This window comes from Pleurodeles waltl, chromosome 10 (genome assembly GCF_031143425.1).
Source record: "Pleurodeles waltl isolate 20211129_DDA chromosome 10, aPleWal1.hap1.20221129, whole genome shotgun sequence".
Classification (NCBI taxonomy): Eukaryota; Metazoa; Chordata; class Amphibia; order Caudata; family Salamandridae; genus Pleurodeles; species Pleurodeles waltl.
The window spans coordinates 945,369,639-945,513,817 of NC_090449.1; the positions used below are offsets into that span (position 1 = coordinate 945,369,639).

General features: G+C 44.1%; 1 protein-coding gene across 1 annotated transcript; it reads left to right on the top strand.

Annotated features, from left to right (window-relative positions):
* The first annotated feature begins 15,891 nt into the window (after window positions 1–15,891).
* PDK4 (pyruvate dehydrogenase kinase 4) lies at window positions 15,892–61,972 on the top strand. The gene is made up of 11 exons (XM_069211743.1): window positions 15,892–16,422; window positions 30,156–30,297; window positions 35,408–35,479; window positions 44,031–44,215; window positions 45,617–45,706; window positions 47,472–47,549; window positions 47,788–47,864; window positions 49,091–49,189; window positions 50,774–50,884; window positions 52,675–52,788; window positions 58,321–61,972. The coding sequence occupies exons 1-11, from the start codon at window positions 16,305–16,307 to the stop codon at window positions 58,447–58,449; spliced, it is 1,215 nt and encodes a 404-aa protein (XP_069067844.1). The 5' UTR covers window positions 15,892–16,304; the 3' UTR covers window positions 58,450–61,972.
* The last annotated feature ends 82,207 nt before the right edge of the window (window positions 61,973–144,179 follow it).

The window sequence follows — 144,179 nt, forward strand, 5'->3', positions numbered from 1 at the left end:
GAGCTTTCACTCTGTGAATGTGCAGATAGTGTGGCTGGTGGACCAGTACATCTCCCATGTGGATGCAAAGTATCCTGGGTCTATGCATGATGCTTACATTCTGAGGAATAGCAGCATCCCATATGTGATGGCTCAACTCCAGAGGCACCGGGTGTGGCTAATAGGTGAGCCCATGGTCCCCACCCAGTGTATGTTGGTATCTGGGTGTGGGGTTGGCCCTAAGGGTGAGTGTCTGGCTAACAGATATCCCTCGATATTTGCAGGTGACTCTGGTTACCCCAATCTCTCATGGCTACTGACCCCAGTGAGGAATGCCAGGACAAGGGCAGAGGAACATTACAATGAGGCACATGGGCAAACAAGGAGGATCATTGCGTGCACCTTTGGCCTCCACAGGTGGATCCCTGTGCTCCTCACCCAAGATCTGCCAGATCATCGTAGCATGTTGCATGTTGCACAACCTAGCCTTGAGACACCAGGTGCCTTTTCTGCGGGAGGATGAGGCTGGAGATGGTCATGTGTCAGCGGTGGAGCCTGTGGACAGTGACAAAGAGGAGGCAGAGGAAGAGGATGTGGACAACAAAACAACTATCATACAACAGTACTTCCAGTGACACACAGGTAAGACACTGTAACCTCACCTTCCATTGCTGTTTTGTGAAGGGAATTTTCTTTGGCTAGCTGCTGTTCCCACTACAATGGCCACTTATTGTACCCTTTAACATGTTTCTTTGCAGATATTTGTGCCCTCCTGTGGCTCCTGGTGTATTGACTGCAGCACATTATAGGTCATACCTATGTATACAAAACTGTACAGTGTATTTGCAATGTCTACAGATTGTTAAACAACTACATCCTTAAATCATTTGACATACTCCATACTTGTTTTTTTTTTCAAGGGTGTTTATTTCAGTGCTGAGAAGTAAATGGGGATGTGCAATGGGCTTGGGTGATGGTGGAGGAAAGTCCAGGATACAGTCCAGTCTATTGGTATCACAGGTGCAATGTCCAATGGGGCATGGGAAGTGGAGCAACGGCAGTTCAAGGTGGACAGGGTGACAGAGTGGGACACAAGGGTGACATTCAGGAGATCTTATTTCCAGGCAGTGTCTTGGCAATGTTCTCTGACTTCTGCCTGGATCGCAGGGACCGTTTGCGGGTGGGTCTCCTTCTGCTGGGGGTGGGGTACTGGTGGCCTGTTGTACCTGTGGCGGGGCCTCCTGTCCACAAGCGTCAGTGTAGGTGGAAGGCTGTTCATCAGTGTGGCTAGTGTTAGGGGCCCGTTGGTGTGCCACTGCCTCCCTCATGGTGTTGGCCATGTCTGTCAGCACCCCTGCAGTGGTGACCAGGGTGGTGTTGATGTCCCTCAGGTCCTCCCTGATCCCCAGGTACTGTCCCTCCTGCAGCCGCTGGGTCTCCTGCAACTTGGCCAGTATCTGGCCCATGGTCTCCTGGGAATGGTGGTATGCTCCCAGGATGTTGGTGAGTGCCTCGTGGAGAGTTGGTTCCCTGGGCTTGTCCTCCCCCTGTTGCACAGCAGTCCTCCCAGCTTCCCTGTTGTCCTGTGCCTCTGTCCCTGAACCGTGCGCCCACTGCCACTGACCCCAGGTCCCTGATGTCCTGTGTTTGTGGGATTGCCTGGGGTCCCTGTAGTGGTGGACACACTGCTGATTGATGTGTCCTGGGGACAGTGGTATGGGCCCGCTAGGTGGGTACTATGCTGGTGATTCCTGAGTGGGGAGGCTCTGTGGTGGGATGGGACTGTGCCTGGGTAACTGACTGTCCAGAGGTCCCTGATGGGCCAGGTTGGTCATCCAGATGCAGGTGTGCAGAGCTGCTGTCATCACTGTGGGCCTCTTCTGTGGGGGGACTGGATGTTGCTGGCACCTCCTCCGCGGTGACATATGGGGGTCCTGTGGGGATGTAAATGCAGTGTTATTGTTTCTGCGTGTGACATCTTGTGCATGGGTATGTTGCCCTCAATGGTTGGTATTACCATGGCAGCTTTGCCTTGTGTGAGTTGTTATTTGGTTGGCTAAGTGATTGTCTCTAGTGTGCATGCAGTGGTGATGGTTGTCCATGCAGGCCTGTGATGGTTATCCATGCATTGGTGTTGCATGCAGGGCTTGGTATTGGTATGGGTGGTTTGTGATGGTGGGGTATATGGGAGATGATGAAGTGATGGGAGTGAGGGTGAGGGTGGGGGTATGTGATGTCATGAAGGTAGGGGGGTGAAAGTAGTAAAGATTTGACTTGCCAGAGTAGAGTCCTCCTGCCATTCCTGCCAGGCCCTCTGGATGGAGTATTGCCAAGACTTGCTCCTCCCAAGTTATTAGTTGTGGGGGTGGGGGTCCACTGGCAGTCCTCTGTACAGCTATCTGGTATCTTGCAACCACGGAACACACCTTCCCCTGTAGGTCGTTCCACCTCTTCCTGATGTCATCCCTTGTTCTGGGGTGCTGTCCCACGGCGTTGACCCTGTCCACGATTCTCCGCCATAGCTCCATCTTCCTAGCAATGGATGTCTGCTACACCTGTGATCCGAATAGCTATAGCTCTACCCGGATGATACCCTCCACCATGACCCTTAGCTCCTCCTCTGAGAACCTGGGGTGTCTTTGTGGTGCCATGGGGGTAGTGTGTGTGGTGTGTGTGTGTGTTGGGTGATGTGTTGGGGTGTGTGCTGTGAGGTGCGTGGATGGTGTATGGGCGATGGTGTTCTGTGGCTCTGGTTCTGTGGGTGCTCTTGGTGTGGCTCTCTCTCTGTTGTAAATTGTTTGTAGTGGTAAAGGGTTGTGAGTAATGTGTGTGTGTGTTTTATAGTGGTGTGTGGGTGTGGTGTGTGTATGTGTGTCAGGTGTGTGTAGTTTGAATTGTCCAATGTGGTGTTGTTTTGTTAGGTTGTGTGTATTTTGAGTGCGGCGCTATGTACTGCCATTGCTTTACCACGGTTGAATGTCCACCACCGTGATTCGTGGGTCATAATGCTGTGGGCGTAGTTCTGTTGGCGTAACAGTGTGGGTTTTGCTACTGCCAGTTTATCACTGACCTTTGGGCTGGCGGACTTGTGTGTGTGTCTGTATAGTGGCGGATTTCTATGTGTGGGTCATAATACGGGTAGCGGTATACAGCCGCGGTCGCGGTATGTTGGCGGCAGTCAGCATGGCAGTAAGCAACACTTACCGCCAATGTCATAATGAGGGCCTATATGTTTAGGTTTTCTGGTTTTTAATACACCTTTGTTATAGTTTTGTGGGTGAATATTTTTGTGGTCAATATTCATGTGTGGGGGTTTGTTTTGAGTTTTGTATGCTGTACATGTTTGGTTGTTAGATAAAGGGAGGTATGTTATGTTCCTGCCTTTTTATGTCCTTATCTTGTGTTGCTGTTCGATCCTTCTCGCTTACCTTATCAGTGTGTTACGATGCAGGGTTCTTGAAGGAAAGCTGGCTCTCAGGTCAGTTAGTGAAGCTGGTTCACTGTGCAACTGTTGGCTTGCCATATGGTCTCAATATATGTTTCTTGCTGCAACTTCTTGGTATTTCTTGGTCTTCTTGGTCTTTGATATAATATAATATAATGATCCCTACTGTATAGTATTTTGTAATTACATGTGGTGACTACAAGGTGCATGATTGTAGCATGTGTGCCCTAACCCAAAATACTTAGACATTAATAACGTGCAAGAGGTATAACGCTTTAAATCAACATAAAGCATATACCTAACATTGAGCTTCATTGTATGAATTGTACCAGCAAATGTAGGTACATCAAAGGGAGTTCACACGCTGTCAAAACACTGCCTGGATTTCGCCATGGTTACATATGTGTCAGCATGGCACAAGAGTTTTTGCAAACCTGTAACAGTCAGTAAATCCAGCATCACAGGACTGTCAGTTACTTCTAAGTGCTGGGGTTTGAGCATGGGTATAAGGCCTAGAAGCAGCCACTTCTGCTGGATACTGATGGGAAAGGAATCACAGGTGAGAGGGGAAGTTCCATTCAGAATCACCACAGACTGTGGTGTGGTTATTAGGTGATGGCACTGCTAGCACAGATATGTTGCAGGTTTATGTTCTTCAGTCTTCCTAGTCTTGATGAGGCCGTTAATGAGTACGGCTAAAACATGTCTACCCTAGAGACGGAGTCCACAAAAACCTAATATGTGTGATTAATGCAAACACAAGAAGAAAACAAGGAGATTTATTTATTTTAACTGAAGAGTACCTCCTAGTGGATACTAACTAGGTTGAATGTGTATCCACTTTATTGACTGTAGCAACAAGGAAGCAAGGAGATAGAAAATGAACCATGAGCAGTTTTGCAGTGTATAAGAAGTGTTCTAATTGTTTTAAATGGTGATGTCTTTTCATTTTATGGTTCAAATTTCTCGTTGTTTTAGTCTACATTCCAAAGACACACAAAAAAACTTTGGAATGTAAATTGTTACAAAGAACGACTTACAATATTGATTGATAAAAAATACTTTTTTATTGAGTCATAATCCTGGTGGAAATGTATTGTTTCATTGTAGAATGAGTGCTTTTTTATGAATTTGTCCCGACAGTATACCAAGGCTTTTTTTTTATTTTTCCTTGCCCAGAGTCCATCGATGGGCCAGAGTGAATTGATGGGCAACCTCCTGCCTTTACTTGTCATCCTTTCCATTTTAGGCAGCCCATCACCCTGCCTGTGTTCTTTGCTCAGTAGTTCAGCACGCAGGGGTTGTGCTGATTTGTGGCTCGCCTCCGTCCTTTCTCGGTTGGTATGAAATCAGCACAAAGCCATTTGGCACCAGCTAGTAGAGTATGGGAACACTGCTATAAAAAGTTTCCAGATCCAGTCTGGCTCCTGTGGAGTAATCTAAGGTGAGAAATCTGCAGTTAGATCGAGAATCCAACAGAAGGATTGTCACCCAAGGTAAGTAACCCGTTCATCAACTATGGAGCAACAAAAGTACTACAATAATGCCCTACTTGGACACAAATTCTCAACAAAATACTTCCATTAATTCCCTTTTATTTAATATACGATTTACACAGCTTTAGAATCACAAAACTACTAGTAGTGTGTAGATATCCAGTTTCTTTCCCCTTCAACGTCTCCGTAAGTTATCTCTAAGTTATCTCTCTATTCCTTCTGCTTAGCTTGGGACAGTTACAATTTCCATTATTTTCTCTGTCAGTACTTTTTTTGATCTCACAGTAGACAAACATAAAACAGAAGAATTCTACTTGACACCTTTTTTGATGATGTATTGGCATTTTGTAGTAATACAACAAAAATTAAATGAATTAAGAGGGAATGCAGCATTCCAGAAATATTCACAGAGAGAAAAGCAGTGAGTGGAAATATCCATTGAAAGACAGTGCTGAAAGACAGTAAAATGGGATGAGTAATGGAATATAAGTAGAAGATTGATCCATAGGATGTAAGAGGCAAAACTGAGCACCGGTGAGGAATATGCTCATCCACACCGTAAGAAAGAGGGCTGTATGTCACAATATGAAGTGTCACAAAATGACAGCCAGTAATAATATTCAGCTCAGAATATCAACTATGGTAAGTGTACATTTACTGTTCTTAACTTCCCACCATGAAGATGTATATGTTGTGTTGATGTACAAGGATTTGGAGTTATGAATAGTAAATCTCATCTGTGCACCATGGAGATATATATGTTGTCGAAGTATGCAGATGTGGGATTATGAATATATATACTTACATTGGCAGTGAAGTGTGGTGTTGTGCTGGTAATGAGAACTAGTCACACAGGTAGACACAGAGTTAGTATACTTGCAGCCTTTATTTATTACATCACCCGTGTCCCGGGCTCAACTTTTATTCCATTTCTGAAGCACATGTCAGCATAACCAAGTTGTCTCATGTATGTGGGGGAAACACCTTCCCCACCCCTCCTTGGGGTTGTACTATTGTATCATCCCTCATGGGACAACACTACATTCCTCCTTTGCCATGAGACTGAAAAAGAATATAACTTCAGAACAACAGATAATGCATAGACAGTCAACTTGGGTGAACAGCTCGTGAGCAATAGGTGAGCCAGGTCCTCTGGGTGACTACATGACTGGCCAGTCAGCCAGGAAGTCAGCATAACACCAGGACGTACTACGGTATGATCTGAGATGGTACCACCCTTGGTCACTCCTAGCTGAAGACTCAACAGCGGACATTTCTGTTCCTGGGGGCCCAGGAGCTGTTGGGCTGGATTCTTCGGACATGGGCGTAGTGCTAGGTAGCAGGGTTCCTAGGATGAGCGGAGGTCTCATTTTAGACTTTGAGATGCCACATGTGATCCGACTGTTTAGGTCTTCATCTTCTTGTGGACTGCTCCAGTTCTCGTCATTTGCCAGGTCACCTGCTGCCGGGTCTTCGGATGGCATGCCTGGCAGTCTTTTGAATAGGGAAACATTCTTGGTGATGACTTTTGTTTCTCTCTCCATGGTCATCATAGTGCCTTTGACTGCAGTGACTGCCAATGGGTTGGCTTTGAAAGGCAGCCAAAACTTCCCACCTGGGTGGTGATCTTTAGAGAGTACTGGGTAGCCTAGTCATATGGTGCTTTGCTTTGCTCACTGTCTTCATGGGGTGTACTCATTGTGGTGTGCTCTTTTTGACTTTGAACGGTTTGTGGGCTTTTGCTGGTCAGCCCAGAGAAGATGGTGTGAAATGGAGTCAGTCACACCTCTTTCAGAACATAACTGGCATGACGTGTGAGTCGATCTTCCCGGAGGAAGGTGTAGCTTGCCCTTTCGTTGCCGTGTGCCTCCACCACTGCAATGCAGATGTTTTTTGTCAGAGATCTTACCAAACACTGAACCTCTCCGTTGGGTCAGGGGCCACCAGAGTGTGATGTGGTGGTGTTTTGTGATTTGAGATAAGAGGTATCCAGACCACTCATGGCTGTTAAAGGTAGGGGTCTGTTGTCTGTACGAATGTCCTCTAACAGACCATGGGTGGCCATCATTTTTTTCCATCTTTGGAATAACTTCCAAAGCTGTGGTGGTTGGGACGATCTCCACTTCTGGATATCGAGAGAAATCATCAATCACAATGAGCATATGAGAGCCATCAGGCAGACTCCCACAGTAGGCACTGACACATTGCCAAGGGACTGTGGGGGTGTCTTTTGTTATGGCTGGTGCTGCGAATCCGGTGGGCCACTGGCGAGGCAGGCAGGGCCACTTCTAATGACTTCCTTTAGTTGCTGATGAAGGCCCAGGAACCACACTTTACTCCTGAGCCTGTCTTTAGACTTGACCATGCTTTGGTGAGCTCCATGTGCTTGTAGGACAGCTCTCTGCCTCAAGGTGTCAGAGGACCCAGCATGGGCCCAGCATGAAACAGCCTTCTTCCTTGACGGACAGTTCATGCTTGATATGGTGGAATGACTGCAAAGTCAGCTTGGCCTCTGTGGTGTGGTAAGCTGCTGGACACTGGAGGGGTCACCAATCTCCTGACAGGGTGGCTCAGATGGTGAGCTGCAGACAGTTGTCCTGTTTGGTCACTTCTACTATATCCAAGAGTGACACAAGGATGGATTTTGCTCTGTCTAGCACTAATCAAATGTATTCCTCGAGGTCTTGGGCTTCCTGGGCTTCTAATGAGGTAACAGGGTGGGCATGACACAATAGAAAGTCTGCAGGGTTACACTGCCAGGCTGGTACTCAACTGTGAAGTTAAATACCTGCAGCGGAAGGATCCACTTTTCATTTTGTGAGGGTGGTTTAGATGACGAACCTCTAAACAACAGTATCATCGGCTTGTGGTCCATGAGAATTGGTGAATGACTGACCCTACAGGTATATGTAGAAGTGTCAGCAACCCTAATGGATAGTGATGGCTTCTCTTTTGATTTAGGAGTACCTGTCTTCTGTGGGTGTGACAGTTCTACTGGCATAATTGACCGGCACCACCTCACTGCAATCTTGTCATTGGGCCAGCACTGCTCCTAGACCGGTAGAACGGGAAACTACTGCCAGTTGGGACTCCCGCTTGCGATCAAAATATATGAGGATTGTGTTTTCTGACAGGGCTTCCTTGGTCTTTTAAATACCTGTATTTTTTCTTCACCGCACACCTATGGGCTGGTGATCTTTGTCAGCTTGCAAAGAAGGCCAGTGAGGTCTTATAAGTTCTTTATGTAGCGCCCGCAGTATGCCACCATCCCAGGAAGCAGAGAACACCTGACAGAGATGATGGGGTAGTCACACCACCACATTTGCTACACAAAATGCACACACCACAACACTTATCAACAATTTAGTGCACAAAACATACAAAACAGCCTTGGATATTTCCAACAGTTTTTCTGCCGAAATATAGTACCTGAAAGCAGGGATTTGACCACCGTCAGTGCATTAGGCTCGTAAGTGAAATTTTGTTGACTCCCACATGGGCATAAGAACAGTCCGGGACTGTTCTCAGTATGTGTAACATCCATACTACACAACATTGACCCTGAGGCATTGTCCTATGCAGATGACATCTACCTGACAGATGATGACCTGGTCATACACCTAAGACGGGTGGACTGCATTGTAGTGGGTTTTGCTGAAATAGGCTACAAATTTAATTTCAAGAAAACAAAAATTGCCTTTCTTAGTGTCTTGTTTTTGTGGATATGAGTTATCAGACGAAGGAAAGAGCCTGGCACCCTACTTTCTAGAAAAGTGTGTGCAATTACAACCACCAAACACCATCAAAAAGCTACAGTCATTATTGGGCTTTTTCAATTTGGGCAGAACTTACATTCCAGATTATGCCAATGCAAAAAAAAAGCTTTTAGAATTTGATACGTCCAGACTTTTCAAGCAAATATTGGACTGCTGAACACATGCATTCCCAGAGCATTGCAGCAGGACATGCTTGAAGCAAAACACCTACTCGCACGTGACAACAAAACAAACTTGGCCATCAGAGTAATTGCTGGTACCAGCGCCTATGTAACATTCAATGAAAGTAATACTGTCCCCTTAACATACAAATCACATTTGTACTCAACAGCTGAACAACGCTTTGCTCCCACTGAAACAATACTGACTGCTGTTCAGGTGACGGTCATGAAAGAGAGACCTCTAGCCCAGGGGAAACGCATTGTTGTTGTGACCCAAATACCAGCCTTAGAGGCGGTGACAAACGGCAGCGTTCCAAGCGTAAAAGCATTACATCCATGTTGGATTCAATGGGCAACCTCTCTGACTGCCTCTGATGTTGATTATGTTTTGATCCAAAGTTCAGGCACAAAGAGTTCCTTCTGTATGAAATAGAATACCCAACACCTACAAACATTTTGGGCCTGATTTAGATCTCGGAGGAGGGATTGCTCTGTCGCACCTGTGACGGATATCCCGTCTGCTGAAATCTAAATACCATTGTTTATTATAGTATTTAGATTTCAGAGGATGGGATATCCATTACCGATGCAACGGAGTAACCCCTCAGCTGAGATCTAAATCAGGCCCCTTGTCTCTTGATCAATACCAAGTGATTATTTATACTGATGGTTCAGCACAACCAGCAGAAGGCACTAAACTTCAATAGTCTGCCGCTTGCGCAGCTGTGAGCAGATGCATGATGGATGGTAAGTTCCACCCTCAGATCACATACACGCAGACCTTAGGGGACTGCACAGCACAACTGGCAGAGCTTAAGGCTCTAATATTGGTACTGGAACACACGGATCCCGAATTTCTGACACTCATTGTGTGCGACTCATATTATTGTGTCCAGTCCTTCAATGAATACCTGCATTACTGGTGCCAGAATGGGTTCAGAGATTCAAAAGGGAACACCATCAAACACAAACGTCGGTGGGGCAGGTAGCAGATCCAAAGGAGCTGGAGATGCAATGGAGATGCTGCTGAATACCCATGTAGTACATACAGTGTACACGTTGCAGGAAACATTTTGGCTGATGAAGCAGCCCAGTCAGCAGTAGCCACAGCTTCAGTTGCTGTGATTACTCATTCTAGGGTGAGGTTGGATGATGAAACTCTGGTTGCTGTGAAAGCTTTGGCTAACAGCAAGCCCTTGCCAAAGGTGTATCCCGCTAAATATTCCTAACATCTAGGTGCCCAAAATGTTGCATTCGTAACAATACCAGGGGTGGGTGATCATGTGATCCCCAACCGATACCAAAGATTACATCTAATAAAGGCAGCGGATGAAGGGGTTGCTTCTGCCCATGCAGGTGTGGCAGCTGCAATTTCATTATTGCAGAAACACTATTGGTGGCCAGGTCTATACAAACAGACCAGACAATGGGGTTCATTACAACCCTGGCGGACGATGTTAAAGCGGCGGTAATACCGCAAACAGGCTGGTGGAAAAAAAAGGGAACTATGACACGGCGGTACAGACAAGCAGCGTGGTGGTCACCGCCAACAGACAGGCGGAAGACAAAGTACCGCCCACAGTATTACAACAGGCAAATCCGCCACCTTTTCTGGGGCGGATTCACCGTGGATAAAAACACGGCAGAAACAGCCATTTCAATGGGAAAACGCTCACCTTAACACACTTCACGAGGAAGGAGGGCACCATGGAGCCGGAACCCCAAATACTCCCTGTGATTGTGTTCCTGCTCCTCTACGAACATCAGCAATGCCGGCGCCGAAGACAACGGTGAGTACTGCACCTACAACATAGGGGAGGGGGGAGGCAAAAGTCAGGGACACACACACGCAACACCCCCACCCCCACCCGACCCTCGCACACTACAACACACACACCAATGCATTTCCAAACATCACAGTAACAACCCCCAACCCCCCCCGGAAGAATGCAAACACAAAAGGAAATAAGTACAACCATTGTAATGTATCAAAATACAGTAACCAAATATATATAGAGATATATACACATTCCAAAAATATACATCACAATTAGTAGTGCAGGTATGCACCATTCAATGTCCGTGGACCACTGGGCCCAAAATGCATGGGCGAGGCCCACATCAGATACCTGTCCAGAAACGGAGAGAACACTGCAGGGGCATCAGATAGAAATACAACAGGCACCTCAGGGGGAAGGGAAGGGAGGGCACCTCAGCCGGATGACAGCACCACGCCAGATCCACGACGGGGCTCCATGCCCATTGATGTATCCTGGGGAGTGCAAAGCCACAGTCTCACAAGTCTTTGCAGTGGGTGGGTTGCCCACTGCTTTATCCTAGGGAGTGCAAAGCCACAGTCTCACAAGTCTTTGCAGTGGGTGGTTTGCCCACTGTACCATCCTGGGGAGTGCAAAGCCACAGTCTCACAAGTCTTTGCAGTGGGTGGTTTGCCCACTGTACCATCCTGGGGAGTACAAAGCCACAGTCTCACAAGTCTTTGCAGTGGATGGTTTGCCCACTGTACCATCCTGGGGAGTGCAAAGCCACAGTCTCACAAGTCTTTGCAGTGGGTGGTTTGCCAACTGTACCATCCTGGGGAGTGCAAAGCCACAGTCTCACAAGTCTTTGCAGTGGGTGGTTTGCCCACTGTACCATCCTGGGGAGTGCAAAGCCACAGTCTCTCAAGCCTCTACAGTGGGTGGTTTGCCCACTGTACCATCCTGGGGAGTGCAAAGCCACAGACTCTCAAGTGGATAACAGTCTCCACTGGTTCTGGAGGGGGACTGGTGCCCAGAGTGCAACACTCTCCCCGTGACGATCCCAGTTCCGTCACTGCCCCTGCCGCACATGGGCTAGCGATACTTGTGTTGGCTGTGCTTGCCCTATTCAGCTGTGCTTGCCCTGTTCAGCAGTGCTTGCCATGGCGGTCTTTGCCCTGTTCAGCGGTGCTTGCCCTGTTTAGCGGTGCTTGCCATGGCGGTCTTTGCCCTGTTCAGTGGTGCTTGCCCTGTTCAGCAGTGCTTGCCCTGTTCAGCGGTGCTTGCCATGGCAGTCTTTGCCCTGTTTAGCGGTGCTTGCCCTGTTCAGCAGTGCTTGCCATGGCGGTCTTTGCCCTGTTCAGCGGTGCTTGACTTTGCTGTCTCTGACCTGTGCAGCGGTGTGTGCCATGGCGGTCCCTCATTGCTGAGCGGGGCTGTGGCTGCCGGGGCCCTCCTGGGCACTGACTCTGGCGGTGGTCTCCTGACCAGTGACGATTGTGCTGCCCTCCTGGGCACTGACTCTGGCGGGGGTCTCCTGACCAGTGACGATGGAGCTGGCAGTGGCGTCCTGGGCAGCGGGGATGATGGCCGCCTTCTCCGCCGTGCTGCTCTTCCCAGACTTTAGTGCTTTCTTCTGCCCCTTCACCACATTGGGAGGAGTCACAGCTGACTCGACACTCCCCCGGGACCCTTGTGAGTGGCTTTGCCGGCAGGAGTCTTCACCCTCTCCCGTCGGGCACTGTCCAACTTCTGGTGCTTCACAGGGGGGGACTGGCTGTGCTTTGGCTCCGTGTCACACTGGCTGCCCTGGTGCCCGTGCACTCCACGTACCTCTAACAGGCACCACTGGTACCGGAAATTTTTGGGCTGAGGTGCTACTACAGGACCAATGAATTGGAGGGGGGGTGGTGGGAAACAGGTCAACGTTGCTCAGGAAAAGTTTCTGACGAACACTGGGACGGGTAGCTAGAGGGGGTCTGGGAGTGGAGGAAGAGGAGGTGGTTGTAGGAGGTGTAACCTTTGATGATTTGGGTGCAGGTGCATGTTCAGGAGGCTGTCGTGAGGAGGATGGATGTTGGGTGTGTGTGTGCCCGCGTTTGTGTACTTTGGGAGGGGGCGTCACAGACACACTGGTAGGGGGGGTGAGTGCAGGTGAGCGGGGTGTGTTGCTGGGTGTTGTGGTGCGAGTCCTAGTGGCTGTAGTGGTAGTGCATGCAGGTGAGAGTGTAGACGACACTGGGAGGGAGGAGGGAGATGACGAGGAGGGGGACACAGTGGAGGCAGTGGATGTTGCTGTGTCTGCATGTGTGTTATGCTTGCGTGAGTGCCTGTGGGATGTGTGGTGCCTATGTTTGCCTGAGCTGCCCTTGTGTGTTGACGTGTGTGCAGGCTGGTCTGATGGTGTGCTTGGGATAGGCTGAGGTACAGGGGATTGGGTCTGGGTGCAGGAAGTTGGAGGGGGAGGCTAGACACAGGGACAATGGCTGCCATCAGTGCTGAGGTCAGAGATTGCAGGGTTTGATGATGGGCAGCCTGACCAGAATGAATGCCCTCCAGGAAAGCATTAGTGTGTTGCAACTCCCTTTCTACACCCTGGATGGTATTCACAATGGTAGACTGCCCAACAGTGAGGGACCTGAGGAGGTCAATGGCCTCCTCACTGAGGGCAGCAGGGGTGACTGGGGCAGGGGCTGAGGTGCCTGGGGCGAAGGTGATGCCCACCCTCCTGGGTGAGCGGGCACGGGACGAAGGCTGAGGGGCTGCTGGAAGGGCGGTGCTGGTAGGGGGGGGTGGCGGCTGTACCTGTAGAAGTGGGGGGCACAGATGGTGCCGCCACCACAAGGGAGCTCCCATCGGATGAGTCTGTGTCGCTGGTTGCTGATCCAAGACCGCTGTGAAGCTCCCCTGGCCCTCCGTCCCACTGGTGTATTCTGAGTCCGTGGTTTGGCCCTCCATGGCCATGTGGGATGCATCCCCCTCGTGCTCTGGTGCCACTGTACCTCCGCCTGATGATGCTGATGCACAAAAGAACAGGGAGACCACAAAAAGGGGTGGGGAAACAGAAGAAAGACAGGTTGAGTGCATGGCTTACCGCTACCGTTGGCGGACAATACAGACACAGCAGCCCCCTGCACTACGCCGCGCTCTTGGGCTCTACAGATGCAGTTCCTGGGATAAGGCCTACATGGCTATGGTGGACATCTGCACACATAGATGACACAGGGGCATGTATACCTGTACTTGGCACTCTACAGAGGTGGGGTGGGTTGGCACATGGCCTGCATTATGAGCCGACCTTTGTGGATGAAGTGGCTCTTGGTGCTACATCACTGGCACTTCACGGGATGCTGCAGCCTCAGCCTGAGCTGTGGCAGAGGCAACAGAACATGAGTGTTCCCTTGCTTTCCTTGTCAATTACCTGATTAGTTTGTGACCTGCTGAAGTGGAGTCTTTCCTGAATTTAATTTTAAATGATTAATCTGGTGATTTTTTTAAAAGATCATGATTACTCCTGACATTTGGCCTTAATTTAATGGAATTATTTTTATCAAACTTCTAAACTGACTGTTTGAATCGGACATGCTCTTGGTCTGTCCTGCTTGTTGGCATGGACATTTTATTGCTTTTTATGTACATTTAAATTAGCTTGTTTTAATAATATCTGTTGCAGATATAGTGATTTTACAGTAGGTTATATTTTTATAGACCTTGGCACTGTCGACCCGAAAATGGGGAAGGTGTTGTGAGGTTATTTTAGCATTTATGTAGGCACATTTATTTTAACTTAGGTCTGAGGCCTAGTCACTTGCCATTTTATTCCTCTTATTATTTTAGCAAGGCTTCATTTTAGTGGCGGTGTTTTATTATTTTATATCAGTTGCCCTTCCACACTTAATTGTTATTCATTTCCCTGCACGACATGTTATCCTCTGCTCACTCCAAGGCTATACATGATAGTTTACTGGTATTGCAGGTTCAGAGAGTACAATGCCTACCCTACATAAAATAATATGTGTTGTCAAGTCCGGGCAGTTCTCAGAACAACAATATGTTTTACTATAAAACATGCTGCCCCCATCAAATTAGAGGGGACATTCCAGCTAGTTTGCCATCTCATGCCTCATGTTGTCGCAGCTTCTGCTGAAGCCTCATGATTCCTCTTTGTCTACATGGAAAGACTCCTAGCAGACTAGCAGACCTCTTTGTTACTTCCAACACAAGTAAGGCGATTGGGCTTCCTTCCCAGGACTAGAAGGGCGGATTAGGGCTACTACTGCTATTTGCTCTCATGTAGAAACCTAGTAGTGTAGGTAGGGATATCAGATACACTGTGGTGACAGTAAGGTTGGACCGTTCCTGTGTTTCGCTTTGCTGGTCACTCCTGTACTAATGCCGTGTTTCATTATCCTCATAATCGCAATTCATGCCTTTTTACATAGAACACAGTTGCTTAAATAAAAGCTATTGAACCAAGATTATGCTTCTGTTTGTCTTTGCATGTACGAGGCTTGTGTAACTAAGAGAAAGGGGTACTATCTGTTCTACCACCACTTCCCTGAGGAGTCAGTGTGTCATACAATGGCTACCACACATCACCTTTACCCTTGGTACCTGTGAAGTGCAGCTAGCTAGCCAAGAGAATTAGGTCAGGCCGACAGCTGTCACAAGGTGTGGGATCAGACTCTGTCCCCCACGCTTGGTGGTGCTGCCGCCCAAACTCCAGCAGTATCTTTACTACCAGATGAGTACTACAACAACTGGTCTACAGCTATGTGTTTATTTTTAAAATGTTTGAATAAACACTGAGATAAGCAGCACAGTAGAGGGATTACAGTAAATGTGTTTTGATTCCAGGATATTTTGAAAAGAAAAACTGTGACAACGTAAAGGACTCGAGTTGAACAAACGGGCAGGCGGCCAGCCAAAGTGGAGACCCAGGAATTATGGTTTATTGTTGCAGTCATTCATAAAGACGCCCTGGGATTCGCAGCGCTAATAGAGGAGACATGCTGTTTCCTTTTTATTTTAGAGGGAATCTCAAGGGTGGTAAACAAGGTACATGTTGTTCTTCATGCCGGGTCGACACCACCTCCCGCTACAGCCGTTCCTGCTGACGTGTTTTCGATCTAATGTTCTGAATCGGAAAAACAGCCCGTGCCCCCTCTCCCGGCAGCGTGCTGTTTTCTTCAGCTTCTGATTGGTCGGATTGGCTGCCTAACAGCGGCAGGGGGCGGTCTCTTAACTAGTTTTATCTGCTACCGGGCAGAAGTTGTTAATAAGGGGGTGAACTGTATGGGCAGTAATCAGACCGAGGGGTGGCAGTGGTAGTAGGTGAGGGCAGAACAGGAGGCATCGCAGGGCGACAGGACAGTACAGCTCTATCAATATTAAGCGCATAAAGAGGAGATCTAGCCTTATGAAACGTTAATTGTGCTAGTGTTCAGGGGAGATAGTTGAAGAAAGAGAATTGAGGAATTGAAGACTGGGGGTGCTAGGTGTGAAAGTCAACAGAAAGGATAGGTAAATAGGCCGAGCGGCAGAAGGGGGGTGTTGCGCCGAACAGCTGTTCTGATTCCTGAGGCTGGGCTGTTTCTTGGTGCAAAGAAGCCTGCTGACAGGGGATCTTCCGCAAGGTGCAGGCTGCTGTCACAGAGGAGGCGAGACCAGGCGCTGAATCCGGACCCGAGATGAAATTCGCGAGGTTTCTGATGAAGAATGCCGCCCTGGCGAACATCCCCAAGCACATCGAGCGATTCTCCAAGTTCTCCCCATCTCCTCTCTCCATGAAGCAGTTCCTGGATTTTGGTAAGCCGGCTGCCACTGTGGCGTCAATGCAGATGTACCGTGTCAGGCAATTAAAAATTCATGTATCCGGATTTGCAAGCCTGTATTATTCGCGCTGTGCATCTACTTAGGCTGCGATAGTATGCTCAAGTGTTTGACTAAAACACGAGTTGCACAAACGTTTACCGAGGCAACATGCTAATTGCATTTACCCCATGCGCCCCAGGTTCATATGTTAGTTCTGTGCTGCACAGTGCTTTACAAATAGGACACGGTGTGTGTTTTAATAAATGAATAAGTTTGCCACTCTTTATCAATGCACTGCGAGTTTTTTCGATTGGTGCAAGGTGATGTAATTGACAGTTCATTTGTTACTGCAGTCATATGGTTAAAATCTGCCTGGGCACAAAGACGTCGCCCTGATTGGTTAGTACATTATTCTTCTCTCTATCGTTTTACCCTAAAACCTGTAGCAACAAATACATTTCCACAGTTGGGTTTAGCGACTGCACCACCTAGTGGCATTTCAGATGTTTCCCTTCGTATCGTGTGCTACTCGTCTCGTATGTTTAACCCCACAAGGATCGTACCACGAGTGTTTAAGCGTGTGCAGTAGTTACTAGTGCCTCGGGGCATACTTATTGCAGCACGGTTCGTTGCTGGGAACATTCGCAGCATATCTGTGTCATAGCACTGCTGTAAAGATTGTGCTCTTCGTCATTCTTTGGTTCAGAGATACCCCCCATTACAGGATCCAATCTCTTAAATCAACCGTCCCTCAGGAATTGCACCATGTGAATGCGCATCTTCTTCCGAGTGCAGCCCTCGGGGCCTAAGCTGCGAGGGTGATTCAGAGGGTCCTCTCATTGCTTGACATTGGCCCATTGTCCTGTTAGGTTTCGGTTTGGACTGCCTGCATATCAAAGGCGGCACCGGACGCCACTGAGCCATCTGTTTTCCTTGTCTTTATCGCCTAAATCTCACTGCCTTTCCGCCTGCTGTCACCTAACGAGAGGCATTGTCATGTTAATGGTCAGTAAACGACCCGACCCCCAGCAGCTGAAGCCACTGGACTCCAGGCGGGGGTGCACATGTTGAGACATGTACAGACACACATCCCGGACTTCACTGGGGGTGCACTGTATCCTTGCAACGCCTCAAGGCCTGACGCAGTAGCGCATTGCATAGGCTAGATTGATTTCTGAGCTGTGGCTTCTCGGGTTTTCATCCGATGTCCTCCTGACTGTGCCAGTGGCGATGGGTCATACAGGGTCGTTTCGGGTCTAGAAACTGTTCATGTATGCTAGCTATTATACTTTGCTAAAACACCTGTACAATTATTTACGAGTCCAAAAATGTCTTTTTTGCAAAAGTTGGGCGTGATTTTTTAGTTATTTGATTCGCTAATGGGGACACTTTTATTTGGTGCCCTTGCCTAATTTCTGCCTAATCCAACCCTGCACGTGCTGTTTGCTTTTCTTTCATATTACCTTGCGGTTCCAGTTTGGAGCTCTGTTCTGGGCCTTGAGATAGATAGAGATACAGAATAAAATGTGGATCCACACAATTATAGAAATGTTGCATTCTCAAGATGGTTGTTAGAAATTGCACCTCGGCCCTCTTCGACAGCTCACCCATTTAGTGCCTTATATCTTTGTTTTTATGCACGGGCACGACATGCCTGATTACCTGTCCAAAAACCTTATCGATTTCGATTGGTTTACCTTAACTAGAAGGCAGAGTGATTGAGAGTGACCATGTTTTCATTTATTTAGCAGTAACAGATTTTTGAACTTTATGTACAGAATTATTTGAAATTAGTTTATATATTTTCCAAATCCAAATTAGCTCATTTTTTAAAGCTTCAAAGCTTATTATGCTACTTTATATTAAATAAATGATGTATATCTCCTTTTAACCCTCCCTAAACCCATTCCATTTAGTCGTGAATATTGCCCATTTTACAACCACTCCATTGTCTCTTTCACATTTACTACTAAAACGTACACCTAAATCTGCAGAGATCTGCACAAATGAAAGATAGGTGAGACAGAGGCATGGACATCTGCATGTAGGTTAATGAATAGTATTTTGTAGTACATTAAAAGTAGTACTGTGATTCAGATAAACGTACTACAAAATGAAGTTTGCGAATAGGGCTGTGGTTTCTACAGTGCCCATGTTTACAGTTTGAGACATAGGGACATTAAGGGGCACTTTTAAACGCCCCTAGCACCACCTTAGCGCTAGGGGCTGACGCAGTGCTAAAGTGGCATTTTCTCTGCGCCATATTTACAAAGTGGAGCAATGCATGCATGGCGCCACTTTGTAAACCCTTGCGCTACATTATGCCTGCACCGGGCATAATCTATGCAAGCAGGGCTTTCCCCCTTTAGGGGGGCCAACAAATGGTGCAAGGAAATCTAAGCAATTTCCTTGCAACATTTTTTTCAGCACTTTTAACTCCTGCTCAGAGCAGGTGTTAAAAGGAGGTATTTCATTATTTGTAATGGGCTCATGTTTTGGCGCTACATCTGCAGAGCACATCAATAGCGCAAAAGAATGACTCTACTGCCCCCTACCCTGCGCCATGGTGCACCATATTTTAAATATGCCACACAAATGGTGGCAATAAGGGGCACAAGGAATTTAGCAGCTCCATCACATTGCCTGGCTTTCAGCATTGCTACAATGGAACCGCAGTGTTTGTAGCCACTAACATTTCTTAACATGTAATTACCTAAATAATCTACTCCCCTATCTGATAACGGTTTCTTCCTCACTCCTTTTACTTGTCTGCAGAAGCTGTGCTCGTTTTTGCTACATAATATTGTTTTGTGTAGGTTTTGTGAGTCCTAGGAGGCTAAACCTGTCTGTAAGATTCCTACGAATTGTTTGATTTCAGTGTTAGCATGGACATGACCTTTTCACTCCCAGAAAGGATACTGTATCACAGTCCAGAGGAGTCAGGCATACAGAAATAGACTGTACAGATAGGACATCTTTTGGGCATTGCAGCTGCTTCACATTGGACTGTCCTTTACCTTTCACTGTCTAGATCAGTGGTTCCCAGCCTGTGGTCCAGGGACCCCTGGGGGTCTGTGAAGCCTCCTCAGGGGGTCCGCGACGGCTTAGAAAATTAAATAATCTTAACATATTAGGTCCCCATTTTTAAGTAATGACTCAGTGGGAGGGTCCCTAGATTCCAGTGATGATTCAGTGGGGGTCCCCGGGTTCCAGTAACAAAAGGTTGGGAACCACTGGTCTAGATGGACCCTTTATCGTTTTAGTTTGTTAAAAAGTGCTTATTATTTCAGAGCACAGACATTAGAATTATTGGATCGCCTGAATGTGGTGTATCTTCTGAAGGCCCTGCAACTGTCTACGAGTCTGCTGAAATGTCCGTGGTGAATAAGTGCTGTAGTGAGTGTAGAATTGGACACAGCACAGGCAGTGATTGTGCACCTCTTTTATAATCACAGGTTTCTGCCAAAGTGTCCTCAGCCCTGGCTTTTTGCATGTGAAGGTTCCTCCAGGTAGTACTTTGCAGAAATTCCAGATGTAGAACAGTGCTATACGTGACATACTATGGCAAAACAAGTTGTGAAAATGTTTTTATTACCCACTGCACAGCACAAATTTGGTACTGGGTGCAGCAGCTGACCCGATAGTGTGCACAAATGTTATTTTCCTGGGCAGGTTTACCTCCACTTTTATGGCAACTCTCAGGGTGATTCCTTTACCTGTCAGTAGTTCAGTGACCCACTTCAGGTTAAGTGTTAGTTTCCCATGACTTCCTATAGAGCGAATTTAAAAGCCAAATAACTACTGAAAATGACACAGTTTGACATCCCAGTTAAGACAGTGCATAGAATGCCAAAGTATTCTTTGATATTCCAGCCTAATCTTGTTATCCACTAGGACTGCTTGCAGTGTAATAGCTTTCAGGCATATTGAGTAGATCGGTTTTGCTTGCACTGCTGTGGGCATGGAGAGCCACGCTGTTTAGGGTTTCAGCCAGTCATGCACTAGTAACGAGCATCAGCACATTTACAGGTATTTAAACTAGTGCCGACCTACCTCCAGTTAGCACGATTGTTCCCTACCAGGACATTTTTGTTATAGTAGGAGCATCTCGAGCATGAGTGCTATTGGGCTTTCCAGCTAGGATCGCATCACAGATGCTGTGGGACACAAGGGGAATTCAATAAGAATATTGTTAGGGAGAGGATCTAGAGTTGGTTCTAACCCCATTCATTTTTAGGATTTGCCTGTACAGGCGCTTGTACACTGCTTGTGAAATCTATTCTCGCTAAAAAAAAAACTTAGGGGGTCTTAGAACCAACCTCTTATTTACCTGAATTTACCATTGGCTTACTCCAACGTAGCTCTGATTTATGTGCTTCTGATTAGCCAGCACGTCACCCGCACATACTTCCTGTTGTCTTCTTCCCCGATCTTGCCATTGAGTTGCCTCTGGACCAAGTACTCCTTCCGGTCAATTCCCATTGGACACTGGCAGGTGTCCTTCCTCTGGCTATGACGCTGAAGGTACTTCTTTTTTCTTTCTATATGCCATCTTCTTTCCTCTCTGGCATCTTATGTCTTCGCTGACGTCTTCTCTCTCTTCTTTCTTTGTTGCCAATGTCTTTTTTTCATTCTGATGCTGTCTCACTTCGCTGACTCCTTCTTTCTTCACTGACGTCTTCTCTCTCTTCTTTCTTCGTTTCCGTCTTCTTTTTTCTTTCTGATGCTGTCTTCGTACTTCGTTGATGTTTTTTGTTTTCGCTGTTGTCTTTTTTCTTTGCTGCCGTCTTCTTTTTCTTCCTGAAGCTGTCATCTAACTTAGCTGGCGTCTTTGTTCTTCGCTGACATATTCTCTGTCTTCTTTCTTTGTTGCCATCTTCTTTTTCTTTCTTCGTTGGCGTCTTCTTTGTTCTTTCTGCGTGCCGTCTTCCCTGTCTTCTTTCTTCGGTGCCATCTTCTTTCTTCCTCGGCGCACAGATGCCGTCTTCTTTCTTCACTGTCTTCTTTCCCACATGCCATCTTCTTTCTTCACTGCCTTCTTTCCTGCATGCTGTCTTCTCTCCCGCATGCTGTCGTCAGTCTTCTTTCTTCGCAGTTTTCTTTCCCTTATGCCCTCTTCTGTCCTCGCTTTCTTCTTTACCACATGCCATCTTCTTTTTTCGCTGCCTACCGCATGCGTCTTCTTCACTGCATGCCGCCTTCCATCTTCTTTCTTTGTTGTTTTCTATCCCACGTGTGGTCTTCAGTCTTCGCTGACTACTTTCTTCTTCGCCATATGCCCTCATGCCAATAGGTTTCACCTTTGTTTACTCTTTCTATCTAACTGGATTACAAATATTAGAGACATTTTATAATAATGTTTGTTTTACATTTAATGAACCATTAACGGTTTATCAAACTTTATAAAAACAATATTATAACATTTTGATAATATTTTAGAATCCAGTTAGATAGAAAGAAAATGCAAATGCGAAACTTATTGGCTTTACCAATACTTGTTACAATTTGAGATCCAGGGAGATTAAGTGATTCATTTTGATGTTTCTGTTTAAATAGAGAATGTAGTATTAGAATCAAGTTCTATGGTCAGCATCGTTACTACTAGAGAATAAGCCCCTTTGGAAAGTACCTGTGAAGCACACACTTTTGGTTACCTGTTCACAGATCCCTTTAACCTAAAGGTCAGCAGTTCAGGTTTGATGTTTTTCTGTTATTTTATGTATCATTACTGATAAATGACAGTGGTGTCATTTTCTTCCAGAATTTATTACAGCTACACGGCCTGAGATCAAGTTCAAATGTGTTCCTGCAACCTCCATTGGTAACACTAGTCTTTTTGGTTGTAATTAAATATTTACGGATCGCTCTAGCCCCAGTCATATCATCCTAATCTCTGCCCCCAAGGACCGCATTCTGGTCACTGCCGACGAGTATGAAAAAAAACTGGTATTTAATGTTCATTTTTTTGTTCCTTGGTGAAGTGCTGTTGGAATGGAAAGGGCAGAAAAAGATGAAGTGAATCGACTAGTTTGTGCCCAAATTGTGATTATATTTTTGGAGGTCCACTATGCACCAGTTTAAACCAGAGTCACTGGCCATTTAGGTGTACTGCCACACACGTCACAAGTTTGCCGAATAATCAGTGTCTCTCCCGCGTAATATGGAATAACAATGCAGATATGGTTTTTGTACTTGAATTTTCACACAGAATTCCCAGTTCCATGGGGATTAACACTGCCATTTACCACTTGTAGTGAGCAGTGGATTGATGGGGGGGGGGGGGGGGGGGGGGCGCTCTGTGCACGTCTTGCAGGTGGGCGTTTGTGAGGGCATAATGGTGCAGACGAGCCTGTAGCTGGCAATAGAGAGCATTGTGTCTCCCCCCCCCGTAGTATTGGGCCCAGGAAGCGAGGACCAGCGTGCACACATTTGACTGGCCAGATTTCCCAGCAGTTAGGATCGGGATACACAGGGTAAAATAGAAGCTGGTGCAGCGCTATGCCAGCCATAGGTGTCGCTCTGCCCATCTTGTAACCAGGGCCTGTGTAGGGTGTATGCCGATTATTTTATCCCTGTACTGCCCGCCGCGCTGCTGCTCACTGCCAGTGCACAGCTTTTTAAGGCACACTGTCTCTGCAGTTTCCTGACGGAATAGCCCCAATGAGATTGGGCAAGGAGGAGGAATTCTCTAATAAAAACACAATATTGTTGCCAGATTTGTTCTTTAACATTGTATTTCATCTTTTCGTTAAATGTACTAGGCTTTACCAGTCCTGTACTTCGTGCAACAAAATGTGGCGTTTCCTTCTAAAACACACCGCATGCATTTGACATGTATGGAGTCTGTGTATATTGTTTTAATACGTAGACTATCAATCCTGAAATGTAATGTGTTTTCAGCAGAATTGCATTCCACACCAACAGTTTGCTAGTGAGGACATAGCAGCAGTAGCTCTCTAGTCAACAGCAGGTGTTGTTCCAAGAACTCTCTATGAGTTACTGTGACATGCAGTGAGATCTGTGCTTGTCATAGACCTGCCATGCTGCTTACGAATGGGCTGCGTGGGTTCTCAATGTAGAAACCAGTGACCAGATTAGCAGAGCTGTGACCATAAATGCTGTTCAGCGAAGTTTAAGGTCAATAAAGCAACAGCAGAATTTGCGTAAGAAGTAGTTCTCGGGCCGCTTGTTCAAACAATTTCGTCCTCTCCTGATCCAGTCACAGACCTCCAGCTGCAAAGCTAGAAAGTAAAAATAGAATATGATTTCTGCTTAGGCTTGGTATTTTCATCATTAAACCAAAGCGTGGATCATGGGGAGGTAAATATACCGATGCATTCCCCTGTTTGAAGTATGTAAATGCTCAGTCACCTGATGCCATTACTGTGCTGATTTACTCAGGTTAAGTGCAACCCGCCTGTAATGTATTTGCTTTCTGCAAAGGCAGGTGGCGATCTATGAAGCAACCAGAGTCAAGGTTGGTTCTTGTTGGCTGTTACCTAGAAGCCCGCTGTTGGATGTTGCTTCACATTAACAATCAGCAAAATGTACTTAGTCAAAAACACGTATTCAGCACCTCAGTTGCTTGCATCAGCTGTTTTCCAGTGATCGCAATTCCATGAGTTCAAGCACAGAAGTTAAAGTTATATTTGAAGGGCCCTCCCACCATGCTCATTAAGGTGGAGCCATTCAACATTAACTCCACTTACCAGTTTTTATGCCAAAGTTTATTTTCAACAGGCGGGGCTGGCTTGATTATTACTGCTGTCCCGGGTTCAACTGTGCACTTAATGTGATGAAACAAACTGTGCCTTCTCACACATCTTTGCCATGTAATGACATTGATGCAAGCAACTTGAGGCACTAATGTCCCTGCTCTCCCAAGCCATGGAGCCGCGCAGTAAGACCGATCTGGGGGTGGATCTCATAATATCCAAGTGACACTGGTCACCTGGCTAATGCTGGTTACTGGTCACTTCAGCATTCTGTAGACCACCAAGGCATTCATGACTTGAGTAGTTGCAAGCGAGTAGGTCATTACCTTTCAATGATCAATGTGATATATTGTGTCCTCTTTCTTATTGTTAGTTGAATAAGGTAGTGTTTTCGTGCTCTATTTCATTTGTAGCTTGCTTCTTACTTCTGCTCAAAGGACAAAGTATTCAATAGATATTATTTATTTTCTTTTTGGTCATATGAACTGGTGTCTGTTCCCTCATTTCTGCTAACTTACCTTTCTCATTCTGAGCATGCTTTTGTGGGTGACCCAATATTTAGTTGTTTTTCAACATCAAGATACCCTCTCCATCAAGAACGAAATGCTTCAGAAGTACCCTAACTTAATCGAACCTGATAAGGCAGGGTTAGTGCTAGTCGGTTACATCTGTTTTTTCGTTAGTTAATAACTTGCATGATTTTCCTATGGGTGGTTCAGATTTTTCTTTCCTTGAGGAGGTATAGGGCATTTGGCCTTGACTGGTCCTTGGACTAGAAAGACAGACTTCAATGTTTATGTTCACTTGCACAGAACACACATTGCTTCAGTCCTGTGTTCTTCCAACTCCATTGACACCCATTGTTCAGTAGGTTGTTACGTGAAGGAACCCAGTGTGCACCAAAAAATATGTGGGACTTGTCTTCTTTACCAAGGTAGGAACCACTAGGCCCTGATGTATGTAATCATGGTAAGAATATGGACCAATGAAACATAGATGAACAAATGCTTCTGCTTGTAAGGTTACAGTTTTGATTATAAACTTCATAAACTAGTGTAATATGCTGACATATGTTTAAGAGAAAATATTTATAATCAGGATACTGGGACTGGATGTGTTCTACACCTGTGACATAGAACTTGAAAACAGAAAGGATTAGTGTGTACCATATAGCTAGACTAAGGCCCTCATTACGACCCTGTCAGACGCAGGAGAAGTGACGGTAAACCGCCATGGTCATCCGCTGCTTCTCCACTCCGAACGCCAGGGCGGTGACAACCGCTGGGCTGGAGACTTCGGTCTCCAGCCCGGCGGCCGTCACCAGACCGCCGGCGGTATCAGAACCCTGCAGACCACCATGGATTTCAGGTGGTTTGGAACTGCCACAAAATCCATGGCAGTAGGCACTAGCAGTGCCAGGGAATTCCTTCCCTGGCACTGCTAGGTGTCTCCCCACCCCCCTCCTCCACCCATGAGTCCTCCCCCCACCCCCACCCCCAACATGCACATACACACACCCTCCCCACCCCAACATGCACATACACACACCCCTACACACACACATACAAACAGACATGCACACAGACCGACCCGCACACATTTCCCATACACACAACACCCCCCACACGCATACACACACTGACACACCTCCTCTACATACTCACACACACACCTCCATGCACACACACAACACCCCCCCACCCCCTCCCCTAACCGATGATCAACTTATCTTGTCCATTGATCCTCCGGGAGGGGACGGGATCCATGGGGGCTGCTCCGCCGCCAGCTCCCCGTCACCAGAACACCGCCACACTGAATCATGGGACGTGATTCAGTGGGCGGTGTTCTGATGACGTGGAGGTGGAGCAGCCTCCACTTCCCTGCCGACCGCCAGTATGGCTGCTGGTGGCTCTCTGTCTCAAAAAGGACGTAGGGCTGCCTGCAGTCATAATACGCTGCGCGGAAAACCGCCTGCACTGGCGGTCTTCAGTACGGCAGTACCTCGGCGGTCTTTACAAAGGACCGCCGAGGTCGAAATGAGGGCCTAAGTGTCTTATCTGTTCTACAAATTTCATAACTCAAGATGAGCAAAAAAACGAAAATACTAGTTGTTAAGGGCCGTAGTGACTTCCGGCTTTTGACCATCCCACTCAAATAGGAAACCTTAGTAATCGATGCTCATCTTGATTGATGTAGATTGATGATATCCAACTAATGGTGCACTCAGACAACAATCTGTTGCCTATCTAGAATTTCAGTCAGTCACTAAATGCCAAAAAATCTAAAATACCAGTATATTCTGGCTTCTTTCCTATTTTCCTTATGAGGTGAGTGCACTGTCTGTCTTATCTAAATTGGTAAAAAGCCTAGGAGTAAAAATAGATTACTAATTCTCTCTTAACAATCGCAGGCCAGTGTTATAGTAATGGCACACTGTCCCCGCATGTGCATCAATAATTAGGTGCACTGAGTACGTACAGAAACATTGCGCCTTATTACTGATATTGCACCGTCCCCAGGGCAGCGGCGAATCTCTGCTTCCCTTTCAGCTGCTCATCAGTGAAATACAGAGTGGCTGATTGGAGCTGACCGTTTGCCTTTCACAGTGCAGGCGCTCACCCGGCCTGCACTGTCAAGGGGGGTGGAGGTCCCCCTGCAAACAGATGCACTAGGTGACTGCAGGTGCATGCAGGGAAATGTTTGGTGGAGGCCATGGGAAGTAGTGTACACCACGTAAAGGGGTTCCCCCTGGGGCGCACTGACCAAGCACTACCTTTAAGTGCACCCCCTGGCGGCTTCTTTGACTCTGTGCCTGTGTCCATAATACAGAATAGGTGCAGAAAGTGTTTCCCTCATGTGCACGGGGCCATGCCCCCCTGCAAAATAGGTAATGCCTCTTTAGGATAGTACTGGTAATACTTGTGTACTGGCTCTAGCTGTATAGGTGCAGAAAATGTTTCCCTCATTTGCACGGGGCCATGCCCCCCTGCAAAATAGGTTATGCCTCTTTAGGATAGTATTGGTAATACTTGTGTACTGGCTCTATCTGTATTACAGAAAAGGTCACACAAGTATCTGCTGCCACTTCAGTAATACTAAAGTGCTCCAGCGGTGCAGAAAGCAGGTGCACAAGACCGTTGCACCCCAGAGCACTTCACGTAATATGGCCCAGTTGCCTTTTCTTCTCTCCACTGGCTGTTAATTTTTAAGTCTCCTGAGGAAAATGATGCAATTTTTGTGGTTTGAATCAAAACGCCTGATCATTTCAGCAGCGATAGTCTCCTGTCTCGGCTACGCCAACTCAGTTTCTCTAGGCCTTCTCCGGGATTTGCTTCTTAGAGTACAGGTCAGCCAGAATGCAGCTTCATGCTGACACGTAGGGTCTCCTGGTTTCGTACACGCTAGGCCCCTCCGCTCTAAAGTGCATTGGTTGGGTATCAGACAGCTAATGTTGTTTAAATCCCTCTGTTTTATTCATAGTACTGTTCATAATGTAAATACTGCAGCTTTTATTAAGCCTAGCTTCCACAAGAACTGTCCGAGATCTCTTTGTTTCTCAAGTGCTGATATTATAAGCGCTTAAAAGACATGTGAGCAAAGAATGGGTTAATGAAGGTTTGCTATCTGGACCTCTAAACTGTGGTGGCCTCTTCCTGACTCTTCCTAAAGGTATGAAAGCCTTATGAGGAGCAGTTCTAAGTATCACTTCCGGAGAGATTTAGATGTGAAAAATTGTATATAGTTTTTAGGTGCTTGGTCACTTAAGACTTCGTTTTTTATGTCAAGTCCTGGCTCAGCTCCAGATAGTTGTCTCACTCTATCTCTGCTTATATCTAACAGCGCCAAGAAACCTACAGCAAGTGCTCTATGAAAAATGTCAACACAGCATTGTTCCTTAGCCTTATGATGTGCTCTTTCATGTAGCTGAGGTCCATAATTTGAGCGAGAACCTTAATTAGCGTCATTGAGTGAATCCAAAGTCAATACATTTGTACATTTGTGAGGGAAGGGGACTGTGACCTAAAACGATAAAAAGGCATGTCCTTGAAAAAGATGGATAGACCTCAACGTTCACTTTCACAGAAATGACTGACCACCAGTTCGGTGCCCTTACTGTCAGCGCAACCATAGAGCTCAAGCTTTTTAATGTGGAAGGCACTAATACACGTTTAAAAAAACTGCACGACACTAGCCTTCTTTTGCACAGTGAGGGTTATTAGAGTCAGAGCGAGAGCTGGTATGTTTAATCATGGGTAGAATAATGAGAGCCAACCAAGCCTACACGTGTAAGGTTAGCAGGTTTGTTGATAAGTGCTCACGTTTGTGTCAAAGTAAACATTTAATTCCTGGTGATAATTCCAAAGATGTTCAAGGTAACGGTGGTGGTGGTAATAGTAGTGGCGATCGCAGTGGGGCTTTTCGTTGTCAAGATTTCAAAAAGTCACCCACGGGTACAGTGTATACCCTTTTGACAAATGTTACCATGCAGAGCACCTGCTGGGGACTCTGCATACCAGAGCAGCACCACAGCAAGTGTATCAGAGTGACTGCCATGACTCAGCAGTTAAAAGAAATGAAAGGTCACAGGAGCTGGCAGGCGCAAGTGGGCAGAGCAGAAGCCAAGCCACTGTGAGCAGCATTAAAGCGATCTCAAATTGGGTGGGGGCAGAACATAAGCAGGGCCCCCAGGAACAGTGATACCAAGAAGAGGGGGATACAGCAGGAACCCCAGTGAAGCAGTGAAAAGGAGGATAGGCATCCGCTGGGACCACCCTGAGTCATGTTACAAAAGAGGGCTGGAGGCAGGATCTCTCAAGAAATCTGCAAGGACATATTGCAGTCAGTGTCTTGCTATACAACGTCTTTTCTACAGTTTATTTGCGCGATTAAGTGGAACCATACACCTCTGCAAATGTCACACACCGTTTTACATCATCCACACCCCCTCATGGGGCTAGTAGCCTGACATAACAGGGAATAGCAACAGTTAATACCGAATGTGTATAATTTATGGAATCTCAGTTGGGAACGTCTAATATGTAAAGTGGGTATTTCTTAGGGACAAGGAATATGAATAGTACCGCTGTGTGATTATGTTCCAGACTATGATACACCACAGGAGAATTCTGCAAGGATGGTAAGCTGTGATCATGATTATTGCAACTGGCATATTTCTGCTCGGTGTAGTTTTAAAAGGAGCAGATGTGTACAGTAAAACAGTTATACAATTGTGTCCTGTTATAAACAGAAGAATTTATTTATGCATGGGTGCACTTATAGGCTAACCTTAGCAGGTGTCAAAACGAGGTAGGGACTCCAGAGGTCCACCGTAACTATTCTTTTGCAGTCCGATACTTACTGCCTTTGATTTAAAAGACTTGTTTAATGCCTTAGCTGGAATGGAGAAAACAGATGTTGCTCCATTCAACACGGACCAAATAGGATTCAAAAACATTTGATTAACAACATGGCACTTCCGCTGTATCTGTTTTTTGTGTAGTGGAGATTATCAAACCAATCCAGGACATTTGATAACATTGATTCCCAATTGTTTACATTTGAAATTCGCATGTTGCAGATCTACATTTCGAAGCAAAACGTTCTTGCTCAAATTCCTATTACACCGACAGGAAGAATTAGGCACATTATATCTGCTTACCTTTTTACATCAGTGCAGACCTTACAAAATAACGGTCTGGGAGAGGGTGTGGCATAAAGACCTGTGCTGCTGATTTCAAAGTTGTGGGAAGCAGGTTCGAGTCTCAGCGTCGATTCAACATCCAGTGATTCTGGGCAAATCAACTAATCTCCCCGTGTCCACTATTCGGCTCCTTGAGACCCTCACGGGTGATTTGCTGTACTTAAAAATCCTGGTTTGCTAAATGAGTTGTGTAGGTGTAAAGCGCTTCCAGCTCAATAAATGAGATACGTTGTATTAATGAATTCTCCTAAAGTTGGAGGCGAGATGCTCACACAAAAGGTGTGTTTTAAACATGCTGTTTTTTTCCTCAGGGTCCGCTAACGGGTGTGAGAAAACCTCCTTCATGTTTTTGAGACAAGAACTTCCAGTGAGACTCGCCAATATCATGAGAGAGATTGACATTCTCCCAGACCCGCTGCTAGGAACGCCTTCAGTTCAACTCGTGCAGAGCTGGTGAGTTGTCCAAAAACATGTGTAGTACAAATTAGGTCCGAGGTCCTTTTTAATTGTGAAGTGATACTTTTTAGGGTAGCTAGTCACGCATTTTCTCCTACATTCCAAACCAAGATTTCTCATTCTCTGCCCTGTCTGTGGAACACTATCACTCTTCAAATTAGATAGATTTGCACCATCCTTCAATTTATGAAGGAATTTAAATGCACTCGTGTTATATTCCTTATATAGGACATCTTTAGATCTACAGCCTACCAATGAAAGATTCCTTATCACGTTTTCAAACTTTACCTAGAAAATCATCTAGAACCTCCTTTCATGAATCTCCACAGTCACCCATTGAGAGCCTGGGCAACAAATCCTACACACTGACTCTAATCTGCATGGGAGCCAAAGTCATTCATGCTATTTAACGTACCGTTTACCCATACACAAGCAGAATGTAACCCTCCTGCACAAGGATGTTTGCTTCACAATGCACTAGTGAATGCTCCTCGCTTACAAGACTCTGTTGTTTACAGTTAGGGTCTTGGCCCCTCCCGTTACTTACCATTTATTGGCTTGCGTGGCACTCTTTATAGCCTCATAATTCGACACTGCAAGCCAAGTATCATTTCCATTCCTCTCTGTGGAGCAGGAACCAAGCACTGATTGATTCAACGTAATCAGTGCCCGTCCCCTGCTTTCGACGTGAGTGGGGTACTATTTTGTTCTTTTTAACTTCTAGTGCTCTGCAAACAGAAGGCGTGTGACTGACAAAAATGTGCCCAACAGGACAAAAAAATTGCACAGTTTTATTTTCTATAGCTAACTTTCTTTTATTTTCCCAGTCATGTTTTCTCACTTTGCTTTTGTGCTCGTGGCCGCTATCCCCAAAAGATGATGATTATTTAAATATTCAAAATATTGCAAAGCAAAATTGTTTCTTACATGTATTTCTGAAATTATGCTTTAACACATAATCGTGCAGTACACTCCTATCCACCCCACTCCAAACCGCCCCACTACGATCCATGCCAATCCACCTCACCATACACCAATCCACCCCACTTAATCCAGTCCTCCCCACTCCAGTCCTAACCACTCTCCCCAATCCACTCCAACCCACCCCAAACCAATCCTCTAAACCCGCTCCACACTAATCTACCTCACTCCCATCCAAAACAATCTGCCCCATTCTGATCCAAAACAATGTGCCCCACTACAATCCTCTGCACTCCAATCTGCCCCACTTCAATCCAAAATAATCTGCCCCAGCACAATCCAGAACAATCTGCACCACTCCAAAACAATCTGCCCCAACTCCAATCTGCCGCATTCCAATCCAAAACAATATGCCCCACTCAATCCAAAACAATATGCCCCACTCCAACCCAAAACAATCTTCCTCACTCCAATCTGACTCATTTTAATCTGTCCCATTCCAATCCAAAATAATATGCCCGCTACAATCTGCACACTTCCAATCCAAAACAGTCTGCTCAGTGCAATCTGCTGCACTCCAATCCAAAACAATCTGCCACACTCCAATCTGCCCCACTCAAATCTGCCCATGCCAGTCCAAATAATTCTGCCCCACTTCAATCCAAAACAGCCTACTCACTCCAAACTGCCCCACTCCAATCCAAAACAATCTGTCCTACTCCAATCTGCCCCACTCCAGCCTGGGCCACACCAATCGAAAACAATCTGCCCCACTCCAATCCAAAGGAATCTGCCCCACACCAGTCCTCCCCACTCCAATCTTCCCCACACCTATCCAAAACAATCTGCCTCACTTCAATATGCCCCACTCCAATAAAATATTCTAAATATTGCTAAAGAAATTGTTTCTTATGTGTAATTTCTGAAATGATGCTTTAACACATGCTCGTGCAGTACACTCCAAACCGCACCACTACAGTCCACACCAGTCCATCTCACCTCACCCCACACCAATCCACCCCAATCAGTCCAATCCTCCCCACTCCAGTCCAAACAAGTTACCTCAATCTAATCCACTCCAACCCACCCCAAACCAATCCTCCCAACCCACCCCACTCCAATCCAAAACAATCTATCCCTTCTCTAATCTAAAAAATGTGCCCCACTTCAATCTTCCGCATTCCAGTCTGCCCCACTTCAATCCAAAATAATCTGCCCCACCCCAAAACAAAACAGCCTGTACCACTCAAAAACAATATGCCCAGCACCAATCCAAAACAATCTCCCCCACTCCAACCCAGAATAATCTGCCTCTCTCCAAACTGGATCATTCTAGTCTGCCCCACTCCAGTGTACACAACTCCCATCCAAAACAATCTGCTCAGTAAAATCTGATGCACTCCAATCCACAGAATCTGCCCCACCCAAATCTGCCCACTCCAGTCCAAAACAGCCTACCCACACTCCTATCTGCCCCACTCCAATCCAAAACAATCTGTTTTACTCCAAACCGCCCCACTCCCATCTAGGCCACTCCAATCCAAAACAATCTGCCCCACTCCAATCCTCTCCACACCAATCCAAAACAATCTGCCCCACTCCAGTCCACTCCACTCCAGTCTGTGTCATTCCAATCCAAAATAATCTGCCCTACTCCAATCTGCCCCATTCCTATTCAAAACAATATGCCCTGCTCCAATCCAAACAAAATGCCCCACTCCAACCCAAAGCAATCTGCCCCACTCCAACCCAAAACAATCTGCCGCACTCCAATCTGCCCCACTCAAATCTGCACGCCTCAGTCCAAAACATTCTTCCCCACTCCAGTCCAAAATAGCCTACCCATTCCAATCTGCCCCACTCCAATCCAAAACAATCTGCTTTACTCCAATCCGACCCACTCCAATCTGGGCCACACCAATCCAAAACAATCTGTCCCACTCCAGTCCAAAACAATCTGCCCCACTCCAGTCTGCACCATTTCAATGCAAAATAATCTGCCCCACTCCTATCCAAAACCATCCACCTCTCTTCAGTATGCCCCACTCCAATCAAATCCACCTCACCGCACCCCAGTCCACTCCATTCTATCCCAGTTCACCCCACTCCAATCCACCCAGCTCCAATCTGACCCACCCTACTATAATCAACACCACACCAACCCAATCTACACACTCCACTCCAACCCATCCCACTCCAATCCTTCCTACACACCCCAATCTGCCCCACTCCTATCCAAAACCATCCACCTCTCTTCAGTATGCCCCACTCCAATCAAATCCACCTCACCGCACCCCAGTCCACTCCATTCTATCCCAGTTCACCCCACTCCAATCCACCCAGCTCCAATCTGATCCACCCTACTATAATCAACACCACACCAACCCAATCTACACACTCCACTCCAACCCATCCCACTCCAATCCTTCCTACACACCCCAATCTGCCCCATTCCAATCCAGTCCACCTCACTCCAATCCACCCCACTCCACTCAATCCATCCCACTCTACTCAATCCACCACACTCTTCCCCACTGCAGTCCACCCCACTCCACTCCAGTACATTCACTAGCTCAATCCATTCCAACGCACTCCATCCTATTCTACCCCACTCTACTCCACTGTATGACACTCTTTGCCACTGAACCACCAAACTTTACTCCCCTCTACAACACTCTAATCCCTCATCTCCACTCTGTGACACTCCAACAAATCCACTCTACAACACTCTACCCCTCCACCCCATTCTATTACACTCTACACCATTAACGTTTAGCCATGCTGAACAGCAGCCACACTGTTATACAACATGGCAAATGCACATTGCCAAAGCCAGTAGCTCTTGTATAGGCGAGACATATTTGCCAATGCTTGTTCATTGAAAGAGAGATGATAGTATTGCGGATTAGCTTTACATAGAATACAAGTCAGAGCAGTTAAAATGTATACTGTTTTCCTAGTTTAATAGTGTCCAAGGTTGGAGAGGAAGTTTAGCACTATCTCTAAGACATGTAGTGGGCTTTTTCAGTTATGTGACATGCTCAAAATTATTTTGCCATCTTTTGCCATTATTTGTTTTAATTTATTGATAAAGAATTGATAAAGAAGAAAATCAATAACTCCTGTGGTGGGGAGGTTTATCAATCCAATCTGTTCATAGCTGAGACTTCATGAGCTTGAACTTTCCAAAACATTTTCATCAGCATGGGAAGGAAAAGGAAAGGTCCTCTTCTAGTCAGTTGCAGGCCAACCACATGCAGAAGCCCATTGATCATTATAGTCCATCACATAGCTGGCATAGAGAACTTACATGGTGTTTGGTTTGGAACTGGGTGTACATACCCGTCACCCAACCCACAGACGCTGAGTACATGGAGTGACTGCAGGCTCCTGGGATTTGGGGGCACTGAGCGATGAGGAAAGAGACCATGTTCTCTTTTCACATCTCATTTTGCATGGTCAAACATGTGTTCAGAGAGTTCCTGGGACAAAGAGGCTGTCTTCAAAACTTTCATGGTCATTGCAGGTCTGGGGACAGGTCATTGTCAGATGCCACATCCGGATCCTAAAATCTTCTGCGCTTTGCCAAATGTCATGCTTATCAGATTCTGGAGGCTCATGAGCTGGGTATAAGAGTATGGTTGAAGGCCATGCATAGTGGATTCCAAGGGTGCAAATTGTGGGAGGAGCTGGTGGCCAGTGACCACACCCTTCACTCAGACCCTGCATGTATGAAGACCATGTGAGCTACTCTGGTTTTATGGCCTGAGCATACTCACCCACCTTAACCCGAGAGATGCTGTGCCAGGCGAAAAGCAGGCCACAGTTGATACCTGATTTGATCTTGGGAAAATTATGTAATTGGAATCCTGCAATATTCACTGAAACCCTTTTTAAAATGGAAATGATTGTTCTTTACCCAAAAGAGAAAAATATTTTGAAATTCCTAAAAAAAAAAACCTTCAGTTTAATGGAATATGTGGTTATAAAACCTAAACCAACATGCAGTATTCCTGTTCTTAGCATCAGGCATGAAATCCATATTATTTTCTTATCAGTAAAAGGAAGATCTAGTGTCAAAATATGTTAACTGGCCTAGCTGATTTGTATACTCACCCTGCGATGTAAATGTTCATGCTTTGAATCCATTTCTTCATTGTCCATTTTATCATCTACTTCTTTGTAGGTATGTTCACAGTTTAATGGAAATGATAGAATTCCAGGACAGAAACTCAGATGACCAGAGAGCTTTATCTGAGTAAGTATAATATTTTCATGTTGAATATTCGTTTTTTTGGTAAAAACTCTCACTAATACTCTTTGTTTTATGCATGCAATTACTTTTTTCACTCCCTTTTCTTCACTTCTTTTAGCTTTGTAACAGAACTACATATGATAGGCTTGTTTTCTGGTACTTGGGATAATTAAATGTTGAATGCTGTTGTACTCCAACGCCAATCCTGACTTTGAGAATGCTTCAGAATCATGTGGCTGTTGATGCTATATTTTGTTCTGCTAAACCTCATAATCTGTACTTAATCGAAGTGGATTACTGCAATGGATGAACTCACACAAAGTTAAGCAATTTAGGGCCAGATGTACGACCCTGAGTTATGCGTCTCCCAATTTGCGACTCATATGCGAGTCACAAAGCCAAATGCACAACAGTGTAACTCGCACTGTTTGCGATTCCTAATGGGTCACAAATTACCTACCTCACCAATATTCATAAGGTAGGTTGTAGTTTGCGACCCCATTGAGAATGGCTGCACTCACAGGTATTGTGGCCTCCTGGGGACAGCAATCCACCATGTCTGTGACTGCTTTTAAATAAACAGTTTTTTTTTTAATGCAGCCCATTTTCCTTAAAGGAAAACTGGATGCATTAAGAAAACAAAAAACAAAATGTTTCTGTTTAATTTTTTTGAGAGCAGGCAGTAGTTGTTGGGACCACTGCATGCTCTGAAAAAATATTTTCGCTTCCATTCACAAAGGAGTCCCCCGACCCCTTCCCATTTGTAAATGGGTTACCACCAATTTGAAATTGGTGGTAACTGTGATTGTTTTGCGACCGCAATTGCAGTCACAAAACAATCAGACATCCCCTGCGACTCTCAGTTAGGAAGGGATGCCCCTTCCGAATTGCGAGTCGCAATCCCTATTTTGTGAGTCGGTATTTGCATGCCGGCTCACAAAATAGGAATAGTACTTTGGGAAAAGCCATTTTGCATTCGCAAAAGCCGAAGTGCGCCTTTTGCAACCACATAATGGCGTCGCACATCAGGCCTTTAGTATCTAAAAATTATAAACTGGAAGCTGGGGTTTTCACCTGGGAGCTACGGCCAAAGTAACAGGCTTCTCTTAGGGAAAATGCATTGTAAATATTTTAGCAGCTCCAAACCAACAATAAGAAATACAGCAGATAATATTCCCAAACCAAATAAGTAAAATGAAGAATGATGTAAGGATTAAATCAACACAATATTGACAAAAATACCTTACCAGGGACAAATATTTAGGAATTGTTAAATAATATGTAAACAAACACTCATAGTATGTCAGTGGGCCATGTTAGTCCTGAAACTAGACACTCTCTAGGATCGAATGGCGATACATGGCATATTAATGCTGAAGCTTGACTTGCTGGAGTACAGCCCTGTGGGTTAGCGTAACAGTTTTTTTAAAGTCACCACTGTGGGTGATGTAAGGCCGCAATATATCCCAAATGGTACATTGGGCTTTTATGCCACTTGCACAGTCTTTCTGCAGATTTTGAACACTTACCTAAAAGTAAAATATGCAAATTTGCGTTTGGCAGTTACCTGTCATGTTTAAGGATAGAGTACATAAACTGGGGAGTGGTTAGCAGCTTCCCAGTGCTGAGAGGTCCAAAAGAAAATGTTACTTACCCAGTAGACATCTGTGTGTGGCAAATAGTGCTGTAGATTCACATGCTTCGCATGAGTCCTCCATTTAGTGTTGGGTCTGGAGTGTTACAAGTTTTTGTTCGAAGAATCTTTTTGAGTCACAAGATCGAGTGACTCCTACTCTCGTCATACTGAGCATGGGCATCAAGTCCTTTGTTAGATTGTTTTTCCAGAGGGGGGTGAAGAAAGGAGTGTATAGAGAGTAAAGAGAAAGAGATGGTCATGCAATGTATTTACATATGTACAATTAAAGTAACTGCAACAGCTACAGTCGTCCTGGGTAGAGGGAGGGTGCATGTGAATCTGCAGCACTACATGCCACAAACAAATGTCTACTGGGTAAGTAACATTTTCCGTTTGATGGCAAAAGTGGCTGTAGACACACAAGCACTGCATAGACCGTAAATCAGTTCCTCCACATAAGCAGTGGCTACCCTGTAGGAGTTGGAGTTGACTGAAAAAGAGTTCTGAGCACTACCTGGCCAACATTAGTTGTTGGCGTGCTAAAACATCTACACAGTAGTGTTTAGTAAATGTATGTGGTATAGGCCAAGTAGCAGCTTTGCATATATCTGCAATGGGGATGTTACCTAGAAAATCCATAGAGGCACCCTTATTTCTAGTGGAGTGTACTCTACGGGTAACAGGTAACTTCTGTTTGGCTTTAGCATAGCAAGTTTGATTTATTTTGATTATCCATCTAGCTATACCATTTTTTGATATTGGATTGCCTTTAGGAGGTACTGAAAAATCAACAAAAAGTTGCTTAGATTTCCTAAACTCTTTGGTTTTATTAATGTTATACATGAGAGCCCTTTTAACATCTAGTGTATGAGGAGCTCTTTCTGCGAAAGGGAAAAAAAATGGTAATTCAATTGTTGGTTGATATGGAATTGTGAAACAGCTTTTGGAAGGAATTTAGGGTTTGTTCGAAGAACTACTCACTTCCTGTGTATTTGGAAGAATAGTTCTTCTAAAGTTAGAGCCTAGAGTTGCATTACACATTTTAGGAAGGTGTTAGCTACCAAGAAAGCCACCTTTCATGAAAGGAACTGTAAAGAGCATATATGCATTGACTCAAAAGGTGCACCCATGAGCCTCTTAAGAACAACATTAAAGTTCCACGATGGTGCTGGAGGTACCCTTGATGGAATGATTCTTTTAAGACCTTCCATGAAAGTCTTAATAACTGGGATTCTGAATAAAGAGATGTATCGTCTATTTTTGAGACAAACAGCTATAGCTGCTAAATGAAGATGAATATGCTAAGTTTGCTTTCTGAAAATGTACCAAATAACAAACAATGTCTTGAATGGAAGCTTTGAATGGGTCAGTGTGTTTAGGTTGACAGTATTATACAAAAAGTTCCCATTTTGCAGCATAACACCGTCTGGTTGTAGGTTTACGTGCTTCTCTTAGAATGACCATACATTCCTGTGGTAGTTTTAAGTAAATGAACTCTATGACTTTAGGAGCCATATCGCAAGGTGGAGCGATTTGGGGTCTGGATGCCTTATCTGTCCCTGATTCTGAGTGTGAAGGTCCGGCCTGTTGGGGAGCTTCTCGTGTGGAACTAGTGATAGATCCAGAAGCGTTGTGAACCAAGCTTGATGTGCCCATGTGGGAGCTACAAGGTTCATGGTGAGAGAGGTTTGCCTCAATTTGCGAACTAGAGAGGGAATAAGTGGGAGAGGCATAAAAGCGTAAGCAAATATCCCTGACCGATTCATCCATAGAGCATTGCTTTTGGACTGAGGGTGTGGGTATCTGGACGCAGCGTTTTGGCATTTTGTATTTTTGAAAAGGTCTATTTGAGGTGTTCCTCACTTTAGGAAGTACTGTTGAAGGACTTGTGGGTGGAGTAAACCGTTGGTGGACTTGTTGCTGCAGCCTGCTGAATAGGTCTGCAAATTGGTTGTCTATGCCTTGAAGATACTCTGCCACTAAGTAAATGTGGTGGTGAATTTCCCATCTCTAAATTGTTTGAGCAAGATGTTACAACTGAGGAGGATGTGTCCCGCTCTGGTTTTGCAGATAATACATGGCTGTCATGTTGTCCGTATGGACTAGAACCACTTTGTGCGAGAGTTGTGGAAGAAAAGCCTTCAATTGCTTGAAGTTCCGGGTAATTGATATGCAAAGTGTTTTCAATGGGATCCCAGAGCCCCTGTATTGTGAGGTTATTGAAGTGAGCTCTCCAACCTGTTTGCGATGCATCTGTAGTCAGAGTAATTTGAAGCACAGGGTCAAGAAATGGCTGCCTTTAGGAGAAGTTGGTAGAATTCTACCATTGCAGAGCGGTGAGCCTGGCGGTCCAGCAACACTAGATCTTCGAGATTACCCTGTTACTGAGACCACTGATGAGACAGACACTGTTATAGGGGATGCATGGGCAGTCTGGCATGAGGTACAATGGCAATGCAAGACGCCATTATTTCTAATAGTTGCTTCACTGTCTTTACTGTGCAAGTATAGTCTTCCTACAACTGGGAAATTATAGTTTGAAAAGCTTGAATCCGAGATGGACTTGGATATGCTAACCCTATTTGCACATTGAGCACTGCTCCTATGTAGGGCTGTATTTGCAAAAGTTGGAGATTGGATTTGAGAACATTGATTGTGATTCCCAGGGTGTGAAAGAGATGCACTGTCAAATGAGTGTGACATTGACAGTGTTGTAACTTACGAGCTTTGATGAGCCAGTTGTCCAAGTAAGGGAAGACATGAATGTGTTGACGTCTGAGATATGCAGCAACTATTGCAAGACACTTTGTGAAGACCCTGAGAGCTGTTGTGACCCTGAAAGGCAACACCTTGAAGTGATAATTTATTTCTAGAATTACGAATCTGAGACATTTGTGATGTGCTGGGTGAATGGGAATATGAAAGTAAGCAGCCTTTAGATCTAACCTGTCATAAAGTCACCTTGCTGTAACAGTGGAATGACATTTTGGAGAGTGGTCATATGGAACTGCTCTGAGAGAATGTAGGGAGTTAGTGGTCTGAGATCTAGACTTGGCCTGAGTGAGCTGTGATTCTTTAGTATAAAGAAGCAGAGGTAGTATATTTCTGACCCTTGCTGTGAGAAGGGGACTGGTTCTATAGCCCCTTTGAGAAGAATGGATTGTACCTCTTCTTTGAGATGAGTGAGGTGTTGTGAGAATTTGTGATTGCGAGGGGGAATGTTTGGTGGAGTGGAAGTGAGCTCCAGACGATAATCATGTTGGATAATTGAACGAACTCACTGGTCTGTGGTGATCTCTGACCATTGTCGATAGAAGTTTTTTCCGCCTTACCCCTACTTGTGAAGTGTGAGGTGGTAGAAGGTGTAGGTAGTTACTGGCATGTAGTGGGGGCAAATCCTCTGGAAGTTGATGCCTTACCTCTGCCGTTGTTATTTCAGCCTCTGTATGATCCCCTAAAGGAACCTCTGTTGTAAAGTGGTAGGCTTATCTGTTTTGAGAGGTGGAAGGCTCTGTAGATGATGGTTTGAAGCCTCCCCATAATTGTGGCAGATGACAATTACCACATTGTGTGGTGGTTAGTAGTGCCTCCATTGCTTTTGCTGATTGTGATTTTTTTTCAGTTTGTCTATTGTGGTATCCACTTGTTGGCTGAATGAGTGTTCTCTATCAAATGGCATGTTGAGTACTGCCTGCTGTATTTCTGGCATGAATCCTAAACACCTGCGCCAAGAATGCCTGTGTATAATGATGCTTGTAATAATACTGCGTGCTTCTGTATCTGTGGCATCTGTTGCACAACAAATAGAGTAATTAGAAATAGTTTGACCATCTGATACTATCACTTGCACCATTTTGCAGTGCTCCTCTGGGAGGTACTGAAGGAGATTCTCCATTTCATCCCAGTAGGCCTATTCGTACAGTGCTCATAGTGCTTGGCATACACGAATGATTGGCAGCTTGTGCTGCCACTCCTTTCCCCGCTGCATCTGCTTTCTTGCTTTCTTTGTCAGAAGGGGGTGAATCTCCTGTAGGTTGGCTATTAGTACGTTTTTGTGCAGTACTGACCACTATTGACTCTGGAGAAATTTGAGCCTGTATAAAAAGAGGGTCTGAAGTTGCTGCGTTGTATTTTTATCCACTCTAGGGTGATAACTCAGGACCTTATGAGTTCTTTGAAGATATCATTAGCATTTTTAGGTATATTCTTCAATGGGGTCGGTGTGAAGCTGGACAATGTGTAATGCAGCTGCCCTTGCTATCACCTGCTGAAAAGATGTTGTGTCCTCCGGTGGTGAGGGTTGTACAGGATATAGATCTGGGTCATTTGGCAGAATAGTATCTGGGTCATATAAGACCCATTGTGTCCCCCAAATCATCCTTTGGTGGTGCTGGTTGAATCCTGTGGTGAAAACTGTGGTTGTGTTGTAGGAGATTGAGGAGGCAGTGGAAGGGTGGAAAGAAGAGCTAGAGAATGTGGTGGAGAAGACCAGGGTCTAATTTGAGCCTTGTCCTTGGAGGCCTTCTTTGTGGGAGGAGTAGTGTCCAAAGCCTCCTCAAAGGTTAGCTTCCTTTTAATTGGAGCAGGGGGGAAGCAATAATTCTTCCTCCTTCTTTCTGAATATGAAGCTGGCACTAACGAGCATCCATAACCTCTTACATGGGCTCCACTGGTGAAGCTGTATCTGAAGAATGACTGGAGTGTTTTTGAGGCACAGTCTTTTATTTAAAAATGTTTGGTACCGAACTCTTTGGTTGGTGCGAAGCTGTCGGCTTCGAAGTTGATGTTGAGGCTTTCTTGATTGGTGCCGAAGCGCTCGAGTCAATGCCTCTGCTTGATCCCGAAGCAGTGTGTGAGTCTGCCGAGCCAAAAGTCGATGCCGAAGACGTCTTGGTCTTGGCTGTCTTTGGTGCTGAGCCAGAAGGTGGGGCACCCAAAAGAGATTTTCAGATCTGACCATGGCCCTAAGGCAGGGTTGGTACAGCGACCTGCTTCTGGGGCTTTTTTAATGTCTTTGAATGGGAGTTGGGATTGTTCTACTTACAGGTTGCGTAAAGGTGACCGGTTGGCTCTCAATGTCGGATTGTACGTCTGAGTCTTTGATGAAAAAGGTCTCCTCCTGTTCCAGCTCCTCCTGCGGGTGCTCTTCCCCGAAGCTATCCGGCGTGCTGTCTGGTGTCTTGAACGACATCTCCAATGGCGAGCTGTTCACTCCTGGAGCGTTGTCTTGGACAGAAGGGAACAGGAGGCGTGCAAGTGTATTAGTTGTGGTCCGGGGAGAGAGTCAAATTACATACTAGGTGTTGGTCGGTGTGGGGAAATTTAGAGTGGCATCGAGGGCAAAACCGAAATGGGGTATGTTCCATTGGCCCTGCTTAGTCCGACGTCATATGGAGGAGTAGGCCCGAGACAGGCGAGGACAACCCAAAGGGCGGTGAGCCCGCTTCTGGAGCAGAAATTCAGATCAACCCTGCAAAAGACAGAAACCTGATCTCAGTACAGTACCGTCGCTCAAAGAAAGATGGAAGAGAACAGATCGAAGTAGACCAAGCCGAGGAAAAACTGGAGCGAGAGGACACACGTCCAAACCCCACAGCGGAGAGAAAACAATCTAACAAAGGACATGATGCCCATGCGCAGAATCATGGAGAGGAGGAGTCACTCGATCCTGTGACATGAAAAGATTCTTCGAACAAAAACAACTTGTAACACTCCAGACCCAGCACTAAATGGCGGACTTATGCAAAGCATGTGTATCTACATCCACACAGGCCATCAAACATACCTATTGACTATGCCCTTAAAAAATAATATTTGTTGAGGACATGCAAAAAGTGCAGATTTCTAATTATACTTTTTAATCTGGTGCTCTGATTTCAGGTAGGCTGTGGTTTAAAATTTAGAAACCTTGTATGGAGTTTTTGTGCATTGTTTGAAACACAGGCAAAGAATGCAACTAATTGAAGGACGTGAGAATTTTAAAACCACTGACAATCTAAAAAATCTTTTCAAAATAGTTTTGAAAATAATAATTTTCTGAGGCTTGCTCTTCCGAATACTTGTGTAAAGATTGATGGAATGCATGCTATGTTTACTTTACAGAAATTAATGATTTGTCCCATATAGCCATATGTTTATTGAACGCCTCTCCAAATCATGTCAAGGGATTTCCCAAAACTCTCAACAGCTGCCTTTCGAGTCTCCCATAGGATTATAAAATGGAAGTTTTTGGGAAGAGCTGTGATTTTTTAACCCAAAGAAATGTGTAGGTCGGTTCAACTTACATCTTTTATTGTGAAAGACAAAATTAGTTTGTTTTAGAAGCAGGGCTTTGTAATGTAAAGCCATGTGATGCTAGTGATATAATATGTGAGAGAAACAGACATTATAGAAGGCTTCTTTCACTATGTCACTATGTGCGTGGCTAAGAGAATATTGACTGCCCAGTGGCAGTGGTAAAGTAATTTAATTGAATTTCGCTCATAGGATTTCACAATCAGAAGAGCATTGTTGGTCTCCTATAATGTACCTTACAGTGCTTCAACTAGATGCTGTGTTAAGATCGACCATGGATTTAGGCAATATTTTTTAGAGTTTGCAATGCAGTGAAATATTTACATTACTTTTTAAATGTAAAATAGACGAATCGTCGTCACATTTGGATTAAACATAGATGTCTGTGTACATGTTAATAATAAGTAAAACGTTTATCAGGATAAAAGGAAAAGATACTTGTAAGATATTACCGATGTGTGTAGCATACAATGCGCAGTAAATACATTTTAAAATGCAAAAAGTGTTCAAGAGGTAGAAAAAATCCTGAAAACTAGAGCACAATGTTGTTACAACCTTGTTCACACATATCCCTTTGTCAAACTTTAGATATATATATATATGGAGATTTCTTGATTTGTTTAGTTTTACAGAGACTCTAGTCACCATCCGGAACAGGCACAACAACGTGGTACCGACAATGGCACAAGGAGTATTAGAATACAAAGAAGCATTTGGAGTTGATCCCGTCACCAATCAAAATGTGCAGTATTTCTTGGACCGGTTCTACATGAGCCGAATTTCCATCAGAATGCTAATTAACCAGCATAGTAAGCAAAAATATTTTACCTTTCTTCAAGTCAAACGTTCTTGATCTATTTTTATTACAAGTCAAATATCTGCCCATGTTTCTTTTACTTTTCTTTTCAAATGCATTTATTAATACAAAACCATGCACTGCAAAGCCTGTCCAGTGCAATTGGTTACAATGGGTCTAGTTTGCAAAGAAATGGCAAATTTACAGTTTGCTGAGAGAAGCCAGTAATATAGATTTTCCTGAAATACCTGAACTAGATCCTCTGATTTAGTTTGAAATCTTCTCCAAATTTAACAGAAGAATTATTTGCAATTAGTAGTAAATATGACACAACACATCGCAGGTGTGATAAAAGGACTGGAAAGGGGTAATGCAAAAGAAAACCTAGTTATTTGCATGCTTAATAAGGTGAGTCCAGGTATAGCCTTGTAATACTTTGGCTTGTCCTCTTGGGCTCAACAAAGTACGGCAATTTAGAATTTCAACCATAGACTGTATTGAAGACATAAGCTACATTTGTAGCTCAGCCGTACCTACTAGATTCCCCAGGTGGGCACCATTAATTCATAGGCTAGAATTTGGGAACAAAAAGAATGTGCCTTATTTAAATGGTGGGAACAAAACTATGTATTAACAAACAGTGAAACGCTGACACTTATGGAAAAAGTGAGTGCATTAAGTAATAAAACTGACAAACTGATATTTTGCCATGCTCATCCAGTTCTTGCTAACAGTGGCATTGCCGCACCAGAATCTTAACCTGTACTCCTTGTATTACAACTTATCACGCAGAAGTGCGCGCTGTACACTTGCCCAAGAAGCAACAGACACTTCACCACCAGTAGGGTCAGCAGTGCAGCTGCAGTCTGTGCTGAGCTAGGCAGATCGCCTGCAGTGCTTTTTGCAGACTGCAAGGTAACATCTCACCCATTGTTCTCCACAGCGCAAGATGTTGCCTTCTCATCCGCTGGGATAGTTCAGCTTCTAATGCACAAATACAATCAAATGCCACACGTCTATAATTAAAAGTAAGGCTGATGGTAGATTTGCATTAGAATCCAGCAGATCACTCTTCTACACGCCCACTGGAATTTTGACTGGTACCCTGTAAGGCTGGAGCAGCACTGTTCAGCAAAGATCCCTTCTCTGGCTTTCAGGGAACATGGTTGGTTGCACATACGATGCTCCCTCACATAGTGGCAGTTTGAGCTGGCCTGGTCACATCTGTAATGCAAAAATGAGTTTAGCCCCCACTGAAGCTCAAAACATAATGTGAGATACACATCGCCATAGAATTAACTTGCCACATCCTAATTAGGCCCCTGATCTCTTCAGAAATGTATTTTTATGAGTTTATGTGTCATGCAGACTTTTAAATATGAATAAGAACTGTAACAATATTTTTTAATTACAGCGCTACTTTTTGATGGCAGCACGAACCCAGCACACCCCAAACACATAGGAAGCATTGATCCTTTTTGTGATGTGGTGGAAGTTGTCAATGGTATGTGTCAATTTACAATTTATGTTGTACCTTTGAATGTTGTATATATGTGATATAACTGATGTTAACGCTGTGCCCTTTTCATAACTTTGTAAGACTAAAATAACATTTTACAAACCTACCGGCGTACAGCGCTTGTAGTTAACTATTTTAAATAAGCAGACACCTTGTCATTCGAGAATGAATATATTTTATTGTTGGAATTCACTTTGTGTTGCTCTTTTCATTTGTACTCATCATTTTTCAGCAGTCATCTCAGTGGTAATGCATCTTCCTCCTAGCCTTATATGTGTGAAACAGAGTTAACCGTTGTACATGTCCTTAGATGTATTTGATCACTTGGTATGTGAAAATTGGAAGCTCTTTACAGATAGTTCATGTGCTGGGTATTTAATATAGATTTGAAAAAACGTTAGCAATTCTGAAAAGCGATGTTGCCCAAGTGCACCTCTTTTTCCAGCAGTTGCCCATGCAGTGTGTTGGACAGACAAACTAGTAAGGCCAGCCATAAAGTGTATGTGTAGAGCATTGGGGATTACGTATAATGTTTCTGCATAGTTAATTTAGTTTTTTATAACCCTAGAGCACAGACAGAACTACTACAGTTATATTTCTTGCTGAGCAAAGAGGCTTTGTAACATTCCCTGTCCAAGTTATTACATTCCTGGAGTTTATGAGAAGACATGTGTACTGGCAGAGTGAGGACACGAGAACTGTGCAACAATGAGGGATTGCTCCGCAGTAGCAGAAGAATGGGCAACAGGTTTCGCCACTTTTTATTCACTTTTGTGGCAGTTATGCCTCGTGTGTACGTGCACAAGACAAGCCACACATTTCTGATGATGACCCTCTAGAACTTAGGCTCATGATTGCAGCTGAGCTTCTTTTCAGTGAACACTGTGGAGCACATTTTGGTATATAATAATGTCAGATAATATAGAGTCTAAAGTACTAAAAACTGGTTGGAAATAAAAATAAAGACATTTACAAATGTACTGATAGGTTGATTTGTAAAATTCCGATTTGAAGCGGGACGCAATCCGACCTACCTCATAAATAATAATGTGGTGGGTAGCGATGTATGATTCCAGCTGGTGGCCGTCATATGTATGGTACCCTGCTAGTAAAGTGCTTTTAATGTAATGAGTTATCCTTAGAGGAAACAGTACTTTGTTTAAAAATGGTTTATGTTTTTTAAAAACTTTGAGAGTTGGCAGTGGTCCCCTGACTACTTCCTACTCCACAACAAAAGTTTTTTTCCACATTCACAAAGGGGAAGTTGCCCAGATGGGAGTGTTTCACTTTTATGAATGCCTTCCCTCTCCAATTCGGGAGTCCTTAATTTGTCAAAGTATGGGAACAGATTTTGGTCACAGAATATTGATACGTGCCATACCGATTAACTATTTGGAATCGGCATCCCTTCCAAATAGTAATTTAGGATGGAGTGACTCCTAAAATGGCTTTAGTTCAGTGGTTAAAGTTCTTTGCAGTTGCAGTTGCAAACAGCAATTCGAACTGTTGGCAACTGTGAAATTGTTTATTATATCAATGCTTAATGTACTAATGGTAGTTTATCATCTTTGAAATCATTTCACTATTACTGCTACACTTATTTGTAAAATGTGTTTTCATCACTTCTGTACCATTGAGTTCCAACCCTCTGAACTCAGTTAGGGATACCATTTCATTATTTTTGTTGCACTGAGTATGGGAGCAGTTTTTATTGTTTTTGTTAAAAAAATCTATTTTTAATGATATACAGATGCTTTTGAAAATTCCAAGATGCTGTGCGACCAGTATTACCTGGCTTCCCCTGACTTGAAGATTAAACAGACAAATGGTAAGAACAACAGAAAAGCAGCCACAACAATATACATATTTAAACAAAACAACCCTTTCCCACTGTTGCTATAAATATCTCTTTTTCCATCTGTATCACACAAAATGGCATATTTGAAAACAAAATTATCATAAATGCGGCATCATCATTTACATGCTTTTGCTGTACACATAAAGTATTGTTGGTTAAGCACACTTAAATGAATCATAACTAACAACCAATTCTTCTTTGATTTTAGGAAAATCACCTGGCCTTCCTATTCACATAGTCTACGTTCCGTCTCATCTTTATCATATGCTGTTTGAGCTCTTTAAGGTACGTGAACTTGAGTCACACTTCATAAAGTTCTCCATGTGTAGTCATCTGTGAATTGTACGGTGTTTTTGGACGTGGTCTCTCTCACTTTGTCTAGACCTGTTTGCTTATGCATTTAGTTGCTGTGTTTTCTATGGCTTTCCACTTGTACTTTGGTACCATTGAACATGCAACGTCCACAGTTCAATTTCTCTGTTTCTGTGACTCAGGTTTCGGTAACCCACTCTTCAAATATTAACTCAGGATTACAGATCTTTTGTTGTTTTACAGTTAGATGTTAGGTAATAAGGTTTTTAAGACATTTTACACAAGTTTGTGCCTGGTTGTAAACGTAGTGAGTGAAGAATTCATGAAATAAAGAGCTTTGAACAGTTGCAGTTCCAAATGTATAAGTCTTGGTGTTAGTAATCATACATTCATTTTACAAATAAAACGGAATATACTGCAGCATTGGCTCTTTCATATACTCACATGATTGTATAATTCCCAACATCAGGTTGGAAAACTCTGGTAATCTTAAATGACATTAAACTGTTAAAACTATCGTAGGCTTCAGAAACAGTGCTTGTTTAGTAGTACATTCACCTCACATTTGAAGCAACCAGGACTTCGGCAAATGAGATGGAAGTGCCATCTCTCCTATTCCCCCAGAAGCCAAGAAAGCCAAGGTTTCTGCGCCATGTTGTGTGTGTGAGAGAGTCCCCAAGAAAAGCTCTACTCTGTCAATGACCTTATCCTGCCATTTTTCTGGTGTACCCTGGGACTGAACCAGCCCTATCTTCAGCTTTCAGAGTATTTTGAGTTACTCTTTAGGCTAAATTATTTTTGTCAGCAAGGGAGTTGATTTTCTCTGTCCCCACCTGTCATCATGACTGACAGAGAGAACAAATCTCTATTCAAATCTTATTCTGGCTATGGGCAGAAAAATATTTAAACTGATAGTCTACAAAAAAATATGCATTTGCTGCCTTTATTCTACTCATAAGGCTTCACGCCGTGATATATGTAAGGATGTCGTATCAAAGACTCTTTCAGCTGTTCTGAATGAGAGCGAGTTACACTTGATGAGTGTATGGATGAATGTGACTGCAGTGACAGAAGAGCACCTCAAGTCTGCTTTATGTAATCAGTCTGAATCCATGCATGAATTATTGATTGTATTGAGTACAACAATGCTTGCATTTATGTATCTATTTCAAATAGTTTACTGTGTTTCCTTTCTGCAGAATTCAATGAGAGCAACGGTAGAAAGCCACGAAGACAGCCCCTCTCTTCCTCCAATCGAAGTCAATGTTGTTTTAGGAAAGGAAGATTTAACAATCAAGGTAACCACATTCCTTAGTAATGATAAATTGAAATAAAATGAGCCTGCTAGAGCCAAATTTGAAATGCAACAGCATTTTTGTGACTATGCATTTCCAACCTATGTTATTGTGCTAAGTACTTTTAAGATTGATACAGAGGATCTGCACCGGCACACTCCTCATTTCTCATATAATTTTCCTTATAATATTTTGGAAAGCAGTAAACTCAAGTGGTTTTCACTTCAAACCCCATATTCAGGGGATGGCATAGTGTTACAGCTCGTGCAACAGTGCCTGAAGGTGGTGTGATTCCATCTATAACCTTCAAAGTTTGTATTGAAGAAGGGGAGAAGGGCAGCAAAACATCGGGTGTACGGGTAAACCAGGTGTTTTGGAAAGGTCTAGTGGGGTGGCATCCTGAACAAATCTTCCCTAAATCCCACTTACAAAGGTATGAATATTCTAAATTGGGTGTGGACAGAATCATGAATGCGCTGGTCAGTCTTGGACCTCTAACCAGGTAGCTGAGTTTCTTGGTGGCATGGTCTTGGTGTGCCTCTGTTTTAGGAAGATGGCTGACTTTTATTAGACTTTTTCTACTTAGGAATGTCAATCTGACAAGTAGGTTTTTCAGTCCCTTGCAGAACTTTAAGTAGTCTCCTTTAAGTCTTAGTTTTTAAGAGACGTTGTTCCAGAGTGAAGAGATCTATATAGCAAAGGATCTACCTCGAAAATCTTTAAATCGAGGGGAGGATGGATGGCACGCTTTTCTCTGTTTGTTGATAATGCAGAAAAATGTGGGGTATTTCGAGGCAGGGCCATGATGTGCCTTCTAAAAGATGCATTGATCCTTGAATGAAGAGTTTTTCAGAACATGTGTCATGTGATTTGGACACTGTTATGCAAAGCTCAATTGAGCTTAATGCTTCTATCTCGTTTAGAACTTGACTGGTTATTTTTGGGAGCCCTCTGAAACTACCATTTAATTGGTAAAATCTAGTTATCACAACTGCATGCACTCAGGGCAGTGTTGCGAGGAATGTGTAGCACTAGCTGTGTCCCATGATATTGAACTGTTCACCAACATGGGCAAGACTGAAGTAAAACACATACTGGCTGCCACCTCTTGTGCTGGTTTTATAACTCTGACCCATTTGCTAAATTTATCCATTTTCAGTACTCTGTTGCTCTGAACCAGGAGATATTCTTGGTATAATTGTTTTATTCCACCAAAGCTGTGCTTTAATATTTAATGACACATTGCCAAATTCTCTTCTGGAGGTTATAGCCACATTTCTCATATTTGGGTCCTGTGTGGCCACAGCAGAATTCTGCTGAGAGGCCTTTTGTAGCCACCTGCTACATGTGGTGTAGATATACTTACTTTGTGGGCCATGCATGTGTAATGTTGTCGAAATCTGTATTCAGCAATGTGACGGATGCTATGTGAATGTGCTGAACATATTCATTGTATCAAATCTTCATGTATACCACAACAAATATGTTTCTTAAAACACTACTGGTTTGTAAGTAGAAAATTAGATTGCAGCGGCAGTTGTTTAATTTGTACAGATTGCATTGAGTAATAAAGAAAACTGTTTCCAGATTTCAGATAATGGAGGTGGGGTTCCTCTGAGGAAAATTGAGCGTCTGTTTAGCTACATGTATTCTACGGCTCCAAAACCAATGATGGACAACTCGCGAAACGCTCCCTTGGTAAGAAAGTTTAAAAAGCTAATGTGATGTGTTATTTGGCATTTGAATAGTACATTTGCAAAAAGGAGGCCAACCACCTTTTTAGAATTGTAATAGCTTTTGGTGTTGTAGGGGGTCACTTCCCACAAGTCTCACGAAATAAACTCTTCTCATCTCTTGGTAGCTACGTACAGCACAAGCAGCAGTAAATTCCCCACTGAAATTCATGTTAAGTTAAAGCAGCAAAAACAACTTTAAAGTCAAAATCACAAAACTGCAAGTTCCAAAACAAATCAGAAAAATATAGATAAAATGATTAATTAAAAAGACACCAGAATTGACTAAGGGAAATCAAAGAACAAAGGAGAAAAGCACCTAGAAGAAGTGAAGCACCATTTCAAACTATCAGTTCACAGTTGTATGAGATGCACATGCAATTTCATACTGACCGCGATGGAGCGCAATTCAGATACACAAAGCCTGAAGCTTCAGTCAAAGTTTTGACCTTCCAATAGGTTACTCTGAAAAACAAGCAACGGATCTCCCTCCCTCCTTATTACAAATGCAAAATTATATCTCTTTGGCACTTGTTACCAGGCAGACAGGATACCCATACTGTTTGTGAAAGAGTAACTCTTCTGCCAGGCTCTGAATCAGGCCCTTTTAGTGCAGATGTTTTCCAGGTTTACATGTTTCAGTTACTCTTCTGCAGTGCAAAGTCATCTGTTTTATGTTTTAGAGGAAGCACACTTCCTGCACCCCGAGGCCCCACTAAGTCGTGTCACGAAAAGGGTGATTATGAGAAGTAAGATTAATTGATTCTTGTTTCTTTAAAGGAACGGGAAATTACTGTTTTGAGTGCTGCAATTGTACATTAACTGCACAGTCAACCGTACTTGAATTGGCATACATGTTGTCGTATTAGCCCTGCTTACTGTTTAGTATTTTTTAGTTCCTTTTTAGAGTAATGTGTGAAGGTTTATAAATCATACAACAACATCGGAAGGGGGCACCATATTTGGGTTCTTATTGGCATGTCAGAACATGGCAACAGTACTGCAGTAGGATTTGACATGTATTGCTGGTGATTTGGCTATAACTGCAATACACATATCACACAGAACATCTTAGAAAGGCGCACATCCATCCAGCACAGCATGGATATGCTTTGCAGGTGGTTATCTCATTGCTAAGAACAGCACCCACTATGTATACATTTTCTGCAACACAATACGGTAGACAAAATTTGTAACACCCTTTCAACAGAGTCGAGATAGACCAGGTGATGATCATGTTTGACCAATAACACACAACTCCTCCAATTAACTCACTCATACTACATGCTGGGGAATATGCATGCCAGGCAACCCACGTGACACCTAATCAGTTTGGAAAGACCTCCAGCTATACCCATCAAACATTGTAACTCACAAACATTAAGGATGAAAATACCTTTACCTGGCATTAAAAAGACCCATATGAACCACTAAAAAGGCAGCTGTACAGGCCATACCAGACACTTGTCTGTGATGGAATCCTCAAAACTAAGTTCAAAGAGTATCTGAACTCAACCTTAGTTGCAAGTCAGCTATTCATAGAGCTTTAAACGTAATATAACTGATTCCAGGGTAAACAGAGGTAACTTTCCCTTTGAGTGCGCTTGGCTTTCTTATATAAGGAGTGCTCGTTCTCACACATCAAGTGCTTTCAATATGGCATCTTTTAGAGAAGCAATTCTAAAATGAACATAAGTAAATATTAAAGAATGTGTAATGGTGCATCTTCTCTAATGTAAGTTCTTTGTTTTTTAGGCCGGCTTTGGATATGGACTGCCAATTTCCCGCCTGTACGCCAGATACTTCCAGGGTGATTTACAACTATACTCAATGGAAGGCTATGGAACAGATGCTGTCATCTACTTAAAGGTACATTTAGTTTCACACTAGTCCTAAACACATTTTATCTTCACTTGTCGTTAATGATTGAGTACATTTCAGCCTTCCACCCAGTAGAGAAAGGCTAGCTGATTCTCTGAGCAAGATATCATGCCAGTGGTGTCAAGCTATTCCTTGTGATCCAGCCTTGTGCGGGAAGGAGGGACCGCTTTTCTATGGATCATCAACTTTCAATAGGGAATGGCTTGTTCATTCACTTTGTAGCCACGGTGTTGATTATAGGAGCCAACACTTTATCAGTCTGCAGTCTGTTGTTTGATGAATGTACTTGGAACTCATGGCTGTATCATCTAGAGCATTCTTATGACGTGAAGACTGGGGTAATCACACCACACACCCTTTTCGCAACACCTATCATAACACCATACCTGCGGTATTTCAGTTAGCAGTGACAGGTTCCGTTTTGTTGTGAAATATATCGTTTTCTCAGTTCTAAATTTTTTCCGTACACAAATATAAGGCATTTCAAAGTTTGAAACTGTAATTTGCTTGTTTTGTTTTGTTTGCCCGGTAAAAGCTTTTGCTGTGGAATATGACTAAAGTTCCAGCTGTAATGATCGCCAGCCTCAATTGCAGCATGCATGTCTAATTTTCTTTTACACGATTCAAATTGAAATCCCTTCTGCTATAAATAGGAGTGAACAATTTACAAAAGTTTCATTATAATACTTAACTCAATAAAGCACCCTTTTACAAGTAATTTGTTGTGCTTGAACTCGTGCACTACTTGGATTCACCGACATTGACTTGCAGTTAATTTGAATTGCCACTTATGTTAAATTATCTGAAGTAACAACCCCCCCCCTATTACTGGGCTAGTTTTTCAGAAAGTCATGGATTTCCACGAGTAGTAGGAGCAACCTGTCTTCTCCTTAGAAAAATAGGTTCATAGTGAAATAATATGCTACTTTTCACACCCATGAAATATGTGACTGTTCTTGTGCTTTTAGCACCAAATTTGTATACATGTGCCAGCCTTCATTGGTGCAAAGTAGGCATGATAAACATTTGGGAAGATTCTTGAATAGCAACAGATATATGACTTTATGCGTGTTTACTACCTTTCTGATAATCATCTCCTGCCCCTAACTCTTCGGGAGTTCTTAAGAACAGGCTGGTTCCTGCTCTATTCCTAAGCATAGGAATGTGATAAATATGCCCCATGTCAGAATGTCTGTAACAGTAAGTCCATCTGATATTGGTGGCTACTGATGACTTTATTTGCAGTCCTAAGTTAAACATTAATTGACAAATTATTTTGTATATCCAACTCCATCTGTATGCTCTGTGCATCTCTAGTTAGTGTTAACTTGAGTTTTTGGCTTTTGTAATTTTTATAACATATGTAAGTACATTGCAAATAACTAATTTATCATGTTACAAAATGGAAAGCTGTGTCATATCAGGCAATTTTCTTTTGCTTCTTTGGTTGGGAAGTTCCTTTGAACATTGCAGTCAAGGTCGGTCGTTACTGATAACAGTTGGTTTGAATGTAGTCCTTTGAAGATAATCTGTGGCGAGGTTGATGGCTATACAGCAGTCAGATTTTCATATAAACATGGGCCAAATTTAGTACTGGAGGGGACAGTAAGGTTAGGTTTTGTACATGTACACAAGAAAAAATATTAACTACTGTTGAAACAGACCTTTGTGCATAGTAGGTTACAATATTCAATGTGGACGAATATAACCAAAACACTTTTTTAATACAAGCATGTCATGTGTAGCTCAGGGAGTTTGGTGCCCATTGTACTTACACTTACCAAGTGGTCAGAACCACATACGTTGAATTCAACAAAAAGCCAAACATTTTTTTTTACACTCTTTCGAAAAATATTCTGGTATAGAGATTAAATGGAAACCTCAATGTGAGTAGTGTTTTTTGAGTGTGGAAAATAGATTAAAATATTTAAACAATTAATTCCACAACAGGCCTCTCACTTTTAATTAATATAAATTATATTCCCCCTAAGACGCAGATCATCTATAACTAATATCTAATGTTACTCAACTAATGAGCCCTTCTGGTGGTTGGCAGTTTGCAAGCCATTATCAGTAAAATGATTAAATGGTACACAAGATGGCAAAAGAGCACCATGGAGCTGAATGTCCTGTGTCCTGCTTTTCTAATTGTAGGAAAGTACCTCTTTTTGGCATGGTTATCCCCCCACACACACACTTTTTGCCTGATACCTGATGTGGTTTTGACTGAAAGTGCACTGGGTTCCTGCTAACTAGGTCCCCAGTGCCAGATCTCTTTCCCAAAACTGTACAATTATTTCCCCAATTGGCAAACCCTTTAGCACCCCCTATAAGGCCCTAGTAAATGGTACCCCTTGTAGCTAGGGCCTCAGGTACTGAAGAGGGTCCCTAAGGGCTGCAGCACAAATTGTGCCGCCTTAAGGGGCACCTCATTGTGCACATGACAGGCTACCATTGCAGGCTGTGTGTCTTGGTGCAGACAAAATTGAGAGCACCACATGGAACACAGCCTGTGTACCATGTCCCCTAACACTGCATGCAATGTATGTAAGTCACCCCTACAGCAGGCCTTACAACCCCAAGGCAGGGTGCATTATATTACATGTTACGGTATATCTGCAAGAGCCAATATGTCCCTGCTATGTCTTTTTCGATTCTTAGACATAGTAAGTGAACAGGGAAGCCATTTTAAATACATGTGCTGGACATTGGTCAATATGAGTTCCCCAGCTACATGATGGCTGCACTGAAGATAGGGATGTTATGGCAAGCCCACACTGATCCCAGTGGTGGATTTATCAATACATGCACCTTAGATGTGCCCCTAAAAACATAACAGCCTCTGGTGTGCTCACTGACTAGTTTGAGCCAGCCTCCCACCACCAGGCATAAGAATGACCCCCTAGGCTGAGAGCCTTTGCTCTCCGGCGGTCAAACACAGTGCCTGCTCTGGAAGGGGTGTTACACACCCCCAACCAACAGGATGACCTGCAAATCTACATTTCAAGGCGGGGAGATTCAAAGAAGCCCACCACCCTTGGTATGCAGATCTGGCTTCCCTCACAAGGGAAATGCCAACCCCCATACCGCAGGGCCCATTTGGCACCAGGAGAGGTGGAAAATGTAATATTCAGAGAGGTGTGTCCACCCCTCAGGTCGGTCCCACAACTAAAGTGATCTGCCTGATGTGGACACTACATTTCAGAATCTACCATCTTGCTGTTGGCAGATTTAGGAGGTCTGGGACACGGTTATGCCCACCTCCCACAAGAAGTGGTCATATAGGGGGTGTAGTGACCCCAAGAGTAATTAGCCCATTGCCTACTACCTTACACTCCCCCAAACACCCCTAAATTCAGTATTTAGGGGAATCCCTGGCACCAGAGAAGCAGATCCTTGCAACCTAAGAAGGCAAAGGACCCTGAAGAGCCACAAAAGCAGAAGAGGAGAAAAGAAGCAGCTGGCCTGGTACTAACCCCGCTGGCCTGTCTGCATCGCTCGTTGAAATCTGCACCAAAGTCGACTCGTACTGCAGCTGTGACTCCAGAAACCCAGGAGGACTGCCTGCCTTCAATAAAGACTCAAGACATCCCGTAAACAGAGGACCTGTTCTACAGCATACTCCAAAGAAGAGACTCTGAAGCCTCCAGAACTGTCAAACCTGACACTTGCAGTCACCACTTCACCTGCCATCTTTGACCCCAGTTGAAGTGGTCCACTTGTGCCAACAAGTTTCCCCAGCCCTCCAGAGTCCGAGTCCATTGTGGTTTCACCCCTCCTGGACTCCTTGATGAATCCTGCAGCCTCTGCATGCAGCCCTACTCTACTGTGACCGCTCCAGTAAGGAAAACCTGACACCTGAAGACACCTCTGTACCCATTGCCCCTGTGCTGTGGAGAAAAGGACCAAAAGTGCCTACCTGTGACCGAGCATAGTGAGGCCTGAGCCCCGCTGTTGGTTAAGCCCAACTTGCTTCCTGGCCAGAGCCTGCAGCCTCTTTTCACAATGACTGAACTTCCTTGAAATGCATTGGCCACGTGTTGCTGTTTTGCACCTTGCACCCGGCCACACCTGTGGTGCCGGTGGTGTATTGCTGGTGCTGCCCTGGACCTTGCCCACCACTCACCTAAACTCCTGAGGTTGGTGTTGTAAGTCACTGTACTCTACCTATTTACAGAACTTGTTCTTTCTCCCATAGGTTAACATTGCAGAACTCAGAAATTGCACAGTGTCCACTTTTGAAAGTGAAAATAATTTATAATTTAAAAAGTAGTTATCTGAACAATGTTTCTCTAATGCCTAAACATATAAAACATGCTTGCTATTTTTATAAATTGGTGTGGATCTTCTTTTTGAGTAGTGTGTCTCATTTATTGACCATTGTGTATATTTGTGGATGTCTTGCACTCCTTTGTGTTAGGCGTAAGGCTGCTCAACTTCACTACCTACAAATAGAGCACTTTGGGACTGCATAGCAAGCCATAGCCACTCATTGGGGAACCCCTGGACTCTTTATATGGTGTATCTAATTATTGGTATACCACATAAAGAGCCAGCTTCCTAGACTAATTTACTTTTTTTTAATAAGGAAACTGCACATCTATCTTAACTTGACCTGACCTGAACATAAACACTAATTTTACCCAAACTGGCCATGTACAATGCCTTATTATTCCAAGGTGGGCAATGTACCCTCCTTCAGTGATGATTCCCAGCCAGTCTGAGCCTGATCTTCTAAATGAAGTTAGATGGGAGGGTGGAGCCTCACACAGTTGGGGTTGAATCACTGTTGTTGGCAGTGCTAATTCTAAAAATGTTTCTTATGCACTCTGGACCTGTCTATTTACTCTGAGCTGTTTTCTAGCAAGACTCTTGCTACCTGGTTAATATTACAGGTCACATGATGCGTGTGCGTACAATTTTTATAGATGAAAAAAGTGTTGTCTTTCCAGTGTTGTGAGATCTTGAGTGAAAGGTGTATTGCCATATTTGTAGTACTGACCTCACTTTAATTAGTAGGTCCTTCTGATTTCCCTTCCCTCATAAACAGTGTATGACACATTCATTGTTTTAGCATGCTTTACACTAGAATTGTCTTTGGCTGAACTAAAACTCTGGTGTCACGCTCTAGAGTAACAGCTTTTGGTTCATGTTCGGTTCATGATGGTACAAACTTAGTGAAGAGATATTTTTGTTAGCGGGGTGCACTTCAAATCTCACTGACATTTCTTTGTGAGCAGCAGGCCTACATTTGACTCCGTGTGGCACCAGACACTGGCCTTTTTGAGAGAGTCCTTTAAGGACTGTATAAGCTCCGTGGGATCTGTCATTACCCCTCTACATTCCTACCACTTGTATGAGGCACGATAAAGTGCAGTGCCTTCTCCTATATGTTTATGTAGGAAACATTGAGATACTCTAAGTGACTGATGTGATTCTGATATCTTACCAGTATGTTAGCATTTGTTTGTCGCCTATGGAATACTAACATGCTAATCTGTTTTTGGGTTTTGCTTGCAGGCACTGTCCACAGACTCTGTAGAAAGACTGCCTGTTTTTAACAAATCTGCCTGGAAGCATTACCAAGCGAGTCCAGAAGCTGATGATTGGTGCATCCCCAGTCGGGAGCCAAAGAATCTTGCAAGGTAGAACAAAACACTCCTGAAACATAAAATGCCAAAAAACTGGAAAGGGAACAAACCGCTTTTCACAACAGACCCTTGCCTGACTTTGTCACGCTGTCGTAATCAATCGGGCGGAGCAACACTGTCTGAGAGCTGGTCAGATAAGTGAGGAGGCAAGCATGGGAGCCATGATAGGAGGATAAGTGGAAAGGAGAAATTTGGAGCGAAATCTCACCCGATGTCTTCACTAAAGGGCATTCTTGGCAATCTCCATCACTGAACTTGTGTTATGTGCCATCAGCGAATAAGAATATTGGTGCCATTTTCACCGGTTTATGATTTTCTTCTTTGTGAAACTGAGCGCTCTTGAGCTACCACTTACTTCAAGTGTAAAGAGATATTGGATGAGTACAGCCTTCCATTGGGCTATGGGTGAGACAATCCAAGACGGTGGTCATGTGAAATATTTTTGTTTGAGCCATGAAGTATGTTACATATTAATTGCGGATTTTTAAAAGCCGCAGTTCCAATGACAGCATAGCATATTTTGGACTTTTGCCTGATATTTTAACATTTCACTCTTTCAGAAGTAAAAAAATGCATATATGTTTTATGTAAGTAAGTAACTGCGTGTAGAAGTACAGCCATAAATACATGAGGCAAATGAGCATCTAATAGAAACTGCCATACTACTTTAAAAAATAATAATATTATTTTCCTGGATTATGTAGGTTAGTAATGACTATGCTCAACAATTCCAATCAAGTTTATATTTGGGGATTTGTTAGCAAGGCATTTGCAAAACAATATTTGAACCAATTCAATCTGAAACAAGATAACAGTCGATTTTCCATATTTTCTGCAAATCAATATGTGAGCAATTGGTGCATTAAAATAATGATTTTATGGAATGTATGGAATATCTGAAGCACTTGTATAAGACACACATATCGTATGTTAAAAAACATATAGACCAAAAAAGTGGAGGGATAGGGAGGGATTATGGTCCTGTGTATATCCTCCCAGTCAATATGTTTAAGATATAAGATACACTGTTCCAAAAGAGCAAACATATGCCATGGTGATGGGAATTTCATGGCACGTGTGTTTTTGTTTCAAAGAAAGTAAATGCACCAAACAAATTACACTGTATTACTGCAGTGCAGTTGTGTTCTACAGAGCTAATGAACACGTAATGTAGGATTGGGGTGAACATAAAGATCACATCTTCTGTTTTTGGTAGCCAACAACCTGCTGTCTGCAAAAGTGCTGCGCTATTAAAACCATTACCTCACTTGAATCATGTCAGAAGCGTTTGTTGACCGAAAACAGTAGCCCACCTTTTCCCTACATTTCAAGTCTTGGATTAAGTTCAGTCTGTTATACTGTGCACATTGTCGTGCTCAGTAATCAGTATTGCGTTCGTGTGCATTCTATTTTTGTTATTGTAAAATGTTAACAATGATCCATTCACTCTTTTCTTTTCTTTGCTCTTTTTCATTCTATGTGCTTCGAGCTTTACTTTTAAATATTTAGGGCATTAAGATTATCATGGAAAACATACGTTGGGATACATTTTAAAATTGTGCATTTGTGTAAAGGAATTGTCAGCCCATCTGTCTTTTGTAGATCGTCTAATTGCAAAAGAAGGCCATTTCATTATAACATTTCACATCCTTTTCAATGGATTTACCTTGAACCCTTTTCAACCGGAGAGTTGAAGAATTCTGCTCGCAGATGTTCTACTACCTCGACACATGCTTGCAGCTACCCGAGAAGGAAGGTGGGGAACTATTTACAGAGTGTTGCGAGATAGCTCATACACTTTACGTAAAAGCCTTAAAAAGGTGATATATCTAGTAAACAGAAATTTAGTGCGATGCACTTATGACAGCCTATAAAACGTAAATCACGCTGCCTCTCTCATCATAAGATGATTAACATTAGTCATAGAAATACATTTATGCTGAGTTCAAAAACAGTTCTAGGCATGCTTGTTCGTAACTATTGGAGAGTCAGGCGGTCAACCAAATAGTGCTAGGGTCGGTAAAACGCACTGATTGCTACTAGAGTAGCAACAACCTCTCTTTACCTGGAGAGTGGCCTATAGAGCTGTTGAAGCACAGCAGTTGTCAAAAATATTTAAATTTTACAATTGTTTATCATGCCCAAATCTGAATCTCACAGCAGCAAAGAAAAGCCAACTAAACCCCTTAGAAGGCAACAACATGCTGTTTACCATTTGCAGGCAAACGTGACCGAACAGGTACATTATTGCACAATATACCTCCATCTCAGCATATAAAAGCTCCAGTCATCTACATACTTGTGAATGGTGATTAACTGACGCCTCCAGGCACTGCACGGTTCTGAAGGTGGCCAGCATGGCTTCAAATGAGAGGTTTGGGCAGAAGTTAATTTTAAGTGTAAAGAAGGTGGAGGTATACGTATTTTATTCTAGTTCATTAAAAGGAGCGAGGAGGGTACCCTTGAGAGAACAGATTGAAGGACATGATGATTTATTTGTGAGGCATACCTACGGTGAATCACAATGATAACAGTAGTAACGTTTTAACAGGGCAGTGGTGACGCTACATTAACACAGTGATAAGTGTTATGTTTTTTTAGTTAGCAGTGATGAGGCTACATCAACAGAAAGATTTCATAGATTTAATCAGGAACAAAATACAGAAATCATTACCTCACCTTGTTCATTATTTCTTCTACCACACAATCTCATTTGAGATGCTTACATTGCTCACATCAACGTGTTTTGTGTGTGTAAAAGCCTACACTTTGTACGAACTCTTCCTGGTGTGCTGGTCAGCTGAGATGTATAAGATACAGTGTGTGTAGCAAGTAGACTGAAGGGTGATGTATAGAAGAAACAATTGTAATATGTTTGCCGTGGGGCGGTGAGTACGAGAAAGTAATTTGCCCAATATTAATGGATGTTGTAAGATCGGGTCGTTAGAATACAAGACAAGACGTTTGCAACAACATTACTAATTGCACCATATTGTATTTTTATATCACTAGCATGTATGTGCCTTCCTAATCGGATTGAAATTGGAATGTCACCAAAGTTACTATTGCCCCTTGTAATACACTAAGTCAAGTTAACATCAGCATTTCATTACCCTACAGGAGTTCTAATTGTAACAATCACATTTAGTTGTATTAAAAATGGTGTGTGGGTCTTAGCAACAACAGTGAAAATGTTACAAGTGTTTGGAGAGTTGCGACCTCTGTCCCTGGTTACCACCTGAAGAATATTGTAACATACAAGCATCTTTCGGTTATGTACCAAGAGAACAGTAAGGGGTTAAGTTTCAACATAGTATGTCTATGTATTTTTGGCCTATTTTGTGGAAAAGTTATGTATTGATATCACAACACAAACCATCCTACCAGAGTTATTTTGTATCACCATAGTCGCACGTGCCTTCTCATTTCCAAAGAAGTGGATCGTCATGTGATATGTTGTATTTTCTTTGTTTTTATGGCACTGCCCTACTAAGCATCCATTAAATGAAACATGGACTACAGATGAGGCTACACATATCTTATTTACAGTATTTAGAACATACCAAATACAGTGAGTAGATTCTTAGCTTGGCAAAGCCAAGGAGCAGGTACTTGTTCCATAGCATTGCTCTGCTATGCTCATCGTAAGAGTTGAGACTACATTGGCTCATGGAGTGACAGAGTCTAAGGTAGATGCAGCAGCAGCCAAATGAATAACTCAAGTAGGAGGTACCTTCCTCGTACAAGGACACTTCCTCCTCCATTTTCTGAATGTTGATTCATCTCTTGGCGCGGGCCATGACAAAGTCAGATTGGGTAATTTTCCTGTCTTCTGTTGTCTTTAATTCTTACCTCAACATATACAGACAGCTGTTACCAATGCATACCTGATTCCTCCCACTTAACATCACGTGGTTGTAAGTTTTCTAGCTCATTGCAATGTAGAACACACAAGTTCTATCCTAAGTGTTTCTCCAAATGTCATCATCACAGAGCATGGCTGGATTCGAAGCACTTGTAACAGCCATGTATGTGTCTTTACGGGAGTGGACTCGTCACTCACAGTTACAAGTGGACGTAAAACTCATAGAAAACCTTCACTTAGTTTGATGCACTTTTTGCACTTTATAAGGTTCATCATCCAAAGAACATTTATTTCTGGGAGTGGAACAGAGAATGATCATGGTATTAGTTGAAATGTCATTAGATTAATTACTTTGCTGGTTGGTATTTTTTATCAAATTGTCATAGTGAGTGTCTTAAATTGTAAAAGTTTGTAGCCGAAATTTTATATAACAGAAATGTGTGCTGTTTCTGTACCTGGATTCCTTCTCATTGCTTTGGCTTATCATTACATGCAACCTGTTCCCCACGATGCACTAAATATTAAGATGTAGCCAGGCTTACACGACTCCAAAATTCCATGAACGTCATTTAGGGGTCTCCAGGGTTGCAGCTGCAAAACCCAGCTTGCCTCCTGCGATCCCTGACACTGCCTCTGCGACCCCTAGTCTCAGGTGGTAAAATCAGTGCCAGGAACACAGGGGCAGCTCGTCCTTATGGACGATGCTTTAGGCTGCACTTCGACATCAGTCTTTTTCTTACTCTAATAGCGAAGAATATTTTATTCTCTGTTACTGTAACACAAAATCGAGTACAGTTAGCTGGAATATGACCCTCCTTGGTAGCTGAGGTAAGTAAAAAACACTTTTAAGTGTTTGTTGTGTGCATGCTTGCAGGTGAGAGTATGCTTATGTAAAAGAGAGTGTGTGTATGAGTGAATGTGTGTTTGTGTAAGCATGTGTGTGTGAGTGAAAGTAAAGATGAAATAGTGTATGATATCACTTCCGCTACCCCTGGCATTTTGGTGAATTGACATCCATGCACATTACTTTTAAGGAATTTCATTCGGTCTCTCTAAATACCTGATTACTCAGGGAGGTTGATAAACCCATCATTACCTGAGAGTTAAATAATATATCTCTTTTTGGCTTATTAGTAAGAAATACATTATCTCTTCACACATTACCCAACCTGATCAAATATTGAGATTTTTTTTCTGGAGCATTGGGGTTAGATTTAGAAAGCTTTTTTCTGTGGATAAGTGTGACTTACCCCTCGGAACTCAGGCGTAACAGTGACCTACTCACAGATAAACAGGCGTGAATTAGGCCCTTAGGATATGATTTAGAACAGGCTGGAGAGTGAAGTTACTAAATGCACTGCATTGTTATTTATAGGTTTATTTTATGATGGTGGAAAAAATATTTTTTTAGAATCAGCCACCCGATTTCAATCATTGTAATTACCTTCACAGAGGCCAGTTTAATCTTCAGTCAGGTTCTGTTAAACTATATGAAATATTAAACACTGTAATTTTCCTTTGATCATAGGTGCCAGCTCTTGAACATTTGACAGTTGTACTTGAATTGTGCATAATTCTGTATTAATTATGCCTTTTGGAATGAGTGTTTGAATTGTATTGTACATTGTGTGACTTAATCATACCTGTAAATATGGTGGACAGTATTTATAATTACATTCTCATTAATCTGTAAGTCTACACTTTCAATTTTGGTCTTTTGAGATGAAAACTGTTTACATTTGTCACAATAAATTTGAATTAATATAATCCTGTAAGTGATTATTTTCGTCCACTAGAAAGAAAGTATGTACAATATTGGCAAAACATGGCCATGTGGAACGAGTGCATACATGCCAATCTAAAGAATGCATTGGTTTGTCATATTTTAGGAATTTCTTTCCTTTTTAAAATAACATGATTAAGAAAGATTAATGCAACTAAACACATCGAAGCATCACAAATCCCACATTGCTCCAACAAAAACCCTGTGAGGGTACAAGATGTAAAAAGAAACATCCCCCAACACAAAGGAGGGTGTGGGAACATTTTAAAGGGACAGAAATGTCCCTTCAAGATGGAAACAAATCCTGTTTTTTATTAAGGTGTCAGTGGATCGTGAGACTCGTGGGTACTGCAGATTTAGTTTTGAAACCCACAGGATCTACGGATCCAGCCATGCAGGAACAACAACATTTCAAATTATTTATGTGGATGCTGGCAGAGCAGCCTCCAATTCTAGGCAGAATGAGTTAGGGTTTCCAAAAAGGGAGATCCTGACAAAAAAGGCTAGTCTAGGTGAACCACATCCATTAAATCAACAGGCCACAGTTCAGAGAGTCCAGTTGTTGGAACCAAATTAATTGACTGTACCATTGAAAATGTGTATAAATCGAAAGTTGGTCAAAACTTATTTCACCATTGGAAATTCATTTGACACATTCTTCAAGCTACAAAATCACCAGGAATAGACAATAGACCTGATTACGAGTTTGGCGGAAAGGGCACCGCCATCAAAAGGCATCAGATTCCCTGGCCGCCAACCTGGCTGTCTGCCTACTGAATTATGATGTTGGCGGGATGCTGAACTTGAGACTGCTGGAGTCCTGCCAACCCCGCCAGCCATTTGCAGACCGCCTTGGTGGCATGGGGAGAAGCAGCTGTCTGAGGATGGTACAGACAAGGTTCCTGCCATCTGGATTGCGAAGTTCCTTTCCGTCAAGCCGACTGTGATGGGGAGACCACCTGCTTCGAGATGGCAGAATCAAAGGAAATGGTGGGCAAACTCACCCATTTCTTTCTTTTCCCTTCAGTCTCCAACGTGGACCCCTTCATTCAGGGCCCCCCTTCACAGCAGCAACTGGAACTCAAAGAAAATGACCCCATTGGGGCCTAAAACCAGGTAAGTACCTTTCACACTTTTCTCCCATTGACTGGACTGGGCACATATGGTCTGGAATCCAGCAATGGAAACCTACTTGTACAAATAGTTTTTTTCACAGATGTCATGCATATGTGTACATTTTACACTTATTTAGTCAAAATATACACCTATGCATTGACACATCTGAAAAATATATTTTGAATTGCTGACTGTGCCCCGTGCCAGTCCCCCATCATCAGCAACACTGCAGCTGGGCCAGCAATGAAATCTAAATATGGTGGGCAAAAGACCGAGTCCAGGGAGTACTTGGGGCCGCAGTGGTATGGAGGTGAGGCTGCCAAACTTGTAATCAGGCCCAATATCTAAAATGCTCCTTTACTGTGCCTGGCACTAAGCAATTGCATCCATAAGTCATCTTGCCTGTCAAGGATGACTTATGAGTTCCTGATGGACAGTAAGGCAGTACTAATTTAGGAGCCCTCAACAAGAAACGTTAACACCTCAGATTTTTATGATCACTGAATTTAAGGTATCAGCAGTATTCAAGAGCAAAGAGAGGAATAAGAGAATGGGCATCTGAAATAACAGGCTTAAGTTCAATATTCTAGTAAATATTGGATCCAAAGTTAGAGTTAAACCTACAGACCATTTTAAACTTTGTATATTCAGTTGGCTGTGTGCCAACATCATTTCCTACCCTGGGCGTCTGTTGGTGTGGAAAGAAGATATTAGTTTGTGTTGTCTCACAAATCAAAGGATTAGGAGCAAGCATACGTGGTTGTGAAGCTCTGATGTTAGAAAGGGGACTGGCTTGGGGCAGTATCAAAGTATTAATATACCCCATAAATAATCAAATGTAAATAAAAATGCTGGAAACCTGTTTTGTGTTAGAAATATTTCACTCAATTGCACCACTAGTCTCTAATAAGATAATCCGAATAACAAACTCAGACTTGGTGAGCTCTTGCCAAAGAGGCCACATTTCTGAGGTTTGAGGTTTTCCAAAGTGGATTGTCCCACAGAGGTTATCACTGTGGAATACTCTGAACAAAGATTGAACTAATATGTCTGGTCTGTTCGTTCAACACTATTCACAGAAGAGGTAACGGTGAGGAGGAGCCAGGGAAGTATATCCTCTTAGTCAGCTCTACAGTGTGGTGAGACAGAGGTTCTCTATTACAGTACTACTCCCTGTTTGTGTTGTTAGTGCCACTGTAACTGCAGGGAAGATTCCAATGATGAAGCTGCCACCTTAAGGCGGGTAAGAGGTGCAGTCTTTTAATAGTAGGTTCTTTTTCAAACACAGTGGATAACGTCCTCAAACACATATGTAGATCAATCACAGTGCTCGTTAGGGGCTGTAATTAGACCGTAGATGGCCATTTTAGTGTTGCTAGCCTTGACTACAATGGACAGGGTATGTCAAGCAGTGTATGTGGGTCAACTGTAATGCCATGTGACACAACTATAAAGATCTAAAATGTTTTTACCTTTGTTTCATCACGCTGCATTATAAGAACCAATGATTTATTGATTGTAGAATGCATAGAGCAACCCATGCTTCTTTAAGCCAAGTATGTGCATTATTTCTGCATCAAAATAGATGCCCTCTTAGTATTTTAAAACCTTTAAACTTAGGCACATGCACAATAAGATTTTTCACTGATCACATTAAATAATATATTAGAATGGGCAACAAACATTTGTGGCTTCCCCCAACTGTGCTATCCTTCCCTAACCTTTCTCTTCCTTTCCCCATAAGGATGTATAATAAAAGACAGACCTTTACTCTGATGGATACTTTGAACTGTAGATAACATACCCTTAGATTATTCCCCGAGTGCCAGTCTGAATCTTGCAGTTTCATAGCAGGGCTGCCACGCACCACAAGGTTGCATCGTGCTGCTCCACATTGACCTTGTGCTGCCCCTGAAGTGACTAAGCGGAGCCACATATAAGCTCCTCCGAATGTGAACCTATGTCAATTCCCTTCTTTCCACACCGCTATATTCTGATTCAGAGCTTGGCTCCCTTTTGTCATTTGACAAACTCCTTCTATATTCTTCAAGTGTGCCATGGAACAATGTACTCACCGAAGACTACAGGGTTCAAATCATGCTGTGATTCTCATTGGCAGATGTCACGGATGGACCAGCATAAAGTCTGCTTCCGGTGTTTGGGCTTGGGGTAAAACCCGAAATCGTGTGAAGAATGTGCCTGCATGCACCCAAAGGACATCCCCGACGTGAAGCGAAGCTGTGCATTGCCGAACACTGAAAGAAGCCACAGACCTCAAACAAGTCCTGCTCCAAGTCAAGAGCGCACATTCGTTCCCACTCATGAAGCCAATCCCACAACAGGTCCTATTGATGGTCAAAGTTGCCCTGTAAGCCCAAGTAGAAATATAAGAAGTTGAAGTGGGACTCATCCCCATCCCTCTCCTTCCTGTCCGAAGAGAAGTCAGGAGGGCATCAAGATGACAACCTATTTCACTCTCTATCCCGGATTACAGAGTCAACCCCACAACTGGTCCAGTTGAGCTCTGACTTTCTTGGCCTTTTGGTGATCCTTCAGCAGATCAAGACCTTTAAAGAGGTCAAGCTGCATATTTTTGGCACTTTTGTGGCTCCCTCTCATGTGACTTCCGACCCAAAGGATCTGCAGTGGCCTCCAGTCGGTTACTGCACTGTCTCTGAGGCCAATTTCCACTCCGTCTCCAAGATCTGGGCCAGTTCCCTTTCCACTGTTGCCGGGTCTAACATCACAGGGGTCAGAGGTTGAGCCCTGTGCAAGTCCAGCGCCCAACATCAAGTCGAGGCTGCTTCAACCCCGACCGAGTTCATACCTTGACTTCACTCAAGTGCAGTTCCTCTCCCATGAGGCCTTCCTCAGTGGCTGCATCAACTTTTTGGTTCAGATTCCGATCAACCAGACAATAACAATGGTGATGAGGGAGATGATTTACCCCTGCATTATGACGATGATAGATTTGAAGGAGGCCAGTGGGATGGATACCTCTCTGAACACAGGATTAATGTCACCCCTAAGACTCCCTTTGGAGGAGCAAATGTGGAGGTTTTGCACCTATGGCCAGCTTCCTTTGAGCCCAAACTTCCATTTAATGTAGCCTTGACTGAAACCGTTATGGATACTTCGGTGAAGCCTTGTTCATGCCCATCATTGACCAGGCAAATGGCCAGGCTTCATAAACTGGCACTGGGTGATCCAGTCTTTATTATACAGCACCCAACTCTTGAGTGTTAGGTGGACCAAGCATCTGCTAGCTAAGTGAACCCTAATGCATTACTTAGTACTCCTTACAGGGAGTAGAAAAAGGATTGAGGTATTCGCAAAGTGGATATTTTCCTCTGCCAGATTGGCATTGAGATCTGTCATTGTGGTCTGCCTCTTATGTCACCTTATGTATGCCCTTTGAGACATGACTAGCGAGATCTTGCTGGCAGTGCCGCAGGAGATTTGGGCCTCTTTGGCTCTAACCTGTCAGAACGGTCAAGATGCAGCAAAGTTTGTCATTTGTGATGGGCTGGCTACGACTAACTGCTTGGGGTGTGTGGTGGGCACTAGTGTGGTGTTCCATTGCCACACGTGGATGCAATTCACTAGCTTTCCTGTATATGCGCCAAATATTCCAATTAAAATGTTTGGGCACTAAAAAAAAGAACTAAGGGGTTCAGTTAGACTATAAGAAAATGCTTCATTTTCTGTGCTCATCCCGTTTTTTTGCTGAATTTAATTTCTGTTTTTTAGACTCTACACCAGGGACACTGCTATCCTGTGCCCAGGGGGTGTGCTTTGACCACTAAAATATGTAAAAATTGGCTAATCCCCGATTTGCGTACTTAACTCATATGGCATGGAATATTAAATGTCACATGTGTACTGCAGCACTTTTTGTGGCACCCAATAGGTTGACAAGGAAAACATGGCCTCAGGCCAACCACTGTAGTATGACTGCTAGAATTTAAACCTGAAGTGAAACCTGTTAAAATAATCATTTTCCTGGTACACCCCTCCCTCTTCAATATTAGTAAGTCACTGTAATATAGGCCTTGTCAGTCACAAGGTATGATGCACGGTATTTAAACGTGGGGCATGTAGAAAATTAATGTTAACATGCCCTACAGTGACAAGATTCTGAAAATCTATTTTAAGTGTGGCAGGAGAGCTGTACAATATAGAAAACCAGAGCACAGACTGAAATACTAATACAGCTAACTCAGGAAAGGGAACAGCTAAGAAAATAATTAAAGCACTAATTTATAATAGTTGTTAAAATCCAATTCAATTATGAAGTTGCATTTTTAATACGTATATAGAATGTTTTAGAAAGTTACTTTTTACCTGCCTGAGCATTCAGGTGGCTAAAATAAATTGACTCCCAGTCAGTGATCAGCCTTGACTAAAGTGTGAAATTCCTCCCAGGAGCACACAATAGCCTGACCTGAATGGAGACAGATGACTCCTCTGAGCTCGAGAATGTGCATGATAGGTGTATGCCCCTTCTATTGACAACTCAGTGCCAAATCCTGCAAGTCAGTTTTGTACCCTTCATAGGGAGCCAAGAGAATGCCAGTGCACTTTTTGTATATTGCCTGTCTGGATGCTGAAGAACCCTACTTTTGTCCTACCAGACCTCTTTATCTGGGTTTGTTGTGGGTATAGTGCTTGCTTCAACACCAGCGGGCTGGTGAACACTACAAAGCTGGATGTCGCCCAGCCTCCCTCAGAACACTGCTGGGCTTGTGAAAGGATACCAGATGAACTAAATTTGCTGCACTTGGCATCTGTAACCTGCGAGAAAAGCCTGAGGAGTTTGGGACCCCCTCCACATGAAATCCAGGAACTGTAGGATCACCAAGGATCATAAGGCTGATGTCCTGGGTAATCCAGGAACATACAAAAACTGAAAGGACCATTCTGTGAAGAATCCTAGCTGGCCAGTGGCAACAGGACTTGGACTGGAATTTGCTGTTGCCATGTGCCTGACACCCTAGGATTCTCTAATTGCTCCTTCTGAGGACTTGTACTCCTGTGGTTGTTTGCGCACCAAAAGAATTTGGGAACTTTTTCAAAACTTTTGTTCCAGAGTTCCAGTGCTTCAAGGAGACTGATCATGAAAAAGTAGCCGATGGGCAGTTCCATGGTGTCAGATTGAATTTTAGCGTTTCGCAGTGCAGAAAGAGTTTTTCCTTAGAAAAGTGAAAAAAGCCAATTCTCAGACTGGCACTTAGAAACTTTTTCAAACTTTCCTACCAGGGCCAATCTACTTGGTGAATACGGCCCATGCCCCATCACAGTTAGCCTCATATCACACCTAGGATCCGGTCTATGTGACTATTGATTATAATTGGCTCTTTGTGCTCCTCAGTGCTCTTTCTCTTAAATATTTAATAAAATCATATTTCTGGTTCTGAGTATTAGATTTTTGTCATTTTGATGTTGTTTTGTTTATTAAATGTTAGTCTATTTTTATAAATAGTACTGTGATTTTTATTGTGTTGTTTTGACTTTTTAAGTGTTTTGTTACTTTTGAATGCTTTCTATGTTTTATTGAAGTTAAGCCTGACTGCTCTGTGCTACAGCTACCAGGGTTGAGCTCAGGTGTAAAAACTGAAATCCTTGCTTGGACATAACAAGATTGCATCTTTATTACTTGTGGTGGACACCCAGCTACCCTAACTAACAAACCACTTTCTAACATAGACCCTGACAGGTAGCCCTTTAGCCCGCTACGTCAGCAGAGGCTATTGCCTCTGTTACTCTGCCAGAGGACCTCCCATCCTAAAGCACCAGTGTGGTGGGAATATATTTCTAAGCAACATCGACTGGTGCTGTGAAGATGGACCCTTTGGGAAACCCTTGCCCAGTAGGAACTTCTTTGTTGTATATTTCTAAAATAAACTTGCTAAGAGGGAGTTGAAGACCAAAAAACAAAACAAATCTAGTTCTCCGGGAGCTTTCCCCCGTTGCATGGTGTTCATTTGTGTTTATTAATGTTCTGGTGCACCATGCTTTTCCTGAATTTTGCCAAACAATGTTAACACAAAATTCAAGGTTAAATGAAACATTGGAATGCATGGTTCAAAAGAGATTTTAGGAGAAAGTTTTCCTCCAGAGTAAGTGCATACTTTGAGCAGCAGCTACAGCTTTCACTTGCTAGATTTTCATTATCATATGATTCAGCTGACTACCAAATTCATGTTTCTAGCTGCAAACCATTAGCTGACTCAATTAAGAAAGTAGTTCATTTGTAAGGTTCTTGCAATGGTGCTTTACAGAAAAACAAATTCCTGGTGGAGGAAGGGTTTCAACGTATAAAATATGGAAGTAAATTGACTTTGAAAAATGGTTTCACATAAAACCACAAACGCCTGGTAATGTTTTTTATTATCCAATGGTACATTTCTGTGTGAAGAAAATGCCAGCGAGTGGGGCCCTCCTCAAAAATCAGAAAACAGCACTCAAATCCCACAGATGAGATTACATTTAAGCATCCTGCATTGCAGCCACAATCAGCCTGGCAGTTAGACAGAGCAGAACAAAAATACTACCAAGATGGAATTGCCTTCATTTGGCCATCTGCATTCCCTTAGATGAGCTATAAATATTGGTCAGACATCAGCAAAGAACATTTCCACAGATTCTTGTACACATTCTCCCACCTGAACATGAGATCTCCCTTTAAATCATCAGATAAAAGTATCATGAACATGTGAAATGTAAAAACAATATAAAAGATGGATAAAACTGGAGCTTTTGAGCAGAGACGTTTTAAGGTTGATAACGCATCCAGCCCTTATAAATTACCTGTATCTGGACACGTTGGATGTCGGTGAACCTTTTAACCGAGTTGGGGTCTCCTCATCCTAGAATAGTCGGGTCACTTAAATCAATAATCAATAGCTATTGTAATCGATAGCCAATACTCAATTAATAGATCAAAATAACACATTAGAGATCAATAACAGTTGGTATTTCGACGCACCATGACCTTTCAGTCATGAATAACCACACCAGTTTACTTAAAGTTAGTGAATTTATTTCCCCTATATTAACAAAGCTAAAACGATATATATAAGTCTCAAAACCAAATGATATATGTATACGAACATTACTAGCTGTCCATAGTGGCGGAAGAAACGCAATCTACGCAAAATCTGAAATATAATACATTCAGTTATGGCAATGCAAATCACTAATATTAGTAATTGAACTTGACTAATTGCATACATCGGTCAACATAACAAGATTTCAATTCAACATGGTGCATCAAGTGAATACCTTAACTAACCTCTAATTAGCATTGGCATGTGGGACTTCATGCAAAATGAATTTGATCAACACAAATTTAGAAAACTTCTAGCTTGGGCCCTATCAAAATAGCAGTTGGTACCTAAAAGAAAAAAAACACAATGCATAATACAGTTATCCTTTCATAATTACCAAATACAATCAGCATACAAGGAAAGTCTTCGTCCTTCAGGTACCGGTTCGGTCAACATGGGGCAGATCTCAAAGGGGCAGAATTAAGGGCAAGTTTTCCTTGCAGCAGCAAGGAGAATGGGGCAAAGTTACTGCATGGGCAAGACGGGGCAACATTAAAGTTAAAGTCTCTAGGGTGAGAATTCTCAAAGTCTCTTTCTCTGGAATAGAGAAAAGGGCATCAAGATGTCGTCTAAGATGGCGTCTGGCATTCGGCTTCAAAGATGGCATCAAGGAAAATGGCTGACTTCTCTTTGTCCAGTGGGTTTAAGTAAGAAACATTCCAAAAAGTTCAGGATCTTCCATTGGAGGGTTCATAGGATGGCTTAAATTTGACCAATGAATAGTGTCTTTCTCCTAGTACTCATTTATGCATACATTGTCCTTGGAGCCTTGGAACACAAGTTACAATGATTTTGCCAATTAATTTTATCACAGTGCTTTTATTGTCCGCACCTGCAGGAGTTGACCTTGCATCAAAAGGGAGGCAACCATCCTAGCACGAAACCTTGAGATAAGGGTATTAGTAATTTCTACTGGAAAAATACAACCTTTAAATGAAATAATATGCTATTGTTAGTGCAAGTGAAAACCACGCAGTTGAATTTGAGACCAGGCGACTAGGCCAAAGCCTCTACTAAATTTAAGCTAAGCATAAAACAATTTCAATCAAGAAAATCATAAAACACATTTGCAATTATGACTGATTACTACATTTGTCAATTCTTCATGATTAATAAGGCTTGTTCATGATAATGGCGAACTACTCCGTGGGCACAATTTCCCACATACGTTATTTTTCTTTGCTAAAATCACACTACCTTATACGATTATGTTACATGATATATGAATATATGTTAGTCCTTCTTTTTCTGCGTCATCAAGGTGTAGGCAAAGTGGGCCATTGCCCAAGGCCCCATTTTCCAATGAACCCACTGACCTTTCCCTCTATTTGGCACCTGTCTCCTAACTAAACCTCCCCCAGTCCCTACCTCAGTGTCTGACTGCCTATCTCGTGGCAGAAGCAAGACACATTTCAACTGTTTTTTCTGACCCTGCATCAAAAGATTAGCATCATATTGGCTTGAGATAGGAAGACACTGCTTTTGAGAAGGATCTTTTCTTAATTGTCATGAGAGAACAATTACATTTTGTGTTAGTTATTGCAGAAGCACACACAATACAATTTAACCTACTATCTCCTGTCTCCTTATGCAGGGAATTTCTGATTAATTTTAGGACGAGTGGTATGAAAATGAAATGGAATGAGAGAAATAGAGTAGGGGTGCCAAAGAAGAGAAAGTATATCACAAATAGATATACAAGATATAGTTCATATAATATTTTGTAGCATTAGTTGTCCCCAGGTTTTTTACTGGCAATATAACAAAGACTGCTGCTCTTTACATTTTAACCAACTCCTAGTCAGCAAATGATTGTTTTCCTCTATATACATTTGTACACCTTTTGTACGTGTTTTATTATTATTTTTGTAAGCATTAAATACAGATCTTGTTGTTTGCCTGGAAGCCCTGTGTCTTAATACAAGATAAACAATTAAGCTATATGGAATTGTATTTATTGAAACACAAAATTGCCAAATTCATCCATGAGGTCTTCAATATAGTCCAGGTTTACCGAAATGTTTCCCAGGTAAGTATTTATTAGACCTCTAAGATTTATTGCATTTCTAACACCAGCCGTGAATTTTTTCACAGAAGAACCTCCGGAAGTTTTAGCTTTGCTGACATAGGAGCTGTATGGTTTCTCATGTTGCCTTAAACAATTCCCACTAAAGCTAATTTACGAACAAAGAAATGATACTTCAACCTGCTGTAAAGAATCATGCTGTGACCTATTATTTGAATCTAAAGGAACTCAAATATTGGCCAAATGAGTAATAACAGTATCTTGAAACATGAATGTCATCTCTTCCCTATGGGCCAAAACATCAGCAATAATGTGTCCTCCCACGTTGTACTCTTTCTTTGTATGTAGATTGGAAGAATGTTGTCATAGCCATGAATGTTAACTAGGAGTTGTCAGCTTCACGCATTACCCCTTAGAGCTTATTACAAAATAGCACAGCGTGACATCACAGTTGGAAAAAACAAAACGCACATTTATACAGTTGGCAATAAATAGCTAAACAAATGCACAATTAATCTATCCATAATAAAAAGTTCAAAACCATTTCAGTGCTGCCTAGAAGAGCTAAGTGACGCCAGGGGCTCAATACAATGACATTGGAGTATCCCCTATCCTAAAATGATCTCATGCCAATGTTTCCTTATCTGGGTTTTTCTCTGTTCTTCACTTTTAAAAGTATTTTCCCTCAAAACAGAAACACACCTTTGTAGGAAACCGCTGAACCGTAAACAATGTGAAATCTTTGAACATGTTACAATTGGTAATATAGCAGCCGTGGTATTTAAGGATGTTTGTGATTTGTGGATGAATAAACGTTGAAGTGAGCTCATTACAAAAGTGTGAATGTTTGCAAATTACGTAGCACAGATAACATACATTAGATTTACTCTATGTGCTGCGACCTAACATTTTCCTCGATGAATACACTTTTAAAATATCCCCTATACCGTAGGGACATCTCCCGGCTGAAAAATCTCCCTAGAAGGTGAAAAGAGACAATAATCTTTTGAATCGCATCATTCTCAGGATTCCCAACATATGCCATTCACCTGAAAACTCCTGCATTTTCTAGCAGATGGTTGCATTCCACGATGGGAGAATTACCCCATATCTTGTCCATAGCACTAGTCAGCTACTAACAAATGCCTGTTAACTACTTAGTGGCTCTTCGTAGACAGGTCAGAGACATGAGCAGACCATAAGGCTGCTACAGCTAACATTGCTCTTCGATGAACAAGACACACAACAGCAACATCTGGTCAGTTGTGGGACTGTCTTGTGAATATGGTACTAATGGGCCACAATAACACCAGTAACATCCTTGACAATATTTCAAGCCAGTGATTTCAGCATGTAGCATCTTCAAACCATTTAATCCTTGCCTTAGTATTATTAACATACTGTGCAATAGCTGATCAATCAAAGTCTTACCTTCAGTAGAATAGGGCCTCACTTAGCTTCTTGAAGGCCCCCACAGTTAGTCCAGGAAACATGAGTCACAACAAAATTAAAGTGACTTGTCTCTGCTACATTTACTTAGGTGAGGCAGCAGCAATACATCATGCATCAGAATGCAACCACAATATCTTACCCTCCCATCAATCCACCACTGTTACAGTCTGCTTTTTGCATGTTGAATCTTATGACAAAAGAGGAGCTGTAAGTACTAGGCAACCGTATTAAAACCTCAAAGCTGGCATTGTGTTGTCCCACAATAACTGAAGCAAAAACAATGATTTCTTAGGTCTTGAGAAAACCAACAGCTGACTTGAAGGAGGTGAGAAATTACCACTCAATTGTTATCCTCAAATTTCTAAGCAAAATACATGAGAAGAAGGTGACCTGACAACTCCAAGATTACATGGAACTGACTTTCATTCTTCCTTGTTATCAGTCTAGTGGTAGCCCTTCAAAATGCACTGAACCAACCTTGGCAATCACCAAAATTCCTTGACCTATCAACAGCCTCTTATAAGGTGAACTCTCATAGGTTCAATTGCACCAGGGCTACAGCGAGAGTCATGGCCGAAAGACAGGACTTGCTTCCACTCACCTGCAGGCCTGAAATCCTTACAAAGGTAGTTAGGTTGGGGAAATGTTGGAGAGGTCATCCTGTAGATCTTTGATTTTGAACAGCACATCATCTGCCTAAAGTGAGATTGAGTAAGTTCTATCCAGCAAGGGAATTCCCAGTCTCTCCACCCATACACATGCCCTGCTAGGGGATCCATCATTAGCACAAACAGATGTGAAGAAGAGAGTCATCTCTTCCTGAAAGCCCTACTAACTTGTACAGCTGCAGGTATCAGTCCCACAGAAGTGACTCTGATGATGGGGTCCAAATATGAGAGCCGGACTAATTTGATTGTGGTGCTTTGAACCTAAACCGGCCACAACCCTGAACAGATGCTCCCAGTCCACAAAGTAAAATGCCTTCCTAGACCTGAAATAAGGATGGCAGCTTGTGGCCATTGTACATCTGAGGTCTCCATGATTCAAGGCGTTGGATATTAAGAGAGTTATTTTGATCGGGGACAAAGCCATTCTGTTCTGCGTGAATCAGATGGGAGAGTATCTGCTGGAAGCTGTAGGCCAAAATCTTAGGATATTTTTGGTCTGTATTTAAAACAGCTTTAGGGTGGTAAGATGCCAGGTTTGCAGAGTCTTTTCCTGATTTTAATAATGAGACCAGCAAAGCCTCAGGAAAGGTGGCTGGGAGGTGCCTCGAGCTACCTACAGCGTCGTACAGTTTAAGCATTTTTGGTGCCAGGGAACTAGAAGAAGTTAGTTTTATAGAACTATATGGGAGGCCGTCAGTTCTGGAAGTCTTGTCTGTGGTCAGTTCGGTAATCACCGCTATAATATATTGAATGGGCATGGGCATGGGCATGTCTATATCCTTGAGTTCCTTTTGGGTAAGCTCCGGTAGACGCACAGCCTCCAGGGAGAACCACATCTCATCTTGTTAGAAGGGAAAGTAAAGATCCTTGTAAAAAGTAAAAAATACATTGTGATTGTCATGCTGCAAATAAATCATGATGCCATCTAAGCAAGAAAGGGCAGTCATTGGGGGTTGTCTTAACTCCTTGTTGATCAACCATGCTAAGTTCAGTAAGACCTGTTTCTCTCTGACTATGTGTAAGGGTCGTATGCTGTATACTCTAGACACTAGACAACTCAACCGATCTATTAGCGTGGCCTCTTCCTCCCGTAGCTTACTTAGCTGGGGTCAAATCATTGACAGCCTTCCTCTTAGTGCCAAAGTAAGCTTTTTTAACCTTGTCCAGTTCTTGATTTAAAGTTTTTCTCTCACCTTGGTTAGTGTGGATATATGCACCCCTGACAACTATTTTTGAAGGCATCTCATTCCATAGCCAAAGAGAAGGTGGACCCATTGTTTGGTTTAAAGTATTTAGCAATGTAGTCTGTCAGTGTTCCCTTAAAGGCCAGGCTTCGAGTGTTGAGGATTGGAGGCACAAAGGAGGGATATGGAAGGTGGGTTCTGCCTTAGGTCAAACCTAGGAATAAGGGACAGTGATTCAGTACTTCCCTGCCCAGATAATCTGGGAAGGCGATAGATGGCAGAGGGCAGTCAAGCATACTGTTTTATACAAACAGACAAGTATTTTGTGGACATGGGAATAAAAGGAGTAAACTTCACCCCGGGTTATGGTGTCGCCACACAACTTGCAAGGACCACTGAGTGAGCCAAGAAACAAGGCTTTCAGCATTGGACAATCCTGTTCTCTATTTTACATTAGTTCATTAATTTATAGGTACATTTTGTAGAGTGCTGCATGGAGCTTCAATGTTACTTCGGAGCACTTCAGAGAGAACCGCGATCCGCCATTTCAGTGTGGAAAAGTTATACAGACACATGTGAGCCCATTCTACTGAGAATGTATGAAACAACAGATCATTTCAACCCAAGACAGATACAAAGTTTAATGTGAACTACAATGTTAACATATTACATGCATTCACAAACGTTTTCAATGTAACATGCATGTCAGTTGCTTCCACCACAGCAGAGACCAAACGTGAGCCCAAGAAGTTAATACTTGTGGTAAGTAGCTTTTTGGTCCTACCACAACAGATTCACATATAATATGACCAAAAGGGAAATGTATGAATCCTACAGCAGAGCTGCCACATTAGGGTGAGGACTTCCCATGGAGTAACCACTAAAGTGGACAAAGACGAGTCAAGTTATGCATTAAGTGGCAATATCATGGCAAACACAGAGGCATGAAAATGGCAGTGGATACTTACCCTAAAGGGGAGGCACTGGATAGTGCCCCCCTATAGAGGTGAAGCTGGCTGTCAATTAACGTTCCTTCCAAATGATATCTTTGTAAGAAATGTCAAAAAAATTCATGTAATGTGCTACACATTCACTCACTGCACTTCTCTCCCCTTTAGCCTCGAGTTTTTACTTAGCTACTCTGGTACTGCCACGAGGGGTGCCCTACTAATCTTAGTTGTTTCGTTTTTACTATTAACATTATGCCTCATACTTGGCAGCCTCATTTTAACTGACAAAGTAGCCAACTAACCTGGTCCCACAAGTACACTGTGAGTATTGAGTTTTGTATCTACTTTGGAGGTTGCTTCTACTCAAGAGCAGAGTTAAGGTCTGCTACATGTCTGGCACCCTTGCTGAGACCTATATTGGCATGACTGTTCTTGTTTGTGATTAGTGTCATCTTCAAACAGTGTTTGTTCTCCTTTATCATAATTTATTTTTGGAGATATTCATGCCCTTCCTTTTATTGCCATGCAGTATCCTTAACAGCACGGACACTGATTTTGCAGTGAGTGAATGTATAGCACACGTTACATGAATCTTTTTGACATTTCCTATGAAGATATAATTTGAAAGGACTGTTTTGCCTCTTAATTGATGGCCAGCCTTACTCCTATAAGGGCACCATCCAATGCTTCAGTTTTTCCCTCCCCCTCAAGGTTAGCATCCACTGCAATTGTCATGCCACTGCTTTTGCCATGATATTGGCACTTAACGCATCGGTGTTTGTTCCTCTTGTTCATAATTTATAAAGACATTCACACCCTTCCTTTTATTTTTCATGGAATATCCTTGACAGTGCGGATGTGGATTGTGCAACGAGTGAATGTGTTGCACATGTTACATGAACCTTTTTGACATTTCCTTCAAATATATCATTTGGAAGGAATGTTAAGTGACAGCCTGCCTCACCTCTATAGGGGGGCACCATCCAGTGCGTATGTTTTTCCCTCCCCTTTATGGTAAGTATCCACTGTCATTTTCATGCCTCAGCTTTTCCCATGATAATGCCACTTAAAGCATAACTTGACTCTTCTTTGTCCACCTTAGTGCTTTGGGGAAAATGGACACTCTGGTCCCTCTCCCCCCCCATCCGACCATCTGGTGGCTCTGCTGTTGGATTCATACATTTCTCCTTTGGTGATATTGTGCGTCTGTTGTGGTAGGACTAAAAAGCTACTACAAGTATTAACTTCTTGGGATCACCTTTGGTCTGTGCTATGGTGGAAGTAACCGACATGCATGTTACATTGAAAACGTTTGTGAATTAATTGTGATATGTTAACATTGTAGTCCACTTTACAATTTTAATCTGTCTTGGGTAGAAATTATCTGTTGCTTCACACATTCTTATTCTTAGTAGAATGGGTTCACATGTGTCTGGATAACATTTCCACACTGAAATGGGGGATCATGGTTCTGTCTGCACAGGGTGCATGTTGTCTGAGTACATGCCCTCCACTAAATACAAGTCTGTTCCTTTATTTATTTGAGGCTTTTTCCATTTCAGATACCTTAGTTTTCCCTTAGCTGGCCCCCAAGCTCCCCACTCCTGTCATTCTTGCCTACCTATTCTGTTATGTAGTGCCCTGAAGAAGGTGGTACCGCATCTGTTTTTTCAACAAAATGCACGTCGGCACCACTGGAAACTAAATGTGCACCAGAATACCACATGATCCATATACAAGAGAAGTGACCTTTACCTTATGACCTTCAACCTCTTAAATTTCAGAAATAAGTTTACTATATTTTGATGTAATATATGTAACCTCAAGAGGATATGCACCAAATATGTTCTTAGATAATAATCTGTTTGCATTATAAGCAAACATATTTGGGTATTCTAAAGTTATATTTGTAAGCACATGCTGTAAGCATATACTGCGTAGTATGGTTTTGTCTGGTTTACTGTATTGAATTCATTTTTGAGGGTTTTTGGCTTGAGTGAGTTAGAATGATTGAAGTATGATTGGCATATGAGTGAGTGGTTATGTTGTGTTTAAGTACAAGGGATTTTTCAGGTGGCATCACTAAACAATAATTTACCTGTTTCATACAAGATGCAGTACATGTTTATGTAGAGTTTGTGATTTCTATTTATATGATTGTGTAGAAGATTGTGTCAACATATGTGAAATACACAAACATTATAGAAAAAATAATTTAATAAGGAATATGATTTTATATGATTTGACTCAAGACTATATTGTGTATGTTAATGTGTGATGAGTTATACCAACAGTAAGTAGTTGGGTTGGCAGATTGGTGTACTTTTGTAGTTGTGCTCCTCTAGTTCTGCCACTCTACATTTTGTTTTTTTCTGGGGCTCTCCTTTGTTTTAGTAGACTATTTGTGCTTGTGGCAGTAATGATTTGGTACAATAAAATAGTGGCAGGTGTACCAGACTTTCAAATGAAGTTAATGTCTGCTTCAGCCGCTTTGGAAGTGGTGCTAGGACACTGTACTGGCACTTGTGAACAATAGTCAGCAGGGTTTTGATCTTTACTTGGCCGGTGCACAATAGTGTAGTCTTATTCCTGTAATTGCAAATCCCAACGTTCAATACAGGGAGGCATCTTGGCTTTAGGATTGCCAAAGATGGCAAGCAATGCTTGATCATCTGTGACAAGAGCGAAAGGCTTTCCACATAAAGATATGTGGAAATGTTCACCAGCCAACCCCTCTGGTAAACTTCTGGTTGTGGATAGGCATGTTCAGTTTGTGACAAACTTCTGCTAGCATATGCCACAATATGCCTTTGAGCATTTGGGTATCCACTGTGTTGGGCAGGAATCACACCCAACCAGATCATGCATCAACAACAACCTCTGTATGAAGCTTTGGATCAAAGTAGGCCATTTCAGTGCCATTCTTAATTGCATGTTTGATTTTCTTGAAGCTTTGTTCACGCTCATGTGACCAGTGAAATGAAGCATTTCATTTTGTTATGTCTGTCAAGGGAGTACTTACTGTGGCAAAGTCATATATGCACCTAGAACAGCCAAGAAAATAACATAATATGGTAACATCATGTAAACGACAGGTGGCTGACAATTGTTGTACTTTAGCTGGATCTGGAGTTATCCCCCCCATAAGAGGAAATATGGCCAAATAATTTGAGTCTTGTTTTGTGGAATTCACACCTCTCTGAATTAAAGGTTAGACCTCCACCAGCAAGTAATCAACACACATTTATGAGAGCTTTATCATGTTATTTTTGTGTGGCCCCAAAGACCAATATGTCATCACTGTAATTGAAAGCATTCATGACAGGCTGAATTATACATTGAATGACGTCTTGAAAATGTTCTGCAGCTGATGACATACCGAAACGTAATCTTTTATATCTGAACTAATCAATGTGAGTAGAAAAGGTAGCAGTGTACCTGTAATTTTCATCAAGTTCCAATTGATGATACCCTTTGTTCTGATCAAGGCGAGAAAAGTCTCTGGCACCATTTAGCTGCGTGATCATGTGTGGGCGTGGATATCATTCGTTTTCAATTGCCCTGTTAGCTTGACGCATATCAACACAGATGCTTACAGCTCCTTCACAGTCCTTTTTGAGAACTACCACTATGGGTGAAACTCATGGTGTTGGACCAGTAGATGGCTCAATGATATCATTGCTCAATAATAACATGCTTTAGTAAGGTCTCAAATTCTTTTTCAACAGCTTCCTGCAAATGAAACGCAATTCGACAATGTCTTTGAGCAACAGGATGAACGTCTTCATTAATATGCAGTTGCACTTTCATGGTCTCAAGTTTTCCTAATCCTTGAAAAAAAGATGGAAATGGACTCACTATTTCATGATGAGCATTTATGTTATAGTTTACAGATATCAATCCCATTTCAGCAGCAGTTCTAAAGCTGAATAAACAGGTATTTGACGCAGTACCTTTTGAGCATGTGAATGGGTGCTTGTACTTTTGTCTTTTTCTGTTTCATGCTTGCTACAAATGAACCTTGATTTTTTAATGGAGCTGATGCAGCCCATGTATGCACTTTAGTCTTCGACGGTATGAGACGAGGCATTAGAGTCAGTTTGTGGTACTTCTCCTCAGGCATAATGTTTATCGATGCACCACTGTCTATAATAAAAGGTATGGAGCAACTGTTTACCTTTAGTGCAATTTTAGGACAATGTGTGAATTACTTTTGTGATTTAACTTGTTGACTTTTCTTTCACTTGTTTTCTTCCTTGCATGCTGTTAGAACGACATGCCCACAGTTCCCTGACGTGAGCATCAACATCACACACCCATCTTCTTCACTGTCACTTGACAATGACCCTGAAGAACTCTTGGATGATTTAGAGGACAATCAATTTTGTTTAGTGTTGATTTGCCTCAGCTGATGTTGCTGCTTTGCCTTGTGGGTATACGTAGAACATTGCTTCTTGAACGTTTGAGCGTCCATTTTGTTTTCTCATGGCGATGCACTTAGTTTTCCTTAGCTTTACAAACCATTATTAAATAGTTCTCTTTCCAACAGCCCTTGCATACTTGTCCAATGCAAGGGCATTTACATTTATGTGGAAATGAAAGTCCGCATCTGAAGCATGGTTTCTTTTTCTTTGGAGACTTCACTTTGTGTCCTTCAGCTTTGTGTTTCTGCAGACTTTTCATGTTCATGACTGACTCACTTTGGGCACCTTCGGCCTACATGTCAGCAGCTTGTCAATCTGCATGTTCCTCAGCTCTAGCAGCCATGAGTACTCACTCCAGACTAACTGTTTCTCTCAGCATTAGTCATCTAAATGAATCATACAAACAACCATGTATGACTCTGAGATGTATGGCTTCTTTATCATTGAGTTAATTGAACTTACAATGTTTGATAAGCGTATTGAGACATTCAACGAATTAGTCGATCATTTCACCAGCTCTCTGTTTTTCTTTGTTGAAGATATATCTTTCATAATACACAATCGGCATTGCATTAAACTCAATGTTCAGCACTTATTTGATCTGACAGTATGAGACTTTCTCAGCATGTGGTATTTTCTTTAGTACTTCTTTTACTCCTTCACCTGCAAGATTCTTAAGATATTTGGTAATCTTTTTGTCTTCTGCTTCTTCCAGTGCATCGACAAAGTCATCAAAAGTTTCTATCCAGGCAGTCCATCTGGCGGCAATTTTCTGCTTCTTGGCGTATTGAATGGAAGTGGTGGTTTCCAGAATGAAGCAGTATCATAACCGTTTGTGAAACTTATTGACTTTGAAAGTATGGTTCTCTCCAGCACCATCTTCTGTCCGGTGGGCACTGCTTTATTTACAACATCTCTTAAGCCCTGCGATGTGCTGGCATCAGGGTCATCGCAGACAATTTGAGGTCATGTGGCCTCTTATTTTGTGGCCATTGGAACCCTTCAACTTCTCAAAGACTTTTTGATTTGTTCTGGCCCCACCCTGCTGCTACAGTTGTGTGCCACTTCAAGTATTGACCACTCAGTAAGCACAGCCCTGTGCTTTAACTTGAGTTACTTTGCCCAATGCTGTGGTCTGATGATTAGCTGTACTCAAGTTTCGATAAGTGCAATGATATATTTTATGTTTGAATATTCTTTTTGTTAGCATTTCTTTGTACTCGTTTATTGCTGCCTCTAGTGCTTCTCTGTACTCAGCAATCGCTGCCTTCAGTGCTTTCTGTACCTGGTTGTCGCTGCCCTTAAAGTTATCGTTCTACGTATCTTAAAGCTCTGTGTGGATTGTGGTACAGTACCTCTTTCATGGCCTCACCCGGAGGGTCCTGGCCAATAGCGCACAAATTTCTCTGTAAGGCCTTTGACTTCTTTGAAAGCTTGTAACTGGCTGGAGTGGCGCTTTGACTCCACATATGCCAAGCGTTAATCTTCCTTCAACTGAGTTGCATGTGGCACGTACAAGCAGCTTGCTGGACCATGGCAAGCTGTCTTGGAACTATGCACTACATACCTATGGAAATATATATTTTCCAACAATCCCCCTATATGATGTATATATCATATAGCAGAGTAAAAATCTATGTTATGAAAACATAATCAGGATACTACCCAGCAATATATATATTACAGTCACCAGTAGGTGGTTATAGTTAGGGCCTAGTTACCATAGGAAAAGCTTTTTTTGACTTTTTCACAAAGTTGGCCAAAAAAGTGCCTTATAGGCTCTTGTGGTGCAAGGAAAGTTTTGGGACAATCCCTCAAGTGGGAGCCGAGAAAGGAGGGGGGGGTCAAAAAAAGTGTGTTTCCCATGTTAATGCCCATACAGTCTTTAGACATGACTACAGTCTGAACCGCATTACACCAGATTTGGCAGGAAACTTGATCTTGGTGTGCAGATCATTCTTTTTTCTGATTTGGTGTAAATCTGTTAAGTATTTTTAAAGATATTCAAGGTTAAAAAGGTTTAAAAGTATAGATATCTTGGGACTCAGATCCTCACAGATGCAACACTCTACGTGCTGATATTTGATTGGCTGACAACACTTCAATTCTTAATACACAAGAGAGGAGGAGGTCAAGCTGCTGCGTGTCCTCCTACGACATTCAGCTAGGAAGCTTTGGCAGCCATTTTGGGACTCGGGTTCAGCCGAGTCCCCAAACAAAATGAACAAAAGGAAAGGGGGCAGGGTAGGAATGCCCTAGCCCCATTGCCTTGGTCTTGAGCTTCCCTGGGGCCCCTCCATCACTAAAAAGTATTTTTTAATTACATTTTCTAAAAAATCTATGGGTGGATTCTCAGAGTTTTCTGAACTTCTTTTTTTCAAAAAGCAAAGTCTCCTGTGCTGCAAATTGTCCATGGGTGGGCCAGGTCCTCGGTACATAGCCGATGGAATTGAAAAGAAGGGGGGCACGTGCCCCCCCATCCTAGGGCTTTTAGAAGCCACAGGGACAACCACTTCCCAGAGCTTTAATCAATATAAAAACTAGAGGCCGAACGGACCTCGCTGTCTCCCCAGGGCTACATAATAGATATTGCCAGGGGGCCCTGCAGACCCCTGGGCCCCGGCTCCTCCCCAGGGCCACAATCAACTTTAAAGAGGGGGTTCAGGCCCTGTTTATTGCTCCAGGGACCACCAACTCCCCAGGACTATAAACATTTTTAACATCATGGCAGAGGGCAGCGCAGTCTCCCTTCTGGGCCATTATCACCCTGAGGTCCTCCACCCCCCCAGGGCCGGCCCATGCAGGAAAAAAGGAGGGGGCCATTTGGCCCCTCCTCCTGAAGCCATATTGACCCTGGGTACCGTATCCCTGTAGGGCCCGCTTCTACTACTCCCCGAGGTGCCCACCCTCTGAAGTAGCTGTTTACCTTTGCTTCATGGGAGGTGTGACAGCTCCCACCAAGCGGAAGCAAACATAGCTTTGCTCCCAGAAAACTGCTCCCACTTGCTGGGAGCAGAATTTTCATCTCTTTTCCCACCTGCTGACATGCGGGTAGGGAAAGAGATGAAAAGATTGCTCCTGCATGAAAGGAGCTGCATTTATTAGCAGCTCCCTGCGTGCGTGAGCAATGCTGGCTCCTTCAGGAGGTGGGAAGCCAGCTGGGGCCTTGAGTGTCCCCCCACAGTTCCATCCATCACCACCACACAAAGAAGCACTTACTTCTGTAAAGTACATATCATCCAAGTGTGTTTTCTCTGCAGTACGAATTTGCTGAGTTAACTGCTGAGTTATCTGCTGGAAATGATCGAATAACAATAACATTGACAAAGTTATATACACACAAGAAAACTGGCGACATTGCCGATGCATCCTTTACACCGCTGTGGTGTAAGAGATGCACTATACATTTACCGGAGATAGCACTTACTAATTAGCCAGTAGAAAGTACTCCAGTTGGATAGACATTCTGCAGAAAATGCGTGCCCCGTCTTAGATAAATATGCAGGGCAGAATTCATTCTGGCACAATGATAATTTCACAGAAAATAAACCTCACCAGTAAGCATTTACAGACATAAACAAAGCAAGTGCCCAAGTTGAAGCTCTACTTCTGTAAAGTATTATTCATTCTAACTTTGTGTGCACAGCCAAAGAAAAGCAAGAAAGTTTTCATCGCATTTCCACTGTGAAACGTTATCAGTAAACTTTGAAGAAGGTATTTCCACCTTACTTTTTGTGAGTGCAATATCTCATATAGTGACTGTGATGTGTGGGTTCTCTCTCGTCATTTGCTGCTGAGTCCAGATACTGTGTTATCCCTTTTCCAAGCAAGATAGACAGCTTACTAAACGGACCCCTAAACACGTTGCCACCGATTCTGGAGACTCATTCTTGATGAGCACAAATACGATCACATCTGCAACAAACAAAGAAGTACTTCATGAAAGCCGTGGATAGGCTGCTGCGCATGATCAATGGCCATGTGGGGCGCTGAGTTGGGTTATAGGGGGGATGGCCGCAGAGCCTGGTCTGTGGCCATGCCCTGCAGCCAACCCCTCCCACTCACATCTAAAGGCCATGCGTTGCATGGGGTTGGGTGGTTCTAAGATGTTGGCTGCAGGGCCTGGCCTGCGGCCAACCCCGCCTCGTATGGCCAAAGGTTATACATAGCACAGGGTTGGGTGGTTATAAGTGGTTTGCCACAGGGCCTGGTCTGTGGCCAGGCCCTGCAGCCAACCCCTGTGTCCAATGGGTGTGCTCTGTGGTAGTTTGATTAACATATAGTAATTAAAATTACTTTATGTTGAAAAAAACACAGAAATTAACTGAAAAACCCAAAGGTTACAGGGACATTGTAGTTAGGAAATAGAAGGAATTCACTTAAGAAGCCAAAGGTTACACGGATGTTATAGTTAGGCTAACATTTTAAATGTACAAAACCATAGAAATTAATCTGTTATAGTCAGAGTTATTTCAAGTAACTATAACTCGTGCCCTAAGGAAACTATAAATCGCACTGCTAATTAACACACATATTACAGCACTCATGACATCTTTTATAACATCATTGATAATATCACTGTAACATTTGTAGTAACATTATTGATGAGAAAACTGTGAATGGTGGGGGAGAGAGTTACAGTTCACTATTTAAAGGGAGTTTGGGAGATATGTATATATATATATATATATATATATATGAACATTTCAAAAAGCGGTGAAAAAGTTTTACGTCACCGAACGGCTGCAGAATGTCCCAAGGATCGTGTGTAATAGACAGAAAAAGGATGTCCAAAACAATTTATATAAAGTTTGTCGACTATTTATTGTGGAAAAAATATATATATGAAATTCAAAACAAAAATAAATCTCAATCACGCTGTCGTATAGTCCTTCACTGGTTACACCAACACCACATAAAGCTTTCAAAAACATGGCGGCCATATTAAAACGTTGTTACTTTCAATCACAGTGGCTAAAAAACAACCATATATGAATATCGGAACCATGTCATTGTAATCATATATATCTACCAATGATTAGGTTTGCCTCCCTAATATAAGAACAACAATTATGACATAAATATTCTTTGTATACAAGACAAATATTTTTAAGCTAAATATTTTCAACATATTTCATATAAGATGTTTATATATGCATAAATAAATTTCAATGTTTAAATAAACAGTAAGGAAATATGATTTTACAATTATTTAAAATATTCATCTCCACATTGATCTCAAATCAATTTGTCAAATTAACAATCATTTAAAAAAAAATCATTTCCAAATTCAATTATATCCCTGCAGAGTGAATGTGGTCCATCTATGATCACAGTAACAACCACAATTGGTACAGGTCAAAACGACACATAAAACACCTCAGCAGTGACATATCTGAATCATAAAAGAATCTAATGGCCATCACTAGACTAATCATCTCATAAATGTGAAGAACATCATATTGACCCATCTAGAAATTCATATAAAAGGGAAGAGGCTGTTTTTTTGTATACTTGTAAAAAGACCATCAGACCGCCAATAGCCATAAAGTGCTAAATAAAGTGCAATCAGTGCTAATCTATAAAGTGCTAATCCTAATGTGCAAAGATGAGCTATTAAAAACAAAAATTATTCTAAAAGTCTGGATATACTGCTCCCGACCTACATCTGGAGTCTTATTTGACATATCTATGCCATAATGTATGAGAAATCTACTAGGAATATCAAATGCATATATTGAATGAAAATCTCACAGATGGACATAAAGTTCAGCATCTAAATTATGTCCCCACAGACTTTCAGAACCAAGAAGCAAAATCATCTTTGATTCCATTTGACTCAGCTCTGCTGTTCTATTCATTCCCCTTGGATTGACAGTAATGGTTTTGATCCCATAAAAAATCAGAGAGCTGCAATCTCCATTATGGATTTCCCAGAAATGTTTGGCTAATGGATACGATCTATCCTGATTTTGTATTGCTCTAAAATGTTGCACAAATCTCACTTTCAATTTATGAATGGTGCTGCCAACATATTTTTTGTGGCAGCCACATTCTATAACGTACACAACATAATCAGTCTCAGAGGTTATGCGGTCAGTCATTTTGCAAACCCTGCCATCAAATGTGACATAAGATTGTGTGTTATTAGCAAATTTGCAAGATTTGCAACAACCGCATTTCCAGAAGCCCAAACATTTTTTGAATAGCCATGATCGATTAACCTTAGAACAAAACAGGCTCCTAGTGAGATGATCTCCTAATGACTGAGTTTTGCGATATGTAATCTGAGGGTGTAACCCAATAATCTCTTTGATATGTGGATCATGTCGCAAAGCATGCCATTTTTTATGAATGATGTTGTTAAGTTCTGTATGCTGTTGGTTAAATTAAAAAAAACAATCTAGGTGGGGATCTGTGGCCTTGAGGAATCTCCTCTGTGACTTCCGATTTAAAGAGTAATTTTTCTCTAGACAAATTCATTACTTTATGATGAGCATCATTTAAAATCTTTAAAGGATATCCTCTATTAAAAAATCTTTGAATCATAGTAGCAATTTCAGTTTTGAAGCTTTCATTATCCGAACAAATTCTGTGAGCCCGCAAGAATTGACTATAAGGAATACTCCATTTTAGAGATTTTGGATGACCACTATTCCCATGCAGAACTGAATTGCATGCAGTTGGTTTACGGAAAATGGTTGTCTGCAGAGTCTCATTTTGGATAGTTAGCAAAACATCCAAGAATTCAATGGTATGTGTACTGTATTGTAAATCTAAATGAATATTGAACTCATTGTTGTTAAGTACATTAACATATTCTATAAGGGACTGTTCATCACCATCCCAAATAAGAAAAAGGTCATCAATGTATCTGACCCACAATACAACTAGTTCTATGTAATCCTTATACGAATCTGACCAAGCTATTTCCTTTTCCCAGCACCCCATGTATAGATTGGCATATGTGGGAGCAAAAGATGCTCCCATGGCTGTCCCCTGTTTCTGAAGATAATATTCCTTATCAAACAGGAAAACATTATGGGTGAGGCAGAATCTCAACATGGTCAAAAGCATATTGGTGTGTTGAAAAAATTCAATCTTACGGGTGCCTAAGAAACGTCTACAGGCCTGAATGCCAAACTCATGCATAATGGAGGTATATAATGAGGTCACATCCATGGTGACCAGTAAACAACTAGATTGCCAAGGAATGGTGTGTATTTTTGATACAAAGTCATTGGTATCCCTCAAATAGGAGGGCTGTTCGGTTACATAGGGGCACAGGAAAAGATCCAGATAACGTGAAGTATTTTCTATGAGGGAAGAGTTCATACTCACGATGGGTCGACCAGGAGGATTTTTCTTGTTTTTATGAATTTTAGGTAGAAAATAAATGCAAGGGATTTTTGGAAATTCAACTTTTAAATTAGAATACTCTTCTTGATCAATGAGGTAACTAGTGCGCCATGTATCCAACATCTCCCAATAGATGGCCTGATATTCAGTATTGGGATTGGCACGTAATTTCTCATAGTGCTCCCTGTTGGATAATTGGCGGTGTGCCTCCTTGGTATAACTTGCTACATCCATAATCACAATATTACCTCCTTTATCGGAGGGCTTAATTATAATAGCAGGATTAGATTTCAAATCATTTATATCATTCCAATAAGCAGCAGAAAAGTTAATTCTCTGGAGTTTTTTTGATTTCCAATTATTACGAAATTTGTCAGTGTCATCGACTACCAACTCATAAAAGATATCAATTAATTTACCACTGGGTAACTGGGGATTGAATCTACCAGGAGGTTTCAATGAACTGGTGATAATATGATCAACTGTAAATCCCATGTTCATCCAAGTTTGCCTTTCTGAACCTCTACTTTCACTGTTTGTTCCATCTATACTGGTTAGATCACTGATTTCAACCAAATCAGGAATGTCATCAATGTGAAACACTGAGAATTCAACCACATTGGTATTGGAAGCCGACTGATTCACCTGTACTTTGTTAGAAAAATATTTCATTAGACGCAGTTTGCGAGTAAATTTATATAATTCAATTCGTATGTTGACATAATCCCAATGCACTATAGGACAGAAACTAAGCCCTGAATTAAGAATGCATTCTTGAGTATGAGTCAGATTGATTTTAGAGATATTGACAATGACATTGGAATTGTCCAGAGTAGAACCACGCTCTCATCCTGATGTTTGTAATTTCTTCCTTTTCCCCCTCTACGTCTTGTGCCTCCTCAACCTCATCCTCTGTTTCTGTTTGATTGTAGCGTGACTAGTTGCATGAGTCGCATTTCCCAGTGAAAATCCAATTTCTTGGAAAAGGCTTCATCTGCTGATGAACTTAAATCAGAGCTCTCATCTACAGAGTTGGATTGTGCATTTGAGTTAGATTCATCTTATCTTGCGCTCTGAGGGTACTATACTTTCGAGCGAAAGTATAGATCATTCCAAGTTCATAATCTTTTTTTATCTCTATTGAATTTCAAGGCTTTGTGTGTTTTGATTTCATCTTCTTTCTTCTTTATGCGTTCTTCCATTTTCATCAATAATTGTTGTACTTCCTGTGAGTTACCCATTTTTTCCAGTTCTTTCATTAGTCGATCGATCACCTGTGTCTGTTCCTCCATCCGTCGTTTAGCTTGGGTAATCAAAGTGCCCATAAGTTTAGCTGAACAATCAGCTGTATATGATCTCCACTGCTCAAGTAAGTCAGGATCGATATCACCGAGGGTAGGCAGTATTAAAATCCATAGACCTTGCGGTACTCGACCATTCTCTATGTATTTGGTCAGTGAGGTCATCTCCCACCATTTTTTAAATTCCAAAGTCCGTGCCTTTTCCAATTCAAAGATAATATTGGATATGGTACGACTTTGAGAATGGATAGCTGTTGTTGCCCCTTGAGTATCATCAAATAAAGCAACCACTGCTTGTTCCCATAGAGCTCTTCGATCAGCCATAATGAGCTTCAACAATCAAAATGGAAAGCCACAAAAAGCAATATACTCAATATCTTCTATGTTATTGCACATATGATGCTCAACAGAGAAGAGGAGCAGCCTTCAAGGAAAAGAGCATAATTGCACAAGATGAAAAAGAAACGGATATAAAATATATTTTTGAAGATTAGAACAAAAATCCAACAAGATTATATATTGCAAAACGCAAGAGCATGAAGCATAGACATAATAGACAGTTCTTCAAAAGACGGCCAGAGCCGTATACCACAGCGTGAGAAAAAATATAATCCTGAAATTACTGAACAAGCCGACAAAAGTAAACAAATGTCTATCTGTATTTACACAAAATCTGACGGTCCCATTATACAGTAGAATCCACTTTCACTGGACATTTCAGATCAATGACTTCGATATATTGGTCCATCCAAGCTGTGCGCCAATCAATTGTCAGTCAATCACCATTCGCTCACCCCCATAGGAAATCCTTCTTACCTGGGGGCGTCCTCCGACTCCCCTCAGCAACCGGGATTATCCTACAGCCGGGTGGCGATATATGGCTCAGGCGCGGTGCAGCGTGAAAGTCAACTTCAACTTCCAAACGACTCCGGTTTCAGTAATTCACGCGCACTCCGAGCAGCGTGCTAGCCGAACCGCGTACCGGATACACGCGGAACAATAAATTTCAAAAAGCGGTGAAAAGTTTTTAAGTCACCGAACGGCTGCACAATGTCCCAAGGATCGTGTGTAATAGACAGAAAAAGGATGTCCAAAACAGTTTATATATATATATATATAGGTAATCTTAGTTAGAGCCTAGTTTCTATAGAAAAAGCGTTTTTGTTTTGCTAAAAACTTTGCCGGATTTTGAACAGCGATAGCAACCGAGCCACTAGACAGAATTACATCAAATTTGGCAGAAAGGTAGCTCTTGGTCCAGAAAGGGACCTTTGTGCTATTTGGTGTAAATCCATTCAGTAGTTTTAGAGACATTGAAGAAAATCCAAATTACATTTATAGGGACGCGAAGGCTTTGCAAACCCTCCTGGTCTCGTGCTGAGATCTGATTAGCTGCCAACACTTCAACAAGGATGTACCATTAGCCTGTTGGGGAAGTCCCAGAAATAAAAGTAAAAAAAGAAGAAAAGGGGCCAGGCTAAAGTCACCCTGGCCCCTTAGCTCTAGTGCTGTGGTCCCACAGGGACCCTCCCAGAGCAATGAAGCATTTTGTTTTTCAGCTGGAGTCGCGGCGGATCTGCAAATCCACTAAATCTTTTTTGAAAAAAAAACAAGCATGGGCTCCCACGCTTGTTTCACTGGAGCCCCTGGGTTGGCCAGGTCCTGGGGGCATTTATATTTTCAATGCGCGGGCCCTTCCCCTCCTCCGCAGCCCTGGGTACCACCACCTCGCTGCAGCTCTAATCAAATGAAAATTGGGGGGGGGGTGCTTGGCCCAACCACAGCCCAGTGGACTGCCACCTCCCTGGGCCTCTAATCAAATCAAATGCAGGGGGAAGGCGCTCTGCCACGCACAGCCCTGGGGACGCCCACTGCCCTGGGGCACACATTGAAAACAAATGAAGGGGGGTGCTCACCCCCACAGCCCCCGGGACCACCACCTCTCCGAGGCACACATCTATTTCAATGCTGGGCAGTTCTGGGGACCACCACCTCCCCGGGGCTATGTGCAGATTTGGAGGGGGGCCGGGTGCCCCCCTCAAGGAGCCACAGATGGCCCTGGGGACCACCACCCCCCAGGGCGGTCCCGGGGTGCCCACCCCAGAACATAGCTGTTTGCTTTTGCTTGGTGGGAGCTTTGACAGCTCCCACCGAGCAAAAGCAAACAAAGTCTGGTTTCTGCAAAAGAGAGCTGTCAAACAGCTCTCCCTTGCAGAAAGCGGAATTTATATCTGTCTTCCCTGCACGTAAATATGTGTGCAGAGAAGACAGATGAAAACACTGCTTTCACATGTAGGGAGCTGCCACTTAAAACAGCTCCCTGCTTGTGGGAGCAATGCCGGCTCCCACAGGAAGTGGGGAGCCGGCTAGGTCTGCGGGGCCATGATACTCTTCCCGGGGTCCTGTCACTCTCTCTCTCACTTCCATCCCTTAATGGGATGGAAGTGAGAGAGAGGACTGTAAGGCAGTCACATGTGGCATAGTGGTTAAGGTCACAAGGTCATAGACCCTCACACTGAAAGTTGAGAGTTCTAGTCCAGGTGTGTCTGTGGTAATTCCCCTACTTTATAAGTTTAAGGCTCATACTGAAAGGTGATCTCACAGTTTTTAATTGATAAATACATTTTTCTTTTCAGTTTGTCAGAAATGTATCATTCTAAGTATATCAGCAATCAAAGCCTAGAAACTCTCTACCTCTCTCCCTCTCACAACCTTTCTCTCTCTCTCAATTTCTCTTTTTCAGTCTCTTTCACACATTCACACACCCACTCAGACCCTTACACACCCACTCCCAGACCCACTCACACCCATGCACCCACTCACAGACCCACTCAGACCCTCATGCATCCACTCACAACCCCACTCAGACACTCACGCACCCACTCACAGACCCACTCAGGCACTCACTCACTCACAGACCCACTAAGACCGTCATCCACCCAATCACAGACCCACTGAAACCCTCATACACCGACTCACAGACCCACACAGAATCTGACACACACTCTAAGACACTGATGCATCCACTCTCACACCCAGACAGATACTCTCACACCCACTCTTACCCTCAGATACACCCTCTCACACCTATTTTCAAACCCAGACAGACAGGCCACGGCCAACTATAGCTGTACACAGCCTAAGGGCCATGCGCAGCGTGGGGTTGTGTAGTTAGGGGGGATGGCCACAGGGTGTGACCGCAGGTTAGAATGATGTATAGTAAGGTAAATTACTTTACGTTAAAAAAAAACATAGAAATTTACCGAAAAAAAACAAAGTTTACACAGAGGTTATAGTTAGGAAATACAATTAAAAAAACATAGAAATTCATTTCATTCAAAAACCAAAGTTACAAGGGATGTTATAGTTAGGTTCATATTTTAAATGTGCCAAACTATAGAAATTCACCTGTTATAGTTATAGTTATATAAAGTAACTATAACTCATGCTTTAAGGTAACTGTAGCTCACACCCTCACCATGCAGTGCTAATTATCCTACAAATTACAGCACTTATGATATCTTTGATACCATTACTGATAATGTCACTGTAACATATGCAGTAAAATTATTGATCAAATAACTATGCATGGCGGGGGCGCAAGTTATGGTTACCTTAGGGCAACATCCCTGTAGCCTTTGGTTTTTAAAGTATTTTTATGTTTTTGGGTTTTATATGGTAATCAATAGTTCAGTCATAGACAAATGATATACAAATAGCAAATAGCATTTATATTTTATATGCCAATGGCCATTATCTCAAAAATGTCCTTGTGTGCTTCCTCTGCTTCCAGTTGTATTCTACCATATCAATGGGCTAGTTCCTGTTCTGTTGGAGGAAGAACTTTAACTGCTAAAAATGAAACAATGTCCTTACTACACAGCTGATGTCAATGGAGCAACAACTGTTGACACCTAGGGCCAGATGTATGATTCTGGCCTATTGCGATTCGGTAATTGCGATTTTTTAGAAATCACTATTACCGAATCGCAAAGGGCCATGTATCACATTTGCGATTCGGTAATAGCGATTTCTTAAAAATCGCAAATGCAATTACCGAATCGCAAATTGCGATACTGGCCCCACTCGCAGCTATGGGCCTGTTGGCCCATAGCTGTGAATTTTTTGCATTTCCTAAATTGCGATTTCTGAACTAGAAATCGCAATTTGGGAAATGCAAAAGGCCAGGGTGCTGGGGGCCTAAGGCCCCCTCTCCTGCACCCCAATTTTTTTATTTTTTTACCATGTAAAGTACACACATGCCAAAAGGGCATGTGTGCTTTACATATTACATTTAAAAATGCAGTTTTACTGCATTTTTAAATTTTGCACCAGGTTACCACCTGGTTGCAGACAATGGTATTTTGCATGTGCAAAATACCATTCTGCGAAAAATCGCAATTTGCGATTTTTTGCAGAATTGCCTTGCGACCTGGATTTTGCGAATCGCAAAATGCGATTCGCAAAATCCTGGTCGCAACGCAAAAAATCGAAATTTTTGCGATTTCTATTTTGTGGTCTGCGAATGCCTTTGATGCATTGCAGACCACAATTTTGCACTCGCAAACGGCCGATTTCGCCGTTTGCGAGTGCAAAATATTTTGATACATCTGGCCCCTATTGCTTTAAAATACCCAAAGGAGCTAGTACTAAGTTCTTTACCCATCCCATTGTTAGCCAAGACCGTAGACAGGAACAATCAACGGAGACAGTAAACTTATTTGCAACATTGAATATTTTGATGGTGTGCCTAACTTGTGCTACATCCCTTGCTATGTTTCTGCTTTTATTAAAAAAAAATGGAAGCAAGAAGAATTAAGTAAAACAAACAATGCCCCTTGTTGCAGGGTAGGGGAGTCTAGCGCAGTTCTATGTTGAATGATCACGGCAGCCACTGAATTAATTTCCACTTGCAAATCTTAAAGCACATCCCTAGTTGCATTGAATGCAATAGCTAATTCAGCAGACATGTTGACAAGGGCCAATTCTAAGTCATCTATACCATAGCCAGGGACTAATACATGCATTATTTCATAAAATATCCCTTTCTTTGTCTCTAAACTAGGTGCGTTGCCTCTTATACCTATAAGTGAAGGCTCATTTGCTTCAACATGTGTTGCTATTGAAATGTTTGGTGTAAGATAAGTAATAGTAATAGCACACAAAATAAATACATACTTCCCTGTAAATGTGCATCCACCATATGACATTTCACTAGGGGAAAACCTACCCCCTAAAAGAAAGTGTTTGAAATTCATTACACCATTTGTAATCAGGCCATTTTGAGTTTATAAGTGTAACATTTGTCCATGGTGCCATGTAAGAGCAGCAAGCTGACCATAAGGGATATTCTAATATTTTCGAAATCACATTTGGTGCTATAGCATAATCATTCTCTCTCTATTAATGGGTAATTTAAAAAAACATCAGGTGTTATGAGCAATGTCTCTCCTTCTGTAGTGATGTTTCAATAATATAAAATATAGTTCACAGGTTTCCCTTCTACCACAGTTGTCCAGTTCCTACTCACTCTCTGTCCCTTATATTCCAAATAGCCGAGGTATTATCAATCTCCAATACGTTTGGGCACTTGTTACTTTCTCTAAAAAAACGAGAAGATGGGTTACATCCTGAAACATGAAGCTTGATGTATACGGGGAATGCATTGTTTTTATCATCTTCTACCTCTGCAGTTGACACTTGGCATTGTGCCTTAATATTTGGCAGTAAAATACAACGTGAGTATCATTCTATCCTCCCTTCTCCACAATCCCATGTTTCATTTGATATAAGGCATTCTTTCCCTTGAGGCTAATTCGCTATAGGCACAGATGCTTCATATAATCCATTAGGGTCACTGGGGATTCTGGATAACTGTCTACAAATCCAGCAATCTTGAAGTCCTAAAACTTGGGCTACTTTCTTGTATGCTACAATGAGGAGATGGTCAGCTCAGGGCCCTAATACCTGTAGCACACATATAGTTAAGGAATTAAAAATATGTTTTCGCTATGAGATGCGTTCTAGCGACAGTGGAAAATATAGATATAGAAGCTGAAAGAAAAAAAACTGTCACTCAGTTTTAGGGCACTTTCTTTAAATGCAAGTAATGCAAGGGCACGTGGTGTGCTGTCATCTGCTTCTCCTGGTCCAAAGTCATCTTGTTCAGGGGTGGTTTCCCGTACCTGCGGTGTCCTCTTCAGTGTTATTTTCTGCAGGTGCAGACCATCACCTTTCTTCTAGGCTTTGTTGTGTGCTTTACTCAACTGAATCAGTCAGTGTCACTGTCCCTGTGACATGGCAGTGGACTCAGCTTGATTTCTGGAAGTGGTCTTGTCTGGCTCCTCCTTGTCTGGCGTGTCGTGCTGCACATCAGGTGACAGGCACTCTACAGTTATTGGTACCTCAATTTCAAATGTTGTTGGCGCACCTCTGCTTATTGTCCTATGGATCCACTCAGAACGTCCTTCCACCTTTACAGCTGCCCGTGTCAACAGGAGCATGAGGTGTGGTCTTGTCCACCTAGAACTAAGAGAAACATCTTTTACTTTTCTCACCATGACCATGTCTCCAGCTTCTAAAGGGTGTGTGGGCTATGAGGACAGATGGGACAAGGTTTCCTTCACCTGGAAATGGTGATGCCTCAAGATCACTAACAACTGTACAGCGTAGTCAGAAATGTTTTCACCAGTCCACAGCAGTGCTGTTTGGGATGCTGTAAGAGGCATTCTCACCCCCACTAACATAGGCCACCACATCAGTACCTCATGAGTGGATAACATAGTAGTTCTAGATGGAGTTGCTCTTATGCCCTGCAGCACTAGAGGCAGAACATAAGGCCAATTAAGTCCCGTTGCTTCACTTGTATTGGCCAATCCGTTTTTAATCGTGGAGTTCATTCTCTCCACTTGGCCTGAACTTTGAGGGTGGTAAGGGGCATGCAATTGCCACTCTATTCCCAAACACTCACACATCTTTTGTACAACTGCAGCCACAAACTCACCCCCCTTTTCGGTATTTATGCTCTTGGGGACCTCAAATCGGGGTATGGTGTCTTTCATCAGGTACCGCACAATGGCTCCATAATTTTTCTTTGTGGTAAATCCTTCACCCATTTTGAGAACTCATCCACACATACCAGCAAATATTTCAATCTGTTCACCAGGGGTACATAAGCAAAATCAATTTGCAGGCTGGTAAAGGGGCTCTGTGGCACCAGCAAGTGATCATGTGGTAGGGGACTGACCTCTAAAATGTTTGTCACTGACAAGACAAAGGGAGACAAATTATGCAGTGAAAGCGTTAGCACTGGTGCAAACCACTCTTGTCTAATCAAAGCATTCATCCCCCCCTTGTTCCATGTGTGTGGGTACATGTGCAATCTTGTAATGGGAAAGAACATGCTGTGTGAGGCCACAGGCCTCCCATCACAGTGAACCCACAATCTCTTTTCATTTTGCTCACATCCAGCATCAATCCACATTCTCTCCTCTGGTGTTGCACATCCTTGTGCTTTCTTCACATCAGCTAGCAACAATTGCCCATGAATATATTTGATTTTGGTACTCTTTTTGACATTAAACACACCATGTGTACTGGCTATAACATGCTCTCCTTTGCTGCTGCGTCAGCCATGTTGTTACCTCTGGGAATCTCAGTATTAGCACCCATTTGGGCCTCACACATTATCACCATGATCCTCTGAGGTAGTAATATTGCCTTTAACACGCTCTCTACTAAAAGTCCATTTTGGATGGGATGCCCTGCAGCTGTTGCTAAGCCCAGATACTGCTGCAGCTGTCCAAAATTTTGAAGAAACTCTGCAGGCATTACGTAATTCAGTATACATGTTAACAGTCTTCCCTTCAGCTAGGATATATGCTCTTGTTACAACATACAGGTGAACCTGTTGGGCAGACGCGACAGGTGGCAGAGCTGCATTCTCAACTATGATGTCAGCTAAAGTAATTGCAAACCCTGCTCTGTAGTCAGTGCCAATTAGTCTAGTGGAAGAACCATCGGTGTGCCACTCATTGTCTGCCTTTTATAATGATGTCTGCTGTAAATCTGGTCTAAATGTGGTGCATGTTTCTACAACCCTAACAGTCATGATCAGGTGTCTCTTCAGAATCACCTGATGCAGTTAATAGTGTAGCCACATTGACAGGTGGTGATATTAGTGTTAGACAACAGAGTGACCTCATAACCTGTGCACCTGGCAGCCGTAAAATGTTGTGTTACTGTAGATAACAACAACTGTACTGCAAGTGGCACATAAACAATAAAAGGGTAGTCCAACATCATGGGAGCCATCCTCTCTATCATCACAGACTTTGTGGCCATGGCTTGCAAACAAGCTGGATACCCAGTCACTGCTGAAGGCAAAGTCACAGAGTAGTATGCCACAAGTCTTTTTCCAGAACCATGTTGCTATGTTAGCACACGTTTGCAATTAAATTTTGTTCTGACACATAGAGATGAAAGGGGAGTTTGTAATCTGGCAGCCCAAATCGTGGTGCAGTGCACAGCATCCATTTTATTTTATTGAAACAGTCTGCAAGTTTATTAGTCAATACAATGTTGTTGGGTGCATCTTTCAGTGTGCATTGTTTTAAGATAGCAACATAGGACCTGTACTCAAGTATCCACTGCCGGCAGTAGTTTATCATCCCAAGGAAGGACATTATTCCTTTCTTGGTGGAGGGGGGGGAGGGGCTGCATGCTCTGAATCAATTATATCCTGTCAGGCGATATGTGGTGTGTACCTTTGGACACAATATAACAGAGGTAAGTCACCTATTTTTGCTATTACTGGAATTTTGACAATTATGTTTTGTGTCTCCTCTCCTGGAGATGATTTAGCTGAGCTACATTGTCTATTTCATAGGCCTCAAGTGATGGAGGTGCCACAAGGAGGTCAGCAGTGTATTGCAAGACAACACTACCAGGTCTAGGCTGTCCAGGTCTCTCTTTACTGCCTGTACACAGAGAATGGACCTCTCAGTGTAACCTTGAGATAATTGTGTAAAAGTGTGCAGAGTACAAAGAGGAACTCACACTCTGGGTGCACTCTAATACTAAAGAATGAAGAGCAGAGTCTAAAACATAAACGTACTCTGCCTCTACAGGTATAGAGGGTTATATAGTATTGGTGTCAGGTACAAAAGGTGCTAAGGGAACCACAATGTTGTTTATCTGGTAAATTATGTATGAACCTAGATTGTCCTGTATTGCCTTTGGGCAGTGGAATAAGAGGGCTATTACAGAGTGCTGGACCTGGCCCTTTTGCAGGGCCATCCTCAAATGTTTTGCATCCTTCCCCTTATTTTTCTGACCTGTTTTTGTTGGCTTTAGGACTCTGGGCACTTTACCACTGCTGACCAGTGCTCTCTGTCTAAATTGTATTTGTGATTGGTTCATCCATGATGGGCATATTTGATTTACTAGTAAGTCCCTAGTAAAGTGCACTAGAGGTGCCCAGGGCCTGTAAATCAAATGCTACTAGTGGGCCTGCAGCACTGATTGTGCCACCCACATGTCTCAGACCTACCACTGCAGTGTCTGTGTGGGCAGTCTGGAACTGCCAGTTCAGCCTGGAAGTATACTCCCTTGCCAGGTCCAAACCTTCCTTTTTATTACATGTAAGCTACCCCTAAGGTAGGCCCAGGCTAGCCCCATAGGCAGGGTGCAGTGTATTTAAATGATAGGACATGTAGTGGTTTGTTATACATGTCCTAAAACTAAAATACTGCTAAACCCGTTTTTCACTATTGCAAGGCCTATCTCTTCCATAGGTTAACATTGGGATTGTCTTGAAATATCTTTTAAATGTAATTTCCTATTGGGAGCAGATAGAGATCTGGAGTTATGGAGTTGGCGTCTCTGAGCTCAAAATGAAAAAAATACATATTTTGGTGAACTTGGTTTTTAGACTGTAAGTTTGAAAATGCCACTTTTAGAAAGTGGGCATTTTCGTGCTTAACCATTCTGTGTCTCTGCCTGGCTCTAGGATACATTTCTGGGGCAGGATGACAGCTGGGCTGTTTGTGAATTCAACCTCAAGACAGTCACACAAGGTGGGGCGTGGCTTGGCGCTATGGTGGTTGCAGCCTCTCCATGAGGCTCCCGCTTCTATCTCCCCACCCTCGGGTTTATGATAACCCAATTTACCCCAAAACCACTATAAATGCGGCGGAAGGTGTGGTGACCCCCCTGGCTGCATCAAAATGGAAATCGGGGCCCAGAAACCGCCGCATTGAGTCCCGACACGAACGCAGGGACTCCGAGAGTCACCGCGGCGAGGAAAACAAAAGAAGATGGCGGCCGCCGAGTGCTCCACAGCACTGCTGTGAAACCAGAACAAGTAGAAGAAAGGACCCCTGCTGCCCTCACCGCTGATCGCCCGGCCTGCTTCTGGACTTCTGGGCTGACGGTGGCGACAACTCGCGGCGGGACTCGCGGGGGCGGCGGAGAGCCACAAACGGACGGTTCACAGCGGGCCCAGCCGTGAACGGAGAGACTCCGAGAGTCATCGCGGCGAGGAAAACAAAAGAAGATGGCGGCCACCGAGTGCTCCGCAGCACTGCTGCGAAACCAGAACAAGTAGAAGAAAGGACCCCTGCTGCTCTCACCGCTGATCGCCCGGCCCGCTTCTGGACTACTGGGCTGACAACTCACGGCAGGACTTGCGGGGGCTGCGGAGAGCCGTAAACGGACGGTGCACGGCGGGCCCAGCCACGAAAAGGTAAGCGGCGCTGACCGGCGGCCCTCCGAAACGAGTAGAAAAACGGAAACCCAGCATTACCTCGGGGCCTGGAGCACAGTGCTTGATGCCCCTGACTTGAGTCCCTGCGGGACTTGCCCTAAAAGACTTACACATGCAGGCCCGGCTGTTTTTCCTCAGGAGACGCTTGGAAGTGGGGCCTCTCGACGTGGGGTCCCAGTCTCCACAGTGCTTGACACCCTGATGCTGGCTATTGCCTTAGGGACACTGGCGATCCCGGTCCCCAACGATGTCTGACTGTTGAACCGGGGGCAAATCGGTTAACACTGGAGTGTGCCCTGAGCCAGTGGGGACCGTCACGCAGGTGCAGGATTTTGATTACCAGGGAAAAATAGCACCCTCACCTTGGAGCAGGAGCTAAACACGGACCCCTATATGATCTAAATACTGCCCTCTCATGCCAATAGAAACTCCAAAGGTGAACTGATAAACACTAGCGTCGGTGGCAAACTGTACCTCCTCTTCTGGACAGCCAACAACCCCCTAACAGAGAGCTGCTCTCACCGAGCACACCTACAGATCTATAAAATGGGCAAAACGGGCAGAGGCCGCGATACAGACAACACTATTGACCTTCCTGCCAAGACACTATCGGAACGGGAGTATCCGAGGAAACCTCCTTCAGGAGAAGGAAAGGAATCAGACGAACCTACCCTCCAAGACGTGATGAAAGCCATTTCTGCCTCCAGGGTTGCCCTTGAAGGGAAAATAGACACACTAGCTGTCAGAGTCACCAGATCTTCGGAGTCTGCGCATGTTCCCAACACGTCCACCACTGAACAGCTCCAAGACTCTGATAGATAAATCACAGAGGCTAAGAGAATTCAAGAGGGGAAGAGGGGATTAGGCAGGGAACAGCTGGGAAGGAGACCTGTAGTAAGAAAACATGTTAGAACACACAATATGAAAATTATATCTCCTGAAATCAATACTAGACTATGATTTTAAGCATAGTCATTCTGAAAACATGAACAATCTAAGAATGAAGTTTAAAATGACTACGTTTCAAGATGGCCGGATACCTGTAAGGGAGTCAAGATGAATTAAATGAAAACTTTCTTATTCAAGCATTTTCCTTTACATGAGAATCAGAAAAAACATTCTGACTAAATTTTAAATCAGTCGTATGAATCCTTTTTTTAAGAATGCATACTAGAAGCATACAATATTACATTTAGAAACTCTGGCCTTTTGTGTTTTCTTTAAATTTTTCAACACAGATTACACACTTTGCAGATATATATTTATATATAGTAAACACTATGGAAGAATTGTGCTTCAATGACTAACACTATATGAGTTCAAGAAATAAATCGCACACTTGCCAACTCGAATACTACCAAACAAATGTCCTAGAATGGTAGCATACAATGAACAACATGAAATAGGCTCGAGGAGAAAATCTTACTGATTCGAATGCCACCATGCAAAATGTCAAGAAATGGTAGCGCGTAATAAATAACAAGGTTTAAATCATCATGAAACGAATTGTGTGTCTTTCCGATTCGTAAGCCTTCATGTAAATGTCAAGAAATGGTTGCACGCAATAAACAACAAGCTTTAAATCATCTTGAATCGAATTGCGCGTCTTGCCGATTCATAAGCCTTCATTTAAATGTTAATAAATGGTAGCGCATAATGAAACACAAGTTTTAAATCTTCATAAACCGAAATGCACGTCTTGCAGATTCGTAAGCATCCATGTACATGTTAAAAAATGGTAGCGCGTAATGAAACACAAGTTCTAAATTTTCATAAAACGAATCGCGCGTTTTGCCGATTCATAAACCTCCATGTAAATATTACAAACACTCAAGTGCACTTTTCATGAGCTCAAGTTAATTTGTTAATCAAATAAAGAGTTAGACTCAAGAATATGAGAGTTCTCAAAATAAACGGCGTCAGGGAGTAAACCCAACTACCGTCTTACCGCCCAGAACAAGGATCACCAATGAATCATGAAAAGCAGAGGTCTGGAAGATCAAATAGGCCACCAGGACAGGAACTCTGGAAATAGCTGCTGTTCTGCACCAGGACCTCTGAATAGTGAGCATTGGGAGTTGGGCTGGCTCTTCTTTTATAGAGTCTTGGCCCAGCCCACAACCACGCCCAGGCATGCTGCAGGGAAAGTCTCTGGAAGACCCTGGAAAGGGGCCACACCCTAACACACTTTGAAAACCTGCAACAATACATTGCAAAGGAACAGTATTTGTAAGCATATTAAAAATCAGTCTTCAGAATTGAACTCTGCAATGCAAAAGATTAAACCACAACATATCAGCAAAATGCATAAACTATGGTGTTTTGAGAGTGCTGAGTTTTTGCATTCTAGTCGCCAATAGAGCGCGTAATGCTCTGGTGTTGACACTAGCTTCTGACCTTACAGTGCTCAGAGATGACCACCGCCGCCCTGCAGAGAAGGTGAACACCACAGATAAACAACTAGAAGAACTGCGGCCTGAAATAAAGGATAACTCCAAAGTAACACGCCAGATGGAGAAACGGTTCAGAGAACTAGAATTAAGAGCTGAAGATGCCGAAAATAGATCGCGGTGAAATAACATCAGAATCATAGGGCTACCTGAACGCTCTAAAGGACCGAACCTGGTAGAATTCCTTGAAAAATGGTTGAAGGGGACAGTGGCGGACAGAGGCCTCTCCCAGTTCTTCGCAATAGAAAGAGCCCACAAGGTCCTTGCGCGCTCACCCCCGCCGGGCGCTCCTGCTAGGCCTATAATAGTCAGATTGCTCCACTACAGAGATAGGGATTACCTATTAAATCAAAGCAGGAAGAAAGGAGACTGCACGATCGACAACCACATGATCCGAATTTTCCCCGATTTCTCCCGAGAAGTGCAGAGACAGAGAGCATCCTTCAGAGAAGCCAAACAAAAACTCCATAAAATGGGGGTCCAATACGGGATGTTGTTTCCAGCCAGGTTAAGAATAGTGACCACAACTGGCACACAGTTCTTCAATACGGCAGAAGAGACTTGGAGCTGGATCGATGAACAACCGCCCAGAGAGAAAAGTCACAGCCCTGAAAAGCGTCACATAAACCACAAAGGAAAATATAACCATAGTAATTCCAGCAAACGAAACAGCCCATCCCCTCTAGAAATTCTAAATGAACGCCAAAAAGCTATGGAAGCTGCTGCATCCCTCAGCTGCTCAGAACACGGCTCCCCTAAACAATCCCAGGAAGACATAGAACAATCTGAATCAGAGCAAGAATCAGAACTCTCGCTCGCAGCCGACAGGCGGGGCCCTGACGTAACTCCAGGAACCTCAGACAACAACATCTGATGAGCAAGTAAAAACCATATCTACAGAATCACAAATCTCTGAAGAAGGAAACAACATGCAGCAAGTACATCCAAAACTGCAGCTTTTGACCGCTCTGCAGAGTAACCCTCCAGCCAACAAATATCTGTACTGAATACAGCCTTGATGGTATGAAATCTCCATATGCTTATTTCCCGGGGGTTGGGAAGAAGAAGCTTTGCTCTGTTCTGGACTCCACCCCAGAGCACCCCCCACGTTGATGGACAGGTTAAAGTTTTCATACTAGTTTGGGCGAGAGAGGTTTCGACTTTTGTTCTGTGGATTGGGCGTTGGGTAACTACAGTTTTGGGGATTTGTTTGGGGCTAATTAAACTTCCGAGAACCCTTATGAAAATTGCAGAACTGCTCAGGGATTACAATAGCACGAAGGAGAACTTAGCAAACCTATGGTCCCTGAAATATAACCTGATCAGAGAGAAAAAACTAGCAACATGACAACGCCAAAATCATATAAGTTTCTTACGTGGAACATCAGAGGTATGCACTCAATGGTTAAGAGGTACAAGGTCTCATCATACTTACAAAGGACGGGAATCCAAATAGCCATGCTCCAAGAAACCCACTTAACATTGACAGAGGGTAAAGCCCTGCAGAAAAGATGGAGGGGACAGGCATACTATACCTCCTACTCGGCATACTCGAGAGGCACTCTGATCTGGATCCGAGTGGGAGTCCCCTTCCAAATGACAGACAGCCTTATAGACCCTGAGGGGAGGTTTGTAGCTGTCAAGGGCAGACTGGAGGGGGGAACTGGCCTTGATTAATGTCTACGCTCCCAATACGGATCAAGCTGAATTCTTCACACAAGTGTCTAGCTTATTAGCATCATACTTACAATCCCCAGTGATAGTGGGGGGAGATTTTAATTGTTTAGGTGGCCCCAACATAGATAGATCGCACCCTCCCCTGCCTAACTCCCCGCTAGTGAGAACAGCGCAACAGTTCACCACTTGGAAAACGAACTGGGGCCTAATTGACGCCTGGCGTAGACTACACCCCACTATAAGGGACTACTCCTTTTTCTCTAGCCTTCATGAACTGCATGTACGCTTAGACGCTGTCCTCTGCTCACCTGATATACACTCATTAATTATAGACATAGAATATCTGTCCCGCACAATCTCGGACCACAACCCTCTTTTATTGTCTCTGAACTGGGGTTCCATCATTCCCCGTATCCCCACGTGGAGACTCAAGCCTGAACTATTAGAAGATGCCCCCTTCCGGGCCGAACTCCGTCAATGTGCGCTGCACTATTTTAGAGACAGTGACGCAACCACAACTAACCCCCTGATAGAATGGGATTCCTTTAAGGTAGTAATGCGTGGGAAGTGTGTAGCTGAGACTGTGGGAATACGCAGAACCTTACTAGGTGATACAGAGCGAGCTGAGACTACATTAAGAGAAGTTGAGAAAGATAGACCTGGGAACCCTCACCTGCAAACCCTAATGCAAGACCTTAGAGCTGAAGTGCCACACTGCACTGAATGCCTTAGATGCTTTGACTACAAAAACTATCTCACCCGGGCGCACAGAGAGAGGGATAAGGTGGGCAGACTTCTCGCGTGGGTGGTTTCGCAGTCTGATAGATCCCCCCCCCCATTATGAACTTGATCTCGGAGACGTGGACCCAACTTTTTGAACCAGGACAGATTAACACCCAGTTTATGTCATTCTATGAGAGCCTATACAAAAAAAGACTCAATCTTAATAGGGAACAAACTGAAATCTACTTAACAGAATTAAATCTAAAACCCCTGGAACCTGAACTCACAGAATCATTACAAGGGAACGTCACGCTAGCCGAGATTAATGAAGCCATGAAAGGAATGGCCAGAGGAAAATCACCGGGCACAGATGGCCTTCAGGTCGAGTTTTATATAGCCTTCACCGAAATTCTCTCTCCAAGACTAGGAAAGATATTTAAAAGCGCTAGAGACTAGGGCCTTCTGCCTGAATCCTCCCGAGAAGCAGTCATAGTCCCCCTTCTTAAGCCCGGCAAAGACCCAACTAGTGTGGGAGCTTATAGACCCCCGCTCCATGTTGAACCTTGACTACAAAATTCTTAGCAAGGTCCTAGCATCCAGACTCCTCCCACTGATGTCTTCCCTAATACACCCAGACCAGGCAGGTTTCATACCAGGGCGTAATACAGCTGGGAATATCCGTCGATTAATTGTCATCATGCGGGACCTGGCTCCCAACGCCAGGACTTCGGATATCTAGCAGTAGATATTGAAAAGGCCTTTGATAGTCTAGATTGGGAGTTCCTCTATATCATGGGTACTCACAAACTTTTTCTCGGGGGCCAAAATTGCAGTATGGTTTGCGGCCGAGGGCCGCACTGAAGTGACAGCGGGGGCGGGGCTTAGAGGGAGCGGGGCTTAGAGGGGGAACAACAACCCCACCCCCTTTTTCAAAACATTGCTAAACAATGCTGCATTTTGAATCCAGGTATAACTACAAACCTACAAAGAGGACATTTTGAAAAGCATTTTTATTATCAGACAATAGTAATCTTAAGAGGCATGGCATGGTAATTCTTGTGAACAGGATATTCAGCACAGGCCCAATGCAGCACAGTTTTCTCTGAGTCTGGAAAATAGGTATGTCAAAGGAAGACATACTAAGAACTTATTTTGCACTTCATGTCTCTTATTAGTGTTCTGTAATCTGGTATTATGTCTGAAACGGCAAGCCTTAAGAGCTGATCCAGCGCCATCAGCACTCACCCCTACCCCAGTAACACAAACAGCGCCATCTGCACACAGCGCCATCTGCACACAGCGCCATCAGCACTCACCCCTACCCCCGTAACACACACAGCGCCATCTGCACACAGCGCCATCAGCACTCACCCCTACCCCAGTAACACACACAGCGCCATCTGCACACAGCGCCATCTGCACACAGCGCCATGTGCTCTCACCCCTACCCCAGTAACACACACAGCGCCATCTACACACAGCGCCATCAGCACTCACCCCTACCCCAGTAACACACACAGCGCCATCTGCACACAGCACCATCAGCACTCACCCCTACCCCAGTAACACACACAGCGCCATCTGCACACAGCGCCATCAGCACTCACCCCTACCCCAGTAACACACACAGCGCCATCTGCTCTCATCCCTACCCCAGTAACACACACAGCGCCATCTGCACACAGCGTCATCTGCTCCCACCCCTACCCCAGTAACACACACAGCGCCATCTGCACACAGCGCCATCTGCTCTCACCCCTACCCCAGTTACACACACTGCGCCATCTGCACACAGCGCCATCTGCTCTCACCCCTACCCCAGTAACACACACTGCGCCATCTGCACACAGCGCCATCTGCTCTCACCCCTACCCCAGTAACACACACTGCGCCATCTGCACACAGCGCCATCTGCTCCCACCCCTACCCCAGTAACACACACAGCACCATCTGCTCTCACCCCTACCCCAGTAACACACACACAGCGCGCACACACACACAGCGCCATCTGCTCCCACCCCTACCCCAGTAACACACACAGCGCCATCAGCACACAGCGCCATCTGCTCTCACCCCTACCCCAGTAACACACACTGCGCCATCTGCACACAGCGCCATCTGCTCTCACCCCTACCCCAGTAACACACACTGCGCCATCTGCACACAGCGCCATCTGCTCCCACCCCTACCCCAGTAACACACACAGCGCCATCTGCTCTCACCCCTACCCCAGTAACACACACACAGCGCGCACACACACACAGGGCCATCTGCTCTCACCCCTACCCCAGTAACACACACAGCGCCATCTGCTCTCACCCCTACCCCAGTAACACACACACACAGCGCACACACATAGCGCAATCTGCTCTCACCCCTACCCCAGTAACACACACTACATTAAAAACAAATAAATAAATAACCAAAGAGCCTTACCTGACTCAAAGCACTGTAAAGATGCCACAAATGTAGAACGGCAGGCAGGCAGGCGGGCAGCAGACGTGGAGCCGGTGACAGGAAGCAGACGACAAAGCCCCGTAAAAGTTAGCTGCAAGCGCTGACTTTTATGGGGCTTTGGCTTCCAGGATCGTCACGGTAATGCCATAAACAATGGCCACTGTAAGTAAACATAGAGGAGGGCCGCGGGAGCATGCGCAAAGAAGCCACTGTTACGCATGCTCCCGCGGCCCTCTTCTATGTTTACATACTGCGGCCATTATCATATGGCGTTTGTTGTGCGTCTTGCGGGCCGCCAAGGTAGGTCCGTGGGGCCGCTGGCGGCCCGCAGGCCGTACTTTGAGTAACGTCGCTCTATATACTCATGTCCAAACTTGGAATCGGACCCGAATATATCTCTTGGGTGAAGTTACTATATACTGACCCCTCTGCCAGAGTCCGCTCAGGACACATAGGCCCTCATTCCGACCCTGGCGGTCATAGACCGCCAGGGCCGCGGGTGACGGAAGCACCGCCAACAGGCTGGCGGTGCTTCCCTGCTCATTCTGACCGCAGCGGTAAAGCCGCGGTCAGAAAACCGGGTCCGGCGGTTTCCCGCCGGATTTCCCCCGGCTGGGCGAATCCGCCATGGCGGCGCTGCAAGCAGCGCCGCCATGGGGATTCTGACCCCCTTCCCGCCAGCCTGTTTCTGGCAGTTTTTACCACCAGGAACAGGATGGTGGGAACGAGTGTCCTGGGGCCCCTAGGCCCCAGCCCGCTTTTCACTGTCTGCCTAGCAGACAGTGAAAAGCGGGACGGGTGCAACTGCACCCATCGCACACCTGCAACACCGCCGGCTCCATTCGGAGCCGGCTTCAATGTTGCAGGCCGCCTTCCCGCTGGGCCGGCGGGCACTAACAATGTTATTGCCCGCCGGCCCCGCGGGAAGGTCGGAATGGCCCCAGCGGTCTTTCGACCGCGGAGCGGCCAAATGGCGGTTCCCTCCAGGTGGGCGGCGACCGCCGCCCGCCGGGGTCGGAATGACCCCCATTATATCTAATAGATACAGGGTCGAATGCGGAACGAGACAAGGTTGCCCCCTCTCCCCCCTGCTATTTGCCCTATCAATGGAACCACTGGCTGCCGCGGCTAGGGCGGGAGAGGGAGGACCAGGTATCCTGGCACGGAACGTGAGGCACCACATAGCCCTTTATGCAGACAACCTCCTAATATTTATGGAGGAAATCCAAAGGGACCTACCACTAGTACATCTAATGCTCTCTAACTTTGAAAGCCATTCAGGCTTAAAGGTGAGCTGGGACAAAACAGGCTAGCTCCCATTTAAAGAACAGCAGTCACCACCCCTGGACCTGGGATTGGTTAGATGGATACCAGGTGGGCTCCCTTACCTAGGAGTGAAAGTTTATCGCGACTCCCGGGATACTCTAGATGGTAATCTAGGTGGCACAATCCGTTCCATAAAAACCTGTGTGGCATTCTGGCAAACACTGCCATTATCAGTGACTGGGCGAATTGCGATTCTCAAAATGATTGTGCTGTCGAGATTACTATACCACTTCTCAGTTCTCCCGATCTGGATTCCTAAAACCTTTTTTGGGCAACTAAACACCATGGTAACCTCATTTATATGGGGTAAAGGCAGGAGGAGAGTGGCTCTGACAAAACTTCAAAGACAGTCAACAGATGGAGGATTGGCAGCACCTGACTTTGAGACCTATTATCTGGCAGCACAACTACAATGGTTGGCCCACTGGTTCTCGGACAGATTACTCGCAACAACGAATGCGAAAATATCCACCCCACAGGAGACTAGGCTGTTTGAGATACTCTTCATGTCCCCTAGTGATGGGAAGCAAGACTCTCCAGAACTAAAAATCCTGACCAGGTGCTGGAAAGTCTTTCTACGTAAGATCAGAACAGAAACTCCCTACTCTGCGGAGCTTCCCCTTAACTCCCTGCAAGCAATAACGCAGAGAAAAACTCGTCTTGAATTGGGAGACTGGTTAGAAGCCGGGATTAATACCGTTGGCATGCTTTTCAAGGACAACAAATTGATGACATTCGAAGCCCTCAGGTCGGAATTTGACATTCCGGCAAGACATTTCTTAACGTATGGGGCTATAAAAGCCAGCATATATAAACATTGGCGAATGAAGAGCGCTGAACCCTCTTCACAAGCAATCTGCACATATTTGTCATCCCCAAATAACAAAACTAAGGTAGTCTCAACGCTCTATAAGCTGATGAGAACAGACAACACAGAACCCTTGTCCTATCTTAAACAACAGTGGGAAAAAGTTATCAGTCGAGATATCCCGGAAGTAGAGTGGGGGCACATCCTGAGAAACCTCCCCAAGGCATCCCGAAACGCTAGGTTTAAACTTATAAATTTCTACGTCCTGCACCAAGCCTACTTGACCCCAGCCCGCATAAACAAATATTTCAGTAAAACTACTGAGTGTTGCCCGAGATGTGGGTTGCCCGACGCTGAGTTCAGCCACATGTTTTGGGATTGTCCCACACTGACACCATATTGGACGGAGGTTTGCCAAAAACTGTCACAACTACTGAATAAGAACACGACCTGCCCCATGGATAACTGCCTCTTACACGCCTTCACTCACTCAGCTAAACACAAAGCCTCAGACAGATTCCAGGACTTAGCTTTAACACTAGCTAAGAGAGAGATAGCATCCAACTAGAAAAAACCCAAGGGCCCTGGAGCATTAACCTGGAAGAACGAATTACTAAAATGGGCAAACGCAGAGGGAATGCTTCTTCAACAGGAGACTAAGAACAGGATCAGACCCCCGCAACTGTCAGAGGACTGGGAAACAATAATGGACACACTCAGATCAGAAACAACACTCTAGAATCCACTCAGTAAGCAACATCATGAGCTGAACAACAAATGCCAATGGCAGGCACAGCCTACAGCTCTCAACCACAGACCAAAATACACATTCAAACCTAACCAGAAATGCATAGTGTTCTTTTCTCTACCTAAAAACTCTTAACCACTACTCAAACACTGATAGATTCCCTGCAGAAACGATATCAATGTTGGAAGATGGTTCTCGGTTGAAAGGGTTAGGGAGGGATCGGGAGGGGGAGTTAAATATTGTTACTATTATAATTAGCATTGCTTAATGTTTGAATACTATCAACCAGATCATGTGCCCCTGATACCAAATTATTGTATCACAAACACTGTATTGTAAAGAAACATATGTATAAGAACCATTGAAAATGATATAATACCAATAAAATCTGGTTTCAAAAAAAGACAGTCACACAAAGGGAGCTTAAGTGTGCTCTGCATTTTCTGATAGGTCTTCCTGGGCTAGAGAGATAAGAGAAGCTGACACTGGCACCTGTGCCTGCCCTTACACAAGCCGTCTCCAACCCCCTGGCATATGTCTGGGGCCAGGGCAGGAAAGGTTGGGTCTTGTGTACTACAAAGCCTTTCCTTTGAAGTTTGCCAACTTCAAAGGCAGAAGTGAGTATAAGTATTGAACCTCTGAGACCACAACTTCAGAACACTTCTGTACTGAGGACATTCTGCCAGGAAGAAGAGCTAGATGCCGTAGGGGGGACTGCCACTCTGCCTGTTGCTTTGCTGTGCTGGCCTGCTTTCCAAGGTTTTCCAAGGGCTTAAACTGAGCTTGCATCCTGTTAGAAGTCTCAGGAACATCAAAGACTTCATCTGCTGGCACCTAGGCTCTTTTGCTGAGAGTCCTGACTGGCCAAGCGGTGCCAAATCCAGTCCCTGGGCCCTTGGAAGTGAGTTCTGGTGAAACCAAGAAGAAACCAAGTGCATCGACTCCAGAGCTACTTCATAACCGGCTTCATTGTCTGACTCTGTGCCACTGCTTGCACCGGAGCTATGTTCCCTGCTGAGTGTAACGACTGCGACTGATGCCGCAGGTCCAATGCCGCTGCAGCACCTCAGAAGTCCCGCCACAGCGTGAGCCCTGAGTGCCGTGTCCCCGACGTCCGGGACACAGGACTTCAACTCCACTGCAGCAACTGTGACCCCGTGGTGTGATTGCAACACTGCAAAGTCCATGCCGCAAGTCTGGACCTGCTGGATCCATCAACTCCACCAGATTGTAAGAAGCCAACGACTCACCACAGATGCTGCATCACCTCCCCTGCTACCGCAAGTAAATGACGCCTCACCTCCCCTGCCTCACAGTAAGGAACCAGCGCCTCACCTCCATGGGAGCAATAAGGATCAAGCACCACATTGGCTCCAGCGACACCACATGTCCTCAATTCTGTGCAACATATTTGCTTTCTCATCATTTTTCAAAGTACTGTACTTGGAGATCCATGCAACTCCATGACTGGCCCCCCTCTTCCTTGCGAGTGGCGTCAGACTGTTGGGAACGATTCCATCAACAATGTCATGATAGTCCCAGTTGGAGTTATTGTGTTTCTAAGTGCTTTACTGATATTTAGGCCCTCATTATGACATCAACAGTCTTTTCCCAAGACTGCCCGATGCCATGGGTGCCAGAAGACTGCCAGTGCTGACGGTCTTTCGCCCGCCATATTATGGACACTGCCGGATTCCTGCCACAATAATGCCAGAAGTCCGGCAGTAGCCATGCTTGCGGGAGAGGCGCCTGACGGTGACACCACCTGCATCGCCCCGCCAGAAGGACGCCGCCAGCCGTATTATGGCCATTCATATGGCCTGGCGGTGTCCTGCTGGCGGGTGCTGCTGGTGGTAGCAGCGCCCCTTCCCGTTCCCTGACGGTCAAGGTGAGTCAGGCGTCCGTGAGGGGAGGGGGATGGAGTGTGTATGTGTATGCATCTGTGAGTGTAGTGGTGTATGCATGGTTGTATGCATGTGAATAAATGCATGTATGAATGTTACAGTGAGTGCATGTCTGCATGTCAGTGTGTATGCATGTGAGCATGTGTGAGTGAATGCGTGTATGAATGAGTGTGAGTGAATGCATGTATGGATGAGTGTGAGTGAATGCGTGCATGGAAGTGGTGGTTCATGGGTGCATGCGTCGTGTGTGTGGCTGTGTGTGTGCATGTTTGCAGTGAGGGGGGTGGGGGCTGGTTGAGGTGGTTGGGGGATACTATGATTCTCCTGGGTGGGGGTTAGGGGTGCTGTAATTTTTGGGGGGTGGGAGGTGTGGGATAGGTGGTTTGGGGGTGCTGTGATTCTAGGGGGCTGAGGGTTGGGGGCGCTGTGATTCTAGGTGGGTGGAGGGGTTAGATGATTGCTGTGGGGGAGCCTTCTACCGGTGACAAGGAAGGTACCGCCACAAAAACCATGGCGGTAGGCCGGCTCAGTATACCGCTGGCGGTCATGTGGGCATATCTCTGGCTTGGCCAACCCGCCACACTCATAATGAGGCAGTATACACTGCCAGCCTGTTGGCGGTGATACCGCCACATTAACCCTGGTGGTCAAAAGACCGCCAGGATTAAAATGAGGGCCTACATCTTTAAAAATTGGTATCTTTGCAAACGTATGTTGGATTTTTGTAATTTTGGTCTTGTTTAAATCAAATAAATGTTGGCTATTGTTTTAAACAGGGATGGAGTACATTTGTGGTGTTTTCAGTGTGTTACTGTGCAGGTGTGTGTATAAATACTTTACACATTGCTTCTGAGACAAGCCTGACTGCTTGTGCCAAGCTACCAATGGGGTAAGCAGGGGTTATTTTAGGTGTGTGACTTCCTTACCCTAACTAGAGTGAGGGTCCCTACTTGGACAGGGTGCAAACCACTGCCAACTAGAGGTCCCATTTCCAACACAGTGGTATTTGTTCTAATACCCTGCTGTAACAGGGACTCAATCAGAGTTTTCATTAGCTCCTCTGCCTGCCTGAGGTGACAATCTGTAAAGCTATTTTCCCTTCATGCTTGTCAAAAACTGCAGCCCTGTCATTCTGAGCAGGCACAAAGTACAACACCATCCTTCACCATTTCCCAACACAGACACAATTCCCAATGTAAAAGGATAGCCCTTAGTTCTTGGTAAGTCCTGAAGGCATTTAACCATGGGCCCCAAATCTTTAGAGTAAAAACGTGGTGCCATAGCTACAGAAGCGTGTGGTTCTGAAACTGGCACTTGAAATAACCTCTCTTCCCACGGTCCTAACTCAATTCTCACTGCACAATCTTCCTAGCCTACATACAATGTTTCCTCTAGCAAGTGTTTTGTCCACTATATGTGTTTATGTGCCATGTAGGTGAACCACTCAGGCACAAGGCCAGTACAGAATGCTGCAGTACAGTGTGCAGGACCAGGCACTTATGTCAACTGCAATAAGTGTGTGACCAAATCAGTCTCAATGTTAGGACTGTATTTACACAATTCTTTAAACATATCTTTATAGAAATTTTCCTGTAACGCATCCCATTGATATTGTGTGGCAGAGAAAGACAAGACATGGGGTGCACATAACAATGGATTTGCACTTGATTTGCAAGCAGTTGGCGCTCTGTTAGCCAATTCCAATCTATCCTCATGTACTCGTAAATTAATCCCATTTTGTGAGAAATATAATGTTGCTTTCAATTTGCAGAGGAGGGCTCTCTCCAGGAAACTGATGGGCACATCTGGTGGCAAAAGAAACTGATTTGTCATTTTATAATCATCAACAGGTACTGGAAGGAGTTCAGTTAACTCTTCATGCATCTGCATTCCATTTACAGCCACAGTGGTTACTTTCTGGTCACTGGCAGGTGCTATTTTGTCTCTTACCAGTGTCACACCACTGTCAATGAGAAAATCGATCTCTTTACTGCCTACTTTAATTGGAAACATGGGATCTCCTCTGGCGTGTCTGATACTTTCATCACAAAGCACTGCACTGTCGTTTCTGTAATTGTGGTCACATTCTCTCCCTCCACATTGTTCTATGCTTTCATTGTTGTCCCCAGAAAGGGTTCCTCATGGAGTGCTGTGTATCTCAAATGCCTTTGGGCATGGATGGTGCTGATGGCTGGACCTCATTCTTGTCAAAACTATCATTGCTGTCATTTCTATTATTTCTATCAGTATCCTATCTTTCTCTCCTATTCTGTATCACTCTATTAGTTCTGCAATCTCTGCCCCAGTGCCCATACTTCCAGCATACATAACACTGATCCCTACTCTTCTCTGATATCCTTGTCCTCTATCCTGCCTACGCTGCGCCCCCTGTCAGTACATTCCTTCTGGGCTCCCCTCTTTTTGCAGCTGCTGCAATATCATCTCTGTCACTTTTAACTGTGTCCTTCTTTACCTTGAAAATACCATCCCTTTCCCTATTTATCAGAAGTGTGCACAACTCTTGAGATCCTTTAGTAAACAAATCAGGGTGGCACAGTTTACAGCTATAGGCCACTGAAGCTAGGAAACCATTCATAAATGTCTGAGTAGCTAAGACTTTATATGCCTCTGTTGTTCTTGGTACCCCCGTACTATTGTCCTGTGCTTCATTGTACCTTAAAACCAGCCACTGACTCACCTGACTTCTGCAACGTGGCCATAACCAGAGAAAAACCAGTTTAGGCATTCTCCTCCATTCCTGATGACGCCTGTGAGCTTGACCTAGTAAGTAAATGCTTTTTCCTGTCATCTAGTTCATTAAGGAAGTGTTGCATTTTCTCCCTCTCACTGATTACCTCCTGCTGGAACTCATCAGCCTCCTTCCTCAGATGAGCTAACTCCTCCTGTTTCTCCTTGTTTTCCCTTTCTTCTGTGCTCAGCCCTAAATCATCCCCTAGGCGAAAATTCGAAATCGGTTCTGGGGTTTCAGAAGCACGCGCCATATCTCCTCCAAACTTTTCCTGGAGCTAAATGGCATGTCACATACACGCATTTTCAAGAGAACCAAATTGAGGCCACCCATCACTACTCGCCCATTTCCATACTAGCTCACAAAAGGGGCTTACATATGTTAGACAATTCGTCTCCTCAACTACCTGAGCTGCAGGGCTGTCTGGTAGTAAATTAAAATCTTTCTTTCCTGTCAGCTGTTTAAATAACTTTTCTGACTTTTTCTGCATACAAGGGCCGATTACCACCACCCTGATGTCTTTAGAACTTTCATTCCTGCAACGAAACAAAATGATAAGTAGGGGACAGACAAAAAGATGAGAGAAAAAATCAATAGCTGTCGACAACTCAGAGACAACGCATAACAGTTCAGTATCTGTTGCAGTAATACACAACTTCACATTTAGTTCAAAGAAACGCCGTTCTATACGACAATGCAACGAAAACACATCTGAACATCACCATCAGTCAACTTATAATTCAAATAGACGGTGTTCACTAAACAATTTCCATTTGTGCACATTTCAATATAATTTCCCTGTGTTCTAGAGTAACCCTGTAATAAGAGGTTTTTTCCCTGCCACACTCCAGTGAGGGTGTCCCTGACATCTCCCAAATCCCCCCTGGCACAGGCTGTTCTGTGTGAAGGTTACGATCCCCCTTTGGGATCAGCCACTGCCCATGAACTTACCAAATTGGAGTAACTCATAGTTAACTCCTTAGTCCCCTGTTTTACGCCTGAGCCGAGGGAAGACTCCACTCTATTCTGAGTGTTAAAGGGCCGCGGCAGCAAAGCACTTAGCTCACTAGCAGAACACTCCACACTCCCCGTACGTGCCACCACTTGTCAGGGAATAGCTTGTGCACCCTCACTTGGAAGACAAAAAGACGATACCCAGACACCAGGAGCTCGAGAACAGATGAAATGTATTTGTAGGTTCCCAAGCATGTTGGCTGTCGACGGAAGGGAGACAGATACCTACGTAACTGTGCACGCGGTACAGGGTTCCCTCTTCCTTTAGTAACCTGTGTAGGGTCCTTATACACAATATTAGACAAAGAAAGCACAGTGGCAAATGGAAATATTGCACAAACACAAAATGAACAGAACATCTGTACCATATCTTACTTTATAGACAGTTTGAAGGGGGGCCCTAGGAAGGTCTATGCGTTTGGAATGCCATAGTTAGCATAGCTAGTGTGGGCCAGTATAGGAGTTTCTATGAAGTAATTGGTACTAGATGTGCGTGACGTGATAGCTACCGGGGCTGTGAGTCAAGGACAGTGGGAGCATCTTGGTCCCAGGCTGGAATACGATCTGTGAAGGGGGGGTTGGTGTGCAGCGGAGGACTGGGCTGCCAGCTCATCATGCAGGGAGAAGTGCAGGAAGAAGTGGGGTAGCTCAGTAGGCTGAGACAATGCAGATGAGAGCTGAAACTAATTCAGTGAATTCATATGTATATATATCGCAGTCCTGCTCGACGTGAACCACAGCTCCCAAAGAAGGGTTGGGTGCCTGATTTTATTTTCCTTCATGACGCGTTTCGGGCGTTTCAATGGCCTTGCTCACACCCGTCGGCCGAAACGCATCATGAAGGAAATAAAATCTTTCCTTAAGTACCGTATCCTTGCCTGAATGGGTGCTTTGTGTTAAAAGTTTGGACTTATGATATATATATATATATATGTACAAATATATATATATATAAACTGAAAAAAAGGTTACAGGAGGGACATTATAGTTTGATTCTGAATTTACTCGCACAAAACATTAGAAATTCAGCAGTTATAGTTAGTTATTTCAAGTAACTGTAACTCGCGTCCTAAGGTAACTATAAGTCGCGCTCTCACCATGCACAGTTTTCTGAACAATAATTGTATTCCAGATGTTGCAGTGATAATATCAAAGATGCCATAGAAGGTGTCATCAGTGGTATAAAATGTGGAGTAATTAGCTGTGCATGGCGAAGGTGCGATTTATAGTTACCTTAGTGTGTGACTTATAGTTACTTGAAATAACTCTTACTATAACTGCTGGATTTCTAAGGTTTTTGCGAGTAAATTCAGAACCGAACTATAATGTACATGTAAGCTTTGTTTTTTTCAGTGACTCTCTATCTTTTTTTTTTAGCACGCACAGATGTGAATATAAGCAGTGCCACGCATGGCGGGGTTTGCCCAAAGGGCCTGGTCTAGGGCCAGGCATGACAGCCAACCCTCCTGCATGCACCCAAACCCAAGCTGCGCACGGCCTTCAGCCGTGCACAGCATGAGTTTGGATACAGTGGGTGTGTTTTTTTTTTTTTTTCTCTAAAATTGCGAATCCTCAAGTGGATTCGTGAATCCGGGATCAGCGGAACCGCAAATCAGGTGAAAAAAAAAGAATTGAGCAACTTTTGCTCACGACCCCTCTATCTGTCCTTTGGGGTCAGGACACCAGGTTATAGGTGATGGTGGGCGCAGGTGTCCCATTTTCCTCATGCTTACAAGAAATCGAAAATCCACAAAATAAGATGAGATGCAGCCAGGAAATAGAACCTTTTATAAGTTGTGACATGAAATTTCGAGCTCAGTTCAAAATAGACTGGTCCAAACCCCTTATGTTTTTTCTCTTTTCTTTTCCCACCGTTAAGCCGATGCAACAATCAAAATGGCAGCTGCAACTTTTCTGTCAGGTTGCGGTTAGCCTGATTGGCTAACCTGATTGGGCCTTGCTTTTCTAAGTCTGAATCCGCCAATCTGAATCGGAGGAGCTAGAGATCTATATTGTTTAAACTCTAAGACCTCAGAAACTACTGAATGGATTTACACCAAACGTAAAAAGCATGATCTGCAGAACTGGATCTAGCTTGGTGCCAAATTAGGTGTAATTCCGTTCAACAGTTCGGGCTTTAGGCGTTCTAAAGAATTGAAAATGCCCAGAGACAGAATGGGAAAAAAGTGTTTTGGGACCCCCTGATTTTTTCCTGCCCCTGCTTCACAAATCACACCCAAACTTTTAGGACAGCAGCTGAGCTGACCAAAGTATAAGTTTTGAACATTTTATGAAGATTCGTCAAGTGGTGCCAAAGGTATTGGCAAAACAAAAATCGATCCATCTGTGGAAAAAAAAAAAATATATATATATATATATATGCATAAATCCAAAACTTCCACAGTAAAACGCACGCTCAGGATTTCAAAAGCTGATAGTGTTTATTTAACACAACGCGTTTCGGCTGGCAAGCAGCCTTGATCACATATATATGTGTGTGTATATTAGATGTCCTTTGGGTGCTGTGGATGCCAGTGAATATTCTGAAAAGTTCTTTCCTGTGAGTTTTTGGGTTGCTAGGGTTTCAGTAGTAAGGAGAACAATGTGTTATAGTGCAAGAATCAACACTTTCTCTCAGGTCAGTGACAACCAGAGAAGATATTAGTGGAACTGTGATGGTGCTGTCTGCTCATCAGAGTACAAAGTTTTCAATATTCCAAGTTGCGGTGCAGAAAAGGACCTGATGACCTACAAGTAGCTGTTCTTAAGGGAAGAGTGTGAGACACAGGTGGGATCGAAAAAGTTGCAGTTCTCACTGGTCGATTTGGCAAGGACATTCCTGACGGGCCTCGACTATTGTTCAGGATGACTGATTGAACATTGGGGAGCTTATTCAGAAGGTAAACCTAGACCTGAAGTCTGAGTATACTGCATTTCAGTATTCACAAAGGGCCTTACAAGTAGTGTCTTTCTGCCTGAGGAGGTTCCACACTGGGGTCCAAGTTTACCTTTGTGAATCAGGCCCTGTGTCTTCCTGCAGCACCCTGGGGGATAGGGTAATTATTTAGTCCTTGCTTGGTGCAAGCCCAAGGGTTTCCATCTTGGAAATAAGAATTTAGGGCCTGTTTGTTTATCTGCCATTTCCTTCCACTGTTTCCCCTCTTTTGTCCCTTTTTTTTGTCTAGGCTTACCTTTGAGCCACAGTGTTTGGTTTGCTCTTGGAGAATTGCAAAAATGCAAATTCAATATTCACAGCAATTGTTTTTTTACTGTAGTGGTAATGTATTTGAGAGCTGAAAGAGCTTTATTTATGTGGATTAGGTTGAACAAGTGACACTGGTGTATCGTCTTTCTTTTTTCTGATACCTCTAGTAAAGAGATGTAAACATTTATTATATCAAAGGAAGGTCATTCGAAACAAGTTAAATAAGAAGAGAAAAATCAAAAAAAGAAACCACTAATGTACATATGTATCAACGTATATGAAACAGCTTTGTCAATGAGGATAAGTGAGGTCAATGGGAATGAGTTGTAAATAAGGGAGTCTTTGGTGACACACCTGTACCGCCTACCCTTGCACTGAATACATAGGTTACCAGTAATGGCTTTTAAAAGTTTTGAAAACTGGAATTCCTAGTTCATTCCCAGTGAGTCACATGGATCTGAAACTTCCTGCTGGGATTTTCCGACGATCAAAGGCAGGGCAGCATTTTAATGAGTCTATAATTAAATGAGCTCATTGGTTGACTCAGATTTTCTATCTCCTAAGAATTGCATCAGTTCCCAAAATGCAACAATGTTTTTGTATTCATAGAAAAGCCATGATTGTCCTTGAAATATGCTTGGTAAACCCTGACTGGCTACGTTTTGCCATTGTTTTCGACTGGCAGAAGTCTTTTGCCAGATATTAAAATAATGAACAACATTTTTCTCTTGAATTGGGACATGTCTGTAGAGGCTGATGAACATTCACTGCCATGGGCTTACATTCTGCCTAAATGAATGAAGAACCCGCTGAGGTCTTTGTCCACTGGATAGCACTGACTGTGGTCTACCCTAACTCAGGAAGAGGTGTGTTACATGTTTGCAATTAGCTGTGATCACACTTATACAGAGGAGGATCAGATCAATATTCATCCAGTAATCACATTTCTAAATGTATGCATGAGACCAGCCTCAAGGATCCTCCACATTAACCTTGCAAAAATGCATCGCTCATTCACAGATCTGCTATGAAGCAAGCTGCTGTACAAAAGTAGAGAACAACAATGAAAGCTGATATTCACCAAAGCAACAAATATAATTGATTTGAAGCATGGAATAAAAACCCTATAAATCAATATGTGAGAATGAACGTGTGATAAGACCCAGAAAAAGAACCATTCTAAGCCTCAAGACGGAAAGACATACTTGAATAAATGTACTTTACTGTATTTATAAGTTAAATGTAAGTTTGCAAAAGTAGGATGCTGTAAAATGAATACTCTAGATCCGAAAGGCGAAAGCAGAAAATCTAGAGAGGAAGACTTTGCTCGCAGGTGGCTGGGAATATTACGAAGAAATTAGGAAGAAATTAGTTGTGCCGTGTCGTTTCTCGGCCAAATATCCAGGGAAGAACAATAAAAAAGGCCGTTATAACCACCATTTTGAAGCACATTTTGTAACAAGGAATGCTTGGCAGGCTCTTTGTTATGGTCAAACTGTCGGGAAAACTTAAGTCCCAAAACCCTAGAACCATTTTGGAAAAATCCAGGCTTGCTGATAGGCAATATAGAGTACTGGCGCCTTTTTAGGTCGCAGCCTACCAGACTGTGAAGATGTTTGGTTTGCCAAAGGCATATTGGGGACTTTCACAAAGTTGACATAGGAATGCATTCTGCCCACTGCTTGCTATTGGCTTTGTGGTTTGTAACTTACGTTTTCTTAGTTTCCATTTGCTGACTTCATTTACTTTTGTCTGGACAGGTTCAGTTCTTCCATCCCTTGTCGTGTTTACTTAATGCTTCCAGGAACTTGTTTTCTGTAAATAGGCCTTTAAATCTTGTTTCTTTACTTGTCACTGTCACCCTTGCTGGACATTCAAAGACAGAGGTCAAATGTCCAGCTGTGTCTTCCAGGGTGTTAGGTGTTTACTTTGCTTACTGTGGACTTCAAAGTGAGAGCATTTACAGGAAAGAGGAATGCTGTGATTACTTTCCTTGTGGAGCCTGCTCGGACACCACTTTGCACGCAGACATGGCATGTTTAATTACACGTCTGTAGTACTGCAGCAGGGGCCCCTGCACTCTGTGCCCCTGAATGATGCAACACTCCACTCTATGCCACTGTGCTCTACTCTGCACCATTCTACTCTGTGCCACTCCACTCCACTCAGCACCACTCTACCCTATGCTACTGCACTCTACTCTGCACCACTGTACTCTATGCCACTCTACTACACTCTATGCCAATGCACTGTAGGCCACTACTCTACATAGTTCCACTCTACACCACTACACTCTACACCAATCCACTCTAACCCACTCTGCACCACTGCACTCTATGACTGCACTTTACGCCAATTCACTCTAACCCACTTTAAACTGCTCTGCACTACTGCACTATATGACACTGCAATCTTCCCTGCACCACTTCACACCACTCTATTCTATGCCTCTGCACTCTATGGTGTCGTAGTTTGGACTCTTGCTCTGAGCAAGACTGCTGGTTTAAGGATGACAGTACTTTTGTTTGTAGGCGACTGCGTCTTTCCTACAACAAGTCACAACTGTTGTCCCAACCTTACCGGCTCACTAGCAGCACCTCACCAGAAACACAATAGTAAAAGGTGATTTATGGCAGCCGTTTACGCATGGACTCGAAAATAAGATATCTCAGGGATTGTCGTGGTTAAACGGAGATGACCCTTTTCTCACAGATATATTATGTCTCATACAAACACAGGCAATGACACAGATGCAATAAAGTTACAATAGTTTTTATTTAACATAACTGCAATTTGCGATAAGTTGCATGGGCTGCAATGATTAGGATAATGAATAAAGCAAGAAACAGTATTGTGAAGACGAGAGTCATTATTACAAAGACGCCCACCATCTTGCAATACATAGAAAAGATATATGAGATGTAATATGCCCTAGTACCCTAATGTGAAAAGGCCTAACCTCCTACGTAAAGGAGAGCTGGGTTTGTTAAACCTAATCTGCCAATGCCATGTCCATGAGAGGAGCCCCCAACCCTCGTTACCTTGGAATGAGGTCTCTATCTCCGACTCCGCATGGACACGAAGACTGGGTCAGCGTCAAGACGACTGCAGCATCGATATCAGCAATGGTGGCGATGCTCTCTGGTCGGAATCCCTCTGATTATCTGTCTAAAGTGTGATGTATTTATACAGATCTACAAGGTCCCCTGACGTAGGTGTGTTCCTAAACAATAGATAACAGACATGCTAGGGACGGCAATTAATATAAACAATCCCTTGAAAGTATAGAGAGGGAAAATCCCTAAGTGTGAACACCTACTGTTTGTTTGTCTTTGATGCTTGATCTTGACGCCTTGGCGCAGTGACACTGATAATGTTACCCATAACAAGTGGCCTAACTATAAACAAGGCAGCCATCTTAGAAGAAATAAATAATTAAATGGGCTAAGACAGAGCAAGCTAAGTAGGTTAAAATTCACTAGGTGACAGGGGCACGAGTCTACAAGCCAGAGGCTAAGCTAACTCTTGTTATCCCATTAAAATGAACTAGGATTCACTACACCCTCCCCATTGCCGTAACAGGTCTGACAAAGGAACAGGAACCCAAATGCTAAAACTTGCTTCTGAACTAAAAGCTAAAAGCAAAAAACAAGCTAAAAAAGCTGTAACATGTGTTAAAAATATGTTAAAAAAATCTGCTAAAATACATACAGAGATGTTAATGTCAACTATGACAAGCACAGCGTGCAACAATTTCAATTTAAATGCATAATTTGGAATCGGGATTGGCAATTCAATTCATCAAATTATTTGTTATACGCATGATCTTGAAGGATGTCATCGAAGTCACCAACCAAGGAACTAAAAAATGACTCAACATCATCCGATGTTAAGACGAGTGCTGGGCGGACAAACGGATCCACAGAGCAGAAGTGAGCCGTATTTCCTGGTGTATCGTTATCCGTTGCAGTGTCCTCATCCATGGTAGATCTCAAAACGGAAGGCTCATAGGTGGCCTCGTGGAGCAACCTCAGTCTCAAGGAGCATGACCGTGTATGAACCCTCATCGGAGACATCAGCAGTTCGTGGTCCACAGGAGATGTCGGTGCAACAGCAAGACAGACCATAGGCAGATGTTCAAAGAGACACCATATGCAGTGGAAGACTGGTTGTACACACCAGAGAAGGGGCCGAAATGACAATGACCAGTCACGCTCCAGTTCCACCAGCAAAGGTGCACCGAATATCCGAACCATGTGCTCACGGCACAGTGGAGTTGGTGGGAGCGGCTCCATTGCTCTGTGTTGCTGGAAAGAAACAACCACTGCGAATCAGAAGAAATAGCAGTAGTAGTCCGCCAATTAAAGCCAAAATAATCGGAAAGCCACCAAACACACTTGAAAAGAGAGAATGAATGGCTGATGGGATAACTCCGAAGACAGTCTGGAAGATGGACACGAAACCAGACCCGACAGCCTTAAAGAAATGAACAATCCCAGTGGTGCTTGAAGCATTGAATATTCTGGATGCCAGTTCTCCAAAGTGTTTGGGGAAATCGGTATTTAAAAGGTATTGTGTCTCGGCTGATGATCTCGCAATCTGGAGAGCATACATCTCCTTTGCGGATGTTAAGGCGACCTGTTTTTGAAACAATAGCGCCTTTAGCCTACCCAGCTTGTCATAGTTCACATTAATAGTATCTATGTGTGGCCACATGTCAGATTCTTTAATCTCCCGTGTGGGGGGAAACAAAACATGTCCACAACACGTAACGACGTTCGAGACTGAGATTGCGTAGGCAATTCCGGGTCGCATGCCGCAACAACTTTGATCGTTCAGTACAACATAACTTCCATTGGAAAGTACATGAAACACCGGACGAATCAATGGGACGGGAGTAACCTTGAGAAAACAGGCCAAATTTGCGACTCCTGCATTGCAAAGACCGCGAAGAGACACCTGTAGAATGATAAACAGCAGTCTCACATTCGCTTCCGCTAAGAAAGACCTCCTTTTCGCCATTCAGACATCTATAGTCAAAGGGCAACTCCCACTCTTCCTTAATAAAGCTATCTCCTAGTTGCTCATATTGTCCCACTGCAAGATGTTTCAGGCAGCTCGAGAAACGAAAGGTCGAGATCGGTAAATTAATAATGCCGTGTAAGAGCCAGATAGTTGAAGGACTCTCTGCTACCGTGAAGGGCAACTTATCTAATTTCTCTACTTGAAGCAGGGTGAAACTAGCCTCCCTTTTAGCCATTGTCTCTTGTTCCTTGGAAATATTAAAAGCAGTGAAGAATTCACTCCCATTAATATACTTCCATGGAATGTGGCCACTTTTCAGTGTCTGTAATGTCCAACCTAGCTGCATGATGGAACGTAGCTGTGTTTGCCCATGATATAACCGGGACAAGTCTGTCTGAGTGATATCAATAGCAGACAACACTATGGGCCTGATTCTAACTTTGGAGGACGGTGTTAAACCGTCCCAAAAGTGGCGGATTTACCACCTACTGTATTACGAGTCCATTATATCCTATGGAACTCGTAATACGGTAGGTGGTATATCCGCCACTTTTGGGACGGTTTAACACCGTCCTCCAAAGTTAGAATCAGGCCCTATATTTGATAGTGAATAAATCCTGTTGGACAGTGTATGCATGCCATTGTCGACAACAGCTAATGTTTTTTTCACATTTTCCTTATCTAGTTGCCTTAAAAGCGCAGCAGCCTCAATTTGGGAAAGTTTCCAAATTTCATTGTACATAGCATATAAAAACCTTTTCGAGCGCTGTTTTCTAGGACCCAGCAGAAAATCCTGCAAGTCTATATTTTCAGAAAGAGTTTTCAGGTGTTTCTTAACTGCAGCTAACGTGTTAGTTTGCACCCATTGCTGGCACAGCTTACCCACACTGTATGTTGTAACTATACCTGTATGTTGACCCGATATAAAGCGAGGGTCTGGCCTGTTAATTGAAAAAAACCATGAAGAGTTCAAAAAACGCCTTTGACACTCATTAGTGTCTGTGGGCCATACCAACCACCCGCCGGGACTGGAAAGTGAAGAATTATAGGTACCAGCCTTAACCTTTGCATCTAGCCTTTCCTCTGTGATATTAAGGAAGTGTTGCCAATCTTTAAACCTTGCCGGAGTAGGGATACTGGGCGTGTTCAGATCTTTAATTTTTGCTAACCCCAGACAGGATGTCTGCTCAATAGTGTCATTTAAAAAAATCATTTGCACAGGAATCAGGCATGCTCGAAACAAAGCCTCCCTACCCTGTATTTGCCAATCTTGTGTTCCCCATACACTTTTCAAGTCAATAGTGCTCTTCCAGTATTCATAACCCTCAATCGAGAGCCGGGAAACAAAGGGATCTGAATAAATCAGTTTTGTATCTGTTAGCAAAATTTTCCTAATTTGTGCCGGAGGTTATTTAAAATAATACGACTCTGCTTTTCTTGTATCATGCCCAGAAAAGTATGTAAATTTATCGCTATAATACTTTGGACTCCCCACCAGTGGTGTAGAACAGTATTCCCACTGTGTGTAGTTCAAGAGAGGCCTGTGTCTAGTGGCACGGTGTAGGTAGTGATGTCCCCAATTGTTATAGCAGAACATTTCCCCATAATTCATTGTATAATCATATACATCATCACTTTCAAAAGCGGAATAGTCCATCATTTCAGTTAGCATGGAATCAACTGTTTGGACATCCCAATCATCAGAGACAACATCAGGTGTAATTACATCAGTCATTGAAATTTTGAACACGTATGGTATTTGAATAATTTCTGTAGGCCCGTATATATCGAATGGAACTTTGTCCCACACAATCCCATCAGTAATCGGTATTGCCGTAATATTTACAGGGGACAAATCCCTTCGGACCTTATGTGAATAATGATGTGGTGTTAAAACTTCATCAACAGGCTCCACTGAGGAGCGATCAGAAATATAGTGACCATTTATGAGGAAAAAGAAAACAGTCACAAAACCAATCCAAAAAAATAATGCAATAAATGTCAAACAGAACCACAAGTAGTTCCATGGGTATATCAAATAGTTCTTTTTAAGCCATCGATACAGCTTACTACTTTTTGAAATATCGTCAATCACTGTAAAGGATGAATCCGAAGAAAAATCATCAATGTCAATTAAAATAGCCAGAGGTAGTCTCTGCAAACACAGGAGCCGGCGTATTCTGATCCACCGTACGTGGAGGCTCTTGGTAGACAACGTCATCCGTCGGTGAAGTGTTAGTGTAAAATACAGCTAAATCGTGAACCGGGGTGGTCACTGAAGATGTGACTGGAACCAACAAGAGTTCATTTTCCGCCCTCCCCATGGTCGAGGAGGTGTCTGGAACAGCAGTTGACATTGTTGCATAGTCTGTAGAAGTGATGTTCATCCTACTATGTAGATGGATGTCCTGTTGGGTAGTGAGAGGGGATCGGGAACCACCCAAGGGACCTCCTGGTCTACTGTGAAGGATCGGCCACATGGTGTAATTTGATGTCATCAATGGAGATAAATCTGTTCGTCTTAGAACCAGACAGTGCTGGTAAGATGACAGTCCTGGTGCCTTTTACTCCCAAGACCGGTACCAGTGCTCTGAATGATGGACCGAACTCCTTCTTCACAGCGATCTTCTCACGAACCAGATCCCCAACTTTAGGAATCCAGCCAGTTGAAGTTTTCGCCAATTCTCTTATTCCTAAACTGGCAGCACTTGCAGATGATTTATCATCACAAAATTGTTGAAGCTCCCGTAAAACAGTGAGACGTTCTTTTATGTCAAACGGTGTTTCTGCTGCCACCATACCAGGGGCATCAAGATCTGGGACATACATATGTATCCCAAAGAGAACCTCATACGGAGAACATCCCCCCAAGGACCGTCTTGGCAGATTATTCAGTGCTCTCTGGACCCCATGTAGGTGGTGTAACCAACTGCGGCCTGAACCTAATACTCGAGCTGTTAAGGACTGCTTTAGATCACGATTCCGCCTCTCCACGACCGAATTTCCCTCGGGATGGTAGGGTGAGGAGTAATGGAGTTCAACACCCATCGTCCCCATGGTGTCCCTGAATGCCTTAGAGGCAAATGCAGGGCCCTGATCCGAATGGAATGCTGCAACCACATATGTACTGATAAAGATCAGCAAATCTTTTATAACAGTCCGGGCGTCAGCCGACCGCTGTGGCCATACCCACAGGAATCTAGAACAGGAATCCACAGCCACTAAGATGTATTTGTATATACCATCAGGCTGTAAGGGACCACAATGGTCTAGGTACACACACTGAAGTGGCTTGTCGGACACTAAGAGGGATGACTGCGGTGTGCGTTTGATATTAGAGCCCTTAATCTGCTGGCAAATGTCACAGCAAGGGACATACTGCTTTGTTCGTCTGCATAGACCAGGCCACCAGTAGCGTTGCTGTAGAATTGTTATTGTGGCCTGTATACCAGCATGTGCAGAAGCGACACCCTCATGCGCTGCTGTAATCAGATCTAATCTCTGGTCTTCTTTGGGGATCACTCGATCTCCAACCCCAGGAATCGTTGTATAAGCAACATTCTGTGCACTGATATGGTAAGTATAGTTTGTAGGGTATCCTTTCGGAAGGGGCTTGCCGGCAGCCGAAGCTTTAATGGCAATCAATATTTCATTATCCAATCTCGTCCGAGAAGGAGTCACTGCAGCCACAGAAGCCGTAGCTACTGATGCTTTGGCCGCTTTATCAGCCAATGTATTACCGGCAACGTGTACTCCTACACATTGGTGTCCTAATGTATGGACCACATGGACACACGGTAGCTTATCCTTAAGATCAGCCACCCTCCCCCACAATGTTTTGTGTTTAATGGTGTTCCCTTTAGAATCTCTAAACCTGTTCAGTTTCCAATGATTGAGATATTCATTGTATGACTGGACGCAGTAATATGAGTCACAGACTATCAAAGTCTGGCTTCCTGTCTCAGTATGTTCTTGCGCTAGATTCAGACCTTTAAGCTCAGCCAACTGTGCCGTGCAGTCCCCTAAGGTCTGCGTGTAGGTATTGTGAGGGTGGAAAACTCCATCTTCCATCACTCCGCTCACGGCCGCGCAAGCTGCTGAGTATTGATGTTTAGTACCTACAGCCGGTTGTGCTGAACTGTCAGTGCATATGATAGTATGGTAGCTAACTAGTGGCAAGATATTTAGAGGAGCGGGGTACTCTTGTTCATACTGGCGAAATTCTTGTGATTGAAGTCTTGGATCGAATATATAATCGACATCAGTGGCGGTCAGAGACGTTGCCCATTGAATCCAACATGGATGTAATGCCTTAGCGTTAGGAACGCTCGCTTTAGTGACAGCCTCTAAGGCCGGCACCGGGGAGACAACAATAATACGTTTCCCCTGGGCAAGTGGCCTCTCTTTTATGACGGCCATCTGAACTGACGTCAGAATCTTTTCTGCAGGTGCAAAACGTTGTTCAGCATTTGAGTATAAATGTGATTTACATGCTATTGGTATCGCGTCATCCTCATTAAAGGTGACATAAGTAAATCCTATGGCACCAGCAATTATTCTGATGACCAAATTCTTTTTATTGTCACTTGTGTGTAAGTGTTTAGCTTCTAGCATGTCCTGTTGCATGTCCCTAAGGATGTGCGTGTGTTCAATTGTCCAGTGTCTGCTAGAAAATTTGGGCTGAACTAGGTCATACAGTGGCTTGATGCGTTCAGCATAATCTGGAATGTATGTTCTGCCAAAATTGAAGAAACCCAGTAATGACTGCAATTTCTTAAGTGTGTTCGGAGGCTGTAGTTGAGCACATTTCTCTAGAAAGTGCGGGCCAGGCTCTTCCCTTCGCTTGATAGCTCATATCCCAGGAATAACACACTAAGAAAGGCTATCTTACTTTTCTTAAAATTGAATTTGTAACCAAGGTCTGCAAATCCCAAAATGATCCGATCGACCCTCGCAAGATGAATGTCGAGGATGTCGTCTGTGAGATATATGTCATCCACATAGGACAATGCCTCGGAATCAATATCATGTAATATAGATGTTACACGGGCTGAAAATAGTCCTGGGCTATTTTTATAGCCTTGAGGTAAACGACAAAAGCGTTTTTGCGAGCCAAATGAGAATGCAATCAGGTCCCGACTTTCATGTGCTAAATTCTGGCAGAAGAACCCATTAGATATGTCTAATGTTGTTTTATATTTTTTACGCACTGTATTGTTTATCAGTGCTGTGGTGTGTGAAATTTGTATAGCATACGTGCGTGTATGACTATTTAAGTGACTATAATCAACGACTTTTCTATATGAATGATCTGGCTTTGCAACGGGGAATAACGGATTATTCATTGCAGATGTACAGGGCTCAATTACTCCCTGGTACTCAAGTTGTGATAGGATCTCCTTTACCGGAGCTTTCGCTTCATGTTTAACAGGGTACTGTGGCTGCGGTTGGGGTGTAGACCTAACGGGAATAATATGACAAGGAGACTCCTTGTCCCAACCTACATAATTGCGGTATAGTGCAGGTGCCTGCGCTAAAGCCCATTCAACAGCATAGGCTCCTTTTGCTGCTTCCGGAACAAGGTCGGAGAAAGAAGGCAAAATGACATCTTCCCCATGCGGGAGCTTGCGGACGTGTTCAGGTGGCCAGTCTCTTTCGGCCAATAGGATATCACTAGTAAGTTCATCCCAAAATATCACACTAATAGTGTGCTCCACGTCTTCCTCTATCTGAATTTTTAAGTCATAAACCGTATCGGGGGGGGGGGGGGGGAACGCGGCCATCCGCTGTTTCAACCGCGATGTAATCGCTAGTTGCTGTCGCATCCAGATGATCTTTCAGACTCTGGCGACATATCGTGACCTCTGCCGCGCTGTCTAACAGAGTCACTGCCCACCTCCTGTTCCTCAACAGCGTTCTCAATATTACTGGCATTTTTAACTGTCAGTGCTGCCACCTTCTTTTTAAACTGTGGCTTTTGCTGAGGAGTCTTTTCTTCTTTTTTAATGGTAGACTGTTGTGAGTCTTTCTTTTCTTTTACGTATTCCTGACGTCGATCTTGACGGCCCCCTCTCTCGCTACATCTATCCGGTGCGCCCTGAAAGGAACGAGAGGGACGTGAATCAGTATATCTGTCTGGAGTTTTAATGTTCTCCCTATTTCTGAGATTATATCTCCTTTCGGAGTTCTCCGGGAGTGAAGAATCAGGTCTCTTATTTCTTCTTTCTTTGAAATCTTTTTGTTTGTCCCAGCGCTTCTTAGAGCCCTCTTGTGCCTGCTTCGTATCCTCCTTATGGGCGGTACCTTGTAACTCCAATTTTTTAGGTTTGGCTCCCAAACTATCCCGTCCTATACTAGTATAGGTATCGGAAATTATTTTCGGTAGCTGTCTCTCTTGTTCCTGGTTTGGATTTTCCCAGAGACGCTGGCGAATGGCCAGTGCTACCGCTTCCCATTTAATATTTCTTAGTATAATTGATGATACCGCGTCAAAGTTACTCATTAATTTCATCCCCAAATCCAGGGCTGGTGCAGCCCCATGCTAAGTTTGTATTTGTTTTAACACTTCCGGTAAATTGGCAAGTGTCGGGGTACCATGTGTGGTAGTATATATGGCAGCGAAGACTGTACCCCTTGTGGCACAGTCATCCACCGAGGGAACCATCCCAAAAGGCAAGCACATAGTGAGCAATCTATGTTTTTCCTGTGGTCCCGTATGGGGAAACACAGCTTCCAGCTGATTCTTTTTCTGGGCAATCCAGAATGGTATTTTTTCCCGTTCCATGGGTACTTTACCCATAATAGTATGTACTGTTTGTGGATTAATCCCAGTAGCCAATTGATAATCACCAGAGTGGTGTAGAGGGTGTTGCATAGAGTCGAGTAGAGTGTTGTAGAGTAAATTGTTGTAAAGTGGAGTGGCATAGAGTGGAGTCATGTAGGGCAGTGGAATGGTGGAGTGGAACAGAGTGGTGTTGAGTAGAGTGGAGTGACATAGAGTGGAGTACTGGAGTGCAGTAGAGTGGACTAGTGTGTTGTAGAACAGAGTGGAGTAAAGAGACATGGAGTGGCTTGAAGTATTTCCAAAGAGCGTTGTAGAGTGGCGTAGTGTTGTAGAGTGCAATAGAGTGTTGTAAAGTGGAGTGGCATAGAGTGGAGTACAGTGTCATTGAGTGGAGTAGAGTTAGAGAGTCAGAGAGGAATATCGTGGAGTGGAGTGTCCCAGAGTGGAGTAGAATGGCTTAAAGTGAAGTGGGTTGAAGTGCAAGGGAGCAGAGTAGACTGGCATATAGTGCATTTGTATAGAGTGCAGTGATATAGAGTAGAGTGGCATACAGTGCAGTGACGTAGAGTAGAGTGTGAGTGGTGGGGTTCTGGGTAGAGTGGAGTGATTCAGGCTAGAGTGCAGAGGTGTAGAGTACAGTGGCATAAAGGATTGTGGTGTAGAGTGCAGTGGTGTGGCATGCAGTGGTCCAGAATAGATTAGATAGCATGGCATGATGCATAGGGTGGGGTGTAGATTGCAATAGAATGGCATAGAATTGATGGTGCAGAGTGCAGTGTGGTAGAGTAGAGTGGTGCAGATTAGAGTGGTGCAGAGTAGAGTGGCGTGTAGTACAGTGGTGCAGAATAGAATAGAGTGCCGTAGAGTGCCGTAGAGTGCAGTGATGTAGAGTGCAATGTGGTAGAGTGGCGTAGCATGCAGTAGCATAGAGTGACATGGTGCAGAGTAGAGTAGAGGTGAGGTCAGTGGCAGAGTGCAGTCTTGCAGAGTAGAGTGTTTTGGAATTCTGTGATGTAGAGTAGAGTGGCTCAGAGATGAGTGGTGCAGAGAGCACAGTGGTGTAGAGTAGAATCAGGAGACTTAGGTCCTCTTTTACAAGAATCTGATGCATTGGCACTGATGCGTCATTTTTTTTGCAAATACTGCAACTGCCCTAATGACGCCATAGATGCAGAGCTCCTTGGCGCAAGTTTTCTCAGAGTTGTCAGAGATTCTGACACATCTGTTGGTGCTAAAGTGATGCTTTGCTTTAGTTGCGTCGTAAAACTGACGCAACTCCAGCAATGCATCAGACCTCAGAGGAGAATGCTATGTTAAAAGCCCTGCATCAATCCTTACGCGTAGCCTGAGCAGGTGTGAGGATTTTGTCACAGTTACATCGCAGAGTGACGCAGTGAAAAATTGTAGCTTTCACTGCGTCAGTTTTGCATGGCTTTTAACATGGGAATGCCTACCTTGCACACATTATACCTGGTGCAGGTATAATATGACTCAGGCCTCTACAAACTGACGCCTTGGGCCCAATGCATCAGTTTGTAGATATGGAGCAGTGTGGAACACTGATTGCGCCGCTGCTGCGTCAAAGAAATGACGACGGCAGCCCAAGCTCCTTGTAAATGAGGCCCATTAGAGTGCAATGGTGCAGAGTGGCATAGCATGCAGGTGTGTAGATTGCAGTGGCACAGAGTTCAGTGATGCCAAGTTCAGTGGCATAGAATGCAGTCTTGCAGAGTAGAGAATCCAAGTGCAGTGGTGCAGAACAAAGTGGGCATACCATGCAGTGGTGTAGCCTTCAGTGGTGTACACAGTTGCAGAGAAGAGTATAGTAGTGTAGAGTGCAGTGGTGCAGAGTAGTTGGCATTGTATGCAGTGGCATCAAGGGCAGTGGTTTAGTGTAGAGTGGCATAGAGGACAGTGGCATATTGTAGAGAGTGGTGTAGAGTGGTGCAGTGTAGAATGCACTGGCACAGAGTGGAGTGGCACACAGTGGAGTAGAGTGGCGCAGAGTGCAGTGGACTACAGTGCAGTGGCATAGAGTAGATAATTTCAGAATAGAACGAATTGGTGTAAAGTGGGGTGTACAGGGTAGAGTGCAGTGGCATACAGTAGTGGTGTAGAGTGCAGTGGCATAGAGTGAAGTGGCATAGAGGAGCGTAGGGTATATTGTTTCAGAGTAGAGAGAAGTGGCTTGGAGTGCAGTTGTGCAGGGTAGAGTGGTGCATAGTACTGTACAGTGGCATAGAGTAGTGGCAGTGTAGAGTGCATTGGCGAAGAGTGCAGTGCATAGTAGAGTGGAGTAGAGTGCACTGGCATAGAGTAGAGGGGTGCAGAATAGAGCAGAGTGACGTAAAGTGAAGTGTCATAGAGTGCCATAGTGCACAGTCAATTAGAGTGACATAGAGTACATTACAATAGAGTGCAGTACAGTTTTGTTCAGTAGAGTGCAGTGGCATAGAAGGCAGTGGTGGAGACTAGTGTGTGTTGAGTTCAGTGGTGACGAGTGCAGTGTTGCAGAGTAGGGTGGTGTAGAGTGCAGTGGTGTAGATTGGCATAGAGAGGTGCAGAATAAAGTGACATAGAGTGAAATGTGAATAGTTCAGTGGCACAGAGTGTTGCAGAGTAGAGTTTAGTGTCATACAGGGCAATGGTGCAAACTAGATTGGGGTAGACTGTAATGGTTTTGCATTAAGTGGTGTAGAGTACATTAGTGTTGAGTGCAGTGCCATTGTAGTGAATCCTAGTTCGTTTTAATGGGATAACAGGAGTTAGCTTAGCCTCTGGCTTGTAGACTCGTGCCCCCGTCACCTAGTGACTTTTAACCTACTTAGCTTGCTCTGTCCTAGCCCATTTAATTATTTATTTCTTCTAAGATGGCTGCCTTGTTTATAGTTAGGCCACTTGCTTTGGGTAACATTATCAGTGTCACCGCGCCAAGGCGTCAAGATCAAGCATCAAAGACAAACAAGCAGTAGGTGTTCACACTTAGGGATTTTCCCTCTCTATACTTTCGAGGGATTGTTTATATTAATTGCCGTCCCAAGCATGTCTGTTATCTATTGTTTAGGAACACACCTAAGTCAGGGGACCTGGTAGATCTGTATAAATACATCACACTATAGACAGATAATCAGAGGGATTCCGACCAGAGAGCATCGCCACCATCGCTGATACCGATGCTGCAGTCGCCTTGACGCTGACCCAGTCTTCGTGTCCCTGCGGAGTCTGAGATAGAGACCTCATTCCAAGGTAACGAGGGTTGGGGGCTCCTCTCATGGACATGGCATTGGCAGATTAGGTTTAACAAACCCAGCTCTCCTTTAGGTAGGAGGTTAGGCCTTTTCACATTAGGGTATTAGGGCATAATACATCTCATATATCTTTTCTATGTATTGCAAGATGGTGGGGGTCTTTGTAATAATGACTCTCGTATTCACAATACTGTTTCTTGCTTTATTCATTATCCTAATCATTGCAGCCCATGCAAATTATCGCAAATTGCAGTTATGTTAAAAAAAAACTACTGTAACTTTACTGCATCTGTGTCATTGCCTGTGTTTCTATGAGACATAATATATCTGTGAGAAAAGGGTAATCTCCGTTTAACCACGACACTCCCTGAGATATCTTATTTTCGAGTCCATGCGTAAACGGCTGCCATAAATCACCTTTTACTATTGTGTTTCTGGTGAGGTGCTGCTAGTGAGCCGGTAAGGTTGGGACAACCGTTGCGACTTGTTGTAGGAAAGACGCAGTCGCCTACAAACAAAAGTAATGTCATCCTTAAACCAGCAGTCTTGCTCAGAGCAAGAGTCCAAACTACGACATGGCGCCATTAACGATGGTGTTTAGGCAGTAATTTACGGATACCCTGACTATCACTGTCTCACAGACAACAGGTACCTAAGTACCATTATACGAAGACGTCTGTGGTCTTTGGGAGAATCCTCCTCAGCTGAAAAGGTAACACCTAATTAAGCTGTAGGTTGTTCAAGCTCGAACTCATAAAAGGACTTTACTACCCATTTTGGTGTTCCGTTTCTCTACACAAATATGGCTGATGCCATGGACATTCCTGAAAATGCTAGACATGCACTAACACAACATTTATTAACGCATGGCCTTACAGAGGAGGGCGGGGATGTTACTATGATAATAGAAGCTACTGAAGCATACCAAACAGAAACATTTTACTGTTGCGTCACCTTTCCTGAGGTTGACCAAAGAACAAACACATTCCACACATATGAAGTTCCGAACGTACCTTTACGGTACCAAGCATACCAGTATCATGAAATATCGCTCACATACCAAGAGCATCAGAACTGGTTCGAAGGCGCCCTACCACATGTACTAAGAAGAGTGAGGTTAGGTCCCTTAAGTAATGATGGACCTACGTGGCCTATGTTCGCCACATACACACCTCACCCAGGCATACAGAATATGCCGATAGCAGATTTACGAGTTTTATATAATGAATTAGTGGCTCTGCTCTACACGACTCCAAAACACTTTTTTCCACTCCACTCTATGACACTCTACTCCACTATGACACTCTACTTCACTCTATGCCAATCAACTTTACTCCACTCTATGACACTGTAATCCCTCTGCAAAATGCCACAAAACTCTACGCCAATCCATAACACTCTACCACATGGCACTGAACTCTACTCTTCACCACTCCATAACACTCCATCCTACTGAACTTTACAACACTTTACTCCATGCCACTCTCCTTCACCCCACAAACTTTTAGCCATGCTGAACACCAGCCACACTGGTGTACAATGTGGCTAAAACATATTTGCAAAGCGAATAGCTGTTGCATAGGCAGAACCCATTGGCTTTGCCAATGTTTGTTATATGAATGGCAATCTAGAGGTATACCAAACTCAGGGGACCATTCTACCGCTGCGGCCGCGGTAAACCGCCACGGTCATTCTGACCCACAACTGCCAAACCGCCAAAAACCCGACATCCACGGAAGGCCGCCTCATCAGCGGTCAGCGATAAACTGGAGATGACCAAACCTCCACCGTCACGCCAACACAAACACGCCCATGCCATTACGACCCACGAATCCACGCGGCGGTCATTTAACCGCGGTGTTCCATTGGCGTTACACACCGCCGCGGTCAAAATACACACCCAGCTCCAAAACACAGCCACATTGGACAATTTGAAATACACACACCTGATACACATACAAACACCACTCCCACACATCCAATCAACTATAAAACACACACCCACATCACCCACAAACCCCCACTACTAGAAATTCGGAGAGAAGCCGAGAGAGAGAGAGAGAGCACAGCTATCGAAAACCCCAACACACAGAGGAACACAACATCATCACCCACACTACATCCACACACAAAACATCACACACCACCACACACACCACACTCATCACCACAAACACCACCCCACACCACCCCATGGCACCCCAAAGACACCCCAGGTTCTCGGACCAAGAACTCAGGGTCATGGTGGAGGAAATAATTAGGGTAGAGCCCCAGCTATTCGGCACACAGGTGCAGCACACCACAATAGCCAGGAAGGCGGAGCTATGGCAAAGGATCGTCGACAGGGTCAACGCTGTGGGACAGCATCCCAGAAACCGGGAAGACATCCGAAAGCGCTGGAACGACCTACGGGGGAAGGTGCGGTCGATGGTGTCAAGACACAACATCGCTGTACAGAAGACTGGCGGCGGACCCCCACCCACTCCACCCGAATTCACAGCATGGGAGCAAGAGGTCTTGAACATCCTGCATCCTGAGGGCCTCGCTGGAGTAGGCGGAGGAATGGACTCTGGTAAGTCTAATCCCAACTACTTCACCCCCCTCAACCACCAGCATGCCAACCCACACCCCCACCCTCACCCCCAACCCCCCAGCACACATCCTCCCTGCCAATGTCTCACCAGCACAACCCACCCAACACAACACCAATCCCTGAATGCCAACACAAACCATGGACACCCATCACCTAAGCATGACCACTGCACATACCCATCCCCCCCCACAAACCACCCTCACAACTCCTCCCACAAGGGAATGCCAGCACTGGGGGACAAGGGCACCCACAAATCGCACGCCATGGCACACACAGAAGCAATAACCATACTCTTTTACCCCTGCAGGGCCCGAACGCCAACACACCGGCCAGGAGGGTCCAGATTTGTCCATCCCGCCCCCAGAACAGGCCCCCAGTGATGACAGCAGCTCTGTCGACCTAGAACCTGATGACCAGCCCGGACCATCGGGGACCTCTGGACAGTCGGTTCCCCACACACAGACACAGGCCACAGCAGACCCAACCCCCTCTGGGAATACCAGCACAGCTCCCACCCAGCGGGCCCATGCCTCTGTCTCTAGGACGCGTCAATCAGCCGTGTGTCCGCCACTACAGGGCACCCAGGCTGACCCACCACCCCAACAACAACAGGGACCTGGGGGCAGTGGTAGTGGGCACACCGTCCAGGGGACAGAGGCCCGGGGAAACAGGGGAACTGGGAGGGCTGCTGTGCGAGAGGGGGTTGACCGGCCCAGGGAACCCACTCTCCAAGAGGCCCTCACCACCATCATGGGAGCATACCACCACTCCCAGGAGACGATGGCGACGGTACTGGCCAGGTTCCAGGAGATCCAGGCACAGCAGGAGGAACGGTACATGGGGTTCAGAGACGAACTCAGGAACATCGGTACCGCAATGGGGACCATCGTCCTGGCCCTCAACCAGATAGTCACCACATTGCGGGACCATGTGGCACCCCAAAGGGCCCCTGTCACTAGCCCGGACGACGAACAGCCTACCACCTCCGCCGGCGCTAGTGGACAGGAGGCCCCCACACAACGACAGGCCACCAGAACCCCACCTCCTGCTGAAGATCAACCACCCCGCAAGCGGAACCTGAGATCACACAAGAAGACAGAGTAGGATGCCAAGACCCCCGCCAGCATAAGATACCCCCTGATGTCATCCCACTGTCCCACATTGTCACCCTGTCCAACCTTGAACTGCCCCTGCTCCATCCTTCCACAGGCATATGGACAATGCACCTGTGCTACTGAGAACTGGACTCTGCCATGGACATTACTCCACCCCCACCCATCACCGTTTTACTATCATGGACCTATATGCAGCACTTAAAATAAATCACCAATTGCACTTCAAATTTCAGGAGTCTGCTTGTATTCTTTACAAATGTATTACACATAACGGTGCAATAATGTTCAGTTACATTGTGATGACAACATACCAATGTCAATAAGCATTAGTCCATGGGCAAACAAAGCAGAAGTCACGCTGTGGGTCATACAGCTCTGAAAAGGGAAGGGAAAGTCAAAAATCAGTTAAAAGGAACTGGGGGGAAACACAGAAAGTAGAGATGCAGGAGGCCAGAAGTAAATGTAAAATGGCGTGGGTGATTCTTACCTGTGTGCTACTGAAAATACTGTTGTATAACTGTGTCCCTGTTGTCCGTGTCGTCCCCGTCGTCTTCCTCCTCTTCACTCTCCACAGGCTCCACAGCTGCTACAACACCACCATCTGGACCATCCTCCTGCAGGAAAGGCACCTGGCGTCGCAATGCAAGATTGTGAAGCATACAGCAGGCCACGATGATATGACACACCTTCTTTGGTGAGTACATTAGGGATCCACCTGTCATATGCAGGCACCTAAACCTGGCCTTCAGGACCCCGAAGGTCCGTTCTATAATCCTCCTAGTTCGCCCATGTGCCTCATTGTACCGTTCCTCTGCCCTGGTCCGGGGAATCCTCACTGGGGTCAATAGCCAAGGCAGGTTGGGGTAACCAGAGTCACCTATTAGCCACACACGGTGTCTCTGTATCTGTTCCATCACATAAGGGATGCTGCTATTTCGCATGACATACGCGTCATGCACTGACCCAGGGAACTTGGCATTTAGATGGGAGATGTACTGGTCAGCCAAACAGACCACCTGGACATTCATCGAATGGTAATTTTTTCTATTTCTGTACACCTGCTCATTGTCTTTTGGGGGTACTAAAGCCACATGGGTCCCATCAATGGCACCAATGATGTTGGGGATATGTCCAAGGGCATAGAAATCACCCTTCACAGTGGCCAAATCACCCTCCTCAGGGAAAACAATGTATCTCCGCATGTATTTCATCAGGGCAGACAACACTCTGGACAAAACCTTAGAAAACATAGGCTGAGATATCCCTGATGACATGGCCACTGTTGTCTGAAAAGACCCACTTGCCAAAAAATGGAGTACTGACAGAACCTGCGCCAGAGGGGGAATCCCTGTGGGTTGGCGGATGGGGGACATCCGGTCTGGCTCCAGCTGGGCACACAGTTCATGTATAGTGGCTCGGTCAAGTCGGTATCGAAGTATAATATGTCGTTCTTCCATTGTCGACAGGTCCACCAGCGGTCGGTACACGGGAGGATTCATCCTTCTCCTCGCAAGTCCCAGTGGACGGTGCCTAGGAAGGACAACATGGAGCACAGAGTCAAGCAACCCACAGGTACGTTCACCCAGCTTGCACAGTACACGAATCGCTATGCATTGAAAGGCTTGTATGAGTGGCAATGCAAGGCCTAGGCCTGTGTGACGCAGTAGCAATTAAGCCATGTGGGCCCTTGTAATGGCGGCTGCCTGACCTGAGAAGTGTGACAGTGGGATGTGAGGTCAACGCGCTGGCGTGGCACACCGTGGCGGTAGGCGGTCGAAGACCGCAGTGCGAAGGCGCATTGGTTAACATTGCACCCTATGGGTCTCAGGAGCCAATGACGATGTGCGCCGGCGGTCGCGGTACGCACCGCGCCGGTACGCACCGCCGCGGGCGTGACCGCCATTTTCTATCTGCTTAATCACTCGAGACCTGATCATCCACAGAAGAGGACCTATACTGCAAGTGCTGCTGTGACTTCGGTCTGGAAGAGACAATGGCTGCTGCGACTGGGGAAAGGGCCCCTGCCTTCACTTCAGAAGAGTTGGAGAAACTTGTGGATGGGGTCCTGCCCCAGTATGCGCTACTCTACGGTCCTCCAGACCAACAGGTAAGTACACTGGGTGCACGTTGAATGGGCTATGCCTGGGTTGTGTATGGTGGATGTAAGATGGTGGGGTGGGGAGCGAATGAGGAGTGCAAGGCACGACAGATGAGAGCATGTGCCACATGGCAGGGTTGGGGAGGGGGGGGCAATAACATCTAACATGCAGAAAAATGTTGAAATTTCCTTTCCCACCCTGTACATGTCAAACAGGTCACCGCCCATCAGAAAGTCGACATTTGGCGTGCCATCGCCAAGGAAGTCCGGGCCCTGGGGGTCCACAACAGACGGGGCACCCACTGCCGAAAGAGGTGGGAGGACATCCGCCACGGGACCAGGAAGACCGCTGAGTCACTGCTGGGGATGGCCTCCCAACGTAGGAGGGGTGCCAGTCGTACCTTGACCCCCCTGATGTCCCGGATCCTGGCGGTGGCCTACCCCGATTTGGATGGGCGCGTGAGGACATCACAGCAGACACAAGGGGTTGAGTACCAGCACATTCTGCTATCTTTACACGCAGTGGAGGTGCCTGGGTGGGGGAGGAGGGCTGTGGGTGACATTAGGCCAGGGCGCTTTCTGTAGTGTAGTCCCCTCCTTTAGGCATGGCCCTGTGCCCCCGCCCCCTACCTCAGTAGGGTGCCAAGTACAGCAATACATGGTCCAGCATCACCCATGTGTGCATTTGTTGTCAATAGACCTGTAGGCCTAGTCACAAGTACTGAGTAGTGTACCCAGATTGCGCGGCGTAGTGCTGGAGGCTCCTGTGTCTGTCCTCTCCGACAACGGTGTTGACAATGCATGCACTCAACCTGTCTTTATTTCTCCCCCCAACCTTTTTCTTTATCTTCTTGTGCATGTGTGCATTAGCATCATCAGGCGGAGGAGAATTGGCATCGGAGCACGAGGGAGCTGCAACTCACAAGGCCCCGGTGGGCCATGCTACAGACACTGAGGTCACCAGTGATACGGAGGGCGAGGGGAGCTCCACAACGGGGACCCGTGGTGACACCAGCGACACTGACACGTCCTCGGAAGGGAGCTCCCTAGCGGTGGCGGCAACATCCGTGCCCCCCGCCTCAACAGGTACAGCCGCCACCCAGCGCACCAGCTCCGCCCTCCCAGCTGCCCCTCAGCCTTCGCTCCCTGCCCGCTCGCCCAAGAAGGCGGGCATCTCCTTCGCCCCAGGCACCTCAGGCCCTGCCCCAGTTACCCCTGCTGCCCTCAGTGAGGAGGTCATTGACCTCCTACAGACCATCATTGTTGGGCAGTCTACCCTTTTGAATGCCATCCAGGGGGTAGAGAGGGAGGTGCATCGGAGCAATGCATACCTGGAGGGCATTCATTCGGGTCAGGCTGCCCATCAACGATCGTTCAATGCTCTGGCCTCAGCACTGACGGAAGCCATTGTCCCTGTTTCCAGCCTCCCTCTTCTAACTGCCTCCACCGTCTCCCAGTCTCCTGTTCCTCAGCCTATCCCATCCACAACATCAGACCAGCCTGCACACACCTCAACACCCAAGGGCAGCTCATCCAGACATAAGCACCACAGATCCCATAAGCATTCACCCAAGCAACATCCAGATGCAGCCATGGAAACAGTCACTACCACCTCTGTGTCCCCCTCCTCCTCGTCTCCCTCCTCCCTCCCTGTGACGTCTCCACTCACACCTGCATGCACACCACCATCAGCCAGTACTTCCATCACCACCACACCCTCCAGTACAGTCCGCACACATGCAGTCACCACCCCCACTGCCATTTACACGTCCCCTGTGTCCTCTCCCACTGTGTCTGTCACC

Coding starts and splice junctions, on each gene's coding strand:
- PDK4 (XM_069211743.1), top strand. CDS start 16,305: ATGAAATTCGCGAGGTTTCTGATGAAGAATGCCGCCCTGGCGAACATC. Junction 16,423..30,155: donor GAAGCAGTTCCTGGATTTTG/GTAAGCCGGCTG, acceptor TTTTTTCCTCAG/GGTCCGCTAACGGGTGTGAG. Junction 52,789..58,320: donor ATGCTGTCATCTACTTAAAG/GTACATTTAGTT, acceptor TTTTGCTTGCAG/GCACTGTCCACAGACTCTGT.